Source organism: Pinus tabuliformis, chromosome 2_2, assembly GCF_031772625.1.
Source record: "Pinus tabuliformis cultivar Carrire ecotype Pingquan chromosome 2_2, CPIR1, whole genome shotgun sequence".
In the NCBI taxonomy this organism is placed as follows: Eukaryota; Viridiplantae; Streptophyta; class Pinopsida; order Pinales; family Pinaceae; genus Pinus; species Pinus tabuliformis.
In genome coordinates, this window is record NC_142300.1 from 1,225,391,704 (window position 1) to 1,225,535,882 (window position 144,179).

A 144,179-nucleotide genomic window follows, 5' to 3' on the forward strand; every position below is an offset into this window, starting at 1 on the left:
CTATTCACATTTCACGGGTTGTGCTTGGTACTTTGAGGACCATTGACATTACTGGTGGTTTCTCTCACGCTTGTTAACAGTTTACATCATTGACTGGTAATCAAGTGGTTTCTACCATGTTCGACATCGAATCATTTAATCACATGGCTAGAATCGTACCAATTCGGGAAGTAGAAGTGAAGACCCTGGATCTAGTTTCTACCATCCAGGCTGCGAGGAGTTTTGTATTCATTGTCTATGTAGACTTATCATAAACAGATGGCTGCGTCCATACTGTGTCTACAAAAGTCTATAAAAATGATGTACTGCAAGATCATTCCTGTATCAGAATAGTTAGTCCATTAGTTAAAGTTTTGAATCTGAGTATGGGAATGCCTACCTCAGTGATGATATAATCTTATCCATGTATTTTGTGTTGAAAATTGCAGGTTCCAACCAGGCCATCCACAAGGCAATCCTTGAAATGATAAAGCGCTTCACCCTTCCTAGAATTACAAAACCCTATTCTATTCCAGGCTTCGCACTTTAGGGGGCAATCTGTTACACTAAAAAATGTCACCTTGACTACTTACAGTTAGTATGGCTCAAATCAACAGTCATGCTACCCTCTTAGGCAAGTCTCATGCCTCTGTTATCCATCTCAAACTCAAAAAAGAGAGAAAGTCTTGTAAAAATCATGTTTATCTCTGGGGTCGCAGGTTCTCTCTAGCCTTACCTGCGGGGACGCGGACCATGTTCACAAAATCTGCGTCCATGGACGCTCTGTATGTTAAGGGACAGGTGCGTCCCTCTGTAAAAGGCAAAATGCGCGAGTTTTATCTTGAAAAAGTTACTTGTGGTTACTTCTAGAACATTCTAGAGGTCGGTTTGATGAAATGGATGCGCCTCCAGTTGGTTCATGTATCTCTATTAAGGGGGAACTTATCCCATCAATAAGGGAGCTATCCCACCCAAAGAGGGGGATGATCCCATTGATAGTGGACCTGAATAACCTCTTTACAGCACTATAAATAAAGGCATTGAGCCAGAAGGAGGGGAAGTTGGAGCTATACATTTTCTTTGGGTAAATGCTGCAGGATTTAGGTCTTCCATTAGAGCCTTTGTGAGGAGAGATTGTCTTCACTTGATTCTACTTGGGAGAGGGTGAGCTTTGTCAAAGTAGAGGAAAACCCTTGATGGACCCTGGGAGGAACTTGCACAACACCAAGGCCAGGTTGTAAGAGTTTCTTTGTTTCGTTATTAATACAAACTGGTTTATTTTTCTCAATAGCTTGTGTTAATGAGTTATTTCATGTGTTCCTTGGTCTGCATGTTGAATATATGTTTTATTATATGAAATGCAAGTGCTTGGTAATTGTTTGATTGTTTGTGGTTGCAGGAATTGACTTGAAGGAGGAGCTCATCCGGATCGTCAAGAACGGACTTCAACAACAGCGTTTTGGAATAAGGTAAGCCTAAACACTTGTAGTTTTCATGTTGTAAAAGGTGTATTTAGAGAAAGATCACTCCATTTTGTCTTGTTTGTCATTAGAATGTCTTAGACTTCTAGGAAGGTCAGTCGTGTCCGCACCCTTGACAGATTCCGTGTGACACCAAGCTCCTCCAACTACTTCAACAACAGCAACAACTTCAGGGGCAGCAGTGGCCCCCACAACAGAAGCAGCAGGAACAACAACAACACCAGAAACCAGCAAAAGTGTAGAGGAATTGACCAAGGCCATCAAAGAAATGGAGCTCCAGGCCAATGAAATAAAGAAGGCCAAGGAAAAATTGGCAGAACTAGATGCCAAATATGACAAGTTGAAGGTAACTGTGGCAGAACAGGGCAGAGAGATAAAGGCCCTAAAGGATAAGATAAAGGCCTTAGAGAAAGAGCTAAATCTGGAAACGGCCATAGCCAACATAAGGAGGATTCTATGGGCCAAAATAGGCCAATCCATCACTCAACAATGGAGATCAATAAAAACAATGCATGAACAGATGGACTTGTTGGGCCAAGCACAAACAGAAATCAATAAGGCCAAAACACTGCTGCAAAACAGACCAGAGCAGGCCAACAGAATGATAGACTTCCTGAACAGGCAGGAAAAGGAGGAACTGGTAGCCATAGGCATTCCCAACAGAACAGAGGCTGTCCTCACTGCCAAGAAGGTGCTAACTCTCAGGAACTATGTACAAACTGTAGAGAGGAAGTGCTATGAGATCACAACAGATGTGGAGGAATTCAAAGTCAAGTTGGCAGTGCTGCAAGCAAAAGGCCTGCCCAGCCTCCTAACTGGTGCAGGAAAACTAGTCTCCCGGGATCAATTTGCCAACAGAATGGAAACATACATTGAGAATCAGATTACTGCATCTGGCAGTACATCTGAACAAACAGGACCTCCCTCAGGACAGAGCTTGTATGACAAATTGGAAGGCCTGTTCTTTATTGAGAATGAAGTGAATCATCTTTTTGAGACTCCTCCTAATTTCTACAGATATACAGAGGCCGATGAGACCTTGATAAAGATTAGGAGGCATCAAATGCCAAAAGAGGATTGGTGGCAAGCAATGCTTCAAATTCTGCCACGGTAGCTTCAGCTGTTCGGTCACTGCCAGCTCCAGGTCACTACAAGACAAACAACATGATAAAGTCAGCATTTAAAACAGCTGAAATGTGACTCAGCACATAGACAACGACGGCTAGCCCAAAAGGTAAAGAAATGCGCAAATTTTGACAGCATACCCTCAGCCGACTCCAACTGCCACCAAGTCAACAGGCTCTGACCATTTTTGACAGCTAAGGCAACAAAAGTTATTACAGCATTAACTTTCTCAGCTACTACACTCCAGCGGTTGGCATGCTACTAATGAAGCATTTACTCTCCATTCAGATATTTTCTTATGTAAACTTTGTATATATACTCCCCTTAGTAACGCATAAGGGGTTGGTAATTTTTTCACTCTGAGGCATGTATACTGTTTTTCAGAATTGTTTAATACAAAGAGCTAGATCAGCTCAGTGATTTCCCGGAACTATGGTGTTTTGCTGAGGATTCATGTGTTGATGCAGAATTCCTGTGCTGTCTGATGAAATAACAAGTTTTTTCCTTAATCTCTGTTCTTGTCTTTCTTATGTTTATCAAATCATATTCATGTTACACTAAACTAGTAGTAAAGAAAAAGGATAGTGCAGGATTTGTTTTACTACACCTTGTACTCAATTTTTACTGCTGTAAACGTTTGTCTTCAGAATTAACCATGGACATGAATTCTTAATTGCTCATGTAGCTGGTAATTCTATATGTATGAATATTACCTAGAAATTCTTAAATGCTCCTAGGTCAATATTCTCACTGTCTTTCTCTAGCAGTTTACTGTAAGATTCTTGATTGCCTTGCATAAACTGGACACAATCCACCAAATCACTTTATGAACGTTTGTTTCTCAGACACTAACCTTGCTCTGCAGCTTCACTACAGCATCACACAGCACCTCAAAACAGTTAAAGGACCACTGACTCCATTGCCCAATGACATATAACATTCTAATGAGAGCATATATATCTTGACTGAAACATTCTCCAACCAAACACAAAAACAAAAGTTTGAACAACATAGCTAGCCTAAAATACTATCATAACAGAGACAAATCATAAAGAGAGAGCCCTCTCTGATTACAGTTTGGCTAGAAACTGTAATCCAAAGATTGGTTAGTGGTTACGCTGGCCGTATTCCCTTGGGAGTCATAGGGAACAACCTGGGTGATAACACTACTTACCCACTTACTCATCCTACCATTTTTTCTTCACTTTATTTGGGTGCATTTAGGCTAGCAAATCAATCTTTTTCTTTTCTTTACAAAATAAACTATCTAATTCTAACCTTATATCATCCAAGGGCTCAGATTAAACTAATGAGCTCATTTTATTCACTCTACCTATCTAATGATCTTCCAAGATTACATTGTTTGGTCAGATTTATTCACTACCTATAAACATAAAATTCAAAGTATGAAATAGCTAAGTTTAAACATTTTGACTATCGTGGATTGTGGCATAAGTGACAAGTTGCACACAATCATTTATTATGCATAAAAAAGAAATAGTAGTGTCATTTTGACTTGCACAATTTCATGGTCTCTTTTTGTCTTTTGGGGTTCATATATTTTCATTTTTTTGACCTTTTCATTATTTTTGTCCTTTGATTATTCTTTTAAGACATACTCTCTTTACATTTTTTAATTTTTTAATATGGAAAACATTTGCAGAAAGCGAAGGTATGTACAATATGATAAAGCTTAACCTTAGTTATTCAAAATTATGACTCCTATTGGTATAGGAACCTAACAGTGGCTCCACTTGGGGATGCCATTTCCTGGTGAAATGTGAAGAACTTTGTAGATCGATTGCCTTTGAATTGCTATTGATGTTACCTTGCAAAATTATCCTCTATGTCTCTACATTATTGATACTTATGATAGTGAATCCTTAAAGCTTAGGGCCTTCTCTTCAGGCTTCAACTTCAAAAATCACCATCCCAATCCAGATTAAACTTTTGGAAGAAAAATGAAATATGTACAATAGGAAGTAAAAATCAATAGTTAGGTTGAAAATAGTGTTTGAGCATTCAACCATTCACTAGTCCACCTTATGCTTCTGTACCATCCAGTTCTCTTAGGAAGAAAGAATTATTACCTCTGAAAGCATAAATGACATATGGGCCTTTCCATAGGAAATCAAATTTTCCATGTTTACCTTTATCTTCCCTCCATGAATTCCATTTTAAGACTTTGTCACCAAGGTAGAAATCTTCAACCTTGGTTCTCTTATAAAAAATCTTTTTAATCCTTTCCTTCACAACCTGAGATCTGATGTATACATCCTCCCTGGTTTGTTGAAGATGAATTGTTTGGTTGATTCTTCTTTGGATACTATTTGGTTCAACCTGCAATTCTTGAAGCAACTTCATTACTGGTGTTCCCAAGTAGGATGGAAAAACAACTTCCATCCCATAAATTAGTTGGTAGGGAGAGGTACCAATTGATATCTTAGTGGTTAGTCTGTCTGCCCATAAGGCATTGACTAACTTTCTATTCCATGTTTTCGTATTGTCTTCTAACAACTTTTTGATGATGTTCACTAGACTTTTGTTTGAGGATTCTGCCAGTCCATTTCCTTGAGGATAATAGGTTGTGGAATGACCCAGGGTTATATGATACTTGTTGCAGAAATCTATCATTCTTTTGGATTTAAATGCTACTGCATTATCAGTAATGAGCTTAGTTGGACATCCAAATCTTGATAGAATTTTGGTTTCAAGGAACGTTATGATAATAGTGTCAGTGGCTTGCCTTGAAGGTATGGCCTCTATCCATTTTGTGAAATAATCTGTGGCAGTGAGGATCCATTTATGTTGGGTAGAGGAAGGTGGGTGAATTTCACCAATGAAGTCTAAACCCCATTGTTGAAAAGGTGTCTCAGCAGAGATTGGCTTAAGGGGTAAAGGTAGAAACTTTTTATTTCCCTAAAAAATTTGACATTTGTGACAGGAGGTCACATATTTCTTTACATCAGAAAACAAGGTAGGCCAGTAAAAACCAGATATAAGAATCTTATTAGCAGTAGTTTTCCAGTAAAGGTGTCTTCCATAGTCACCTGCATGAAATTCTTGTTTGTCAGATTCATATTTTAATAAGCAGTTGAGAAGAATACCTTCATGATTTCTCCAAAACAAAGCATTTTCTAATATATAAAATTTTAAGGATTTCATCTTTAAAAATATGCTTTTGGTCTTAGATAATCCAGGAGGATCTTGTAAATTCAGTAAAACATAAATGATATCAGCATACCATGGTGATTCAATAAAGGCCTGGCTGATTAGTGGAGTCGCCATCTCCTCTTCATTATCTATTTGTGCAATAAAGTTTATATCCAGGGCCTGACAGTTTGATTTAGCCATGAGCTTGGCTAAACCTTGGCCCTTGATTAACTTAGTTGGTTTGATTTCTATATCATATTCTAGAATAGTAGCAATCCATTTTCCCCTCTTTCCATCTGGACCACCCTAAGTTAGGATGTCTTTGATGACTGAATTAGGAACATATGCTACTATATGAAAATATAAAATGTAAACCCTAAAATCCTTGATAGCTTTGACCAAAGAAAAGGCTTGTTTTTCCATTATGTTATATTTTAAGGGGTCATCTCTCAGGGCTTTGCTAAAGAAAGCGATATGTTTTTCATAGCCCTGTTCATTTTTCTATAGTAAAGCTGCAACAATTCTATGCTCAGAAGCAAAGGAAAATAAGATGAAATCTCTGTCAAATTTTGGACTGATCAAAACTGGTGTTTTAGTTAAGGCTATTTTAATGTATTCAAAGGATTTCTTAGCCTCAACAGTCCATTTTATGGTCGAATCTTTTTTCAACATATTGTTCAGTGATCTAATTAATTCTACTAGATTAGAAATAAATCTTCTAAGAAAGTTAATTTTCCGAAAGAAAGCTTGCAATTCCCTAATGTTCCTTGGATGTTGTATCTGTAAGATGGCTTCTATTCTTGCAAGGTCTATTCGAATACCATCTTTTGAAATTATATGACCTAGTAAATTTCCTTCTTCTAACCCAAACAAAGACTTCTTGGGGTTCAAAGAAATTCCATATTTCCTGCATTTAATAAAAACCTGCCTTAGATGATCCAAATGTTGACTATTAGATTTTGAAAACACAGTAATTTCATCTAGATATATCACAAGGAAATCATGAATTTATTTGGCAAAGGCTATATCCATAGCCCTTTGGAAAGTGGCTCTTACATTCATTAGTCCAAAACGCATTTTCACATACATGAATGTACCCTAAGGAGTAGTGAAGGCAGTCTTGGCTTGGTCATCAGGATGAACTAAGATATGATTGTAACCAGAAAACCCATCCAATAATGAGATTCTGGTTGATCCAACTACCCTTTGTAAAATATGATCCATTTTGGGGAGAGGGTAATTGTCTTTAAGTGATACTTTGTTGAGGTTCCTAAGGTCCACACAGAGTCTGATCTCGCTAGTTTTCTTCCTAGTTGGCACCAAGTTTGAAACCTAGACATAAAATCTGATTAGTGCAATTAGCTTAGCATCATACATTCTCTGGATTTCCTTTTCAATTGAAGGTAATAGGACAAGATTAATCCTTCTAAGTTTTTGTCTGAAAGGGTTTTGATTTTCTTTTATAGGGATTGTGTGTTGTATGATGCTAGTGTCATAGGAATTGAGGTCCTCATAACTCCAAGCAAAGACATCCTGAAATTATTTTAATAACTCAATGTATTTCACCTTTTCAGTTGGAGGTAGTGATTTTGAAAGTTTGATTAATTTTGGATTTTCATTAGTGCCTATATTACACCCCTTTATATCATATTTCAAAGGCTCCATTTTAGGCTTTCTAGGAACATCATTTGAATCAAACAAGTCTTCCAAAGGGGTTAATCCCTTAGGTAAGAAATTGTCTTTGAGGTTGATTACTTTGGTGTATTCGTTAATTATTTGATCAATATCAAATTGTTTTAGGTTTTCTACATTTGATTTTGTAAATTTAGTGGGATGAAATCTATCTATATCGTCGCCTTCTATCTCAGTTATTTCTATTTTGTCTTTAATGTTAGGATCTATTGATGTGTCAGTATCTATATTGTTATTTACAAATTCTTCTTTTGAGATTAAAAAATTGTTTATCTGTCTGTCATTAGAAAATATTTTCCAATTCTTCAAATTATCTGGGATTGCAGGTCTATGCCTAACTCCAATAGTGTACTGATGCTTAGGTTGAAAGGGTAACTTGCAGGTGCTGGAAAACATTGCTAAACTATGAGCCTGCATATTATGTTTTCTAGGAATTACAACAAGCTTGGTTTCTAAGAAAGTGTTTAGTATTTCTACAATGGTTCCTCTATAACAACTTAATCTAGGGTCTTTTTTCATATATATAGCATCAATTTGTTTAGTAACCAGTTCAGAGTCTCCCATGACAGAAACGCTTTTAGCTCCTAGTTTCCTAACTAATTTAAGACCTAAATTAGTGCTTCATACTCAGCCATATTGTTAGTACATTTAAAATTTAGTCTGTATGCATGGCCTTCTGAGTGATTATTCTCTAGATTGTATATCCAAACTCCTACTCTTGCTCCAAAATTATTGACTGACCCATCAAACTCAAGATTCCACAATATCTCATGTTCATAATTCTCATCATCTGGTGCCACAAACTTTTCCTCATTTTGACTACCTTGTTTAGTGGAAAGTTCTAAAGTTTGGACAGTTTCCTCTTGTTTTGAAACTGCAATTTATTTTGGTTTTCTATCAACACTGTCTAAAAGAGTTTCTTGTGTTTGATTATCATTATACATGATAAAAGAATCAATATCTGAATGCACGGAGTAGATAGGAAAGTTTTGAGGCTGATCCTGGCTACTCACCATGTATTTCATTAAAGTTTCTCGATACATCTTCTTGGGTTGTCCAAAAACATAAATTGTTGCGTATGACATATCAAGTTGTAAAGATCCCTAAAGTTTAGCTCCCCATGATCTGGATAACAGCATGCCATACTTCGGTGGGATTTCAGCGACCACAATATCCTTAAGGATGCTCTTGGTAGGATATTGAACTAAGGTAACACACAGGTCTTTAATCAATCCTAGACACTTTACTTGACTTGAGTCAAATGAGAATAAGTCCTTGTAAGGTCTTGTAATGTCTAGGTTCAATTTCTCCATTACTGATTTGGGCATTAAGTTGTGGGAGGCCCCAGAATCCAACATTGTGTTGTGAAGAATTTTGTCATGGATGCTAAGGATAATGTAGAAAGTTGGTATTCCTCCTTCTAGTGGTTTGCCATTAACATCTGGACCAAATATAAGTTTTGGTTGGTCATCAAATAGGTTAATAGAATCCTCATTTCCAACAATGTTTAGAGTCTGGTTTATCTGTTTCTTGTAAGTTTCATTCTTGATTAGTTCTGTTAAAGGGTCTGAAATCTTTAACTTAACCACCTCTGCTCCGAAATTGAATGGCAAAGGGGCTTTTTCTATTTGAGGGTTTTGAATTTTCACAGCAGGGATTTCAGTGGGATTGTCTTCTTTTCCTTTACTGGGGGTCTCTTTATGTAGATTTTCAGATCTGGTGTTTTGAGGTTTGTTCACTGGTTCTTTAGGGGGAATTGAAGTGGAGGGTTGATCATCATAAGGTTGATTAGGGGTTATATCTACAACGGTGGGACCAGAAGGATTCTAGTTTTGTCTAGGGAGAATCTGGAGGATTTTAGAAACTGGTGCTTCTTTGATTTTCATGGATTGATTTGGCACTATTTTCTTGGTTTGGTTAGGGATATCAAAATTCTTTTTACTCCTTAGGTTATACTGTTTATGCACTTCAAAGATGGCAGAATCGTAACCTTGTTTATAATCAAATGACTCTCCAGATTGGATTTTCAATCATTGCAGCATATGAAATTCCTGATCATCTTGGGTCATAAAAACAACACCTTCATCATCTAATTCCATCAGTTTAATTTAAGTGTCTTGCTCTGGGTCTTCAGGATGGGATGTTTCTGCATAATTTTCTGGGAAAGGAGGTCTAATATTCTGATCAGGTCCATTTTTTCCAGTGTTTTGGATTTGGTTTTTCCTAAAGTTCGGGTTTCTAACTGGAGGTGCCTGTTGATTATCCCACTGGGGTTTCCTCTCTATATTCTCTATTCTATCCATTAACTTTTCCATGACTTTCACTAAGCTAACTATTTTAATGTCAAAGGGTGAAGGCTCATCTTTAGTTGTTCCTCTTCCTTCATTCCTAACTCTAGCTCTTTTAGCTAATAAATTAGCCTCTACACTTACAACTACACTTTGCATATCTTCTAGGGTTGGGGGGTTTCTTTCCCTGAGCTGGAATTCCACGTCTGTGTCAAAACCATCAGGGGACTTTATTAATGCTAAGTCAGGTGGGGGTCTAAGATTAACTTGAATTGCATTGTATATATTGTTAAATCTGGTGCAGTAATCTTGAACAATTTCATTGGGTCCCCTCCTAATATTTTCATATTCTGAAAGGATCTGTAGAGGACTCTTTTTATTTTCCCATCTATTCAAAAATTGCTAATGAAATACTTCTAAAATATCAATACTATTATCAGGCAGTGATCTAGACCATTTCCTAACATCACGGGCTAAAGTCTGAGCAAATTATCTCATTTAGACATCCACAATGTCAATTTCATGAAGTTCAAAGTAGTCTGTCATCTTATTAACATGGTTTTGTGTAGTGTAGTGTCCTATGCCATCAAATTGGACAATTTTACTCTGGTACTCTATTGGCATGGAACCAAGTGGAGCAGGTAAGACAAGGGGAGCATATCTATTTGCCATGGCTATAAGCTGGGAAGGGCTAAGATGTGGGGTTGAGGTACTGGAAGATGACACAGTAGTGGAGGATGAACTAGGACTGGTGAGTGGTAAATGAGTAGTGCTAGGTTGTTAAGGGAGTGAGTGCATGAATGGAGGTGGGGAATGGACTTTAGAAGTCGAAGGGAATAATGGTGAACTAAGAGTAGTGTACAATTGTTCAGAAAGCTCAGGGATCTTGGCGGTACTAAGGGATGATTGTGGCGAATTCAGAATGTACTCATCAATTGATTTGTTGGCTTTTTGAACTTCAAGGTCTACAATAAACTCAGGACCTAGGGCAGTATCATGAATTTCACTTTCAGACTTTGACTTAAATAATGACAAATAAAATTGCTCATCAAAGGGAAGATATTCTAAAAAGAAGCACTCATCGGGACATGAATTAGCTTTAATAAATGGTGTGTGACTAGCTGAAATTTCCTCTTTTTTGGATTTTCTTGAAATCAGGTTGGGATTATCAAATATTGGGGCCAGGTTTGGATTTGGGTTAGCCTTAGTATAATTAGTTCTCCTCGAAGCCAAAATTTCAAAGCTTTTCTAATTGTTTCTTTTTGTGAGAAATATCCTCTAATAAATTACTTTAAGAGGCTCAAAATACAGAATTAAAAATTTCTTAAAGATTTATTAGGACTGAGGGTTTTCCCCAGTGGAGTCGCCATTATGTTATCAATTAGAATTTTCCTTAGAAGTTATCAGAAGAAGGAATAAACCGAGGTAACCAAAAACCAATCTTTTAGGTATAGACTCTAGCTAACCTGTGACTTAGAGATGGCTCCCTATATATAATTTAGCTTTGTTTTACTGGAATTTTAGGCTAGTTATTAATGATCATTGGGGTTTTGGTTTTGAATTGAAGGTTCGGTGGTGGAATTATTGGAACAGATGGATAGAGGAAGGTCTTTAATCCATTGGGCTATGGAGTCAACAAATGGATAGCAGAACTGGGTCAATTCATTAAAGGGAATGTTCACAGGGCATGCTAGCAAAGTAAAGCGCAAATATTTAGGTCAAATGGGTGAAATGATCCTAACTAGGGTGAGAGAGGACTTAAGAATCCTCAGACTGGGGTTAAGATGAAGAATAGAGGATAATCATCAACAAAGGGAAATTAAGAATACTTTGCTATAGATCACAAGGAACCACCTAAACTAAGGAGCAATCAGGAATTCCTTAACTTAGATTTGTGAAGAAAACATTGAACATGCATAACAGTCAAGACAGAGTGCAGTTACGCAATTTTTGAGATATCATTCGATGTTATAGAATTCAGAATTTTAGAGATCAAGCAAGACTGTGGAAAAACCTTAAATAAAAATAACATTGAACGTGAGAGAATACTTATTTGAACTTTGCTTTACACAAGAATCCAATGAAATATCTAATCTTTATTCCTTGATCCAGCTAGCTGATCTAGTCATTGATATAATAGAATTTAAGACTTCAGAATAAGAAGTCTATAGAAATGTTTTGGAATCCCCCTTACATACTTCAAATTGTGAAGTATTTATACAAAAAAATTATTACAAAATATCTCAAAACAACTTGAGATTTAATCTAGGAAATACAAATATCTTCTTGCAAGAAGATAGAGACAGCTAATGAACTGTTTCATGTTGTCCCTTTTATTATGGTTGTGCTGGCCTTTATTGTTGAAGTGTAGCCCTTTATGCTGGCTTTTTGTTGTAGTGTTTCACGCTGAAGTCTTATTTACTTTGATCTTTCACCTGATACTCTTTGACCCTGCTACTCTTTGACCCTGCTACCCTGTTTTTATCTATTTACCTGGCTGCCTTCATTTTTATTGTGTGGTAACTTTTAGCTGTAAATTCTTCACAGTAAATCAGTCATAGTCTCCCACCATTCTACATCTGGTAATTTCACATTCATCATCCTCCTATAGATCTCATCAACTTCAGTATATTTGGCAAAATTGGGCTTGGTGAGGAATAAATGTTTGACCTCATGTTCCAGAAAAAACAAGTTTTCAAATGTGTCATATAACACTTTCCCTGTTGGCAGGACTTTTATGGATGAAGAGCTGGCTTGTTCCTTTGCCAACTGTATGATTCTGGTATCATACTCTAACTGTGTCATGAGCTTGTCATTGATAACCCTAGGACTGGGCATACCTTTTTCCCTTAAAATCTAGAATTTAGCCATGAACCTATCAATGGCTACCTGCATATTGTGAGATTTTTCTTCTAAGTTAAGCATAAGGTTCCTTTTGGAGAGGACCTTACTTATTTCTAAAATGGTCGCAGTCCTATCTTCTATATTTAACTCATGGAGCTCATATCTATTCTTGTTGTAGAGGAAGTGGATGAGTCTATTGGCATCCTTTGACTTATCTCCCAACTCCTCACTTTCTGGATAGCTTCTGTAGCTATCTTTACTAACTCTGTTTGTTCAAAAATAACTTGAATTGAGGGCCAAATATCCTTGATGGAGTCAATGATATTGGCCCACAACATTTCCTTGTTTTTCCCAAGTGGTTTCTCTAGTGTTAAGTCTTTCTCTAAGACTTTGATCCTTTCACTCATTCTTTGGGCTTTTTGTGCTTCTTCTTTCTGCTTCAGTTGGGCAAGTTTGTAGTATGTTTCCAAACTTGCAACCTTTTCTCTTAACCTATTCATTTCAATGGCATGGATAAACATCTCTTCAATGGCTGACTAGTTCTGCTGCTTTTTCTCCTTGAGCACCTGTTGTTGTTGTAGATTTTGTTGTTACTGGAAATGTTATGGTAGGTGGAGCAGTGGGTGCCAATGATGCTGCCAGTGTAGAAGGAACTGTTGTGGATATTTTTGGGATGACCTCTTTGGAAGTTGTGGCCATGTTGCTTTGCTTCAGTTGAATTAAAGCGTCCAACTCCTTTTCTGTCTCCTTTAGTTGATCATTCAGCTTCAAGACCAAGTCCATCAACTCCTCATGTTTGGTTTGATTCTCTATGACTTCTAGAGTTTGAGGATGTTGCAGCTGGGGTATTTTCAATTGCCTCTTAAGTGCAGCAATATCATCATTTTTCTTCTTAATAAGCTGCTCTGTAGCTTTTATATCCTTGGGATCGTGTCCCAATTCAATCACTAAGTCCTCTAAGGACTTGATCCTTGTATCCTTGGCCTGTGAGGAGGCCTTCTCTAACTGAAATTGTGCTAAGATGTTGTTCAGAGATTTTTGTAACTCATGAGTAGCTATGGCTTTACCAGTCAGGGTGGAGTATATCATCTCTCCAGACTATTTGTGTAGTTCAATCTAGTTTATGGGATGAATATCCCTCGCCAACTCTTCAAAATCTACCCTTTTGAAATCTGATGTTGTCTTGGGCTGTTGAGCTATGGGTTTAACAAAAGTCATTTGCAGCTTTCCCTCTTTAATGTCAAAGGCTGACATTAGCCTTGTTTGATTGGTAGGAGTCAACTTTAGGTATTGTGCATATGTTTGGGCCTTAAGCCTCTCATTTCTGGCTTTGATTTCTTTATATCTTTCCTTGATATCTTGGTCTTTGTCAACAGGCATTCTAAAGGAAGACACTTCAACACTAAGTTGCCTTTCCAACATCTGATTTTGTGATGTGGAAGGCTCTTGCATGCCTCCAGATGGAGTGGTAGGCCTACTTCTTTCTGCTCCTATATTTTTGACCTCAGCTGAGTCTTTAGTATATTCCTACTTAGAGGTTGGATTTAGCCTTTGCCTCTTGTTTGATTCCTGCTACAAATTGGAGGTGGCCATTCCTAAAGTGGAAGCCCCTTCTCTGTTTCTTTTTGGGATCTTCTCCTCATTCTGAGGAGTCTGCATAACTAGAGGGGTACTCATGGTTCTTTCTGGTTCTTCTGGTACCTGCAGAAAAGAGTTGTCATCAAGCTAATTTTCTAAATCAATTAGAGAATTCTCTACGTTTACTCTAGTATTGTCTTGGTCTACTAGGGTACCTTCCACCCATTCAATTTTATTTGCATATGCTTCTATTTCAGGTATGGGATGGTGAATGAAAGGTCCTAGCTTGATCTTTTGTCTCTTCTTTGTGATGAATTCCAAAGGATTATATCTCCAGACAAAACTCCTTTGGAACTTCATTCTTTGCAAAATTAGGTCTGCATCTTTGCCTACCTCCCTAGAGTTGCATACAAAGGGGCCTAGTTGGTCTTTTATTTTGAAATTGACCTCCTTCTTGGTATTGACGAAGTTTACTTCATTTAAATTGATGATTTGTCTATAGTATTCTAATGCAAACAACCTCATTGGGAGGTATCTTGGTAGCTTGTATGGTGCCAACATGCAACCATAGATTCTAATTTTTCTATGGTTCTGATAAAGGTACTAGTCACCCACTTTGGTCTGTTTCGAAAATTGAAGGACTGTCTTTATTTCTGGACTGATTCTAGGAGGAGGGCTTCCAGTCAACATTGCCATGATTGGATGTACAAATAAATCAATGAAACCAGAGTAAGAGTATGGAGACTGGGATTGGTGGATCAATGGGGTCCAAAAAATGATTGACCTGGGCCGACCTTTGGTGTCCAGCTTCTGAAGGGTGAATGGGAACTTATCAGGTTGGTAATATAAGAACATATGATATAAAACTAAAGAATACTTGAAAACTCTTTCATTGTTCATTCTAAGGAATTTCTCATGCATCCTATCAGCTATAAATTGGGCATAGTCATAAATGATAGCAGGAGGTTGTCTTGGAGTGTAGATGGACATGAACGCAAGGATTAACTCATCAATGTATTCACTAGTGGTGTACCCCAAAATGCAGGATATCATGGCTAAAATATTCTGGCCCCATGGGGGAAAAATAGTAGCTACATATGGAGGGGAGTCCTTAGGGATGTGTTTCTCTTCTCTGATGAAGGTTTGGAAGAGTTGGGCCAATTTTGTAGAGCTAAGTTTAGGGTACAGGTCCAACCAGTCTCTAATTGAGAGTGGGGTTAGGTTTGGACCTGGTTGGAGCTGCAACATTTCATTAATAGACTCAGCAATGATGGTGAAAAGGACCTTTTGGTCATGAAACATGATAGTTCTGTGACTGGGGACATAGCAAGCATAGCACATATGAACAATCTCAGGAAAAATGTGGACTTGGGGGAACTGGTACTTGGGAAAATTTAACTCCCAAAGGCCAATTTCATTAGCATGGTTCAGGAACCTGTCCCTAATTTGGCAATGTACTTTGAGCGGGGACTCTTGGGCAGAGGTATCTTTTATTTGGAAATATTTATCCACTAAAGGAAGGTGGTCCGGGTATAAATGAGCTGTAGTGATGGGCCTTACATCCATAGAAATTGGGGAAGCCATACTCAATTCTTGTGGATTTGAGTGTGGGGGGTGATTAAGAGTTTTTAGGGCAATGGAGGTTTTCCAGTTGTTTATGGCTCACAGTGTTAAAATTTAAGTAAATTGGATCTTTTTTACTTAACTAACAGTGTCACGAGGGTGAATTAACTTGGAATTTTAACAATTGAGTTGGAATTCCATGGTTAAATACCTAGAATTTGGGCGAAATTGATTTTAAACGGGTGGTTGATGGCATTGCAGAGGTTCGTACGGTACTCGTACGGAATGATGAATGAACTGGGCTATCTGTAGCGTCTGTAGAGTAATGGCAGAGGTTTGTGAACAATTTGGCTGTTTGCAGGGGTCGCAACAACTTTCTAAGTTCTCAAAGGCAAATGCACGAAAAGAGTGAAAAGAGGGCTAATTAGGCTTTTATAGGAAAAATGGTTAATTTTGGCGGGTTCACTATTTGCTTAACACTGATAGCTTTCGGTTGAATGGGGGTAGTGGTTTTGGAGGGCCATCCACCGCTTTTGTGGTGTAGGCAGTATTCGGGAGAGGTCGTCGGTTCCATTCAGCGTTCGCTATGTAGCATCGGTGGCCGGGAGGAAAACCACCTTATCGAGCGAGTAAACAGTGGACATCAGGTCAACCCGATATGGATGTGAGCCATTGGATGAGGGGTAGGGAGATCGTATGGTGATCGGGAGGTTAAGATTCTTGGTGATTTATACAAAAGGTTTTCGAGGGGGGCATGGGTCTAATCACTGGTGGTATATGATTAACTTAATACTTAATCTTGTCGGGGTGCTTTAATGAGGGATTAAGGACTGAGGGCAGGATTTAATATATTTGTGGGATATGGGGTAGTAATATAGTTTATAAGTAAACTAAGGGGTGGGGTTAATTTATATAAAGAAGTTAAATATATACGGGACAATGGGTTTATCGGGAATTTTATATATTTAATTAAAAAGTTAATATGAAGTGAAATGAGTGGAAGGGGTATTGTGCTTAGGTATATGAAATGTTATGCGCATTCCATACCCTTAGTACTTTAGGATAAATGTATTTGGTGGGTTTTTGTATAAAACATGTTTATAAAGGGGTTTTCCTAGGCAAGAGAACTTAACCTTAGGAAAAGGGGTTTTGTGAGGGGGATGAATGAATTATGATGAAATTTAACACCTTTCCTTCTTAAGTCATCAAGCTGAGGGTTTGGTCCCACCAGAAGTCAAAGAAATGCTCTGAGCCTTTTTGACTTAAAAACTATAGGTATTAATATTTTTATTATGAAAGGGAAGTTAGTGAGTGTCATAGGGGTTAAAATGAATGAGGGGATGTTAAGTAAACCAAATTGTGAACCATTGATTTTGTTTTGTTTACCACTTATGCATATTTAAATGATGCATTTGGAACAATGACATAAGTGCTTTTTGTATCAAATGATATGATATTTCTGAAACCTTTCTACTACTTACCCACTTACTCATCCTATCATTTTTCTTCACTTTATTTGGGTGCATTTAGGCTAGCAAATCCTTATCAATCTTTTTCTTTTCTTTACAAAATAAACTATCTAATTCTAACCTTATATCATCCAAGGGTTCATATTAAACTAATGAGCTCCTTTTATTCACTCTACCTATCTAATAATCTACCAAGATTACACTATTTGGTCAAATTTATTCACTACCTATAAACATAAAATTCAAAGTATGAAATAGCCAAGTTTAAAAATTTTGACTATCATGGATTGTGGCATAAGTAACAAGCTACACACAATCATTTATTATGCATAAAAAGTAAATAGTAGTGGCATTTTGACTTGCACACTTTTATGGTCTCTTTTTGTCTTTTGGGGTTCATATATTTTCATTTTTTTTACCTTTTCATTCATTTTGTCCTTTGATTATTCTTTTAGGACATACCCTCTTTACAATTTTAAATTTTTTAATATGGAAAACATTTACAGAAAGCAAAGGTTTGTACAATATTACAACGCTTAACCTTAGTCATTCAAAATTATGACTCCTATTGGTATAGGAACGTAACAAAAGCTATCAAATCCTTCCATATGCTCAATATGCACCTCTTCCTCAATCATACGATTGAGGAATGTTGTCTTTACATCCATCTAATGTATATTCCATCCCATCTATGCTAATAGTGCTAGATAAGATCTGATTGATGAGTACCTTTCTACTAGAACAAAGGTCTCATCGTAATCAATTCCCTCCACCTAAGAGAGCCCTTTGGCCACAAATTTGGCCTTGTGATTCTCCACACTCCCACCTGCTGCATACTTTACCTTTTAAAGCCATCTAGAACTCACCACTCACTTGTTTGTTGATCTTGGGACCACTTCCCAAACATTGTTTCTAATAATGGAGTCATACGCCTCAACGATAGCATCAACCCATATTGGTTTTTGTGCTACTTCCTCGAATGAGGATGGCTCAATCTCTACACTCTCACATCATAGTTGTTGTTGCTTGAAATGGCACCTGCAACACAAGTGTTGCGGGAGAAATAGAAAGCTTCCTAGAGATAGCCTTTGGGTTGATTGTAGACTAGTGCCTAGGACATCTTAAATAGAGGAGTGAATAGAAGATTATCAGTGGGGGGATTTCGGTGCACTCCAATTGTCAAATGATTAAAAAGGATAAAGGGCGATTGATTCAATAGTCTGTCATGAAAGTAAACTCAAGCCAGGACATGGAGTGAAATGTTTAGGGGGTAAGTCAGGCCAACCCCAAAGAGAAATGTCTTGTTCTGGTGGCTAACACACAAAAATCATGCAGCTTAATATTGCAGTTGTAGTAAAGGTTAAGAGGAAGAGAGAAAGGGGTAGATTCGATGCATAGGGTTGTAACAAAATCCTAAGCTCCAATGTCTCAGCAGAGATATGGAAGATTGAAGAGGTGGAATGGTAGAAACAATGCAGTGCAAATGAAGGTTTTCAGGCCATATACCTCATGGGCACATTACTATCCCAAAGCTCAGGCAAATATGGGCATATTACAGGTACTTAAGTAAATATGTAACTAGCACAGGCGTTGTTGCTACTTGGTAACAAATATAGAATCATGAAGAAGGGGAGAAACTGACAGCTTGACTACACTATTTCAAAGGGAGAAAAACATACATGAAGTGATAAACATAAGAGGAAACATACTACACATTGATCTGCTTGGAATCACCATAATAGTTTCATTAATACTTGAAGGGTCCCAATAACCAGTCCATTACATTCAGCATGTGTATCATTCAAGTCCCTCATGAACAAGCAAGTAGAACCAAAAGTGGAATCATAGAATTTAGACCCTCAGGTGCTGAATTCCAGAAACCACTATTAAGTGTTTCTCCACCTTATTTATATAGAGAAGGGGGGCTTTGAATCAACAGTTACAAAATATCTCAGCCAAGGGCCAGTTATCCGACAAAATAACTGCCTCAGCCTATGATGGCTCTGCTACCCAAAATGATTACAAATTAGGATTTGAACCCTTTCTTTAAAATGCAAGAAATATAGAAAAATATAAGGAAAAATTAACTGATGTTGAGGAAAATAACTCCCAGCCATTCCTGTTATGGCCTCTGGTTAGGCCCAATTTCTGCCATGATGTGGCTTTCCTACTGTTCGGCTGATTCCCATCGCTTTCACCTTAATTGCCTGACTTCCCCACTCTCTGTAGATGATATTGATCAACTGTGTTTTCATGTCACTGAGCATAAACAAATTTAGTCTAGGCATTACTTTGTTTCATATTTGAGTGGAGCTCCATGTTGAGGCATTAAGTCTTCCTGAGCCCCCCATACTGATTTGTCGATGCACCATGCCTTCATTCAATGCTTCAGTTGCCGACCCATCCGCCTTCAAAGCACTATACCATACTATCGGGGCTTTACGACATTAGGACGTTTACACTAAAAGGCATCACAGAATTGTGAGTCCCAATTGCTTTTGGCTCCCTTTGTTTTAGCCCCTTTCAGTGTTTCTACATCATAGGACCAAGGGTTGTGACCTAGGGCTCGACCTTTATATCGACAATTTCTTATCGGCGAATTTTAATGTTATCGGCGTTCGGCTGTTTCATGACGCCACATTTATTTTCTCCCTTTGGCCCTTTAGATCGTTGATATGCGGGGTCGCTTGTCCTACTCCGCTCTTGGTTCCTCGATCTTCCCATGACCATTGCCTAGCCCCTTAATCAGAGCACCATTCCAATCGTAGGTTCGCAATCCTCGAAGTCAGCGAGATGCTCAGTGCGCTGCTACCCCCAATCACTGATTGCCTATTTATGACATCATCACTGCCACATGTGGCTTCCTGAGTGGTGACATGTGTCACTCCGATATACCCCAAGAGGACCCCTGAAAATTTCATATCAGCATGCCACATGTTTCTCCATACCGACATGTCATGTTGATGTCAATTGCCATGCGTCTTTATCGGGACCAATCCTATGCTGCCACGCACCCTGTTGGAGGAGAGAGAAAAGGCATGCCTGCCCTTGGTTTTGTGTTGCATTTCTTTGTTAAATTATTTTTGTCCCTCCCATCACTTCACCACTAATCATATTACAAATCGTGATATTGCAACTTTTTGGAGTAGTAACCCTGTCGGCGTGCTAATTCGCTGATCCCCAATGTGCCTGGACCTTGAAGTTTCTCAAAACCATAATGCATAACCTTTTGGGTCCATCTCAATCACAAGACGGAAGGGATTTTAGTACAAGAGGGAGGAGTTGTCGCAATTTGTGGAGAGGACCTTATCGCAATCGGTGGCAGAGAAGGGACTTTCAATGTGACAACTGGTGGGGAAATTGAGATATGTGATATCGATGGAGTTTGCGATATCACAATCGGCGAGGGGAGATAGGGATTTATTGTGGTGAGGAGAACACTTTATGATATGTGATATGCGATATGACAAAGGGAAATGGGCTGATAGCGATTTGCAATGGGCTCCCAGACCTCCGATATGCTCTTCTCCTTCATTTCAAAGGAAACATAACCCCCATCTTTAATAGGCCATATCTTCTGATTCTAGGGCCCATTTGACGAGTTTCACATATTGTTGGAAAGCATATTCTGAGAACTATCGGATGGAATGTGTCCAATTTAGTTTAGAGAGCTTTTGTGTCTTAGAGGATGGCTTTAAAATTCACTGCTCTCTTTGGCACTTTGGACAACTAAAAACTCATAATGCAGTGAGTGACAACATTGACTCTAGCAGAGGATAGTGCCTTACTGGAAAGGTGTTGAGAACCTGCAGATCAATAACATTCACCATTTAGCATGGAGTCAAAAATATAACGAATCTTCCTTTCCTCATCAAACTAAAATGTAGAAATAAAATTTCTAACAATTGGAAAGTAAATGCTTAGCTAGTGAGCTTATTTGTATACACTCCTACTTATATTGAGGGCTCGATTCACCTAAGTGAGTTCAAACCTACAATGGATCCAGGCTAGCATTTGGGTGTTGGACCTAATATTGTCATGTTGCTGACATTTAAAAATTACAACCAACATGCACCATGAAAAATCTTTGGACAAAATCTTTGGTATGTGCCCCCACCTTGGTAGTTGATGCTCAGCTCTTTCGATCTCCTTCATGAACATTCTAATGGGGTTGGGTTCTTGAAAATGAGTGGAAAACATGTCCATGCACCCCATAAGAGATTCAGACCAATGTTTTGACACATACCTTGGAATAGATTTATATTGTTGCATGCCCAAGAAATATACCATGTAGTCAGCTACTGGATCACGAAACTGATGAGGAAAATTAGTAGTTGTTTCCCTTTCTTGAATAGTTTCTAGGGATGAATCTTTCTACAACAGGTAGCCATATACTTTTCTTGGCTCATCAAATTTGGGCTCTTCTTGAAAAATATGTCGCTGGAAGCCCTCTCTCCACTTGTTTGTAAGTAGATCCCTTTGATAATCTGCGACCATCTCGTCCTCCTGAGAATCATAAGCATCATAAATAGGAGGAGGTTCTTGAACTCGTTCTCCCTGATGGGCCTCCTCTTCTTGTGTAGCTTCCCATGACTGGGATTATTGTGGCTCTGCATCACTTGAATCTCCATCAGATTCATATACAACATAGGAAGGTGAAACATCAAATTTGGTCGAATAAGGTCTCTAAGGGTTTATTTGCAGCTCATTGATGTTTCCTTAATATCTTTCTACTCATTGGGTGATGCTTCTTGATGTGAGTAGATTTTTTCTTTGAGCAAAGCTCCACAAACATCTTCAATAGGGCAATCGACCTCGAGAATGTCTTCATCATTAAAATGTGCACACCAATCTTCAAATGGAGCATTTAGTGGACATAGTCTTTTACAATAGTGATTGAAGGCTATATGAAAACTTTTTAAGGAAGATATGATGCCACGAGGTATTGTTTTGTACCAAACTATAGCATCCTCATATAAAGAATACATGAACAATTTCATTTGTGCATCTTCAAGAAAAATACCCTGTTGTTCTATGCATTCATGAAATTCTTTGAGGTGCTGGTGAGGCCTTCTATCTGAGCTTCCACTGAATCTAGGTAAATAGGTATAGCATTCATGAAACAAAGGGACATGATTGGGATAACCAATAATAGAAGAAAAATCTAGCGGGAAAACTTTGTTGTTCAGGAATTAAGGAATGGCCATTTTCAAAACCTTCCTAGATAAGTGATTTCAGGTTCAAAGGTAGGGAAATCTTTTGGCTACTCTAGCATTAGAGTGAGTATGAGTCTGCTTGAAAGCTAGGATGATCAAATAGAGATATGGAAAATGGAGTCACCAAGATTTTTACCATAAAATGAAACAGTGGAGTTGCCAAGGTTAGAGATATTCAACCCACACTTCCCTTGCTCACCTAACAAAGGGAATGTAAAAATTTGTCATACAGAGGGAAAAATATTCTAATCTACTCCCAGGCAATGGCGCAAAAAAGATGTTGTCGCTTCAAATGGCACCTACATCATGAGTGTTGCGAGAGATAGAGAAAGCTTCCTACAGACAACCTCTGGTTTGATTGTAGACCATTACCTAGGAAATCTTAAATAGACGAGTGCATGGAAGATTATGAGGGCAGATTTCGGTGCACTTCAATTGTCACTTAATTAAAAAGGATAAAGGGGGCTTGGTTCAATATTCTATCATGAAAGTAATTTCAAGCCAAGACATGCACCCAAACGTTTAGGGGATAAATTAGGCCAACCCCAAAGAGAAATGCCTTGTTATAGTGGCCGACACACAACAATCATGTAGCTTAATATTGTAGTTGTAGTAAAGGTGAAGAGGAAGAGAGAAAGGGGGAGATTCGATGCATAGGGATGTAATAGAATCCTAAGCTCCAATGTCCCCGCAGAGGTATGGAATGTTGAAGAGGTGGAATGGTAGAAACCGTGGAGTGAAAATGAAGGTTTTCAGGCCGTATACCTCATGGGCACATTAGTATTCCAAATCTCAATCAAAAATGGGCATATTACAGGTACTTAAGTAAATCTATAATTAGCACAGGTATTGTTGCTACTTGTTAACAAATATATAATCATGAAGAAGGGGAGAAATTGACAGCTTGACTACATTATTTCAAAGGGAGAAAAACAGACATGAAGTGATAAACATAAGAGGAAACATACTACACATTGATTTTCTTGGAATCACTAGAATAGTTTCATTAATACTTGAAGGGTCCCAATAACCAATCCATTACATTCAGCATGTGCATCGTTCAAGTCCATCATGAACAAGCAAGCAAAACCAAAAGTGGAATCGCAGAATTCACACCCTCGGGTGTTGAATTCCAGAAACCACTATTAAGTGTTTCTCTTCCTTATTTATACAGAGAAGGGGGGATTTGAATATCTTAGCCAAGGGCCAACTATCCGATGAACTAGTTGCCTCAGCCTGTGATGGCTCTGCTGTCCAAAATGATTACAAATTAGGATTTGATCCCTTTCTTTACAATAAATAGAGAAAAATATAAGGAAAGTTAACTGATGGTGAGGAAAATAACTCCCATCCTTTCCTGTTATGGCCTTTGGCCAGGCCACGTTTTTGTCGTTATGTGCCTTTCCTACTATTCGACAGATTTCCATTGCTTTCACCTTAATTTCCTGACCTCCCCACTCTTTGTCGCTGATAGCAATCAACTATGTTTGTGTGCCATTGAGCATAAACATAGTTAGTTCGAGCAGTGCTTCGTTTCGTATCTGAGTGGAGCTCCATGATGAGCCATTAAGTCTTCTTGAGCCCCCCATACTAATTTTTTGCTACACCATGCCTTCATTCAATGCTTCAGCTGCTCACGCATCCGCCTTCAAATCCCTGTACCATACTATCGAGGCTTTAGGGAATCAGGACTTTTACACTAAAAGGCATCACAAAATAATGAGTTCCAATCTCCTTTGGCTCCCTTTGTTTAAGCCCCTTTCATTGTTCTGCATCATAGGACCAAGGGCTGTGATGTGGGGGCCAACATTTATATTGGCGGTTTCTTGTCGGTGACTTTTCATGTTATCGACTTTCGACAGTTTCATGACGCCACATTTATTTGCTCCCTTTGGCCCTTACGATCCCCGATATGCAGGGTTGCTTGTCCTTCTCCACTCTTGGTTCCTTACTCTTCCTGTGACCATCGGCTAGCCCCCTTATCAGAGCCCCATTCCAATTGGAGGTTCGCAATCGGTGAATTCCTTGTGATGCACAGTGCACTGCAACCCCCGATCGCTGATTACTGATTGATGACGTCATCACTTCCATGTGTGGATTCCTAAGTGGTGACACATGTCACTCGGATATACCCCCATAGGACCCCTGAAAATGTCAGATGAGCATTCCACATGTCCCTCGATACCGCCACATCATGCTCATGTCAACTGCCATGTGTCTTTATCGAGACCAATCCTGTGTTTCCACGCGTCTTGTTGGAGGAGAGAGAAAAGGCTTGCCTGCCATTGGTTTTGTGTTGAAGTTATTTGTTAAATGGTTTTTGGCCCTCCCAATGCTTTACCACTAATTGTATAGCAAATCATGATATCGCTACTTTTTGCAGTTGTAACCCTGCTGGTGCACCGAATTTCGATCACCGATGTGCTTGGACCTTGAAGTTTCTCAAAACCATAATGCATAACCTTTCGGGTCCATCATAATCACAATTCGGAAGAGAGTTTAGCAGAGGAGGGAGGATTTTTGTAATTGGTGGAATGGACCTTATCGCAATTGGCGGGTTGAGAAGGTACTTAGATGCGACAACCGATAGGGAAATTGCAATATGTGATATTGTTGGAGTTTGTGATATCGCAATTGGTAAGGGGAGATAGAGATTTATTGTGGTGAGTGAGAAACTGTTTGATATGGGATATCGCAATCGCAAAAGGATAAGGGAGATGATCAAAGATGTATGACAAAGGGAAATGGGTCGATAACAATTTGCAATGGGTTTAGAGACCTCTGATATGCTCTTCTCCTTCATTTCAAAGGCAACAAAACCCCCACCTTTAACAGGTCATATCTTCTAATTTCGAAGCCCATTTGAGGAGTTCCACATACATTTCGAAATATTATTCCAAGAACTACCCAATTGAGTGGGTTTGATTTAGCTTAGAGAGCTTCTGTGGCTTGGAAGATGGCTCCAAAATTTACTGCTATTTTTGGAACTTTCGACAACTGAAAACTCATAATGCAGTGAGTGACAACATTGGCTCCAAATCGAGACAGTGCCTTGCTGGAAAGGTGTTGAGAACCTGCAAACTAGTAGCCTTCACCATTGGGCATGGAGTCCAAAATATAATGAATCTTCCTTTCCTCATCAAACTAAAATGCAGAAATAAAAATTCTAATAACTCTAGTGTAAATGCTCACCTAGTGAGCTTATTTATATACACTCCTACATATATGCAAGGCTCGATTCACCTAAGTGAGTTCAACCCTCCAATGGATCTAGGCTAGCATTTGGGTGCTGGACCTAATGCCTTCATGTTGCTAAAATTTAAAAATTACAACCAACATGCACCATGAAAAATATTTGGACAAAATTTTTGGTATGTACCCCACCTTGGTAGAGTATGCTTAGCTCTTTCAATCTCCTTCATGAACATTCTAATGGGGTTGGGTTCTTGAAAATGAGTGGAAAACATGTCCATGCACCCCATAAGAGCTTCAGACCAAAGGTTTGACACATACCTTGGAATAGATGTATATTGTTGCATGCCCAAGAAATATATCATGTAGTCAGCTACTAGATCATGAAACTAACAAGGAAAATTACTAGTTCTTTCCCTTTCTTGAACAGTTTCAAGGGATGAATCTTTCTACAATAGGTGGCCATAGACTTTTCTTGGCTCATTAAATTTTAGCTCTTCTTCAAAAATATGTCATTGGAAACCATCTCTCCCCTTGTTTGTAATACGCATCATAAATAGGAGGAGATTCTTGAAGTTGTTCTCCATGTGAAGGATGTGCATTGTAACCTAGAGCCTCTATGTTGACCTCCTGATGGGCCTTCTCTTCTTGTGCAGCTTCCAATGACTAGGATTGTTGTGGCTCTGCATCACTTGACTCTCCATTACAGCCATATATATCATAGGAAGGAGAAACATCAAATTTGGTCGAATAAGAACTTTGAGGGTTTATTTGCAGCTCGATGATGTTTCCTTCATCTCTTTCTTTCTCATTGGGTGATGCTTCTTGATGCGAGTAGATGTTTTCTTGGAGCAGAGCTCCACAAACATCTTCAACAAGGTCATCAACCTCGGGAATGTCTTCATCATTAAAATGTGTGCAACAATCTTCAAATAAAGCATTTAGTGGATATAGTCTTTTGCAATAGTGATTGAATGTTATATGAAAACATTTTAAGGAAGATATGCTGCCACAAGGTATTGTTTTGTACCAAAATCTGACATCCTCATCTAAAGAAAACATGAACAATTTCATTTGTACATCTTCAAGAAAAATACCCTATTGTTCTATGCATTCATGAAATCAGTTGAGGTGTTGGTCAGGCCTTCTATTTGTGATTCCATTGAATCTAGGAAAATAGGCATATCATTCATGAAACAAAGGGACATGATTGGGATAACTAGCAATAGAAGAAAAATCCAATGGGGAGAATTTGTTGGCTAGAAATTCAGGAATGGCTATTTCAAAAACCTTCCTAGATAAGTGATTTCATGTTCAAAAGTAGGGAAAGTTTTAGGCTGATCTAGCATCAGAGCAAGTATGAGGCTTCTTGAAAGCCAGGATGATCAAATAGAGATATGTGTAGTGGATTCACCAGGATGTTTACCATAAAATGAAACAGTGGAGTCGCCAAGGTGAGAGATCTTCAACCCACTCTTCCCTTGCTCACCTAATAGACGGAATGTAAAAATTTGTCGTACCTAGGGAAAAATATTCTAATACGTTCCCCGAAAATGGCGCCAGAAAGACGTTGTCGCTCCAAATGGCACCAGCAACATGAGTGTTGTGGGAGACATATAAATATTCCTAGAGACAACCTCTAGGTTGATTGTAGACCAATGCCTATGACATCTTACATAGAGGAGTGCATGGAAGATTATCAGTGTGGGCTTTCGGTGCACTCCAATTGTCACGTAATTAAAAAGGATAAAGGGGGCTTGGTTCAGTTAGCACCTAAATCTGCCTTAGGCTGAGGAAGGCAAAATTCAGGGTAACCACAAATCACGCTCAGTCTGGTAGTTAGCCCTACTAGAACAAGAGAGGGCTCTCTCCGAGTCATGCTAAGTGAATAGATAAATGAAACGGTCTGAGATGACTTACAGTGAAATATTTATCTTAGGCTAATAAGTGAATATGGATACAAGAAACAATTTTCATGAATTATCGAGCTTCTGGGATGGTATGGGACCAACGGTTAGCAAAGAACAGAGAATTTAATACAAAGGCACAGATTACTTCGTGAGGGAAGGTAGGTGGAAGGTGTAGGAATTTAGTTTGAAATAATGCGAAATGGAGAGATTGTTTAGGAGACTGAAAAGGGCATGGGAACATGAATCCTTTTCAACAGAAGAAGAACATTGAACATGAAATTTTCCCACAGGAAGAGCAATAAAATTGAATTCTACCTTATCTAAACTCAGAAAATTTCACTGGAAATGAACATGAATTGAATTATGAAACATAACAAAATACATATGCAAACATAAGAGACACATTTGCTACACTCATAACCACATGAATCTCATGAAATAGAGCCGCTGCCTTTCATTAATTCTCTGTCAAAATATACAGTGAAGAAGTAGAGTTTCTTTCCCACAGTCTCCCAGAAGTTATAAGCCAACCAACCCTTTGCAAATAGCTTGCATACAATATATAGAATGTGCCATGAAGAGATAGAATGCCCAAGGGTTGGGGAGTTACTCGAATCATTACAAAATGGAGGTTCTCTATGGGGTGCTATGCTATGCCAAAGAAGCCTCAGCCAAGATTCGAAGCTGATCTTGCTCTTTTACCTCTTTTGCCTCTTTTGTTGCTTTGCTCAATTTTGCCTTCAAGCTCCTTATCCAGGCCTTTGCACTCATATTTCGTGTCCTGTAATGATAAGCCATGTGTCTCAGTAAAGCATGGTCCTTGTCGGCCTTGTCTAGCAGCCTCTCCAAGTGCATATTCATGCTCTCGAGATTGGCCTCCCGATCCTCATTGATTTCTTGCTCCAATGACGTGAGCTCAACTCTTCTCCTTTGTGCAGCTTGGCGATGCTCACGAATGTTTTGTAGCTCCATGATCGCCTGTTGATCCTCCAGCTACTTGTTCCTCTGCTCCAGGTATTTCATGTTCCACTTAGCCCTCTCCAAGTCAAGGGATAAGGCCTCAATCACTGGTTGCTGCTCTTGGATGATTTCTCTCACCTCTGCATTTGTCGTTTCTGTATCTGTCTCATAATCATGAAGGAGAACGAATTCTATCTCTCTCTCACCTGATGGCTCACCTAAAGGCCCCTCATCATGCATTGGCTCCTTACCTCTGTCCTATTCCTGTGTCTTCGATGTAGGAAGTGAGGCCCCTTCCACCCCGGGTGGAGATAACACTCGCTTTGCCACTGCAAACAAATGTCTACTGCCTCTCTGATAGGTGATGAATACTGGCATAGTAGCGGTCTCATGGTGCTCATACTGATGAGAAGGACCACCTATCTCATGTTCTGCCTCTGATACTACCTGTGGAGTGCTGAGGAAGTCACGGGAGATGAAGTCCTCCCAAGCAATGCCCTGCAATCCCAACTGATGATCCACCAAAATCTGGATAAGAGCAAAGTGATAAACACTGTTAAGCTGCTGCTGAGGGGTCTTATTGTCACACGGAATCTGTCAAGGGTGCGGACACGACTGACCTTCCTAGAAGTCTAAGACATTCTAATGACAAACAAGACAAAATGGAGTGATCTTTCTCTAAATACACCTTTTACAACATGAAAACTACAAGTGTTTAGGCTTACCTTATTCCAAAACGCTGTTGTTGAAGTCCGTTCTTGACGATCCGGATGAGCTCCTCCTTCAAGTCAATTCCTGCAACCACAAACAATCAAACAATTACCAAGCACTTGCATTTCATATAATAAAACATATATTCAACATGCAGACCAAGGAACACATGAAATAACTCATTAACACAAGCTATTGAGAAAAATAAACCAGTTTGTATTAATAACGAAACAAAGAAACTCTTACAACCTGGCCTTGGTGTTGTGCAAATTCCTCCCAGGGTCCATCAAGGGTTTTCCTCTACTTTGACAAAGCTCACCCTCTCCCAAGTAGAATCAAGTGAAGACAATCTCTCCTCACAAAGGCTCTAATGGAAGACCTAAATCCTGCAGCATTTACCCAAAGAAAATGTATAGCTCCAACCTCTTCTCCTTCTGGCTCAATGCCTTCATTTATAGTGCTGTAAAGAGGTTATTCAGGTCCACTATCAATGGGATCATCCCCCTCTATGGGTGGGATAGCTCCCTTATTGATGGGATAAGTTCCCCCTTAATAGAGATACATGAACCAACTGGAGGCGCATCCATTTCATCAAACCGACCTCTAGAATGTTCTAGAAGTAACCACAAGTAACTTTTTCAAGATAAAACTCGCGCATTTTGCCTTTTACAGAGGGACGCACCTGTCCTTTAACATACAGAGCGTCCATGGACGCAGATTTTGTGAACATGGTCAGCGTCCCCGCAGGTAAGGCTAGAGAGAACCTGCGACCCCAGAGATAAACATGATTTTTACAAGACTTTCTCTCTTCTTTGAGTTTGAGATGGATAACAGAGGCATGAGACTTGCCTAAGAGGGTAGCATGACTTGTTGATTGGAGCCATACTAACTGTAAGTAGTCAAGGTGACATTTTTTAGTGTAACAGATTGCCCCCTAAAGTGCGAAGCCTGGAATAGAATAGGGTTTTGTAATTCTAGGAAGGGTGAAGCGCTTTATCATTTCAAGGATTGCCTTGTGGATGGCCTGGTTGGAACCTGCAATTTTCAACACAAAATACATGGATAAGATTATATCATCACTGAGGTAGGCATTCCCATACTCAGATTCAAAACTTTAACTAATGGACTAACTATTCTGATACAGGAATGATCTTGCAGTACATCATTTTTATAGACTTTTGTAGACACAGTATGGACGCAGCCATCTGTTTATGATTAGTCTACATAGATAATGAATACAAAACTCCTCGCAGCCTGGATGGTAGAAACTAGATCCAGGGTCTTCACTTCTACTTCCCGAATTGGTACGATTCTAGCCATGTGATTAAATGATTCGATGTCGAACATGGTAGAAACCACTTGATTACCAGTCAATGATGTAAACTGTTAACAAGCGTGAGAGAAACCACCAGTAATGTCAATGGTTCTCAAAGTACCAAGCACAACCCGTGAAATGTGAATAGATGTTTTGATGTCGAACACTTCACGGAATCCTCTGATCGAAAGTCAATGATGTAAACTGACGTCAAAGGCGAGAAACCTGCCATTGATGCATGCAGACTTCAAGGTACTGTCGATTCCTAAGTCATCTTTCTAGATAATGTGTCGATGTCGATAGAAAGCGACCCGTTGCAGGCAAGCCTGCAACACGAAATCATTGTTCAAGTTGAAGAAATGTTGCTGTAAGGACTGACTCAGGGATGGTCAATGGATGACAAGTATTTTGCAGATGAAAGTTTTGCTTGCAGACCTCTTGAACACATAACGACACAACAGATGGTTTGGTGACGAATAACTCAAAGTTGATCCCTGAACCCGGTTAAAGATTTTCAAAGTGATTTAGTCAACTGTGAGGTAAAAGATTTCCCAACCCAGGTGAATGAAAAGTGTCGTGTTCAAGAGCGGTAATAAAGTTTCTTCTGAGGCAAAAGGTGACAAATAGGTTCATTCTTCTCTTTTTTCCCCCACCATTTCTGGCAAGTACCTCTTTATTTTTAACAAGCTTGAGGAGGATAACATATGCTTGATTATAAGCTCATCCTTCGGACGAGTCCAACCTAGTTTAAATGCGAACCCTAGGAAGGAGTGGTTCGTTCCTGTTTGTAATTGAACAGGTCCTTTACTGTAAAAGTTTAACGAGCCCAGTATAGGAGAAACTCGGCGTTTTTCATTTTTAGAGAGTCTGAAAAAACTAAAGGAGACTCCACGTTGAACTTTTTCGTATATTTGTGTCCCTCAAGCCCGAAAAAGTATAAAATAATACCTGGGGGAACCGCTTGATCTTGCGACCAAGGAGTACTTTCATAATAGTATCGTTGACCTGAAAAGTAAAAAGCGATCAAAGACACGTCGTTTTATTTCCTTATCGAGTTTGAAACGACAAAAACCCGGCAATCTTTTCCTGATTTTACGGTCAGAAAAGAGCTAAAAGGGGACCGTCTTTTAATTCCGTTTTAACGAGTGAAAAAGAAACACTCGGCGATCTTTTCATGTTTTAGGAGTCAGAAAAGGGCTTAAAAGATGACTCTGAAATTTTGTTTGTGAAAAATTACAATTTCCCTTGAAATCCCTTCGTCCTGCACAAAAGCGACACATTACTCATACCTGTTTAAAATAGGCAAAAATACATTTGAAAACATCTTTTCATGGTAAAAAATGAACTAATTCATCCAAAAAACCTATAAAAAGACCTTTTACCATGTCATTTTTACCGTTTCACTGTTGAGGTTGAAAAAGGAGCTTTTGACAAGAAACTTCCCGTGGTTGCTGCGGAAAATCTGACCGTCGGAATCGAACGCCGCTTCACCGAGGTATTTTACACATCCCACTCTTCATTTTTATCCGTTTAGTTTTTTGTTTTTGGTCTCTGTTTCATTTTTTGGGGGGGTTTTGGGTTCAAAATGCGCCCCTCGGCGGACGCAGGTGCCCTTCGGGTGAGCCGCGTCCCCCGACTTTTTCTCACACGGGAAAAAGGTCTGGGGACGCAGTCCGCCTTCAGGCGAGCTGCGTCCGGACGCCCTGTGCTAAAAAGCCGGGGTGCGTCTTCCGCAAAGGGCGCATTTCAAAACCCTAACTCTCTCAAAAAACCACCAAATTTTCTCAAATTAATTTCTAATTGACTCTTTTGATGTGCAGGGCCCAAAACATGTTAGACTGGAGAGAGAGAGAGCACGTAGAAGACGATGAAGCTGCGATTAACCACCAACCCTCTCTGGATGCCTTAAGAACATGTGGATTGTACAAATATTGGACCATACCGGGCATGAGGGGCCAGGTAAGATTTTTGGAATGGCTAGTTGAGCGATGGAACGTTCAAGATCAATGCTTTTACATTGGAGGGCACCAGCTCGAGATAGAGCCCTCGGATGTATACTTTCTCACTGGCTTGCCAAACAGAGGTGAGCAACTCAACCTTGCGGGGACCAGGCCGGGTGGCCAATCCCTTGATGATCTCCGCGAGGAGTGGTGCAGACCAGGGACTCGCCATAAAAAGGGCGTGGAGATAAAGCACATCGCTCTGGCGGAACTTAGAGTTATTGCATTTACGGTCACTAGGATTTGTGGCGCGGCCGCCTTGCACATTGCTTCCGGATCCCAAATGCGGATGGCAGTTGACTGTTACCAAGGCACCATCTTCAACTGGTGCGAAGCTGTGTCGGCTCATATGAAGAGCCAACTAACCAAGGCAAAGAACGGACGACTAAAGACTTTTGGATATGGGCCTCTAGTCGTGAGCTTTGCCTTGGAGAGAGTTCCTATGCTGATCCCTCAGCAACTCACTGTTGATGACTTGGGTCCTCGGGAGCCAAAGCTTGTTCGATGGGTTGCGGTGATGGCCCGGCATCCTGACGAGGGTGCTGCAGTGGTTCGATTCTCTGACAGTTACTTCGACTGGCTAGAGGGCCAGCTTTTTGTGATACAAGACTTTCCATATGCCGGAATGGATTTCAGAGGTGATCCGGACATGGTTCTTCCACAGGGAGAACAATGGGATGACAGAGGTACTTTCATTTTCACAAGTTTTCTAATTATGTATTTTTTATTTTTCATATATATCGTCTCAAAGTAACAGTAAAATTTTAAAAATGCAGATGTTGGACCACAGCGTCCAGCCAATCTCCGGCCTTACGACAGACGACATCCAGCTGCACCGGCACCGGCCTTACAGGATGCGACAGCAGAAGTACTAGCCGATTTGGAGCATGATCTAGAGCGTCTCACGGCAGATATACCTGAGACTACTATGGATGACATTCCAATGAGGCTTCAGCGCTTCGTGGTTGCAGTCCCTGGACCGTTTAGGAGATTTCTGCGCAAGATAGCCCGCGCAGTGGTGTCGTACAGAGAGCACCACCAGTGATTGACTAGTCACTTTTGTAGTCACATGTGACATTTTTGACTTTTTGCACTATCATTTTGCCGATCATAAGGTGTGTTAAACCTATGATCGAAGACGATGTATATATTTTTGGACACACTTCTATCTATATCTATATATCACTATTATCGGCTTATCTTGTTTAACATGTATGATGAAATGTCTTTAAATTTACTTGCATGATTATTATAAATGTCTGTCCAACACTTGAGAAGCAATTGCATCTGCTAATGTATTCAAAGACCTTGGAATATGTTGATATTCAATGTAATCAAATTCACGTTCCAAGAGACGCACTCTCAAAAACAACCTTAATAACACAGGATTTCTAATGGCATAAACTCTATTAAGCTGTAATACAACAAGTTCAGAATCTAACCTCACTATCAAACGTCGAATTCCAAATGAAATAGATTCGGATAATAATTCAACCACTGCACTGTATTCTGCAATGTTATTCGTTGTTTGACCGAGGCTTACCCCATGCATAGAAACTAACTCGTCAGAGGGCGAATAGATAACCCAAGCTGCGGAAGAGATATTCCGTGTACTACGACAAGCACCATCAGCAAATCCAATGTATGTTTGGAGAGGCGTCGACATCTACAATATCAAGAGTAAAACCAAGATGAGCCAAAATAATGACGAAAAACCACACTTGCTAAGCTAAGCACACTGACTAAACTAACACACTTGCTAGCTAGAAAGGAAATCTAACCTATCTAAAAATTTCTCCATCCACCATTTTAAGCATAATACCTCTTTAGGTAAAGTCCATTTCTGGGTTTGCCCAAAGAGTCCCCATCAAAATCAACTAACTCATAAGCCCCTTTTGCTAGCTTTCGCTTTACAATGTAGGGCCCATGCCACATGGGAACGAATTTTCCAGCACCTAGCTTATCGTTTGCTTGATCATATAATAGTACTAGGTCTCCTTCCGAAAAACTTCGAGGGGTTACATTTTTATCGTACTGAGCTTTCATTCGTTTCGCGTGAGTCTCGATAGCTAAAGTAGCGTCACGTCGAGTCTCATCTAATTTAGCTAAGTATAACAACCGTTTCTCCTCTTCGGAAGTAGCTGGAAGTAATTCGACAGCCATTTGAAGTGATGGGATTTCGCACTCAATAGGTAACACAGCTTCTAAGCCATAAACTAGCTGAAAGGGGTGAAACCTGTTGAATTTTTCACTGAAGTTCGATATGCCCATAGTGCCGAAAATAACATGTTATGCCAATTCGTTCGATGGATACCAATGATCCGTCGAATCATGACGACTAGAACTTTGTTGATTGACTCAACCAAACCGTTGGCTTGCGGATAATAAGGTGTAGAGCTATCGTGGCGCAAACCAAGCTGGCTTGTAAGTTCAGTCATCATGACATTTCGAAAATGGCTTCCATGGTCCGTAATGATTGCTTGTGGGACACCAAACCTAGTTATGATATGATTGAATACGAAAAGTGCAGCTGTCTTGCCGCTTGCGTCGAATGTAGGCATCGCCTCGGCCCACTTAGTAAAATAATCAACCGCAAGGATGATATACGCATGCCCCCCGGCCGAGTGAGGGTTACAAGTAATAAAGTCAATGCCCCATTTGGCGAATGGACCAGCGGCAATTATAGGGTGGAGAGGAGCAGGTGGAGCGCGCATCTTGCGATCAAACACTTGACAGTTGTGGCATTTTCTGACGGCAAGGATACAATCTTTAAACATAGACGGCCAGAAATAGCCAGCGCGCAACACCTTCTGAGCTGTGGCATACCCAGACATATGACCGCCACATGCTCCAGAGTGACAATCATTCAAAACTCTCTCAGCCTCATCGTGAGTTAAACAACGTCGAAAAACTAAGTCTGCCCCCAGGCGATAAAGTGTATCTCCAATAATTCTGTATTGCTGGGATTGAAACCGAATTTTTCGACGGTTTTCCTTGGAAGTTTCAGGCCGAAAGGTTTGGGTTTGGAGATAGATGATTATATCCCCATACCACGGATCTACAGTGCTAATAAGAAACAAAGATTCGTCCGCAATGGACTCCTCTGCCACAGTCTCTGTGTCAGCACTCGGGAAATCACACATCAATTCCGCGAAGACTAAAGATTTCTTAGACTTGGACTTCTCAAACTCCAAGTCGAACTCTTGCAGGATGACAATCCATTTAGAGTACTTGCCCCCTAGCAGTTGTTTTGTCAAGATATAAATCATAGGGTTGCAATCCGAAATAACAGTAGTTTTGCGGAGAAGAATGTAGTGACGAAAACGCTGGACAGCTTGAACGGCTGCCAGGGCCAATTTCTCCACATGCGAATATTTTAACTCAGTTGGATTTAAGGTTCTGCTAAGGTAATATATCACATGCTCTGCCTTGAATTCATCTTCTTGAACTAACACCATTCCAATGGTGGAATGCGAAGCTGCGAGGTATAAGAAGTAGTCCTGGTTGTAGTTGGGAGGATGCAATAACGGTGCATGGGTCAACGCGTGTTTCAGTGCATCAAAAGATTGTTGAGCAATCTCGTCCCAAAAGAATTGTACGTTCTGTTTCAACAACCGTGTAAAACCTTTAGTGACCTCGGCGTAGTTAGGGATGAATCGGCGTAAAAAGTTTGCTTTCCCTTGCAAGCTTTGGAGTTGGCGCAAACTCGAAGGAGGAGGCAATTGGATGATAGCCTCGACTTTCGAGGGATCGACGCGAATGCCGGTTTTGGAAACAACAAATCCCAGCAATCGACCTGTTTCTATACAGAAAACACACTTGTGGGGATTCAACCGAATTCGATAATGCCTACACCTCATAAAGATTGCTCGTAAATGGACAAGGTGATCAGCTCGGTGTAAAGAATGAGCAGGCAAATCATCGAGATAGGGTTGCACAATGTGCTTGATGTCATGAAATGCATAAGACATGGCCCGTTGAAAAGTAGCACCGGCATTCTTAAGGCCAAAAGGTAATTTGCAATAAGCAAATGTCCCCCATGGACAAATGAATGCCGTTTTTGGTTGATCGGCAGGTAGAATATTGATTTGATTATACCCGGAGAAACCATCCATGAAGGAAAACATCTCACTTCCGGCACAATCATCAATAATTTGATCGATATAAGGCGTAGGATAGTTGTCTTTTGGACAAGCTCGATTGATATCCCTATAATCGATACAGATTCTTATTGTTCCTTGTTTTTTATTGACGGGAACAATATTCGATACCCAATCCGTTAACGGGATCGGATAAATGAAACCTGCTTTCAACAGCTTTTCGACTTCGGCTTTGATTGCAGCTGCTTTTCGAGGGTGAATCTGACGCAACCGTTGCCGAATGGGTTTAGCATCCGGGTAGGTTTTGATTTCATGAACAACAATGGCAGGATCGATTCCTGGCATTTCTTCGTAGGACCAGGCAAACACGTCGCGGAATTCTTGGAATAGGGCCTTGTAAGTTTCAATTTCTTCGTCAGTACATGCGGCACCTATATGAATGTTCTCCTTGATTCCGGGCTTCACTGAAATATCAATGGGAATAGTACGAGAAATATTCCCTAAATTCAGCTCTGAATCAGAATGTTTCGTTGGATCCTGAGCGTCTTTGACATATTCAGCGGTAAAGATAGATGAAAAATCATTTTCAAAGGCATCATCCTTAGGTAAAAACGAAGATCTGTGATGGAGATCGTCCCATGGTAGATCATCTACACTTAGGATTTCGCGAAGTTGTTCGTCAGATGACACTTCTTCGGGAAACGTTATCCGTTCTAAGGGTGAGGTGAAAAGTGACTCTTCACTGACCACATTCATTTGGTCGGTTGAATGAAAGTCGGTAAAAGACATAAGAGCTTCATAAGCAATCTCATACGGACTCAACGGCATAACATCACCGAGTGAGTCTAGCTCAGAGTCAGAGGGAACATACCAAGGATCATCATAAATAATGTTTTCTGACGTGATCATATGAATTGTTGCGAACGAAGGGTCTGCATTGAGTGGAGGGAGAGGAAAAGTTCCCAGTAAACCGGAATCCTTAACTAAACCTACACCAATGTCCCTATAAGGGATTGTCGTTTTACCAACATGCTGGATAGTTTCTAAAGAGGTTGGGTCGGATGAAAAGTATGTCAGCTGATCAATAGTCACGATCTTACCGTTATGTGGAAACTTAATGACTCTGAAGACCGATGAAACGACCGCTGTCATAGCATATGACCAACTTCGACCCAAAAGAAGGTTGTAGTCTAGAGGGGCATCAACCACTTCCACATCCAGACTAACGGTTTTACCTTCGACCCCTATAGGCAATTCTTGTAGAATACCAAACGGACGGAACCCACGGCCATCAAAGGCCTTAAGGATGGTGGGGGATTGGTTCAACGAAGGAGAACCAAGCGATCTCCAACATTGAATCGACATAATACACGTAGAAGCTCCCTCATCAATCACAGTCCGATGAATAGGCCTGTTTTTGACTATCACTGGAATTTGGAAAGCCATTTGATGGGGGAGACGCGGTGTACTACTTTCTAGATCAAAGATCATTAGGTTCGGGTCCTGAACATCGACAGCTCCAATAGCCGACAAAAGCAATTTTCGTTGCGCTGGACATGATTGCAGCACTTCGAGTGCCGACATTGCTGAAGGTGAAACAGCTAAGTCTTCAACAATGTTGTAATTCTGGGCTGCTCTCGCATGTGGATTGAAAGCAGACCTTCGAAGTACACCCTTGGCGGGCGGCTTAATCACTAAGTCTGGGTTAGGTTTTTCGATCTGTAGTGGATCGGAACCAGGAGCTGAGGTTGATGGGTTAGAGTTAGAAGATTCTGCTTCTTTACCATCAACAGGAGCCTTACTACCATAATCTTGCGATCGAGTCGCAATCCTGACATGAGACATCATCAAAATGGGTTCTTCACTGGCATTCGAAGAAGAACCTATCATCTTATTTTCCTGCTCGGGGAATGGATTCTTTAACACAGCAGGAGTCGGAGAACCTTTAACTATTTTCACTACCTCGGCCCGATGAGGGCAGTCTCTCGTAAAATGATCTTCTTCACAAATGAGACAAGGATAACGAGGTTTGCGCTTTTCGTCATTAGTTTCCGACTTTTCCGTTTTCTCCTTTGGAGCCTTGTCTGCTTTAGCCTTCTTCTTTCCTTTCTTCTTTCCACCGTTTTTGGATTTGGCCGTAGATGACTCTACAGCGTGAATGTCGGCGGTAAGTTCAGGAGGAGAAGACTCTCCTGTCGGAGAATCAGGCAAAGTGATAATTGGAGTATTGGAGGTCTTGGAAGACTTCTTCTTACTCTTCGTAGTCACGATACCGATCATACCATCAGCGGCATGAGATCCCGAAGGAGCAGCAGCGATTTGGTTTGACTTTGGAAGATCCGGAATTTTCTCGTGTAACGTACCCGACTGAGTGTAAACTAAGTCAAGGTATTGTGCCTGAGCAATGACTTGCTCCTCAGTAACTACGCCGGCCTTAGCTACATCTTCAGTAATTCTTGGTAATAATGATTTTACAAACCATTCAGCTAAAATTTGGTCCGGGATAAAAACTTTCACTAATCTCCTTCGACGTCTCCACTCATGGATGTGATCAGAAATGTACGTGGATGTCGATTGTTTTAGCGAAGTTAATAATTCCGTACCATTATCGTATCTGACTGGTAACTGAAAATGAGTTAAGAATGAAGTAGCTAACTGGCTAAAGTTGTAAAAAGAAGCCCGTGGCAACTCAATGTACCACTTGGCTGCGAGACCAATGAGTGTACGCTGGAAAAGACGTAAGCGGATAGAATCATCTGAGATGGAATTTGATGCACACCAGAGGTGGTAAGTCATCACGTGATTAGACGGATCCTCTCCAGACTTACCTTCGAACTTGGGTATATCGCTGGGCAACTTATTTGGCATTGGCGGCCAGAACGGAAGATATTGAATTGGATCGTTCGTTAGGCGCGTCAAGTCGGGTAAATCTAAAGTCGCAATAAATGGTAACTGCCGGTTAGGATCTCTGAAACTCTGAGTCACAATACCAGCCCCAGGAGGAGGATATCCAGGATAACTAGGAACAGGATTCGCATTGGGGATATTATATCCTCCTGGAAAACCAGGATTAACCGGACCGTACTGGGGTTGTTGAGGTGGTTGATAATTGTACCCAGGATACGGTTGATACTGGTAAACCGGTTGTTGGGCAGCTTGACCAGGTTGATACTGTCCCTGGTACGGAGGTTGAACAAATTGAGGTTGAGTAGTAACAACCGTACTTGTACCAGGTTGACCTGCAGGCATCTGGACTGTGGTTTGAACCGTGGGTCCAGACAACGGTACAGATGTCTGAGGAACGGTTACAGGGACAGTAGAAACCGGAGCTGCCGATACTCCAGATGTAAGCATGGTAGATGAAGCGGTAGTTGCTGCAGCCGTGTGAGGTGGAGTACTCGGTGCAATTGGCGGCTGAGTAACTACAGAAGTTACAGGGGTCTGAACACTTGACTGGACAAGTTGCGGTTGCTGGGGTGGACCAGGAACTGCAGGTTGTCCTGCTTGAGGTACCGACTGTATACTTGGTTGCGACATCTGTTGACCCTGTGACGGATCCCATGTTAACATTCCAGGGTATTGACTCGTAACAGGTTGAGGATACTGAGATCCATAGCCGTATTGAGGATAGGGTTGATAACTGTAAGGTGTAGTCCCATATGATTGCCCTTGAGGTGGTTGATAACCTTGACCAGGGTATTGACCCGTAGGTTGATAACCTTGAGGTAAATACGAATACTGGGGTTGACCTTGACCTTGAGGTTGGTATCCTTGAGGTTGATACCCTTGGGGTTGATACCCTTGGGGTTGCCATCCTTGAGGTTGCCATCCTTGAGGTTGATACTGATACTGAGGTTGACTTTGGGGTACGTATTGAGGCTGGGGTTGATACCCTTGGGGTTGATACCCTTGAGGTTGCCCCCCAGTCACAAATGAAGTACCTTGAGGTTGCCCCCCAGGCATTAACGAAGGTTGCCCCCCAGGCGGTAATTGGCCACCTTGAGGTTGGTTAATGGGAGTTGAACCTGACATCATATAAACTTCACCTATACTCAATGGTACATTACCACTGTTTCCAACTAATAACCCATGATCAACAGGTTGAGGAGATGCTCCCGCAAAGGTACCAGAAAGTGACTGATACCCAGTAGGAACAGAAGGACCGCCATGTAAAAATGATTCAGGACTTTGCGAAAACACAGACGACTGACCAGACATATTTACAGGAGAATGAATTCCTCTGGGTGGAACCGGAGTACGAGGTGTAGAAAAACCTACTGAGTTGTCTAAAAAATTGGTTAATGCAAGGTACCAAGACTCACTTCTAGGAGGACTGTAAAAGATGGATTCACGCTCCCTTAGATCAAGGGTAATTAGATCTTCAGAATCAGAAACGCCTATTTCTTCCTCTGGAACAAGTTCTTCTATAGCAATTAATCCAACAGGAAGATTTTCGGTGATAATTCTTTCTATTCTTGGTGAATCAGGAACACTAGGAGTTGGAGTAACAGGTTCTGAAATTTCAGGTTCTTCGCCTGTTTCACTGGCAGATGAAAAACTACCAGCAAGCTCGGAAACTGTAACAGCTTCGGGATTGTAACCTGTTTCTAATCTTTGGTAATCTGGATGGACTACCAAAGAAGATTCTCCTTCTTCAGGTGAACCTACTTTACTGCCACTAGGAGTTACAAGGACCTTTAAACCCTCTAAATAACTGGGGTCGTCTCGAGGAGGTGAACCCCTAAGTTCACGGGATCTTCTCAACAATTCGGCCACAGATACAACTTCAGGAGACTGGCCCGCAATACGACGGGACCTTCTCGGTAATTCCGCCACAATTAAAGATTTTAACTACAACACACGAAAACAAAGTAAAAAATTTCAAATCAAACCACCTAAAGTCTTCTAAAGAACCAATCAAATTTGAAGCACACGCCTAAATAATCTAGAGCGTCAAACCACACACAAACAGTAGTCTTCCGGACCAAAAGCGCTAGTTGGTGATTAGGCCCAACCTCGCAGGATTCAGTACAGAAATAGTGGGTGGAACAGTTACCCCGGCAACCTGCTTAATGAATAGACTGGACCAAGTTCCTCCACTTTAACCGTCTCGAAGTGAAGCGAACCCCCCAGAAAATCCAAGTGAGTATAACCGACGTCTGCTCCAGGTACAGTGGGACCTTCCCTCCACCGTCACCTTGGGTAGAATCCTAGATATTATGGCCACTAAGGTTACCAATCACAACAATTACACCTGGGGGAACAGTCTAAACTCCGACAGCACGCAAGGGCAGAGTAGCAAGCTCCAATCCCCTTACCGGCTCCTTGACAACAATCCAAGGTTTACCGATAAGTGACCCCTGGCTCCTCGACAATGGTTAATCCGAGGTTTACCGTTTGTAATACGTACTGCCTGGCGTCGTTCCCAACGAGGGAGGAATGATCCCCTCACTGGTTCGGACACGAGCTCGTGTTTCTCCTTTAAGAGGAGCTTTCCCAGAATGTAACTGAAACAATTGGATTTGTTCTACTCAAGATAGACTATCTGTTTGGTTTTGTAGTCTTGGAGAGTTAAGTACTCACCTACTCCAAGACCCTAGCCTAAGCTATGTTGGTGCTTCAGAGCCCTAGAAAAATAAAGATTACTAGATTGATTTTAATTTAAGCGTTACTTTTAAGGTTGTTTCTTAAGTCAAAAGGTGATGGAAGTGAAACTAGTGGTATGTTGACTCGACTCGAAACCACTACAAAATGCACCTAAAATGATTTATCCACTACTTTACTTTTTCGATGAATTGCTTAACTAAAAAGTTGAGAGAATGCAATCCTTATAAAAGCAACTTTTTAATTGAAGACAATCAAAGAAACAATTCGTTTTTCTTTTCCAAGCATAAAAACATAACTTCTCTTTACATGCACGAAAAAACTCTTTTCTTCTTTTGAAAACAAAAAGCTACTTGAAACAAGACTTTTAAGAAGATGTTTTTGTATTTTTCTTTTAATAAAGCAAATAAATCTAATATAACCAAAAATCAATCTTAACAACTCTTAAAATCTATGAAAATGCACTCATAAGCAAACTAAAGGCAAATTTACTCTAAGCAATCTTAACGAGGCCAAAACTAACAATGATTATTTCTAAGGTGTTTTACTTGATCACAATCAAATCAAGGACTAGCTTATTGCAGAACCAAAAACTAGTCAAAACAAAATTCTAATCTTTTTGTCCTTTTTGAAAATGGAAATCAATACTTTAAAAACAAGCAATTCGAAATTTGACCCAAAACAACTCAAATGACAAGTTGCTCAAACAAGGAGACTTTACGGCAGGCTCAACTTCTAAGAAGGTTGACTAACCAGAGATATCTAAGGCTGGACAACTTTCTAAGCTCAAAGTCACTACAAAGCCTTACCAAAAATCAAACCCTAGGTCTAAACTTCGTTGAAAACCACTAAAACACTCAAAGCTCACAAAACAAGTTCAGGTGAGAATTCTTGACAGGGTACTAAAGGATCTGGGCGGAAAACACTAAGAAAAACAAAATCTAAAAGTAATTTAAGGCAAAAATGGAATTTTCTTAACTTTTACAGGAAGACGCAGGCCAGCAGTTGTCACAGGTGCGACCCCGCACTGTGCAGTCGACAACAGCGCGTCCAAGGACGCACTGTGCAGCACACAGAGACTGCGTCTTTCTGGAAAAAGGAAGAAAAACTAAAGCCAACTAAAGCTACAGCTAAGCCACCCAAATACTAATTCTCACAGTCAAAAACCAGAAAATAAAAATGATTTTCTCAAAGCAAAGTTCATATAAAGGAAAAGACTCTCTCATTAATGGATTCCCCAGTGGAGTCGCCAATTTGTCACACGGAATCTGTCAAGGGTGCGGACATGACTGACCTTCCTAGAAGTCTAAGACATTCTAATGACAAACAAGACAAAATGGAGTGATCTTTCTCTAAATACACCTTTTACAACATGAAAACTACAAGTGTTTAGGCTTACCTTATTCCAAAACGCTGTTGTTGAAGTCCGTTCTTGACGATCCGGATGAGCTCCTCCTTCAAGTCAATTCCTGCAACCACAAACAATCAAACAATTACCAAGCACTTGCATTTCATATAATAAAACATATATTCAACATGCAGACCAAGGAACACATGAAATAACTCATTAACACAAGCTATTGAGAAAAATAAACCAGTTTGTATTAATAACGAAACAAAGAAACTCTTACAACCTGGCCTTGGTGTTGTGCAAATTCCTCCCAGGGTCCATCAAGGGTTTTCCTCTACTTTGACAAAGCTCACCCTCTCCCAAGTAGAATCAAGTGAAGACAATCTCTCCTCACAAAGGCTCTAATGGAAGACCTAAATCCTGCAGCATTTACCCAAAGAAAATGTATAGCTCCAACCTCTTCTCCTTCTGGCTCAATGCCTTCATTTATAGTGCTGTAAAGAGGTTATTCAGGTCCACTATCAATGGGATCATCCCCCTCTATGGGTGGGATAGCTCCCTTATTGATGGGATAAGTTCCCCCTTAATAGAGATACATGAACCAACTGGAGGCGCATCCATTTCATCAAACCGACCTCTAGAATGTTCTAGAAGTAACCACAAGTAACTTTTTCAAGATAAAACTCGCGCATTTTGCCTTTTACAGAGGGACGCACCTGTCCTTTAACATACAGAGCGTCCATGGACGCAGATTTTGTGAACATGGTCAGCGTCCCCGCAGGTAAGGCTAGAGAGAACCTGCGACCCCAGAGATAAACATGATTTTTACAAGACTTTCTCTCTTTTTTGAGTTTGAGATGGATAACAGAGGCATGAGACTTGCCTAAGAGGGTAGCATGACTTGTTGATTGGAGCCATACTAACTGTAAGTAGTCAAGGTGACATTTTTTAGTGTAACACTTATGCTGCATGAAATTGTTCATCGTCTCTATGTTCCTGCAAATTAAAAATAGGAGGTTCATCATCCGCACCCTGGTAAAGTGCATGAGCAACCTGATGTGATAGGCATATAGGCGAGAGAACCTCCCCTCACAACTGAAGTATTTCATGATCAATTTCATGAGCGGAGCATACTCATCTTTCAAAAATCTGAATGGGAAGACTCTTGTGAGATGCCTCAAACAACTGGCCTTAATGTAAGGCTCATAATGATGCCTATCCACCTTCTTCTTCGTATGCCACTGTTCTCCAACATTTGGTATGCCCGTTGCCACTGAAATAGTTTCGGGTTTCAATGTGAAACTGACCCCAGCCAAGATAGACTGACCTCCATGTAGGTGAAGCACAAACAGACGGGCCAACTCATGATGAACTCTGACATTTGCCACCCTTTGACAAAATTCAAAACATGCTAGGTGCTAGAAACATGACATAGCAAGAGGGCATGCCTGCAACTCAGTGAGGGTGTTTGGCTCATCCCTAACATGTTTGCCACTCCTATGATGTCTCCGGGGAGCCTGTTCTCCTGAAGCTGTATCACTATGGGTCTCCACCTCATACTCTGATGAACCCTCAGATGCCATGACTGCTATTTATAAACTGTATTTAGGCTGCCCCTTTGATGATGGTGAAGCTGGGTGTTGTTTGTGATATCTGCCACCAAGGGGAACAATGAAACAAAGGGAGTATTAGGAGGGGAGTAATGTAATGGGAATAGGGGTTATAGGGAGAATTTTGTTTAGGGATATGTAGGGGTTTTGGGTATTTTGATAGGTTAGGGTTTGGGGTTTTAATTGAGCACTAGGAGGAAGGGAAAGGGAATATGAGTTTGGTAGTGTTAGGGTAGTGATAATAGGAAAAATGGCATAGGGGAATAAGGAAAAGTGGTAGGGAAGGAAAAATAGAGCCTTGGCATCAACAACACACTGGCATAACCCTAGCAAAATGGTTTTTTGGTGTTTTCTTGTGGTTAACTTTATGAAATTTTTTGCATTTAACCACAGGCAATAAACCACCATATCTTTATCAAATTTGATGCACAAGTGAGTTTATGGAGCCTACCCTTCAATTTATGTGCTTCACAAAAAAAATTTGAGGGAGTTTGGCAAATTCTGGGCACTTTGTCTCTGTGCACCACGCGCAAAACCCAGTGTGCCGTGCTCTGGGTGTGCGCCGCGCTAGTTATAACTTTGCACTGCGGGCGGGCTCTGTGTGTGTCGTGCCCTGTGTGTGCGCCGCGCCCCTGCCTATGTGCGCCGCACCCCTGAAACTTCCTCCAAACTGCTCCAAATTACGCGCTTGCACACCCACGACTTTGCAATGCTTTCCTTCTACCTTTGATTGCACAATGACTTGGATTTAGGTGGGAGTTTGTATATAAAGATTTGGAAGTGATGGGTTACATTTTTGCTTTTTCAAAAAACCCATTTTCTAATGTTTATGTTTGACACTTTTGCACTGACTTTAAAACAACCCTGATTTACACTTTTCCTCTGAAGTTTGGCTCAAGTGATGAAATTTTCGGCACTATTTGCAGGGATTGCTTAACAGGACATTTGGCCACGAAAACCATGACTGCACTTGAAGAAATCAACTGAAGACGTTTTTGAAAATCTTGTCACCAATAACACTCTTTGACTTTTCTTCAAAACAGAGTTTTGAAGAACAGTCGAAGTTTATCAATATGATGATGAAACTCTGTGAATCATTACTTTGCAAGGGAATCACTCCAGCCTACATGGCTTTACTGGACCTATTTAAAGACCAAATTGATTAATCCCTAGACCTAATGACCAAAAATGACTTTTGTCTGTTAACGGCCCAGACCTTGACTGTTATGGACGTTTGTGATTATTGACAAAAGACCTAAGCCAGCAGGAGCCAGATATGAGGGGAAATGACTAGCATGACCTTCTCCGTCAGATCATGTCATGCCCCTAGCAGAATGCAGCTGAGTGAATGGAGCGGGACACCTAAAAATGAAATGCATAAAGAGTTTTGATCTCTGATGGAGGACTAACAAGACTGACTCTAACATTGGCTCCAATGGGGGATGGTAGCTCCTTGGAGGTGCCAAGAACAGCAGATATCTGGAAGAGCTAGACAGTGTCTTCATCCATTGGGCTATGGATTCATTATTTCGACAAACAATACAAGGCTTCGACTCATTTATTGACTGAAACTGACTCAATGAAAACTGACATGACTGAAAAAACTTGACTCTAACAAAAGGAAACGACTCATGACTGACTTAACTAAAACAAGAACTCACAAAACTTTTTCAATGGCAGCAGTCCATCAAGATCTGAGGGTTCCAAATCATGATGACAGCCACCTGTGTACTAATGCAATATGTACAATCATGTGTAATGTGTCTTCCAATGTAACCAATCAAGCAGATGCCTTGCTGACTGATTCTCCTGATCAGATCTCCTGGTCAACAGTAGATACTTGTAACTGGGCATCCAAAAACATAATTGACCATGATCCCCTTCATCACTGAATACTTCAATAATCACCTTCACTGCTGACTGCAACAAATCCGCCATTAGATCCTGAAAAACATGAAGTCTTTCCTCCTGCTGAAAAAACAAGGTATCTTTTTCTATTGATTCTGGTCTTTCTTCATAAATAAGAGTATGCTCCTGGTCTTCAAAAAATTCTGAACAAATAGGTGAGCAGATTTCCTCTTCAAAGAACATTTCAAAGCATGAGACATATGAGGAAGAGTCTGAAAGGGAATCTTGAACGGTCTGGTTTGTTGAAGTCTGAATATATTGTAGGTCATCTTGATATGATATGACAGCCATATTGTCTTTGCATTCATCAATCATGAGAAAACAAACCTCAAGTGATTCTTGAAACCCAACACATTCATTTATATCATCTACCATAAATTCACCTAGAGCTTTTTCACTTACTTGAACAAAGATCTCATCTCGTTGTTCATAGAGGGAATGAGCTACCTCCTCATGAAGGTCTAGGTCTGGTGAGATAAGGTCAGTTAGGCCTCTACCTCTGTTTTCTCCATTTGAGGCAGCCTAAACCATGCAACTCTCTTTTTCCTCCTCACCATCTGTCTCTTGATCTGATTTATCATCCCCATTATCTGGGATTGGAACATCATTTTCCTGCATATCATCTTTTATTTCCACCAGATCTGAAACAAAACTTCTTCTTTCATCATTTCCAGCCATATGGAAATCTTCAGCCTGCTGATCTATAAAGCTGCCCACAGGACTATCATCCTTTTCAGAAGAGGAAAAAATTCCGCCATCACCTTCTTGACCGGGTGCACACTGCAGATCTGTGTTAACTTGAGCTAGAACATGACTCTTCAAGAGTTGATCTATTTCATCTTCAGACAAATGCGATATGGCTTTTCATTTTATCTTGCACGAATAGTGATTTTCTTCAATATTTTCAAGTGGAGGAGTGTACAAATTTTCCTCAGACTACTGATCCATTTCATGTAATTCCTGTTGACTGTCAAGATGCAAAATTCCTTCATCTTCCACCGTACTACAATCTTGATTCTGCTGAAAATTTTCATTGTCATCTTCATGCTGCTGAAATGGGTTTTCACACAGGGCTTCCATGATCTCATCATCCATAAAATTATCATCCTCGTAGTATTTTTCAAGGCTTTCAATAAAAGTAGAAGCATGTTTGCAATAGTCATGAACTATATTTAATGATGGATAAGATTCTTGATATCTTTCAATGAACAGGGCATGAAAATCCTTTAAACAGTAAATACAAGCAGGTGGCAAACTTTCATACCAAGATTGGGCTTCACCTTCTAGAGTGGCCAGGAATATCTTCATCAAGCAATCTTCAGGAAAATCAACCTTCAACTTGCGAATATGCATGTGAAATCGAACTAGATGTAAAGCAGTGTCCTTCTTACCATCATCTTTAAATGTAGGCAAATTCCTTGACCAATCTACCTTCGGAATTTTATTAGGGAAACTTGGGATGTGATCTCGGCTCATGGGAGTGTATCTTCTTGCAACCCGCTCCATTTTGAAAATCTCAAAGCTACTGATCTCTCTACAGTGGAGTCACCATGAAGGATTGATTACTGGATTCTTCAGTGAATGGAGTCGCCAGGTGAATGATTTCAACCGTCTTCTTATGTCTGATTGTTGTTCACCATCAACAATCAGCTCTGAACTTGAGATATGTACTGGGGCAAGACAATCTACAAGCAAACCATTTTCTTCCCCAGTATGGTCACCACTATGTTAGCACCTAAATTTGCATTAGGATGAGGAAGGCAAAATTCAGGGTAACCACAAACCACGCTCAGTCTGGTAGCTAGCCATACCAAAACAGGAGAGGGCTCTCTCCGAGTCACGCTCAGTGAATAGATACATGAAACGGTCTGAGATGACTTACAGTGAAATATTTATCTTAGGCTAGTAAGTGAATATCGATACAAGAAACAATTTTCATGAATGACCGAGCTTCTGGGATGGTATGGGACCAACGGTCAGCAAAGAACAGAGAATTTAATACAAAGGCACAGATTACTTCGTGAGGCAAGGCAGGCAGAAAGTGTAGAAATTTAGTTTGAAATAATGTGGAATGGAGAGATTGTTTAGGAGAGTGAAAAGGGCATGGGAACATGAATCCTTTTCAACAGAAGAAGAACACCGGACATGAAATTTTCCCACAGGCAGAGCAATAAAATTGAATTCTACCTTATCTAAACTCAGAAAATTTCACTGGAAATGAACATGAATTGAATTATGAAACATAACAAAATACATATGCAAACATAAGAGACACATTTGCTACACTCACAACCACATGAATCTCATGAAATAGAGCCGCTGCCTTTCATTAATTCTCTGTCAAAATATACAGTGAAGAAGTAGAGTTTCTTTCCCACAGTCTCCCAGAAGTTACAAGCCAACCAACCCTTTGCAAATAGCTTGCATACAATATATAGAATGTGCCATGAAGAGATAGAACGCCCAAGGGTTGGGGAGTTACTCGAATCATTACAAAATGGAGGTGAAGAGCCAACCATCAGCTACAGGTGCAGCGTTACAAACATGACAAATGGCTTGGGTGACCGTTTTCCTTCCTTCGCAACTTGGATAGAAGCCAATTTGGAGAGAAAATAATTTAAATGCCACCTTAGGTGCTAAAAAAAACTGAAATGTAGATGAGTGGGCCCACTTGGAGAAGTCGCGAATCGAAATTTCACAAAACGGAAGCAAATTTGGCAATTTTTCCTGTGTGCGCCGTGCCATTTTCTCTGTGCGCCGCGCTACTTTGGAGCCTGATTTGAGGCACTTGAAGGTGTCCAAAATGTGCCCAAGTTTTCTTGTTGGAAATTCTGTCCTGTCTACTTTCTAACCAAATTAGTATTTCTAAATTTGGTGCTCATTTGCCCCTCCAAATCTTCATTCTCCCAAGACTACTTCCTGTGTGTCAAAATAGGGGCAAAGAGGTCATTTTTTGGGTGTTTTTGACCTCCTGGAGACTCATCTCTTGCCCAAATTTCTTGTCCAAGCACCAGTAGTCGTGATTTTTCATGCTGAATCCAAAAATGAAAACCATTCTTCATTTGGAGTTCCCAATTTTTAGCGCCGCGCCACAGGGAGAAAAAACTTGTGTTTTGCCCAAAAAATTGTCATGTGACGAAAATTTCCCCAAATTCCTTGAAATTTGGGCTGGAGGTTTTCTATGGGGTGCTATGTTGTGCCAAAGAAGCCTCAACCAAGATTCGAAGCCGATCTTTCTCTTTTGTCTCTTTTGTTGCTTTGCTCAATTTTGAATTCAAGCTCCTTATCTGGGCCTTTGCACTCATATTTCGTGTCCTATAATGATAAGCCACGTGTCTCAAAAAAGCATGGTCCTTATCGGCCTTGTCTAGCAGCCTCTCCAAGTGCATGTTCATGCTCTCGAGATTGGCCACCCGATCCTCATTTATTTCTTGCTCCAATGACGTGAGCTCAACTCTTCTCCTTTTTGCAGCTTGGCGATGCTCACAAATGTTTTGTAGCTCCATGACCGCCCGCTGATCCTCCAGCTGCTTGTTCCTCTGCTCCAGGTATTTCATGTTCCACTTAGCCCTCTCCAAGTCAAGGGATAAGGCCTCAATCACTGATTGATGCTCTTGGATGATCTCTCTAAGCTCTGCATTTGTCGGTTCTGTATCTGTCTCATCATCATGAAGGAGAAAAAATTATGTCTCTCGCTCACCTGAAGGCCCCTCATCATGCATTGGCTCCTTACCTCTGTCCTGTTCCTGTGTCGTCAATGTAGGAAGCGAGGCCCCTTCCACTCCGGGTGGAGATAACACTCGCTTTGCCGCTGCAAACAAATGTCTACTGCCTCTATAATAGGTGATGAATACTGGCATAGTAGCGGTCTCATGGTGCTCATACTGATGAGAAGGACCACCTATCTCATGTTTTGCCTCTGATACTACCTGTGGAGTGCTGAAGAAGTCACGGGAGATGAAGTCCTCCCAAGAAATGCCCTGCAATCCCAACTGATGATCCACCAAAATCTGGATAAGAGCAAAGTGATAAACACTATTAAGCTGCTGCTGAGGGGTCTTATGCTGCATGAAATTGTTCATCCTCTCTATGTTCCTACAAATGAAAAATGGGAGGTTCATCATCCGCACCCTAGTAAAGTGCATGAGCAACCTGATGTGATAGGCATATACGTGAGAGAACCTCCCCTCACAACTGAAGTATTTCATGATCAATTTCATGAGCAGAGCATACTCATCTTTCAAAAATCTGAATGGGAAGACTCTTGTGAGATGCCTCAAACAATTGGCCTTAATGTAAGGCTCATAATGATGTCTATCCACCTTCTTCTTCTTATGCCACTGTTCTCCAACATTTGGTATGCCCGTTGCCACTGAAATAGTTTAGGGTTTCAATGTGAAAGTGACCCCAGCCAAGATAGACTGACCTCCATGTAGGTGAAGCACAAACAGACGGGCCAACTCATGATGAACTCTGACATTTTCCACCCTTTGACAAAATTCAAAACATGCTAGGTGCTGGAAACATGACATAGCAAGAGGGCATGCCTGCAACTCAGTGAGGGTGTTTGGCTCATCCCTAACATGTTTTCCACTCCTATGATGTCTCCGGGGAGCCTGTTCTCCTGAAGCTGTATCACTGTGGGTCTCCACCTCATACTCTGATGAACCCTCAGATGCCATGACTACTATTTATAAACTGTATTTAGGCTGCCCCTTTGATGATGCTGAAGCTGGGTGTTGTTTGTGATATCTGCCACCAAGGGGAACAATGAAACAAAGGGAGTATTAAGAGGGGAGTAATGTAATGGGAATAGGGGTTATAGGGATAATTTTGTTTAGGGATATGTAGGGGTTTTGGGTATTTTGACAGGTTAGGGTTTGGGGTTTTAATTGAGCACTAGGAGGAAAGGAAAGGAAATATGAGTTTGGTAGTGTTAGGGTAGTGATAATAGGAAAAATGGCATAGCGGAATAAGGAAAAGTGGTAGGGCAGGAAAAGTAGAGCCTTGGCATCAACAACACAATGGCACAACCCTAGCAAAATGGTTTTTTGGTTTCTTCTTGTGGTTAACTTTATGAAATTTTTTTCATTTAATCACAGGCAATAAATCACCATATCTTTATCAAATTTGATGCACAAGTGAGTTTATGGAGCCTACCTTGCAATTTATGTGCTTCACAAAAAAAAATTGAGGGAGTTTGGAAAATTTTGGGCGCTTTGTCTCTGTGCGCCGTGTGCAAAACCCAGTGCGCCATGCTCTGGGTGTGCGCCACACTAGTTATAACTTTGCACTACAGGCGGGCTCTGTGTGCGTCGCGTCCTGTGTGTACGCCGCGCCCCTGCCTGTGTGTGTCGCGCCCTTGAAACTTCCTCCAAACTGCTCCAAATTACACGCTTGCACACCCATGACTTTGCAATGCTTTCCTTCTGCCTTTGATTGCACAATGACTTGGATTTACATGGGAGTTTGTATATAAAGATTTGGAAGTGATGGGTTACATTTTTGCTTTTTCAAAAAACCCATTTTCTAATGTTTATGTTTGACACTTTTTCACTGACTTTAAAACAACCCTGATTTTCACTTTTCCTCTGAATTTTGGCTCAAGTGATGAAATTTTCGGCACTCTTTGCAGGGATTTCTTGACAAGACATTTGGCCACGGAAACCATGACTGCACTTGAAGAAATCAACTGAAGACTTTTTTGAAAATTTTGTCACCAATAACATTGTTTGACTTTTCTTCAAAACAGAGTTTTGAAGAACAGTCAAAGTTTATCAATATGACGATGAAACTCTGTGAATCATTACTTTGCAAGGGCATCACTCCGGCCTGCATGGCTTTACTGGACCTATTTAAAGACCAAATTGATTAATCCCTAGACCTAATGACCAAAAATGACTTTTGTCTGTTAACGGCCCAGACCTTGACTGTTATGGACGTTTGTGATTATTGACAAAAGACCTAAGCCAACAGGAGCCAAATATGAGGGGAAATGACTAGCATGACCTTCTCCGTCAGATCATGGCATGCCCCTAGCGGAATGCAGCTGAGTGAATGGAGCGGGACACCTAAAAATGAAATGCATAAAGAGTTTTGATCTGTGATGGAGGACTGACAAGAACGACTCTAACAGGTTCAATAATCTACCATGAAAGTAAACTCAAGCCAAGACATGGACCCGAAGTTCAGCGTGTAAATCAGGCCAACCCCAAAGATAAATGCCTTGTTCTGGTGGCCGATACACAACAATCACACAACTTAATATTGCAGTTGTAGTAAAGGTGAAGAGGAAGAGAGAAAGGGGGAGATTTGATGCATAGGGCTGTAACAGAATCCTAAGCTCGAATGTCCCCGCGGAGGTATGGAAGATTAAAGAGGTGGAATAGTAGAAAGAGTGGAGTGCAAATGAAGGCTTTCAGGCCATATACCTCATGGGCACATTAGTATCCCAAATCTCAAGCAAATATGGGCATATTACAGGTACTTAAGTAAATCTGTAACTAGAATAGGTACTTTTGCTACTTGGTAACAAATATACAATCATGAATAAGTGGGTAAACCGACAGCTTGACTACAATATTTCAAAGGGAGAAAAACATACATGAAGTGATAAGAGGAAACATATTGTGCATTGATATGCTTGGAATCATCATAATAGTTTCATTAATACTGGAAGGGTCCCACTAACCAGTCCATTACATTCAGCATGTGTATCGTTCAAGTCCCTCATGAACAAGCAAGTAGAACCAAAATTGGAATCGTTGAATTTAGACCCTCAGGTGCAGAATTCCAGAAACCAATATTAAGTGTTTCACCCCCTTAATTATATGGAGAAGGGGGGCTTTGAATCAACAGCTACAAAATATCTCATCCAAGGGCCAGTTGTCCGACAGACTAGCTGCCTTGGCCCAAAATGATTACAAATCGGGATTTGATCCCTTTCTTTAAAATGCAAGAAATACATTAAAATTTAAGGAAAATTGACTGATGGTGAGGAAAATAACTCCCAATCATTCCTGTTATGGCCTCTGGTCAGGCTGCATTTCTACCGTCATGTGCCTTTCCTCTTGTTCTGCCGATTCCTGTCGCTTTCACCTTAATTGCCTGACTTCCCCACTCTCTGTATTTGATAGCGATCAACTATGTTTGCGTGTCATTGGGCATAAACAGAGTTAGTTTGGGCAGTGCTTCGTTTTGTATCTAAGTGGAGCTCCATGCTGAGCCATTAAGTCTTCCTGAGCCATCGATATTGATTTGTCGTTGCACCATGCCTTCATTCAATGCTTCAGCTACCAATCCATCTGCCTTAAAGTCCCTGTACAATACTATAGGGGCTTTAGAGTATCAAGACTTTTACACTAAAATGCATTACAGAATAGTGAGTCCCGATCTCCTTTGGATCCCTTTGTTTCAGCCCCTTTCAGTGTTTCTACATCATAGGATCAAGGGTTGATCTAAAAATGGGGCTCTTTGGCTTCTTGTCAAACTTATAAGAACCTCTCCCACATCCAAAGCTTTAAATTTTCCCAAGTCTTAATGATTAACCAATGCGGAATTAAGAAATGCTTGAAAATAAGGTGTATGCTTGTATTTGTTTTTAGCTGATTATTTACTTTAAAATCTGTTGTTTGTGCTAATATGGGAATGTATTTAAACTGATATATAAATGCATATAATAGTAGTTAATGTAGCAGTAAAAACAAACACATAAGACAATAATATAATATGGAGTTCACCCTGATATCTTGCGCTACGTCTCCTTGAGCTCTTAGTCAACTCGACTAGGCTCCCTGAGATTATGGCAATAGTTCTTTTACAAGTTCCACACTCAACTCCAATGTTTTACATAGGAACATTGGGCTCAGAACACCATCTTATCCCTTGGCTCTTGGAGCTCTTCGGCTTTCTAGCTCTGGCTCTTGGCTCTAGCTCTGGCTCTTGGCTCTGACTTTAGCTCTGGCTCTTTGGCGCGAGCTCTGGCTCTGGCTCTCAGCTCTCGCTTTTGGCTCTCGCTCTGGCTCTTGGCTCTGGCTATGGCTCGCGGCTCTCTGTTTTGGCTTCTCTAAGCTCTTTCTCTCGGCCTTTGCATGCCTCTGTGAGTTGCTCGACCTCCAAGGAACTTCAACAACAATATGCTACTATCAATTGTGCTCTCTAGCTTTTCACTCAACCTCTGAGTGACTCCAAAGACTCTCTGTGCATTCAACTTTTTCTCGTTGTTCACTCTCCTCTCTTCTTCCATTCCCCCTTGCCTCTCTATCTCTGTCAGTTTGTGGCTTTAATCCATCTACTTCCTGACTGTTCGTTTTCTCTTTCAGCTCTCTTGTTCCCTACCTCTGTCTGTTTGAATCCCTTCTTTCAGCTGTTATAGTCACTGCATCACACCTCACAAGGAAGTGGCCAACTACTCCATAATGGATAAGTGTTAGGTTCACCGGGAACACTTGATCATTTGAAACGGCCGGCATTTCTATTTACTCCAAGAATGCCCACGAAACACAAATCTCTGCCAACTCATCGTCCCCATCAGACTTCAAAACTTTATGACCCATAGCTTATTTCTCCCTCAGGTTTGGTCATCCATCAGGTGCAATATCCGCCATTAGATCTGGGGCCTCCATATCCTATGGTCATCGCTCTTATCGCATGGTTGACTTGCTCGATCGTTAGCCCGTGATGAGAGCAGTTTTCTCTCTCATCCGCTGGACACACGTCATTCAATGTATGGCATCGCTTGGTCCTCTATCAAACCCGCTTACTGCCCAAAATGCCTCCAATATTCTGCCGGTTTTGGAGTGCGAGACTCGCCTATCAGTTTCAGCGTTTTTCCCATGGTTTTCCAGTTCCCCTTGTGACCAAGCACTCGGGGCTTTTCCTTCTCGAGGGGTTTTTCCCAATGATGCATGATTTGCGCTAATTGCACATCAGAAACAACCTCTGTTTCTAGGTTTGAGCTTCCCAACTGCCATTTTTGTACCATGCACAGTCTCCATGGGCCAATAGTCAAGCGCTTTGATTGAAGGTCCTCGTTGCTCTGTGCTAGCTGCAAATTACCATTATTCGGAGGTTATTTTTGATAAGCTTGATATATACAAGACTTTGAACTTCGGCATGAGTTTCTTTATAGAGTTTGGGTAACTTTAAGAGGGTTTAAGGATCTAATTCGGATCACGCCTTCCCACTAAAAGAACTTTTGGTCCACCAAAAGATTGATATACTGATCTGAGTAGTAATGAGAGCAACAACACCCTCTTCTTTCAGCCCCCCGACACTTGCCTTTGCATAGTGCCTCTAAACCACAATCTCTAACCACTTCCCTTCTTGGATGGGTTGGTCATCTTGGGAAGAACCGCTTTCCTCCTTGACTTCATGTAGAACATCTATTGTGAATTTTACAGAAGGTAGTTTTAACTTCTTTGCCTTGATCCTTGAACCAAGGTGGCTCAAACGAATGTGAAGTACATCTACTCCACAAAAATTTCATTTGTACCTGTTTGAAAAGCTTCCAACAATAACTCTTAACAACAGCAGGTATACAGACAACAACTGGATGGACTAACTCCTACTTCAACAAAGAAACATATTTCACATCTTGTGAACCCTTCCTTGTCTTATATCTACATACAAATTATTGACTAGATAACAAGTCAATAAAACATGCCTTTAAAACAAATGACCCTTCAGGTCAAGCATGTAGAAAAAGATCATTAGGACTCTTTTCCAAAAGATGAAACACTTCATCCTTATCTCCATTTTGGAGACCAAGTTAACTTCTTCCAAGCCAACATTACATGCATCTCATGCTCATGCATGCATTCCATCTTTCAAATTTTGCTTAAGTACACTGTACTTTCGAAGCTAAAATGACTATATTGTTGCAGCAATAAAGTGAGTTTCCTACTCAACTTCTTTCTATTTACCATTTGGAAAGATCCTGCAACTTGCATTTATTCCACAAAGAAATGCAAATAGATGCATCAAAGGACATGCAGTCTTAATTGGATAAGAATTCTAACCATTTCTTACCAATCCATTTCAAAGGTCCCTCCTTGGTTTGCACATCAGCATCAATATGTGAATCATCCTGAACCACATCAATCATGGAATCTTTATTTCCATCCCTGCCATTTTCTTTTTCCACCTTCTCCTTCAGCTTTGGTGGAAGCAGTGTTGGATTCAAAGTCCAACACCTTTCAGTAATATGCCCTTGCTTATGGCAGTAAGTGCAACACATGTGCATCCTTTTGACAACATGATTTTCCTTGTCCTGTGGACCTTTGGCTGCTTGCTTCTTTTCCTTCAAAAGTTTCCTGTATGTGGCCATCCTCTTCCAACATCTAGAAACATAATGGTTATCCAAACCACAAAAGGAACATGAAATTCTTTTTCCATGCTTTACAAAATCAAAAGGAATGTGTTTAGAACTGGATTTATACCTACCTCTTTCACCTTTATTGCCTTCATGAGTAGGTGAAGCAAATGAAGAAGTAGCTCCCTTTGGAACACTATCACTTTCTTCAAGGTTGTTAGAGTTTCCACAACCCTCTGGTTCAAGTATGTGCTTCTAAATACCTGCATCATGTGAATGATGTTTCGAGCTATTGTATTGCTCCTGAATACCATCCTCACACTTCTGAGGTAGAGGATCTGCAATGAAACTCCTTTTGGGAACTGTTTCAATGGACTTCATGGTAGCTTTGTAACTCTCTCCATAAGACTGTCCATAACCAAGACCCAAATACTTAGGCCTTTCCTCAACCATTATTGCCTCAACAATACCTTGTGCATGTTTACCCAATCCTTTTCCTTCATATCCCATCTTGGACATTAGCTTGGAACCTATGCCTTTGGTATGTTTTTCAAAAGAACCAATATAAGCATTCCTAGAAGAATTTGAAGACAAACAGGAATGGTTTACCTCTTCTTCAAGCTGATACTTGACCAAGGCTTCTTTTGCAACAAAGAGTTGTGATTCCAACTCATGGATCCTTTTCACGTTCATATTTGCAATATGAAGTTGCCTCTCCATTTCCTGCAATTTATCGGAAAGAAACCGCTTCTCTTCCTCCATGAAATTCAACTGCTCTCTAAGTATGCTGCTCTTCCTTCCATCCTCATACATTTCTCTCACCATATCCATCATGGTGGACAATTCTTGCTTCATATCTTCATCAAAGACTCTTGTGAAGAAAGAAGAATTTGAGGACTCACTTGTAGAATTTGTCATTATGCCAATGAACAAAAGAACTTCAAACAAGATTAATAAAGAGCTTACTCAAGCAACCTTTTGCAACAAAACTCTTGTGCTTCAAGGGTTGCTTTGAGGTCTTTTAGGGATAAGAAGAATGCCTTCAGCCTTTCTTCCTTCTTGTCCTTCCTGGACTGAGCTATCAATAGCTTTCCCTTCACCTCTGCAAACTCAAACAATAGTCAGTCTACAATCAATCCTTGATTGTCCAAACACCTTTTAGATAAGCAATATTTGCCCTGTCAATCAAGAATTCTGATACAACCTTCTTTGAAGTCGGGGTTAATCAATCTTAAGCTCTGATACCACTTGATCTGAAAACGGGGCTATTTGGCTTCTTGTCTAACTTACAAGAACCTCTCCCACTTCCAAAGCTTTAAATTTTCCCAAGTCTTTATGATTAACCAATGCGGAATTAAGAAATGCTTGAAAATAAGGTGTATGCTTGTATTTGTTTTCAGTTGATTATTTACTTTAAAATCTGTTGTTTGTGCTGATATGGGAAGGTACTTAAACTAATATATAAATGCATATAACAATAGTTAAAGTAGTAGTAAAAACAAACACATAAGACAACAATATACTATAGAGTTCACCCTGATATCTTGGGCTACGTCTCCTTGAGCTCTTAGTCAACTCGACTAGGCTCCCTGGGATTATGACAACAATTCTTTTACAAGTTCCACACTCAACTCCAATGTTTTACACAGGAATATTGGGCTGATAACACCATCTTATCCCTTGACTCTTAGAGCTCTTCGGCTTTCCAGCTCTGGCTCTTGCTCTAGCTCTTGGCTTTGACTCTAGCTCTAGCTCTTTGGCACAAGCTCTAGTTCTGGCTCTTAGCTCTCACTTCTGGCACTCGCTCTAGCTCTTGGCTCTGGCTGTGGCTCGCATCTCTCTGTTCTGGCTTCTCTAAGCTCTTTCTCTTAGCCTTTGCATGCCTCTGTGAGTCACTCGACCTCCAAGCAACTTCAACAACAATATGCTGCTGTCAATTGAGCTCTCTGGCTTTTCACTCGACCTTCGAGTGACTCCAAAGACTCTCTGCACATTCAACTTTTTCTCACTGTTCGCTCTCCTCTCTTCTTTTGTTCCCCCTCGCCTCTCTATCTCTGTCAGTCTATGGCTTTAAGCCATCTGCTTCCTCATTGTTCGTTTCCACTTTCAACTCTCTTGTTCCCTACCTCTGTCCATTTGAATCCCTTCTTTCGACTATTACAGTCACTGCATCACACCTCACAAGGAAGTGGCCACCTATTCCATAACGGATAAGTGTCAGGTTCACTAGAAACACTCGATCATTTGAAACGGCCATTATTTCTGTTTACTCCAAGAATGCCCGTGAAACATGAATCTCTGCCAACTCATCGTCCCCGTCAGACTTCAAATATTTATGCGATGTAGCTTATTGTCATCCATCGGGTGTAATCTCCGTCGTTAGATCTGAGGCCTCCAGATCCTATGGTCATCGCTCTTATCACACGGTTGACTTGCTCGATCGTTAGCCCGCGATGAGAGCGGTTTTCTCTCTCATCCGCTGGACATGCGTCATTCAACGTATGGCATTGCTTGGTCCTCTGACAAACCCACTTACCACCCAAAACTCCTCTGATATTCTGCCAGTTTTGGAGCGAGGGACTCGCCTATCAATTTCAACGCTTTTCCCATGGTTTTCCTATTCCCCTTGTGACCGAGCGCTCAGGGCTTTTCCTTCTCGAGGGGTTTTGCCCAGTGATGTGTGATTTGCACTAATCGCGCATCAGAAATAGCCTCTGTTTCTAGGTTTGAGCTTCCCAACTACCATTTTTGCACCATGCACAGTCTCCATGGGCCAATGGTCAAGTGCTTTGACCAAAGGTCCTCATTGCTCCATGCTGGCTGCAAATTACCATTATTCAGAGGTTATTTCTAATAAGCTCGATATCTACAAGAATTTGAACTTTGGCATGAGTTTTTTTATAGAGTTTGGGTAACTTTAATAGGGTTTAATGATCCAATTCAGATCAAGGGTTGTGACCTGGGTTTCAGTGTTTATATCGATGGCTTCTTATCAGCAGCTTTTAATGTTACCAACATTCGACAGTTTCATGACGCCGCCTTTATTTGCTCCCTTTGGCCCTCGCGATCGCCGATATGTGGGGTCACTTGTCCTGCTCCGCTTTTGGTTCCTCGCTCTTACCGTGACCTTTGAATAGCCCCGTTATCAAACTCCAATTCCAATTGGAGGTTTGAAATCTGCGAATTCCTTGTGATGCACAATGCGCTGCTACCCTCGATCGCGGATTGCTGATTGACGACGCCATTACTGCCACGTGTCGCTTCCTGAGTGGTGACACATGTCACTTGGATATGCCCCCATAGGACCCCTAAAAATGTCAGATCAGCATGCCATGTGTCCCTCCACACCGCCACATCGTACTGACATCAGCTACCATGTGTCTTTATTGAGACCAATCCTGTGCTGCTACGTGTCCTATTGGAGGAGAGAGAAAAGGGCTGCCTACCCTTGGTTTTGCGTTGAATTTCTTTGTTAAATGTTTTTCGACTCTCCTTATGCTTTACCACTAGTCGTACCCAAATCGTGATATCGCAACTTTTTGGAGTTGTATCCCTGCCGGCGCGCCGATTCACTGATTGCCAATGTGCTTGGACCTTGAAGTTTCTCAAAACCATAATGCATAAACTTCTGGTCCATCACAATCGCAAGTCAGAAGGGAGTTCATCGGAGGAGGGAGGAGTTGTCGCAATCAGCAGAGAATACCTTATCGCAATCGGTGAGCATAGAAGAGACTTAGATGTGGCAACTGGTGGGGAAATTGTGATATGTGATATCAACAGAGTTTGTGATATCGCAATAGGAAAGGAGAGACAAAGATTTATTGTGGTGAGCGGGAAACTTTGTGATATGCGATATCACAATCACAAAAGGATAAGGGAGATGAGAGAGATGTATGACAAAGGGAAATGAGTTGATAGCAATTTGCAATGGGCTCTGAGACCTCTGATATGCTCTTTTCTTTCATTTCAATGGAAACAAAAGCCCCCATCTTTAACAGGCCATATCTCCTGATTCTGAGGCCCATTTGAGGAGTTCCACATACCATTGGAAAGATTATTCAGAGAAATATCCGATGTAGTGGGTTTGATTTAGCTTAGAAAGCTTTTGTGGCTTGGAATATGGATTCAAAGTGCAATGCTATCTTTGGCACTTTGGAAAACTGAAAACTCATAATGTAGTGAGTGACAACAATAGCCATGTAGCTAGTGTACTGATCTGGTGAAATCCTTTACCTGCGTTGTAATTTGGGTGGTCCCAAATTCTCTCTAACATCATGCATCAATATGTCAACCCCCTCTAGTGCACTTCCTTCTATCTCTGGAAGTCTTTGCATGAGTGGGTGCTTCCACTCTTTGCTCCTATGCATGTGGCCACTCCACATTATCCTAAGGTTCCTCCTTTGGAGATAAAAACTCTTTATCTGCATGTAGCTGAAGCTACCTCTCGAGGGAACATCTCATGGCCTTCTCTTCGTTGAACTTGACATCTCTACAAACCACTGTCATCCTGCTAGATCGCAAGTACACCCGATAATTTTGAGATGTATCAGTGTACCCCACAAATATGCCCAACTCAGCTGTTGGCTCTAGATTTTTCCATGCATCCTTGGTAACATGATAGTAGAATGATGTGTTGGGCCTTAGTTTTGGTCTTATTTTTTCTCTAAGAAACTTACTAATCCATCTATTTGCCATCCATTTTCCCTCCATTCATCCCATTTTGATGTATATTTGATATCCATTCAGGTATTTAATTTTAATTTCTCAATTTCTAAAGTTTTTATGAAAGTTTGATTTTTAGTGCAAAATTGGCAGATTCAGAAATTCCCGTAATAGCTCTATGGTTGATATGGTTGCAGGACACTTGGGCACGAATTGAATGCATGGATGGACATCTTGAGAACTAGGACTAAGCCAGCTATGCTTAGTTCGAACAGAACAAGCTTTATTAGGCCCATTTGGTGCTAGTCAATCATGACTAGTCATTCAGAAATCCCATAGAAATAGGGCAGTTTTGAGATTCTATAGGATTGGTCATATTTCTTGGGATGGGAGTAATGAATTCGACTTAGATAGGTGGATGAGAGTATATGGGTTTGTTTGAGTGAATATAGATCAGTTTGTTTCATGAGACTTCTTATTTAAAAGCCAAAACTTTGATGGCTTATGTATTGACTTATTATACTTTTATGTTGTGACACCTTTGGATTGAAGAGTTAATTTGAAGACTTGTGTTATTATTATTTTGTTGTTCAATGCTATGGATGTGTGACTAAATTTAAGCTTCTGATATCACCTCTCAAGTGTGCAAGGCAAGGGTGGAGGGCCCCCATTCCAAGCTAAGTACACTTTCTTGTTAACTAGTTTTATTTCCTTGTAATCTGGTTATTGTAGAACTGGTTTTTCAAAGCTTTATTTCAGATTGCTTTATGGTTCATGCATAGTGATTGATTTCATTAGTTCTTAGCTTATTCATCACTTTATCAAGTTGGAAAAACAAGTTTTCAAGTTGAGCATCCCTTCTACTAAAATGATGAATTAAAACTAGTTTCCTTTGTTTGCATGCAAGTAGTTTCTTATTGAGATTTTGATATTGAGATGAATGAATTATGATGGAATACCTTATGTGTCTCTTAAGTTAAGAGCTTCTTTCATTAATAATTTATCCATCTTAAGTTCTTGGTTTTAATCTCTGATTCATTAAGTGGTAATTGAGGCAAAAGTGGACTTCTTGAGTCAAGAACCATTTCAATGTTTTTCCTCTTTTAAACTAATTGAATTAGAGTTATAGGATGTATTACTTTAAGCTTTTGAATAACTTATCTTTCAAGGTTTGATTACATCTGATCTTCACATATAGTGAACTTGCCTCAAAGCATAAACAACCTGGATTGATAAGAAATAATTGTGTTAATTTAGGTACACAAATTTGCTCAACATGATGAACCAAAGATCTTGATCATCTTCAACAACTGTAACACCAACACTTCCAATTTCATCCTGACATTGGGTGAACTTGGTCAAGCACTTCAGTATTGTGTTTCCCTTCTCCATCTTAATCTTTCTAAGCCTGTCCTTCAATGCCAACTTCCTATCGTCACTACTGTTTTGAAATAGGTTTGTCAAGGCCTTCCACATTGTGAATGGAGTTTCCTTACCATGGAGGTTCGAGACAATATGATCTCAAACTCCTTCTAGGATAATCCTTCTCTCCTTTGCCACACACTTTCTCCATTCTTCCAGATCATGAGCATTAGTTGTTGGAAGCTTAGAAATATCATTGTTTATGAATTCCTTAAGTGAGTTGTCTTCCAACACTGACTCCATCCTATCCTTTCAAGTAATGTAATTCGAGCTACCCTCAAGGGCATACTCAAGTCTCAATTTGTAGAATGATAGCCTGCTCGCTCTGAAGTATGAAACTGCAAATTCAATTTCATGCAAAAGACAAACTTGTATCCTCCTCTTCTATAGTGATTTCAACTCTGATACCATGTAGAAATTCCTTGTAGATTCAAACTACAGATTGTAATATGCTAAAACAATTGAATTTAATATACTCTACTCATCGGCGGAAACAATAAATGATCAATGAAATCATGAAGCATAAAAGAGAGAATTCAATCACACATAACATAAAATTTTTATGGGGAAATCCACAACTAAAAACCCCTGTTATTTGTATATTACATCAATAAGAAAATATGAGAAGATTTAAATGCTTTGCTCAAGCCCGAGCAACCTTTGCACTATCTCAATCTATCTCACTGCTTCATAAACAAGCTCAAGCCAATAGTTAGCCAAATTTCCTGTCAGCGAAGCTCCTATTTTCTTGCATAGTTTCGTAGGGAATTGGCCCATATTTAATTGGGAAATTCCTCATCCATAACTGCACAATCCATCATAGGCCTTCCTCTGATTGCATGCACGATCTGTATAATTTAGATGATTATACAACTGATAGTACATTGTCCCTGAACTGTAATCTTAACTGGGTCTTTCTCTGATCTGACATGCATGAGTTAATTATGAATGAATCTTTAGTTTACTAGTTGAGCAATGTTGGTTACACCCTACTACTGCAGGTTACACCCCACTATTGGATCTCCCACTATTTTCTCCATTAGCTGGAACTAGTTTAACTGCATTTAACTTAGTTAAACTGAATTAAATAATTACAACTCAAAAGAACTCAACCTAGGCCCCTAAAATTTAGGAACCACTATAAATGACTCTAGATAGACTCCCAACTCGAATTTACTGAGCCAACTAACTCAAATTAACTTGGTTAACTATTACAAGCTGTTATGACAATAGAATTACAATTTAATTCCTATTTTAATTCAAGGACAAAATTAAATTAGGACTTTCTTGTTGATATTTTAACAGTATGGACCACACTATAACAAGAAAGGGACTAAGTAGTACCAGAGTTCACAAATATTTTTCATACATTGAGCACCAAGCTGGGTATCAAATACTCTGAGCGACACCTCGTTATCAAGTACCATGGCTTTCTACATAGATACATCTAGACAAAAATGGAGATCCTGGACATATCCTCACTTAGACAAGCATATTGATATGTTGTCAAAATTGAGCAGAAATTTAAATAAAAGAAGTGAGATTTTGGATCTATGAACCCTTCATAATTGAAGCAGGGTAAGGGAATCCCCAAACTATATAACAAGGGACAGAGCTAGGTTGGACCACCCTAAGACAACCCACTAAAGATGAAAACAACTAATGTTACTAGGAAGATAAAGAAAGAGATGTGAAAGTGGTGTGAGTTCCACAAGAACACCACTCATAACACCAATGAATGCTACATAATGCATTCGTTGGTGGCTAAGCTAAAATATTCAAAATCAAATGCGGGTTCTAACTCTGAACCAAACTTAAACAAAGGAAAACTGATAATTGATGTGGAACCCAATTCCAACATTTCCACCACCAAGGTCTATTAAAGTGAGCCTAAATATCCGAAGGAAGGTGAACGCCTCTTCAACTCACATGTGTGGGTGAAGGGTGCTCTGTTGCATTTCACTGTCAATAGCAGGAGTCAAAAGAACCTCATCTTAGTAGAGGTAATTAAGTGGTTGCATATTTCAACAACACCACACCGAAAACCATACACCATCAAGTGGCTCCACCAAGGGAGAGATCTCTTCGTTAGCCAACAATCCCACCTGATCTATAACATCAAGCCTTTCACTAATGAGGTATTGTGAGATGTTGCTCCCTTTGAAGTCTATGGTCTTCTATTAGGTTAACCATTTTTGTGGAAGAAACATGTTGTGTATGAGTCTAGACCATGTAGAGTTTTTATTACTTTGGGTAGAAAACTATACAAAATACCAAATGTAGCCCCACCTACTACCATATTTTTTATCCCTCCTAAGCAATGCAGTAATATCATCTTCCAGACTGGTAAATTTGTCTTCCTCCTGATTTAATCTCAAAGTAATGGGATTCGTATGGACACATCCATGGTCTCCACACAAGGCTCTTTCTCATTAATAGGGGTACGAGTCTGCATTGTCAAGTCAAGCATTCAATTAACATAAACCCATCACACTACTACCCAATGGGCCAATCTACCATCACTCTCTCTTGGAGAATAAGGAAATCAAGAAACATATGCAAGAGCTGCTCCAAAAAGGGCACATTGAATCAAGTTCCTCACCTTGTGGGAGCTAAATTGTGCTTTTGCATAAAAAATATGGGAAATATAGACTCTATATTTATCAGGCCATGAACAAAATCACAGTTAGGAATCGATACCTGATTCCCTGGATTGACAACCTTCTCTACCAATGCAAGGCGGCCAAGTATTTAAGTAAGATTGAATTGAAGTAAGACTACCACCAAGTACCAATAGAACCACCTGATGTGTGGAAGTCTTCTTTCAAGTCCAAGGATGGTCTTTTAGAATGGTTGGTCATGAATTTTGGTCTAATAAATGCCTAAAAAAATTTCATGAGGATGATGGATGATATGTTGTGACCTTTAACCAACTTATTCATGGTTCTATATCTGTATGATATCCTCATCTTTAGCAATATTTGGGACAACAAATTCAACATGTCCTCCACACTCTACAACAACACAAGCTATGGTCTAACTTGGAGAAATTATCTTTTGCCATTAACAAGGTCCAATACCTAGGCTACATTATTAATGAGCAAGAACAGCATTTGGATCCATTCAATATCCATGTCATTTGGGATTGGTTGACCCCGATGACTCTAAGAGAGATTTGCAACTTCTTGGGCCTTGCTAGCTTCTATCAAAGGTTTGTGCTCAGGTTATGTTATATTTCTTGGCCCTTAAGTCAAGTAACCAATGGTGGAGAAAAATAATTTCTTTTTGGTTCAAATCACAATAGAAGGCATTCGATGATCTAAAGCATCACCTTTTCTCCATGCCAGTCTTGACTATGCTAGACCTGCAACAACCCTTTGAGATTGAGGAAAATGTCTCTGACTATACTATTGGTTCAATACAAATTCAAAAATGGCATTCAATGGCTTATGATAGTGAAAGACTCTCTAGTACTATCCATAGATACCCACCCTATAATAAGAAGATGTAATATATTCTGCAAGCCTACCAACAATGGAAACAATATATTCTAGAGAATGAGACACTCATGCACATTGATCATAAGACTCTTCAATTCATGTAAACACAAGGGAGGTTAGAGAATAATCACCATCATAAATGTTCCACATACCTGCAACAATTTCATTTGAACATCAAATACAAGAAGGGTAGCATCAATCATGTCATAAACTACCTCAGTCAACCCCCGGTTATGGCACTAACCAAAATTCTCAACTATTGTGGGAATGAGACATCTGGCTGGCCATAACTATACAATAATGACTCAGAATTTTCTACCACATACTAGATGTTGATGGTAAGAAAGTAAGTTCCAAACTTCCACCTCCAAAATGCACTATTATGCTACTTAGGACGCCTTTGTTTTCCTTTAATCAAGTGTGCCAAGATGATCTGAGAGACACATTACAGTTGCGTAGTAGGGCACTTTGTTGTGGAGAAAATAGTGGCAATACTAAAAACATATTTTTATTGACCGAAACTTTGATGGAATGTTAACAAGTATATCAAGTCCTGCATCACCTATGCCATTTCGAAACCAACCATTAAGAAGAAAGGCTTATACACCCATCTACCTAATCCTATCCAGCCTTGGGAATCCACCTCGATTGAGTATATGTTTGGCTTTCCTACTACCAAGCACGATAATGGATGTGTTTTTTAGGTCATTGATAAATTTTCCAATATGACCATTCTAACTGCTTGCAAGAAGAGTATCATAGTAGAAGTTATTGCCATGCTTTTCTTCGAATGAGTATGGGTAAATTTTGGGATCTCACAGATCATCATATCATATCGGGATAGCAAGTTCCTAAGATTCTGGTTGAGCCTCTCATCATTATTAGACACCCAACTCACCACATCAACTGCCTTCCACCCACAAAATGATGGTCAGACAAATGTTGTCAATAGGATGATCATGCACATTTTGTGCATGTACAACTCTAAGAATCCATGCACATGGGATGAGAGTGCCCCTTATATTCAACAAAAATATAATGGATCCCTCCATAACTCAATTGTCCACAACCCCTTTTAGATGGGCATGGGATTTCAACCATTAATTCCCATCAATGTCACACTTCCCTTTGCAACTACATAAGCTGAATCTACACATATTCAATATGAAGTTGACGAAGCAACCAAGTTTATTGAATGAATTCATCACATCCACTAGAAGGTCCATGATATATTGGAAAAATCTAATGCTAAGTACAAACAATGCCATGATCAACACTGGGTGTCACATAAGTTTTAGGTGGGAGACAATGTTTGGTTACATTTACAGAAGAAACACCTTGCAAGGGTCCATCAGAAGCTTCAACCAATCTGCTATGGACCTTTCACCATCACCAAGGTTGTGGGGGACAACATTTTTGAACGAAGTATTCCCCCCTTTCTTGGGCTACACCCAAAGCTTAATTTTGACCACCATCAACCATACTATCCACCATTGATGGACACATTAGAAATGACATAGTAGTTGACACTCACAGAGGTCAACCCAAATTACATTAAACTAGCCATGGTTGATTAGATCATGGACATGTAGCTTAAGATCACTCTCCAATAGAGGATCCAATTGTATTTGGTTATCAAAGCATGCCAGTTTCTACACTAAGGAAAGTGGCTCACTAGGGACCAAGTTTAGCACAAGTTTCCCCATCTAATGGAGGCACTCAATGCAGTGGAGACCATTTCTTCCTAATGGGGAAGTATTAATCTATGTGGATATCGATGGCCACCCTCCTATTCCACTTGGTTCACAACATAGTTTCCTATTTTGCAACACAATTTCCTATTTTAGCAATTTTAGCAATTTTTTGCAATTTTCAGGTCCATAAGTTTTGGAGTCGTTTTGAAGCCCTAAATGATAGTTTTTGGGGTAATATGCTGTCATCAATTGTATTTTTCCATCAACAGTCATAAATTGTACTCCTTGGATAGACCTTGCCAACAAGTTGTTGTGCATGCCAAACAAGGATCATATGTCAAAGTTACAACCTTGGGAAGTTGACGTTCCAACTAGGTTCCATTAGGGCTCACAAGCCTTTGCTGCTTCATCTCCTAGGGTTAGGTTTTTTAATGTTCAGGGTTTCCTCATTGATTCTTCAGAATTAAAAAAAAAAAAAGTCTCAGAGTCTCATTCTAATACAATTTAGGAAGGCAGGTAGCCATCACAACTCTTTTTAGAGACAACTACCATGGTTTGAGCTAGTTTGCTTTCATTCTACTTATATGCAATTCTCAGCATTTTCCACTATTTAATTCAATTCAAGTTTCGTTTTATCTCTATGTTCATAGTTAATAATCTATATTTCATTTCATTCCCTTCATAAACTTAGTTCAAGTGTGCAAGATCCACATAAAAATTTATTTTGTGTCAAATTACCACATTTAAAGCATCTTATTCAGCATACATGCTTTTTATTTGAAAACAAATCTTTGCTAAGGCCTTTGTATAATATTATCAAAATAAAATAACATGACATGGGAAGAGGGTCACCTAGGTAGTGACTTTTACATAAACCTACAAATATGTTATCATAGAATTAGAATTTTCATGGTGTTAACAACTAGAAGTATTAAAAACTATGTTAAGCCAAATATACCATGTTTTTAATATACCAAACATAATAATAGAAATCCTGACATTATCCTCATGTTTTTTAAAATTCCTTAAATACTTCAATATGTTTCCTCTCCAAGGCTTCTTGCACGGCTCATCATAAGCTTCCCTAAATAATAACATTGCAAAAAATACTTTTAAATAATTTCCCAAAATTCTATCATGTTATCTCTAATTCCTTTTGGAACTCTATCTCACCGGAGTAGCTTACAACTAATATCTAAATAAATGTCTTCCTCATTTTCATTTACGTGGATGCCAAATTAATACAACTTTGGAATAATCTTCTCCAACCATGAAAACATTTTGATATTATTGTTATAATTTGATTTTTTTAGTTACTAATAATGGTTGTAGTTTCCATTTTCACCTATATCTATATGTTTTCCAACTATCTACTCTGAAACGTGTATCCACAGTCCAAAATAAGTCTTATATTAATTTGATCTGCATAAAAATGTCTATGTTTTCCAACGATCTACTCTGAAACGTATTTCCACAGTCCAAACTAGGTCATGTATTAATTTGATCTGCATAAAAATGTCATTAATCATGGAGTCATCTCGTTTTATAGCAAATGTCATTTAGCTATTGGAATTGGTGGTAAGGCTTTTCGCAGCACAAAATAACATATATCACGATAAACCTTTGCTTATTCATAAAAATTATGAGATTGTATTAGAATTTTATAAAATTTGCGATAAAAATAAAAGTCTCTGTATAATATCAACTTAGTAGAGGAAGAAAAGAACATACAAGGCTCAATATCGTCCAATTTTTAGATTTTCAGTAAGTATTTTTTAAAAATATATAAAATAAATTAGAACCCTTTCATTAAATTTTTGTGAAATCTTAAAATCTGGATTGTCTTGAATTGTTTCAAATTTTTGTGAAATCATAAATTTGTGAAATCATAAAATCTGGATTGTATTGAATTGTTTCAAACTCTCAAGACAATATTCCAGGATCAATATTGCATCACGTAGGAATATGTAGAACAATTCATAGGAAATAAAGCAAGACGAGAGTGTGTTGTGTGAATGCATTTGTGAAACCAGGTTATGCGTCGTTGTAATTTAAGGCCGCTATGGCGCAGCATTCGGTCTTTAATGCATTGAGTACGTCATTGCTTCTGAATTCTGTAAGAGATAGCTGGTTGTTGCAGTATACGCTGTACAACCTATTTATATTTATATATATCTGTATTCAATATTAAATGTCAGTCTGATTTTGGTGGGTATATAGTTATATGTTTTTTAAGTAGTGTGGGATGATGTTTTAATGAGTTTTTTTGAATATATAAATGAATTTCATTTTATTGAAATTATATTTTTTTAAGAGCAATTTGATTTTACAGATTACAAAGTTTAAATTTATCAAGAAATTTCAACTTGAATTAATTACTATTATGTTTTGGTTTAAGCCAGTAACTGCAGGAGGAATTTGTTTCTCAAAATTGCTCCAGTAACGGACAGTAACCCGTTACATCATAAAATTGCAGTTACAATAAATTCATGTTTTGACTCCACTCAGATCACCACAATAAATTCATGTTTTGACTCCACTCAGATCACCACAATAGTAAAACAGAAAAATACTATTCGGGTTGCCCAATCATGAACTAGATCGTCAAAAACGAAGCTATATGAAAATTGTTGTCAAACGTCTTTACTATAACCCGAATAGCCATAGGTATACGGAAGATAAGTTAAAAATTGTTTTTGGGAATTTTTTTGGATTTTTTGGATTTTTTTATGCTGGAACATAGAGGAAAAATATGAGGTGAAATTTTGATTTGTGTTCTTTAAACTGGTTTTATGATTATATATGGATTTAGCACAATGAAAAACCCCAAGACACTTGAATTGTATATGGGTTACCCATAAAACTTGTGATTTCAATAAATTTCTGTCAAATTTTAAAGAAATTAAACCCAAAGAACCCACCAAAAAATCTCAGTAAACGCAACTCGAATATAAAAATATTGTGAATTACGGGAAATCTAGATGTGTATATTACAAAGACTTGACTTGTTTAGTGCAATTTGAATTTGTGTTAAAGGCGCTACATGCTTAGCGGCGTACCAATTAATTTATGCATGGGTATTTGAGAACAATAATGATCTTATCATTAAAAAAAATGTAATGGGATTAATAGGTAACCAATATTTTATCAGATTATATGTTCATTAATGCTAGTAGTGGTATATTATTCGCAGTTGGATTTAAACAAGTATATAACTGTCAGTTGGATTTGACCGAGTGGATTTAAACAAGTATATAACTATCAGTTGGATTTGAACAAGTACATTACCACCCCTACTCATTAATAGTAAATATTGATGGAGATTAATAAGTATAGACCGACAGAGAATTTATAAATAAGCAATTTGAAAGCAATAATAACCTTCATCCCAGATGTAATCGCATGGGCAGTTAAGCATTTTGAAACGAGATGTTAGGGCAATTAAGCATTTTGAAACGAGATGTTATCATTATTTGGTATCTTATCAAAAGGTAGATTTTCGTAGATCATTAAACCACCCTCTTATTTATTTCTTAAATTTCTTATGATTTTCTAAGCAGATTTGCTTGGGATTTATGAATAAAAGCTTTCATATCCACAACTTTTCTATGACTATAATTCATACTTTTTATAACAATTAAAGAAACAAAGATTATTTATAAACCAGGAATTATAATTTCTTTTTAATGCTCTATCTCTTTTGCAGTGTTTTTCAAAAAACTTGATTGTTTTGGGAAGTTCAATGCTCTTCCATCAGATCAGATTTGATTAAGATAAGAAGAATTAATAATGAAAGTGATTGATTGCACCAATGACAAATGCATTTTTCCAACTTTTTTAACAAGCCAGGACCAATTTTTATTCAATAGTTTTTAGGCTTTAAGAAAAATCCAACATATTTAAAGTCATCATTTAAAAAACCAAACTTGAGAAGATTTGGGCTTCATCCAAGTTGCTTCTAAAACAAGACAATTTGTCGAACACTGTGCCCAAAGCTTCACAAAAACAATACAAAGTACTTTCAAAGTTTTCCATTCCCAAGAAAAAAATAACATCAACAAATAAAATGTGAGTTATAGCCATCTCCTTAGGAAAGACTACTCTTTTAATTTTACCCCACAATTAATCTACTCAATTCTTCTCTAATGAGTAAAGATTGGATTTTGCCTCGTAATTAATCCACTCAATTCTTCTCTAATGAGTAAAGAAAGAGAAAGCTATGAGTGACAAAGTTAATGTCACATAAAGCTCTGAAAAACTATAATAATTTAACTTTGGATTTTGCTCCATAATGAATCTACTCAAGTCTTCTCTAATGAGTAAAGAAAGAAAAGGCTATGATTGACAACGTTAGATTAATGTCAAATGGAGCTCTGAAAAGCTATAATAATTTACCTTTGGATTTTGCCCCATAACTAATCTACTCTAATGAATAAAGAAAGAGAAAGCTACGAGTGACAACGTTATTTTAATGTCACATGAAGCTCTGAAAAACTATAATAACTCACCATTAGTAAAAAAAAACATAAATATCTCACACAGCACAACCCAACCCATTATCTAATAAATTTCATCAAACTTCAAACCAATCTGAAACAAGACCAGCCTGAGAAAAGACCAGTCCACTTTATCATAAACTTTTCTCAAAACAATCTTCATCACCATAGCTGGAATATTTCTACATTTAGTGAAGTATATAGCTGCTTGAGGCAACTCAATAGCATCAGAGTCCAGGGATACATCTATTAAATAAAAAACGAACGAAATTAGACCATAGACATGATTTTACAAGTCAATTTTAAAGCTGTTAGCATGCACGTTTGAGATGATTTTAACAAAAATGTGGAACAAATTTCTACGAAATAAAGCAAGTAGCTAGTAACTTTGAAATGATTTTAACTGAACTGTAGAACAATGTCTGCGAAATAAAGCCAGAGGAGAGTATGCTGTTTGAATGGTTGTGTGTTTAATGTGTTTGTGAAACCAGGTTATGTGTTGTTGTAATTTAATGTCGTTATGACGCCACATTGGGTCTTTAATCTATCAAGTACGATCATTGCTTCTGAATTCTGAAAGAGATCGCTGATTGCTGTAGTCTACCCTGGTTAATTTATGCACGGCCAATTTGAGAATAATAATGATCTTATCATCGAAGACGTAATTGGATTAATAAGCAGGGCCCCGAGGGAACCTTGTAAGTTATAGATGGGGGATTTGAAGGCAATAATGGTGTTATGATCAAGATGTAATGGGATGGGCAATTAGGCACTTTGAAACCAATAACGATGTTATCATTAATCTGTCAACAGTCGATCTACTTTGGCTCCCAATCCAATTAACGTACATTTGACATTAGAGATACAGGGGACGTCTGCGAAGAACAGGAGTAGTCTTCTGACAAAACAACATAAACAATCAATTCAAACGGCGGAAAATTAATATGCCGCCGAATTCAAATGAACGTACTTGTCCTTCGTTTTGTTTCTCCTCCTCGATTACGTAGCAAAAAAATTTCGGCTCGAAGCCAAACTCAGTCTTCTAAGTGACGGAGGTTCGGTTGTAAGGTCTACAGTCTGGCCTTAATAGTCATTGTAACACCTTTGACTATTAGTCCTTCCGGCAACTTAATGCTCAATGCGGCCATTCCCACTGTCCTCTAGAACTCCATCTGAGTGTGCCCGTAGAACTCCATCTGAGTGTACCCATACGACATATTACATTTCAATGCTCCATGCTCCCACGCCCACGCCCACGCACACCGTTCAACAAACCCCATCGACTCATTCTTTGTTGTCATCTCCATGCAAATTTCCTGCTGTCTCTCACACCTGGTACACTCGTATCATATATAATGAATTGTTGCTTCTTCGATAGCATTAATTTGGGCTTCACCGAACTTAACATAACTTCTCTTTTGCCAGGTCATTACTTGGAATAAAAAAAGAACACAGGTCAAATTTGAAGCTGGTTTTAACTATCATTTGGAAGAGTATAAAAGGTTATATAAAAAAAAATTTGAAAGGTTTTATAAAAAATTGGACTTTTAATGACAAGTGTATATTAAATAAATCTTTTATCAAGCCAAAATGAAATAATGTTTTAAAACTTTACAAATTCCTCATCGCATATAGTTTTCTTTAAAGGCCACAAATTGGTCATCCCACCCAATAATTCATGAAATAATAGATAAGTTAGAATTATTCATGCTATTCATTAGAAGCCAAAGAAAAATGCACAGTGCATGTAATGAAGTCAAAGAAGATGCATTGTACATGTTACTTGGAACAAGGAAATGCCAACAACAAAAAGAAGTGGTGATTTTCCGGTGTGTAAATGAAATCAAAACATTCGTCATAGTAGCATTTAGAGCCCAAGCCAAACTTGAAAATGAAAAATGGAGGTAGACAAATTCTTTTTGATAGGAGGATAAGGAAGAATACCTTCTGACTAAAGACCTACATTATGGAGTAGCGAAAAGACTTTGAAAAGAGACCAAATCAACAAGCACAAATCAAACGTCAATGACATGATTCAGTGGATGGTGTGGGGTACTAGGTTGACAATTGGTATGATCTTCTTCTAAGCACAACATATAGTCATCATGAATTCATTACAAGTGAGGTACAAATGTGATGATTAAGACATACAGTAAATATTTCATTATCATTTGTTAGGTCCCTATACTACTATTGTAACCCCTTATTGTTATTAGTGTAACCTCCTTATTGTATTATTGTGTCCATATAGTCCCCATGTTGTTATTATTATGCCCCATAGAAGCCCACTATTGTTATTGTTGTGCCCCTATAATATTATTGTTATGTAAGCTCTGATTGTATTAGGACCCCTTAGACTCCTATATATAGAAAGGAGGTCTTGTCATTTGTATCATCCAAGAATTGTTCATTTGTGTAATGTAAATGAGGTTGCCCCCTCGAACAGTTGATTTTTAAGTCGTTGATCTATCTTTTCTATCTTTTTCTGAGCTGGTTTAATAACATTTGGTATCAGAGGTTTGGATTCTAGGGTTTCGCTGCTCCAAATAGGTCATCGTGACAGTTTTTCTATAACTTTTTCTCTACAAAGTTTGAGAAGCTAAAATGAAAACCCATTTAAGCCGAAAGCTTTCTGAAGCTTAGGTATGACTTTTAGATCTTGTCTCACTATATTTTCGGAGATATGGTCTAAGGAAGTTAAGGTTTTTGCAAGCTCCATAATTCCATCTCAAACAGGTCATCCTGGAATTTTCGCTATAATGTTTTTTCTATGAAGGTTCAGACTCTAAAATTAAAATCCATTTGAGCAAAAATCGTGGTGATGCTCGGGCCCAAATTTTATATCTTGTTTCACTATATTTTCAGAGATATAGTACAAGATAGTTAGGGTTTATGTAGGCTTCTGAATAACATCCCAAATAGGTGACCTTTGGAAAGTCTTCATAACTTTCTCTCTGAGCATCATATTGAAGTTTTGTAAGAAGGTACAGAAAGAGGACGGACTGTAATTTCTGTGTATTGTGTTTAAGTTTGAAGGTTGAAATAGTGACATGTGGCACTTCATTCAAATTCTCTCTACTGAAAAGGTATATAATGAGGTCATCTTAGGAGATTGGGCATAACACTTTCTTGGAGAATCCAATTTCGATCACACTGGTGGCATTGGAAAGAGGATGCAGAGGGCTATTGCAGGTTGTAATTTCAGATCTTGAAGATCTGAAATTTCAAAGATACAGTGGATTCAAGATTAAGCTGCTAAAAGAAAGAAAACGAATGACTCGAATCAAGGATATAGAAACACATAGTAAGGAAAATTGGATGGATGATTTGAAGAAGGTGATTGAAGCTAAGATAAATAGTTTTATATGTGCCATGGAAGATAATATCGATGGTAAGGAAGCAAATTTGAAGAAAGGCATGGAATATTTGAAGAAAGACATGAAAGGTTTGAAGGAAGGTGGGACAAAGCTGCTACAAGAAAGGACTCCTAATGATGAAATGGTAGTATAGGAAACTCATGTTGAGAAAAAAATAAATGCTAATCATCATTTCATAGAATCTAACATTGGATTGAAGACCCACCATATTCCAAAGATCGATATGAGGAATTTTGATGGCAAGGATCCCATAACATGGATACTACAGATGGAGAAATATTTTGATATACATTATGTGCAACTGTTATAAAAGGTACGTATTGCATCTTTATATTTAGAACCAAATCAATTTTTATGGTATAAATGGCTTTGTTATCGTAAACTACATGTCACCTGGTCAATTTTCATGGAGAAAATGATAGCACATTATGAAGATACCAAGAGAAACACCTTCTTTAGCCAATTGATAAATCTCAAACAAAAGGGTTCAATGGAAAAACACACCGAGGACTTTCAAAAATTGAAAATAAGGGTAAATGATATTCCGCAGAAGCAGAGGATTGATGTCTTCATAGGGATTTTAAAGGATACCATTCAACATGAGGTTCATCTTTGGGAACCTCATTCATTGGAGAAGGCATTCAGGTTGGCAAGAAAAATTGAAAGCAAAATTATGGAAACAACAAATCCTACCACTCACAATTATAAAGATGGAAGTGTTGTTACTCCTAGCATTCCAAAACCTACAAGGTTGACACCACAATAATTGGAAGAAAAAGGAAAAATGACCTTTGTTACAGTTGTGATAACAAATAAGCTAAAGTTCATAAGTGTGATGAGAAGAAATTAATTTACATAGATGGGGAAGAGGAGCAAGAAAAGGAACAAGAAATATCAAAAGAAGAGGATATACACCAGGAACCAATCCCAGAGAAAGAAGAAATGAATCTGACCATATCTTGTAATGCATTGACAAGAATTACTACTCCTCAAACTCTCAAGATAGAAGGGCATATCAAGAAGAAAAAGGTAATAGTGTTGATTGATTCAGGTAGTACCCATAATTTTATTCATTGTAAGATAGCCAAGGAATTGAATTTCTTCCTATATCCAGCACCAGAGTGTCAAGTAATGGTTGCAAATGGAGGAACCATAAATTGCTCTGGAAAGTGCCATAATATCAAGCTATCCATGGGAGAATATAACTTAAATAGTCCAATGCTTTCTATTACAATGGATGGCGCAGATGTTGTACTAGGAGTCCAATGGCTACAACCTTTGGGTACGATAGCTTTTAATTTTCAAGAAGGCTTCTTGAATTTTTTTTTGTGTAGGAAAGGAAATTGAATTAATGTGTATCGAAGAGAAACCAGGAAAGATAATCAGCTCTAACAACATGACAAAGCTTTTAAAGAAATAACAACGGGTCGTAATTGCACAATTATGTTCACTAGAGGTTCCCACATCAAAATCATCTATTTCTCCAGATCTCCAAAACGTTTTGGACAATCATTCCAAGGTATTTGAGACTCCCAAAGGCCTCGCACATATTCGTGATGATAACCATGCAATTCATTTGATTTCGGGGAGTGTTCCCCCAAACATCAGGCCTTACAGATATCCATATGCCCAAAAGAGTGAAATTGAATGTATGGTTGTATAAATGTTAGAGGTTTGTATAATTAAACCTAGTAAAAGTTATTTCTCTACTCCAATGGTATTGGTACACAAGAAGGATGGATCATGGCACATGTGTCCAAATTATAGGGAGCTCAACAAGCTTACTATTAAAGATAAATTTCCCATTCCTGTCACTGATGAATTACATGGATCAATTTACTTCACCAAGTTGGATCTTCATTCAGGATATCATCAAATCAGAATGAAGACTGAAGACATTCCAAAAACAACATTTAGAACTCATTAGGGTCATTATGAATTTTTGGTCATGCCTTTTGGCCTTACCAATGCACCTTCTACATTTCAAGGTTTGATGAATTCCATTTTCAAACCCACCCTTAGAAAATTTGTGTTAGTATTTTTTTATTATATACTAATCTACAACAAGTCTTGGAAGTATCATCTTCAACATATTGACAGGGTGCTCAAACTATTGGAGGAGAAACAATTATATGAAAAATGCTCCAAATGTTTCTTTGGAGTACAAGAGGTGGAATATTTGGGTACTCAGTTAGCTCATAGCTCATCTTATCATCCTCAATCTTATGGGGAAACTAAGATAGTGAAAAAATATTTGGAAGGATATCTTCGTTGCCTTGTATCTGATGAACAGACATAATGGGTCAAGTGGTTGCCTTTGGTTGAATGGTGGTATAACACTTCATTCCATACTGTAGCAAAAATGACCCCATTTATGGATATCATACACCATTCATCACATCATCTTTAAAACAAAATTATAAGGTTCAAGTAGTGGAAGATCACATTGAGTATCAACAACAAGTTCTCAAACACTAAAAGGATAACCTAACTTTGGCACATAATAAAATGAAACAACAGGCAGATCTACATCGCAACGAAAGAAGTTTCGATGTAGGTGACTCGGTATTTCTATGACTACAACCATATAAACAAATGTCCCTCAAGCAAGCTAAGAAGGATAATAAATTATCACCAAAGTATTATGGTCCATACAAGGTGTTACCAAAGATTGGTACTATAACATATAAATTGGAGCTTCTTGCATCTTCCTGAGTGCACACAATTTTTTATGTTTCATGCTTAAGGAAGGTTATAGGTGAGAAGATCCTAGTTCAAACAATATTGCCAGAACTTGACGAGGAAGAAAAAATCATATTGGAATCGAAAGCAGTCACAAAAACAAGAAATCAAAAGCTATGGAATCGATCAATTTTAGAATCTCATCAAGTGAAAGAACTTACCCATTGAAGATTCCACATGGGAGGATGAGAATTTTATATAGAAGTATCCATGACTATTCAAGCGTTGAGGACAACACTTTTTGAAGGAGAGGGGCATGGTAGGTCCCTATACTACTAATGTAACCCCTTATTGTTATTAGTGCAACCCCCTTATTGTATTATTGTGCCCATATAGTCCCCATGTTGTTATTATTATGCCCCATAGAATCCCACTATTGTTATTGTTGTGCCCCTACAATATTATTGTTATGTAGGCTATGATTGTATTGGGACCCCTTAGACTCCTATATATAAAAAGGATGGCTTGTCATTTGTATCATCCAAGAATTGCTCATTTGTGTAATGTAAAGGAGTTTGTCCCCTCGAAGAGGCTGATTTTTAAGTCATTGATCTATATTTTATATATTTTTGTGAGCTGGTTTCATAACATCATTCCATCCAAAAAACCAACAAATCAGTTTTTTCACAGCATAGAAGGTTCATGCACTTCATTTTCTTTCCAAATATCAACGTCACCATTCTAGAATTATTTGTAGATTTTGTGGCCTATTGTTAGCAATAATGGGGAAAGGGGTCGCTTCTACAGAGGAGAGTCAGAAGGCCTTAAAATCCTTAAAGTCATCCCACAATTTTGAGAACAATTTCGACAAGCATTATAGGAAGGGTTTTGTTTAAGATGTGATGGTTATCATAATGGAGTGGCTCAAGCTTTCGTATAAGGGTTCGATGGACAAAATGTTAGCATCGCTCGCATTTCCTTCCCGATCATAGAGGACACAATTTTAGAGGCGACAAGCTTCCTAGTCAATGGAGACCAATGCTTTAAGAACCGAACCTTGGAAGCTATCAAAATTCCAATTTTTCTCAAAAACAAGCATAGAGATAAATCCTGGTGGCTAGGTGTGCATAAGTCCTGACCTGAAAAAGATTGGCATGAGACCCTGAATGTTATTAAGAGATATTTCACCTGCGGATGTCATTACCACCGAATGGGTATGTGCCATCTTAGGTTTCTTGCACACATTTCTGGGCAAGTGCATATGAATATGCCATATTTTTTATTAATGAGTTTGATAAATATGTCTTCTAAGATTCAATTTAGGTCTAATTCATCTTCCCAATCTATTTTTCATCAAGCCCTGATTAAAATGTTGGTTTTTGATCATTTGAAAAAGATAAATCAAACATGGGAACATTTTTTTGTTGTGGGGAGGGTTTGTAGAGTCGGTATCCCCTAAGCCTAAAACCATTAGTAAGAAAAAAACCAAAGAGGTATGTTTAGAACCCTAAGATCCCAAGAACCTCTTCAGTACAAACCATAAGAAAAATGAAGATCTCTTTGGCTCCAGTTCCTGAAATAAAAAAAGGTTTACATGTGTTGTAGCGACTACAACCACCCTCCAAAATTTTTCCTTAGATTCATTTTGGAGCCTCCCTACCGACCATCCTTAGCAACATGTCTTGCACTATCCAAGTACATGTGCTTCAATTAAGTTTTAGTGGCTTACCAGCCTGTGTTGGCTAGCTTTTTTCCCTCCCACCCACAGGCTGAAATTTTGGAACTTGGTTATTTTCTGGTTTTTATGCTCACTTGGAAAATTGCGCAAATATGGAGGGAACTAGCCTTCCTCTCTAGAAATGCACAAATCATCTAAGCAGCTTGCTGCTCTCGAGAAATGTGCAGAGCAACCAGGCATCCTTTCCTCTAGAAATTGCACAGTGCTTGAGGGATAGCCAAGCTAGCTTAGTCCAGAAACTACGCAGAAGTTACTCTATGGCTTTCGTGTTGTTGTATGTGCTCCCAAGTTGATCGGTTCCCTCCAAGACTGAGCAATATTGATTTGCATGCATGGATTCCGTTTCCTGAAAAAGAAAAAAAAAGAAAAAAGAAAAAGTCATCCCTAGATTTTACGGATCCACTTTTAGCAGCTCAGGGTTCCATGCAAAAGCCGTTTTAGAAACCTCCCACGAAGTGTCACTTTTTCCTAGATTTGTGGAATGGGCGTCCTAAGCCTCGATCTTATCAAAACTATTTATTTGATGCTTCATAGCTCATTCCTCACTACGATCATGGAGCTCTGGTATCCCACTTTGCATCTAGGAGCATTTGACACACTCAACTCAGCTTTTTTTGGGTAAGTCCGTTTTTTATGTCTTTTGCTGCTTTTCTGTCACTTTTTGTATTTTGTTTTATGTGAGTGTTGTTTGCTTGCTTTTATTGAATGCTTGCTTTCATTTTAATGCATGTTATCTTGTAGAAGCATTGTTTCAAGTTTTTCATTACATCTCACAGTTGTCGCATGCATTACATTGTTTTTGCATTAACAGTCATCGTTGTGGCAACTCGCTTCACACACTTTCTTGTTTTCCCATTTCTGAATCCTACACTCACTGTTAGAATGCATGATCATTTCACTCTTTCCTGCACTTATCTTCGCCATGCATTCAACCGCTCATGTTTTCAGTCGCCCTTCGATGGGTCTGGGCTACAATGGTCTAGACCTTGCCTTGCCTGGCTTGCACTGCGCATTTCCGAGAGTGAAGACTCTCCCTTCCTCCCAGCAATTGCGCAGAGCTGGCCCAAAATTAGAATCTAGGATTTCTCTACACAATTCTGAGAGGTAATGCCTTGCTGGCCCCCGAAATTGCACAGATGCAATTTTTCGGGTTACAGTAATTGCTGATTAAAACTGCGAATTGCACAGTTTTAGTCCTCAGCAGCTAAGCTGGATTGTGCTCTGTGTAGTTTTAGCAGTCAGTCAGCCCACTAACAGTCTGAACTATGCTCTGCACAGTTTTGGTAGTCAGTCTCCCAGCCTCTTGGCGAAGATTGTGTAATCTTTCTAGTCACTCACCCATGTGCGTTGCATGTTAGTCCTCAAGTTGCTTTTAGTTTTCAACTAACATTTTGCTTGACATGAGTGTTACTCTGTCGCTAGGTATCACAGGTGTTTGTTTGTCTCTTAGCAGTAAATGTACAATGGTTTCTAAGAGAGTAGGGTCAAAGGACACCGTTGAGAGTGCAACTGTAGGCGCAGTTGAGCAAGTGTCTATGAGCTTGCCCATCTATGAAGACACTAAGTTGTTCATAGATAAGGAGATCAAGATGAAATGGCAAGACATCAATGACACATTTTCAAGCACATTTGAGGAGAAGTTGGAACACCGCAGGGTCTATGTCAACATACACAAGTCTAGCGTGTACCATATTGCATGCAGGTGTCCTGCATTTCCATGCACAGACATGATCCACTGGATTGTCTCGCATACTGTTCCAGAGACAATGGTGTTGAGCAGTGTTAATGGAACACAACTTGCAACCTTCAGGGAAAAGGAATTTAAAGAGATGTATCACTTGCCACAACCGGTGATCACCATGGATACACCCTTCACCAGACCTAGTAGTAGTGAAAAATCAAGAGACATATTAAAGAGCTGAGTGAAAGAGCCATCCAATTTTAGGACAGCACCCAACCAGGTTTACAAGACAAGGATATTGCAGAAGGCATATCATCTCTTGGTCATCTTCGCATGCTGCCTATACGACCAAGAGAGCACATAAACCTTCTTGCAGAGTTGGGTGATTGTGTTGGATCAACTGGAAAGCGAAAGAAGACCTTTTAACTGGTCTGAAATGTTGCCTCTCATGTTGAATGAACAAGTGACAGAAGCCTGACATCCATCCAAGGGACAGCAAGTGAAGCTATTCATGTTCGCTTACATAATTGATGCAATATGTGCCCGTCAATAGTTCCCAGGCTTTGGTTGGGCATGGACACCTTTGGAAACCTTTCTACACACTTATTGTAAGTTGTTCTCCGAATGCAACTTCCATGGAGTTATCATAAAATTATCAGACCACTTCGTCACCCCGGTATATAGGATGATCTTTGAGAAGGATCCATCTTGCATGTGGGAGGCAGTAATGGAGGCATTGATCGACATAGCAGAGTGGTATGCCTCACCTCTTGGCACCTTCATATGGATGTACATTGCAGAGAAGGTTGCACATGTTTTACCGAATTTTTCCATGGATAAGTGGGTCATGCAAGAAGTGTCATATCACATCTTGACAGGGTTTTCAATGAGACTACATAGGAAGAAGAAGGCATCTTAGCCCACTCTTCCTTTGCATATTGAGTTGTATGAGATCCAGAATCTCAAGCATGTTGAGGCTGAGACAGAAGAATTCAAGAGATTCACCTTCGGCACCAAAATTTTCGATCTGTATGACTTGCATTGCTTAGTGAAGGACCATTGTGCGAGATTGCATCATTCTTGGATCGATGGGGCATGTCATTGGCCTGAGGAAGACCCATGGAGATACTACTATCACTTCTTAAGGCTCAATGAACCGGTCAACATAGTTGTAGAGTAGTTAGCAAAGCAGAAGACATTGACATCTCAGAGATCAGCATCATCAGCACCAGCAAAGGGAAGCTAACTTGTGCTTGAAAAAGGCAAGAGGAAGGTTGCAAATCGCGCAAAGGCGGAGCAAAGCTACAAGTTCAAAGCATATCCACTTGTGTAGAGAGAAGCTTTCGAGATTGAGTCTAAGATGCGACAATGTGAAAAGGAGGATCGCAAAAAGGCAGAGGGAGAAACAAAATCTAGAGGAAGTAGAAAAGGAGTTGCAGAAGTTGAAGTAGCAACTCAGGGAAGAACAGGGGTTGCGCAGAAGAGAGAAGGAAGTGCATTAAGAGTAGGAACAATACGAGGTTATTGACACATTCGAGCTGCTGGCACCGAGCAGATAGGGTGAGTAGTCGCAGGAGCATGAATTTGCTCAAGAGATTGAACATATTCTAGAGCATATGGACACGGATATGGTTCATCCCGATTTAGATCAAGAAATTGACCTCATGCCTCAAAACCAAGAGGTCACGCCACCGGCTTCACTAGATCCAGAAGCAGAGCAATTCCCAAGTTATCAAGGAGACACTGAAATCCTTGAATATAATCTGGAGGTTGAGATTCACAACATATCTTTCGATGAGTCATAACACAGAGTTGGGAGATTGCATAGAGTGCCTAGTTCAGATGGCCATGTATCCCCTGCATAGTTTGAAGAGTAAGTGATTGTATCCAATGTACGCAGACATCCAGCCGCATTGGCCGATGCTACCGAAGCATATGCCGAAGCCACCAGCTCGAGTTTTAGATTCCTGATAGCTATGAACGACCGCATAGCTAAGGAGTTACAAGCGGCCAAGGAGGGAGGAGAGCAGGTTACAACATCCGCCAGAGCAGAGTTGAGAAGAGTGATACTAGATGAAGTATCTTCTCTCGAGATAGTCATGTAGACATTGTACTTCAAATTCGTCACCATGCACAAGTCAGTTGTACATCTCAATGGTTGGCAGGAGCATTGTGCAAGGAGAGCACGCATCTTGTCATATCTACACATTGTTGTCGATCACATGAAAATATGGACAATGAGGTGCAAGGGAGCCCCACTACACTTGCCAAAGATGATGAAGCCAAAGGCGGTAGAGTTAAAATCATTCATTAGAGTCAGATATGGAACTATGAGGAACTCCCATAACTCATCACCAGTTTGCAGGTTTCACATGCATGAGTGTTTAGAAGCATGGATGTTATTGTGTGCATGCATGTGATCCCATCCATTGGCACACTCACCGAGGCGAAGTCAAATAACCAAGTTTGACTGGAGTTGGATAGGTACTTTGATCAGTTGATGCGTGTAGCCACCAGTGTAGACTTGCAGATAAGCGCAGACACTATGCACCAGTCTGTTGTTGGTTCGGTTGCACTCAAGACTTGATGCACATGTTATTTGACGAGCTGGACAAAGGTGCCAAATCAGTGTACCCGGATGCAACGAAGGCAAGAGTTTGCTTTGAGAAGGATGTCACCATAGAGCATCCAACCACCATAACAGACTACCAAGCTTGACATCAGTTCACCACCATCTATCATTGCAAGGATGTCGAAGATTGTCTTCCCAAAGCTATCCGAGCCTTAGTGATGTCTTTCATGGCTTACTCAAGGCTATTTTGTCTCACATGGGTACATGTGCAGATTGTAATGTAAACGTGTTGTAAAAGTGAAAGACCAAGTGTCGATACTAGAATGCAACAATCATGTAGTAGTTGAAGAGGCATGAGGGTAGCTGAAGAGTCACAAAGGGGAATGTCAAGGGTCACCCCACCCTTTGCTATTTATAAAATTTCATAACTCATTGTGCAAGCTTTTGGAAGCCAAACTTCCTATAGCATAACTTAGAGAAAGCTTGGAGTGTATTGTAACGAGCCTTGGCTTCTCCACAGTGTAGAGCTAGTACATCTCTTTGGAGGAGTAGGCGGTTGTGAATGTAATGTTCTGCTATCCGAGCTAGTGGTTGTCATGGTTCTATGTATGATTATATCTTTCACTATTTTAATATAACAGAGCGAGCACGTTTCATGCATATGTTTTTATTGTAGTTCAGCTATCCTAGTTACTTTAATGAAGTATGTAGATATAATTTACGCATGTATATATGGACTATTCCATATGTGTTTGTATGAATCTTATTGAAGCGTGTTATTGATATAATCCATCAATTTGGATCGTCGGCTATCTTGCTTTCTATCTCATGATGTCTTTCTTCTCGTGTGTTCCCTTTCAAGATGCGTGCTATCACAAGTTTCTAAGGGGTGCACTCTTCACCCCTTTCGTGTGTTAGAGCATTTCATGCACCTTCCTTGACTTGTTGCAAGGTCATACCCTTGCTACCAACAAGGACATCTTACTTACCTCTGCAGGCAACCGCAGTCAAGGCGATATTGTACCACCCACTACTGGGACTGTAGAAAATCCTGTAGATTCACAAACTAATGCAATTTGCTAAAACAAGAGACAAGAATCTACTTCTACTCTTTACAGTGGAAGCCCATAAACATCAAGTAAACAATAATCAATAGAGGAAGAGAATCAAAGGCACATAACACAATAAATATCCCAGGAAAGCCATAGCTTAAAACCCCACTATATTTTTTGTATTAATCCAGAAAATCAAGATGAAATTAAAATGCTTTTTCTCTCTAGAACAATCCCAACACTCAGAAAATTCAATCTCCAACTCATAAGCAAGCTCAAGGCCAAATCTTAGCCTCTTCACAAGCTCTCTAAGTCTATATTCCAATGTGTAATTCCTATGAAGGATAGCTTGTATTTAAAGGAAAATAAAGCCTCTAAAACCTGCACAATCCATTAAGGATCAGTTCCTGATTGCATGCACTATCAGTGCAACTCAGAAAAACTCTAAAAAAATTAGTACACAGTCCCCACACTCAAGTATCAACTAGTTCTTTCTCATAATTGACATGCATTAGTTTCTGATGAGTAAATATTCAATTAACTAGAGTAGCACTGGTGGAGTTCATTAGTGTCACCACTGACTGTTAACTCACTATTATTTCTCTCAATCAGTTTGAGAACTAATTTAATTGAACTGACTCATGAAACTAAGTCTTCTATTTTACAACTCACAATTAACTCACACTCGACTCCTACAAAGTAGGGAGAACATACACATGACTTCCAAAAGACTTCCAACTTGAATTTCCTAAGTTAAATAAGTTTAATAAACTTATTTTAACTATTTTAAGTTGCTATGAGAATAGAATTCAAATTTAATTCATAGTTTAATTCAAGGACAAATTAAACTGGAATTTCTTGTTGCCATTTCTCAACACTCCCTCTTAACAAGAAAGGGATTATCAACTACCTCGATCCTGTCTGTGAAAATCAAATTTACATCTTGACAATGACTTTGTCAAGATGTCAACATCTTGCTCCTCTGTGGGAATGTAATCTAACAACATGATCCACCTCAATACACAATATATGAGATGATGGTACCAAATATCAATATGCTTGGACCGATCATGAAAGACTAGATTTTTAGAGAGATTGATACAACTTTGATTATCACAATAAATCACTGATTGATACTACTCTCCATGCAGAATCTCCTGAGTATCACGTTGACATACTTACCCCGAGATACAAACAAATACCCATCTCCCTGCCATACCTCCATGCCAAGAAAGTAATGCATGAGCCCCATGTCCTTCATCTTGAAATCTCTTGCAAGGTCCTTCTTGCAAGATTTGATGACTTCTCATCACCTGTCAGTATGAGATCATCTACATAAAGTACAATGATCAACATCTTACCTTCCACCACTATGTGATACAGGTTCACATCTGCTTCACTCTTCATGAAGCCCAACCCAGTGAAGTAGCTATCTATCCTAGTGTACAAGCACAGGGTGCTTGCTTCTGGCCATACAATGCTCTCTTAAGTCAACACACATATGACTCATGGTCCAAGGTTTCAAAACCTTTGGGCTGCTCTATGCACACCTCTTCCCAATCATGCCACTAAGGATGACAGTGTTCACATCCATCTAATGGATCTCCCAACCCATCTGTGCCAATAGTGCCAAAATAGATCTGATTGACGAGTACCTTGCAACAGGAGCAAAGGTCTCATCATAGTCAATTAACTCTAGCTGTGAAAAGCCACGGACCACAAATATGTCCTTATGTTTCTCCACACTATCATCTGTAGTTTTCTTTACCTTGTAAAGCCAACGAGAACTCACCACTGACTTGTCCTTCGGTCTTGGGACCACATCCCAAACATTGTTTCGAACTATGGAGTTATACTCCTCCACCATCACATCAACCCAAACCAACGGTTGCACTACTTCCTGAAAGGAAGACGGCTCTGTCACAACACTTGCACCCATAAGTGCCATGTATCCTGTGTACCTCTATGGTTACCTCCTATGTCTACGTTAAGAAGAGGGTGCTCCCACATTCTCCCATGCATGATCCAACAATCTGTCAGCCTCTCTAGTGCGCTTTCTTCCCTCTCTAGAAGACTTTCCCTGAGTGGATGTCTCCACTCTTTGAACCTCTACATGTGTCTGCTCCACATCAATCTGAGGCCCCTCAACTTTAGGAGCTAAAAGCTCCTCATCCGTGTTGGTAGACTAAATTGATTCATTTTTAACCCCTTTTCCCTTCAAAACCATAACCTTAGACCTCTGTTTTAACCTTGCAAACCTCCCTATTCCTGCACTAGTCCAAGAATCGTGCCTTTTCCTGCACTAGCTTTATATTTCATGTTTAAGGGTTACGAATGTGCTTAATTAATCATTTTCATAGATTTTGTACCTTTAATAATCTTTGCAACTAATATTTATTTTCCTAAAGTATTTGATAGGCAATGTATTTATCATTTCGTTAGCATGGTCGAGTGCAGGTGGGATTCCTGCACCATTGCCGAATCCTTAACTTCTGCGAGAGCTCACCACCTCATGCAGACACCTTGTTCCAGAACGATCAAGTTGAATTGGGTTCGGAGCAGAGAGAAAAGTCAGGGATATGGTGGAGAGTGGGTCGCCGGCCGAATACTTAGATCAACGTTTTGTTATAGCCGAAAGGCTTGTTATGAACTGTTATTGTTATTTTGTTATAGCTGAAAGGCTCAGATTGGAACGCTTGATGTAATTTGGTTATGGTCGCAGGCCTGAATGAATGTATAAAATATAGGATTCAAGATAGAAAGTGGTAGCGAGCGATAACTATAGCAACGATATTGTAATTTCGTTCTTTTATAATTTTGCTGGTATCGCCCTGGGCTAGATTCGAACTCATGATGTACATTTGTTGATTATTAATAGAAAAGGATTGTGCCATGATTTTTCAATGTTGCATTGTAAATCTATGTTGATGCGTTGATTAAGAGTTGAATTTTTACGTTTCCGCATTCGGTCTTTAATGTATGAAGTAGGATCATTGCTTCCGAATTTTGAACGAGATAGCTAATTGCTAGTCTCCGCTGTACAAAATATATATATGTTAGATGTCTGTATGATTTTGGTGTGAGTAGAGTTGCATGTTCTTAGCACTGGGAAGTGGCGTGGGATGTTTTAATGAGTTTTTAATCTCTAAATGCATTCCATTTTTTCAAAATCGAAAAACATCCATAGAGTTCAAATTTACCATTCCAATACATTTCAAACAACACTAATTAGTCACTACACTTGTTCGTTAGGCCACTGACTGCCGAGTGCCGAGGAATTTGTCATTCAAATTTGCTCCAATAACTAACAGCAACTTGGTACACCAGAAAACTGCGCTTAAAATAAATTCAGGGTTTGACTCCACACGGATGACTAAAATCGCTGTCAAACGCCTTTATTATCGCCCGCATAGCCATGGCGTGTAGGTATACGGAAGAGAAATTACCAAATATCAATGCTGTGGCGTACGGGGAATCTGGATCTGTAGATTATAACTGTACCAGCGGACTTGTCTATAGGTTTAGGGCAATTTGAATTTGTGTTAAAGGCTCGACCTTCGAAGTGCCGTACCAATTAATGTACGCATGGCCAATTTGACAATGACGATTTCACGCGTAGTCTAATTCCGGAATGATTTTGGTAAATATTTTTTGGAAATTCTAATTACAACTTTTGATCCTCCAGATTTTGGGTGTTTCAATGAAATTTTTTTAGTTGTTTTAATGATATTTGATGTTCAAATTTTTTAAGAAAAATTGTTTGCTGGATAAACAACTCTATTATTTTATTATTAAAGATGCAATGGGATTAATAGACATGGTATTGTTTTTAGTTATTAATTTATGGGGATAAACATAGAATTTGCCCATAAACATTAAATGAGTAGACATGGTATAAACTTACTATTAAATAACTCATCTACTAAAATCCAACTATAGACTTATACAACCCCTCATTTAATACTTATAAAATACTACTTATTTTCCAGTCTAATTGCTAGGACGGTTAAAAGTGGCTGGAATTTGGGTAAAAGAAATTCAAAAAATCTTGTAGAGACAGTGTTTGAATCTTGTTTTTGATATTGGAAATGGATTCAGCACCATCAAAAATGTCTAAAACACCTAAAATTTTGAAATTTAACAACTATAAATTGGATTTACAAAATATTGCCAAATATTTCTCTAAATAAAATCGAAATTTCCATAACTCTCTGGACAACCCCTATGTTACACTACGCGATTTATAAATGCTCAATTTGTATGCAATAATGATCTTATCATTCAAGATATAATGCATGGGCAATGAGGCATTTTGAAACCAATAACGATGTTATCATTAATCTGTCAATAGTCGATCTACATTGGCTACCAATCCAATTAACGTACTTCCGACATGAATGATGGACGGGACGTTTGCGAAGAACGGCAGAAGAAGTCTGACGACAAAACCACATCAACAATCAATTCAAACGGTGGAAAATTAATATGCCGCCTCAGTCCAATCAACTTTCTCGACCTTCGTTTTGTTTCTCCTCGATTATATACCAAGAAATCTTCGGCTCCAAAGCCAAACTCAGTGTTCTAACAAATCAACTTTCTTGACATTCGTTTTGTTTCTCCTCGATTATATACCAAGAAATCTTCGGCTCCAAGCCAAACTCAGTGTTCTAAATGACGTAGGCGACCTTTGGTTGTAAGTAGCCATTGTGACACGGTGACACCTTGACTATAAGTCCTTCCAGCAGCTTAATGCTGGATGCGGCCATTGCCCATATGTTCATGCCCACCGTCATGTAAACCCCATCGATTCATTCTTTGTTGTCTTCTCCATACAATTTTTCTACTCTCTTCTCTCACACCTGGTACACCGCTATCATATATAATGAATTGCGGCTTCTTATATAGTATTAACGCGCTTCCCCGAACTTAAACTAAGTGTGCTGTTGCCCAACGACAAAATATTCTAGTTGATACAAACGTTCGATCTCATTTTGTCATCATTGTAGTGAGAAATAATGTGCTTATTCTTGTTGTTGTTGATGATGAGGAAGAGATCACCCAAATCCAAAACGGCAGTCACAAACTTGACTGACCGGCATGTTGAAATACAGATAAGGGTAGGAGCGATTCTCATGAAGACTTATACACTCAAGCCCGGTTGCAGTAAGATGCTGAGGCGCAAGAAGATATACAGAAGCTATGCTCCACGAGGCAAGAGCAGCTTCTTCTACGATGGGAGTTGTGAGCCATACGTTTGGATCCACAGTCCCACTCATTCTGCTAAATATCTGATGTCACCCATGCCAGCCAAACAGCAATACATCAGTCTTGATGACCTTCGAGAATGCCTGGAGATGAAGATTTGCATGAACGGTGGCAATGGCAGTTTCTATGTAATGAAGTCGTCAAGAAGCTGTTACTAGTTTCATTAAGCTTCATTATTGAGGCCAGCATCTCTCTATATTGATAAGATGCTGTTACTAGTTTCATTAAGCTTCATTATTGAGGCCAGTATCTCTCTATATTGATACGTACTGCAATGTCAGCTATTAATTATAATTTTCTATATTGAATCTCCTTCCAGTTTTTTTTTTCCTTCTTGGCAACTTTGCGTAGTTACTTCCTTTGGAGATGACAGATATTTTCCTCTCTGCAACGCGTTAGGATGGTATAATTTGGATTTTGATGGATAATTTTATTCACTGATTTCAAAAGATTGTCGAGTTTAGCTGTATTTTGTAAGTTATTTTTCAAGATAGGGAAAAGACTGTCGAGTTTATCTGTATTTTGTAAGTTATTTTTCAAGATAGAGAAAAGTTGAGGCGTGGAGCATGTGAAAGGAGACGGAACTGCAGTGAAGATGCTCTATAGTTGTCACTGCCCAATTTTGTATCGTTTTATTATTAATTTGTTGTTGCTTCTTTGTATGATGTTGTATGTTTGAACATTTGTATGGCTCTTAGCAGCTGAACAAATGAACACTGGTTTGTAGGATCGGATTTATATGGCTTTTGGCAGCTGAACAAATAAACACTGGTTTGTAGAATCGGATTTATATAATAGATGAAACTAACATAAATATGGACATCGTTAAGAGCTTCTATTAGGTTTGTATCTATCATGACAGAGACTTGTGATTTCTGTTGCATGCTCACAAAATCCAAACTCAAAAAAAAGCATACAAAATAATTAAATTAAAGAATAAAAGGATTTCTGGGATTGTTTTTACTCATTATTATGGGATTAACCTCTGGAAATCCCTGAGCTCATGAGCTTATTTTCATTCCAGATTTCGGGCAAAGTCAAACAGGGTCTTTGTATATTTACAGTATTCTTAAATTCGAGAGCAGATAAAATAGGAGATTTTCAAAATATTTTTAAATCTGCAAAATATATAAATATAAAAAAAAAATATGTATAAGTTAAAAATCTTTTTATTTTTATATCAAGAATTTTTTCAAAATTCTACACTTATTTGGATGGCTTAGATGTGTCTAATTTATTATTTTTCATTAAAATAAAATTTGGGTATTGGGTACTTTTAAGAAGAGTCAGCGTTTCTCTAAGTCTAAAAGTAAAAGAAAGCTTATGGGTATTAGGCTAATATTTAATTTATAAACTCACTTAAAAATACCACAAATTACTTTATTCCAGAAAAACATATCAACTTACAAAACATTAAAATTTTAGAGTGAATAACAACTGTCATCAAGAGCCCAAACTAAACTCAATTGAGAAACTCATTCTTTCTATATTAAATCAATTATATAGGAATTCAAATGATTTTGCGCACGTAACGATGTTATGAGTCGAATCGTTATGACATAATGTCCTTTTTTCCCTATTAATTACCAATTCTATTTACCAGTTAATTGCCAATTTTATTTACCAATTATATAAAGGGAAGCGAAAAGTTAGTCGTAACATGTTGATTATCCGAATTCTACTGATTTGGATTGACTCGAAAAAGCGGGGTTGAGAGGATAAAATTAATCTAATCCTTATACCCATATTAGGTGCCATTATTAAACGAATGCCCATTGTTGGAATATTAATTCCAACTGCCGTGGAAATCAGTGATTTATTTCATGGAAATACACTATCGGGAGGCAAAAACACTCCAGAACCATCTTAAATCAAAATCGCAGGCTTAAAGGTTCAATTCGCGACAGCCGGTCTAGATCGCGTCGGCAGATCGCAATTGGAGAAGTCGGCGTATTGGCGGGATGGAGCATCGGCGGTATCGGTGGTAGCATTGCGATATCGCATTGTCGATATCGCATCGGTGCTTTCAAAAGGTGGCAGGCCCTTCGCACAGTTATGTTTGCGATCCGATAGCCGGACCCGACGGGCATATAGCATTGTGCTGTATAATATTTCAGTTCCGCCAGCAGCCAACTTTCCCGTGTTTTGTAATGGCGCAATGTGATGGTGCGATATTGTAATAAGCCTGCATTAAACGTAGATAGGATATTTTCAGCCGAGTAATCAATGCTATTTACTGCAGTTCGTAAATGTAGGTAGGACATTTTTTTTTCTATCTTATCGTTTAAAATCAGATATGATTTTAACTTATATAATGTGTAATGAACAGCAGTTCTGTCTCCAAGTGAGTAAGAGAGAAGTTGTTGAAGAATATGAGAGTTTTGTAATTATCTGTAAACGCACAGCAGTGCTAAGATAGTTGAAAACAGATTCTGGAACTGGAGCGTTCCTGTTGTAACCCCTCTGTAGAGGAAGACTATTCTGTAACAGTTTTTTTTATATGATTAAAGATCCTGTATTGAAATCAGAGCGTTGTTCTCTGTGCATTTCTTTTGTGTTTGAAATAAACAGAAATTTCCAACATGGTATCAGAGCTAGTCTAGGCACTCAGTGAGTCAAAAACAGAGTTTGTTTTTCACTGTAGGAGCTGTAAGAAGCTTATCAAGCAGAGAAAGTTTTTTTTTGCTTTTTATTATACAGTCAGTATCTCTTCTTTATTTATACAGGTTAAGATGGCAGATGCTGGAACTGGTTTGACAAATTCCCAACTGCCACAGTTTAATGGAAAAAATTACAGTTATTGGTCCATAACAATGAAAGCATTGTTTGCTTCTCAAGGAATATGGGAGCTGGTTGAAACTGGCTATGCTGAACCGGCAGATGCGACAGCATTGGCTGCTTTGACAGTAGCAGAAAGAGACCAGTTGAAGAGTGATAGGAAGAAGGATGCCAAAGCCCTCTTTTTTCTCTTCCAATCAGTACATGAAAGTGTTTTTCCACGGATAGCAGCAGCAACAAAATCCAAGGAGGCATGGGATATTCTCAAAACTGCCTATCAAGGCATGGAGAAGGTGAAGACTGCAAAGTTGCAGATGTTGAGGAGAGACTTTGAAACACTCAGCATGAAGGAATCTGATACAATAGATTCATTTTTCACTCAGGTTATTGGGTTGATAACCCAGATAAGATCTCATGGTGAGATTCTTGAAGAAAGAAGGATTGTAGAGAAGATCTTGAGAAGTTTACCCTCAAGGTTTGAAGTTGTTGTGGTAGCAATAGAAGAAACAAAGGATCTCTCACAGTTCACAGTAGATGAACTGAGTGCTTCTCTTATGTCTCATGAACACAGACTGAGTAGAGGAACAGATTTCTCTTTTGAGCAAGCATTCAAGACTCAGATGTCTTTTGGCCAAGGAAAAGGTCGAGGCAGAGCAAATAACAGAGGTCGTGGAATAAGCCAAAACAAGGGCAGAAATAATCCTGCAAGCACAAGCGGAAGGAGTTGCAATCAGAACCAAGATGAAGGTTCAAGCAAACAACAAGCTCATGGACAAAGGTATGACAAATCCCAAGTCCAATGTCATTATTGTAAGAAATATGGGCACTACGCCAATGGATGTAGAAAAAAACAAAATGACATGAATAGTAGGCAGAATGCTAATTTTGCAAATGAAGAAGATAAGAATCCAAAGATTGTGCTGTTAACATGTAATATTGCACAACACAAACAAGAAGATTTTTGGTTCTTAGACTCAGGTTGTAGTAATCACATGACTGGAAGTATTGCAATGTTTGCCAATCTGGATGAAAATGTGAAATCTGAGGTAACAACAGGAATTGATAGTAAGATATCTGTCAAGGGTAAGGGCAGAGTCAGTATCCAAGCAAGAAATGGAGAACAGATGATTGTGCCAGAGGTATACTATGTACCTGGTCTGAAATGTAATCTTTTGAGCATTGGACAGCTCATTAACAAAGGTTACAATGTGTTCTTCAAAGATAATATGTGTACAATCAGAGACATACCTCCAAGTGAGAAGATCATCGCACAAGTGCAGATGACCAGCAATAGAATGTTTCCTCTCAAACTCAGGGCATATTTGAAGGAAGGAAGAGCTATTGCAGCTGTAACACAAGAAGTCTTTCAGGAACAAGTGAAAGATGAGAATTGATTGTGGCACTTGAGATTTGGACCTCTCAATTTCGGAGGCTTGAATCTGTTGCACAAAAAGGGAATGGTAAAGGGATTGCCGTTGATCGAGAAACCGGACAACCTTTGTGAAGGCTGCATCTTGGGCAAGCAACACAAAGAAAGCTTTCCAGCAGGGAAAAGTATAAGGGCAAAAGCACCCTTGAAAATTGTTCACTCTGATGTGTGTGGACCGATGCAAATACCATCATTTTCCGGAAATAAATATGTTTTAACTTTCATTGATGATTACACTAGAAAGACATGGGTGTATATGTTGAAACACAAGAGTGAAGTGTTTGAGAAATTCCGCCACTTCAAAACTCTTGTTGAAAAGCAGTGTGGGCATTATATCAAAGTGCTCAGAACAGATAGAGGAGGAGAATACATCTCCAAAGACTTTCTGCGTTTTTGCAGAGAGAATGGCATATAAAAGCAGTTCACCACGAGGTATACACCTCAACAAAACGGTGTTGCCGAAAGGAAGAATAGGACCATTCTTGACATGGTCAGAAGTATGCTAAAGGAAAAGCACTTGCCGCATGAGTATTGGGCAGAAGCTGTCACTTGTGCAGTTTACATCTTGAATAGATGCCCAACTAAAGCTGTCATGAACAAAATACTAGAAGAAGCATGGAGTGGTCAAAAGCAAACTTTCACTCACATGAGAGTATTCAGTTGTGTAGCATATGCACATGTACCGGATCAGCTAAGGAAGAAGCTTGACAGTAAGGGGGAGAAGTGTGTCTTTATTGGCTATAGTGATGAGTCAAAAGCATACAAACTCTATAATCCATCCACCAAGAAATTGATAGTAAGCAGAGATGTGCAGTTCATTGAAGATGAAGCTTGGGATGGAAGCTTAGAGAAGACAGTGAATGTGAAGACAATTGTGTCTCACGAAGAAGAAGAGGAAGGGACAGCAGCAAATAATCCTTCCTTGGTGGCTCCTCCTCCACCACAGCAAGTACAACAAACCACACCACAAGCTGGAATTCGAACAGCCTTGAGAAGTCAAGGAAGTGCTTCTTCAAGCACACCACAGGGATCAGAAATACCCTCAAGTTCGGATGGAACTCCAACCACACCAAGAAGACCAAGATTCAGAAATCTGAATGAGATTTATGAACAAGGAGAGGTAAGTAACAATACCGGTCTGAATTCATTATTCGCTTTGTATTGTCATGTTGATGACCTAGTTCATTTTGAAGATGCTGTAAATGAAGATAAATGGATTAAAGCAATGAATGAAGAAATTGGTGCAATTGAGAAGAGTAAAACATGGGAGTTAGTGGACCTCCCTGAAGGCAAAGATGCCATTGGAGTTAAGTGGATCTATAAGACCAAAAGCAATGCTGAAGGCAAGATTGACAGGCACAAAGCAAGACTTGTTATGAAAGGCTACAAGCAGCAACAAGGCAAAGACTATGATGAAACCTTTGCACCAGTAGCAAGGATGGAAACAGTTAGAACAGTGTTGTCTATTGCGGCACAACACAAATGGAAGATTTATCAGATGGATGTTAAATCTGCATTCCTGAATGGGGTGTTAAAAGAAGAGGTTTATGTTGAACAACCTCCAGGCTATGAAGTTGAAGGCCAAGAGCATAAAGTCTGCAAACTGAAGAAGGCTCTTTATGGGCTGAAGCAAGCTCCAAGAGCATGGTACAGCAGAATAGATGCTTATCTGATTGACAATGGGTTTGATAAGTGTGATGGTGAACCCACACTCTACATAAAGGATAATGACGGTAAGATTCTTATTGTTGTTTTATATGTAGATGATTTGATTTTTACTAGCAATGATGCTTCTCTCATTGCTGATTTTAAAGCAGTCATGAAAAGTGAATTTGAAATGACTGACTTGGGCTTCTTAAGATATTTTCTTGGAATTGAAGTAGACCAAAGTGAAAATGGTGTTTTCATTTCTCAAGTTAAATATGTGGAAGCAGTGTTAAAGAGATTTAACATGCAGAACAACAAGGCAGCTGTGACTCCAACTGTAATGGGGTTGAAATTGACCAAAGAAGACAACAGCAAGGATTTTGATCCAAAATTGTACAAGAGCATAGTTGGTAGCCTTATGTACTTAACTGCAACTAGGCCGGACATTATGCACGCTATGAGTTTAATCTCCAGATTTATGGAAAGACCGAAAGAGACTCATTGGCAGGCAACCAAGAGGATTCTAAGGTATGTGAATGGAACGAAGGGGTTTGGTATTTTATACTCCTCTTCTGAAAGTTTCATGTTGACAAGTTACACTGACAGTGATTGGGCTGGAAGTGTTGATGATAGGAAAAGCACATCTGGATATGTGTTTCATATAGGATCGGGAGCCATCTCATGGGCTTCTAAGAAGCAACCTGTTGTGTCTTTGTCAACAGTAGAGGCAGAGTATGTGGTAGCAACAGCAACAGCATGCCAAGCAGTATGGCTGAGAAGAGTTCTCAGAGATTTGTGTCATGAAAAAGAAAAGGGCACAACCATTTACTGTGACAATAGCTCGGCAATAGCATTGTCTAAAAATTCTGTTTTTCATAAAAGGACAAAGCACATAGACACCAAATTTCACTTCATACGTGAATTGGTTAACAATGGTGAGATTGTTTTGCAGCACTGCAGAACAGAGGATCAGTTAGCTGACATCTTGACAAAACCATTGGCAAAGAAAAGTTTTGATCATTTCAGGAAATGTCTGGGTATGACTGAATGCCCAACAGTTGAAATTAAAGGGGAGTGTTGGAATATTAATTCCAACTGCCATGCAGGATCAACAATTTACTTCACGGAAATACACTATCGGGAGGCAAAAACACTCCAGAACCATCATAAATCAAAATCGCAGGCTTAAAGGTTCAATTCACGACAGCCGTTGGATCTGGCCGATCAACGGTCCAGATCGCGTCGGCAGATCGCAATCGGAGGAGTCGGCGTATCGGCGGGATGGAGCATCGGCGGTAGCATTGCGATATCGCATCGCCGATATCGCATCGGCGCTTTCAAAAGGTGGCAGGCCCTTCGCACAGTTATGTTTGCGATCCGATAGCTGGACCCGACGGGCATATAGCATTGTGCTGTATAATATTTCAGTTCTGCCGGTGGCCAACTTGGCCGTGTTTTGTAATGGCGCAATGCGATGGTGCGATATTGTGATAAGCCTGCATTAAACGTAGATAGGATATTTTCAGCCGAGTAATCAATGCTATTTACTGCGGTTGGTAAATGTAGGTAGGATATTTTTTTTCTATCTTATCGTTTAAAATCAGATATGATTTTAACTTATATAATGTGTAATGAACAACAGTTCTGTCTCCAAGTGAGTAAGAGAGAAGTTGTTGAAGAATCTGAGAGTTTTGTAATTATCTGTAAACGCACAACAGTGCTAAGATAGTTGAAAACAGATTCTGGAACTGGAGCGTTCCTGTTGTAACCCCTCTGTAGAGGAAGACTATTCTGTAACAGTTTTTTTTATATGATTAAAGATCATGTATTGAAATCAGAGCGTTGTTCTCTGTGCATTTCTTTTGTGTTTGAAATAAACAGATATTTCCAACACCCATTAGGATGAAAATCAGGACCAACTGAATTGGCGCCCCAATTTCTGTAATTGGATTGAATTTGGTAACTATGAAAAATCTGTAATTGGATTGAATTTGGTAACTATGAAAAATGGGGATGAGAATTAGGGCAAATTGAATTGGTGCAATAATTTTAGTGGTAATTTTAAAAAACGGTGCAATAATTTTATTGGTAACATTGAAAAATGGGGATGAGAATTAGGGCAAATTGAATTGATGCAATAAATGTCGAGTTTTGTTTCAGAAAGATAAAATCATAGAGTTGTCTATCGAGCCGGCTAAAAAACAACGGTGATCTGGTCGTCATTTTTTTCCAAACAAATCTGAGCATCAAATATCCTTTTTAAGGCATTGAAATGGAAAGTTGTAATCAGAATTTACAATTCTTTTTTTTACCAAAATCATGCCGCAATTAGACTAATCGTAAAATCATTGTTGTTGTCAAATTGGCCATGTATAAATTAATTGGTACGCCGCTTGCGCATTTAACACAAATTCAAATTGCCCTAAACCTCAAGAGTCGAGATAAATATTTTCAAATGGGGATGAGAATCACGACAAATTGAATTGATGCAACAAATGTTTTGTTTCAGAATGATAAATATTATTTCAGTTATGAAGTTGATTTTTCAGAATTTTCAGAATGATAAATATTATTTCAGTCATGAAGTTGATAGGGTAACATATTTGAGTGGGCCGAATAGTTAAGAGTATGTGTTTTCTCCTAAGAAGTTACAGGTTCAAAACCAGAGGGGTAGAGTATGTATGCTTTCGTAGATTTAGCAGTCAAATGGCTACACGGAAATGGGTCCCTTGTCCCACAAACAAGGGGATCTCATACACAAATTTGGATAATAATAATAATAATAATAATATTTAAAATAACTAAATTATAAAAAAGAATTAAAATATAATTTTATTTTAAATCATTATTAATTATAAAAATATAATATATAAATTAAATATATATTTAAAAATATATATATAATAACATATATATTTAATTTGGGTTAAAAAGTATTATTTTTAATTATTTTTTAAAAGTTTAAATGATTTTATAAAGTTTATTAATGTTTTGAAAAAAATAAATATTAAACTAAATATTTGGCAATTAAAAAATAATTTTTAAAGTTTTTAAATGTAAATTATTTTTTCTAATTTGTTGATGACTATTTTTTGTGGTTTTAAATTTAATTGTTAAATGTAAAAATTATATTAAAAATTAAAAAAATCTAAAAAGATTATTTGGCAAGTGTCATACTTTGCACAAGACGGATAATGCCTCATATTTTCTGCCCAAAATTTGTGGATGTACATTTTTTCATTGTTAAACTTCAATCACCAAAAATCGAAATATTTGAAAATGCTCATATTCAAGCATATTTACAATCAATTACTACCCCATAATTTAAGAAAATATTCGCATAAAAAATGCATATGGAATACATTTAGAAGGGTTCCCACCATTACTTATGTTTTCTCCTAACACTTTAATAAGTAGGATAAAAAATTGTAGATGTGCAAACTTAGTAAAAATGTAAACATGTAGACCTCCTAGTGGTGAATATCCACAAACATTTATGCAAATCCTTGTCCCTAGTAGGCAATTAATTTTTGTTTTGGTTAATATATTTGATATATAAAACAAAATCCTTTAAAACTAAATATATTTCAATCAATATTTTTGAAATCATAAATAAAACTATTTCATTCTACCTCAATATAAATAAAATAATTCAAATAACAAAATTTGGAAACTTAAAAAATATATAAATTAATCAATATATTACTCCAACCAAAATGGAGAGCTTAAAACTTATCATGATTCAAATCCAACTTTAGTTCTCTCACATAGTTTCAATTATTGGAATTGTGATATTCAAATAATGGTTTTAATGAAGAAAACTTTTCCATCTTTTATGGTGCAATGAATATTTAACAAACAAAAATAAATCTTAGAGAGTGTGTTTGAGAATGATTGAATGTAGTGCATTGTCCGAATTATTTTTCTTATTGGAACTGGTCTTCCCTTTAACATTGCCAAGTTTCATCATTGGTTGAACAAAATTGGAGGAAAAAACATTCCTTGAGAAAGGGGCATTTATCCTTTCCAAGTGTTTCTTATCACTGTTGAACATATGTGTTTCTCTATGGTATCATATTTATTTTCATTGTTGGTAAACCTCTTACATTATTCAGTGTTGAAAGCATATGTCTATACTACGAGACCAAAATGTTTGTTGCATAATGGTTTAGAAATGCATCAAAATCTATTACATTATTTGACCTAAATGTAACTGGAGTTGTCTAACGAGGCAGAGGAATTGCCCGGATGGCCAAAAGTGGCCGAAATCCGGGCAAAAGAATTTCAAAAAATCTTGTAGAGCTAGTGTTTGAATCGTGTTTTTATGGTGGAAATGGATTGAACACCATCAAAAACATCAAAGACACCTAAAATTTTGAAGTTTAACTACTATAACTTGGATTTACAAAAATTCTTGCGGGATTTTCTCTAAATATGACTGGAATTTCCATAACTTTTCAGGCAACTCCTCTGCCTCATGCGATTGTCTTATTTTGAGATATATGCAATTTTAGTTCTTTATTATTTTTACTTTATTTAGTTTTTAATTACTTTTTTGCATAAGACACAGGTACTAAGTAACAATGTTGTACTTCTTAATTATAGAGATTCAACCATGTTTTATTATGAAAATTCTTAATTTGTAAATAACTTTATTATAATATCATGAGTTATAAATACCTTATACCCAAAAATTATAACTCATTTCATAGTCAACATATTTGATCAATATTTTATTTTAATTTAATTTTATAACAATTTTTTTAAATTAAATTTAAAAGTAAAAAGAACATAACTACCTTTAAAATAAAAAACCCTTTATTTTGAAAACTCTCAAAAATATTTTATGGATATTTTGTAAAGTTAAATCTTTACCAGTAATATTTTATCGATATTTTGTATCATCTGTCTATTAATCATTAATAATTAAATTAAAATCTGTCTAGTTAAAGATCAAAATATTCAATAGCTAATAACAATAAATACAATAAAAATATGTATAAATTATCTCTCTCTCTCTCTCTCTCTCTCTCTATCTATATATATATATATATATGAAAATTTTTTATATCAATTATAATTTTGTATATTTAAACTTCTCCTAGTGTTTTGTCCTTCTTGGCACCTTTGCCCATTTACTTCCTTGGGTGATGACAAATTTGTATTTAAAAATGTGAACTCTTCTCTGTTGTGCTTTTGCAAGATCGCATTTCATGTGATGACACACACAGGGTATATCTCTGTCTTATGAACTATATCGATAGTGAATATTTAAAATTTTCCAAAACCTAAGAAGAAATAGAAGAATCTAACTTCATTTTCCTCTATCTCTGTCTTACAAACTATATCGATAGTGAACATTTAAAAATTTCCAAAACCTAAGAAAAAATAGAAGAATCCGACTTCATTTTCCTCTATGCAAGGTGTTAGGATGGTATAATTTGGATTTTTTTGGATGATTTATTCATTGATTTCAAAAGACTGTTGAGTTTAACTATATTTTGTAAGTTATTTATCAAGATAGAGAAATATATAGGCTTAGAGCATGTGAGAGGAGACGCAACTACAGTAAAGAGGCTATACAGTAAGTATAGCGATGCCAATGGCCACTCCTCAATTTTGTATCGTTTTATTGATTTATTGTTGCTTTTTTGTATGATGTTTTATGTTTAAACTGAATAGGAAGGAGATACTCAACTCTACTATGCAATGTGTTAGACTAGAGCATACATAACACATAACGGATTTATACTCAGAGACAGACAAATCGAGAAACAACAAGATTACTCAATCAGAAACAGAGGAATAGATAAAACAATCACTGGAGAACATAAATCACTTTGCATTACATAACAGTCCTGGACCTTGGCTTGCCTTCCTTGGCCAGAGAAATTACAAATTTATAGAGGCAAAAGAAGGATCTACAATCCTGTATGTGATTCAGATGGAGATCTGGAATGATCTAGAAACTAATGGCGGTAGAGAAGAATCTAGAATCCTGCATGTGATTCTAGAAACTACTGGCGGTGTAGAAGGATCTAGAATCCTACATGAATTTGGCTTCACACTTAACATTCTCCCACTTGAAGCCAAATATGAATCAATTCACACCGAGTCTTATCATGCCTCTACATAACTGATGTTTATTTCGTGGTAGAATCTTAGTGAGCATATGAGCAAGGTTCCTATCTGTTGGACCTTTTCCAAGGATAACTGTTCTTCCTCCAACACATGTCGGATCCAATGGTACCTTAAGTCAATGTGCTTGGTTTTTGAATGAAATGATGGGTTTTTTGCCAAGTGAATGGCACTATGACTATCACAATATAACACATACTTGTCATGCTTTATTCCTATCTCTCCTAGGAATCGCTGCATCCACAAAATCTCTTTACAAGCTTCTGTTGTAGCTATGTACTCTGCTTCTATTGTAGAGAGGGCTACTATTCTTTGTAGCCTTGACACCCAAGATACTGCTACACCTGCAAATGTATACAAATAACCTGTAGTGGACTTTCTGGTATCCATATCTCCAGCCATATCCACATCTGTAAATCCTTCAAGCACAGTCTCATCATGACCAAAACATAAACAATAATGACTAGTACCCTTGAGATACCTCAAAATCCATTTTACTACTTGCCAATGTTGTTTGCCTGGATTGGCAAGGAACCTACTCACTACTCCCACTGAATATGCAATGTCTGGTCGTGTGCATACCATGGCATACATCAAACTGCCAACTGCTAAAGCATAAGGAATATTACTCATCTCTTCTTTCTCCTTGTCATCACTAGGACATAATTTAGTACTCAGCTTGAAGTGGGCTGCAAGGGATGTACCAACTGGCTTAGCATCCTTCATATTAACCCTGTCAAGCACCTTCTTAGTATATTTCTCTTGTGACAGCCACAACCTTTTGTTTTTCCTATCACACATAATCTGCATGCCCAATATCTGTTGTGCTGGTCCCAAATCCTTCATTGCAAATTTGCTACCCAAATCTTTCTTCAACCTATTGATCTTATTCTTATCATGCCCAACAATCAACATGTCATCCACATATAACAATAATATGATATACTTTCCTTGATCATACCTCTTGATATAGACACAATGGTCAGCTTCCAACCTTTGAAAACCATGTTCCAACATGAATGAATCAAATTTCTTGTACCATTATCGAGGTGTTTGATTCAACCCATAGAGACTCTTCTTCAACCTACAAACAAGGCCTTTTTTGCCTTTTTCTATGAAGTCTTCTGGCTGGTCCATATAAATTTCTTCCTCCAATTCACCATGAAGGAATGCAGTTTCTACTTCTAACTGTTCACATTCTAGGTCTAAAGCAGCAACTAGACCAAGAATGACTCTAATGGATGACATTTTAACAACAGGTGAGAAAATTTTAGTGAAGTCAATACCTTCTTTTTGGGCAAAACCTTTCACCACCAGCCTTGGTTTATACCTCTCCTTCTTTTCATCACCTTCATGCTTAATCCTATACACCCATTTGTTTTGTAGAGCCTTTCTACCTTTTCAGAGGTTTACCAACTCCCAAGTTTTATTTTCCTGCAAAGAGTTCATTTCTTCTTCCATTTCTTTCTTCCATTCTTTACTGTGCTCGACTTTACAAGCTTCTTGAAAACAATTAGGTTCACCTTCATCAGTCAACAAAAAATAGTTTGAAGGAGGATACCTTTGTGAAGGCTTATGAGGCCTAGAAGATCTACGAACCAACTGTGGTGGTGCATTATCAAGTTGAATCTCCTATAAAGGTTCCTGCAAGATTCCTTCTTCTTGTTGTTCATCATTTTCTACTTGTTGTTCTTCATGATCCTGTATTTTTTGTTCATTTTATTGTATTAGTGGTATGTTTTCCTGCTGCTCTTCAAACCTGTCAATAACCTTCTTGACCTCCAACTCACCTACAGTCCTCTTGAACATTTCTAACTCATTAAATATAACATCCCTGCTTCTAATAATTTTATGTTTGACTGGATCCCATAGACAATAACCAAAATCTTCATCCGCATATCCCAAAAAAATGCATTTCATAGATTTATCATCTAGCTTAGTTCTATTTTCTTTGGGAATATGTACGAATGCTTCACATCCAAAGATTTTCAAGTGAGAATAATTCAAATTCTTACCAGTCCAAACTTCTTCAGGGATACCGCCATCCAAGGCTGTAGTTGGAGATCTATTTATGAGGTAGCAAGTGGTCCTAACTGCTTCAACCCAAAAATTCTTCTCCAAATTGGAATTGGACAACATAATTCACACCTTTTCCATAATGGTGTGATTCATCCTTGTTGGAAATAATACTGAGGGGGGGGGGAATCAGTATTATCTAGCAATTTACCAAATCTTCCTTATTTGATCTTTTGAAATATTCTTGCATATCAGTACCATAAAACAATGAGCATGAATAAAGAAAATAGACAGTCACACCAAAGAACACAAGATGTAAGGTGGAAACCCAATGCGGGAGAAAAACCACCTGCTGCAATAATGTCTCTATCTTCTTTCAAGAAATTCTTTTTACAATGATTTTGTACTGGTGCAGTCCTTTACCAGCACGCAGGCTGCAACCTGCAAAGAGCTACAACTCTTTCTTGTTTTCCAGACTTCTCCTGGAAGGGAGCTACAACCCCCTACTTCTTTTCAAAATGATCAACAAGTATACAACAGATACAGTCTACTACAGATATCAGATCAGTAATTACAGAAACAACCCAGAACATCTTATGAACAGAAATATACAGTTAACAGATCATCTTGAGACAGGGACGCATATTTTCTTTCTGTGGCCTGCGACTGGACGCAGTATACCTTATGCTGTTCTGTGTGCAGACGCACTGTTCCTTTTGCTTGTCTGCGACCGACGCACACATCAACACTATCGCGCCGCGTCTTTTGCTTCAGAGACGCACCCAATACCACAGTCGCGCCGCGTCCTTCGCTTCAGAGACGCACCTGATCCTTTACTGTACTGCGTCCCGGCGCACTTTCCCTTCACTGAATCTGCGTCCCTTTAGATATAGAAGATAAGAGGACTTCAGAACCAACCCAAACACTCAGATCCACAGATCTGATCATGCGCCATATAGATCGTAGTCCATTAGAAGATTTACCCTTAAAGATATGGACTAGATCACACCAAGAGATGATCAACTAAGATGATGCCTAATCCAAATGAACTCCTTTGCTTTATATAGGCAAGCTTCTCCCCAAAGCGTGGAACAATACCACGAGCCGACACCAGAGAAACACGCAACCGTCGGCTAGATACCACACAAGAAGCCCCCACGAGTTTTTCTCTACCTTGAAATGTGTGCACTGGGCGGACGCACCTTCTGAACGGCTGGCCGGCGTCCCTAGACGCGGGTTCTGTATGGAATACCTGCGGGGACGCGCTTGCTAAACAAAATTTCCTGCGTCCTTCTTGATTTACCACCTGAAGGCGTTTGCCATCAAGTACAACACCTGAATCATAATGCCAACAAACTCCCCCTTTGGACTTGATGGCAACCACATAAACTTTCAGCTTCATCATTCTCCCCCTTTGACATCAAGAGCAAAGGGTATGCTCCCCCTATGCTCATGCTTCTCCAGAATTGTAACCAGAAATCCATCATGAAGAAGACAGAGACATATTGCAGCTATTTCCAAGATCTCCTTCTCCATAATGCCAACAATGCATTATGTGCTCCCCCTGAGCCTATACCATCAATAGGAAGATGGTCAACAGTGAGATGATGCATCAACAACCCCCAGCTTTTGCCTGAGGTATTCAAAAGTGTCCCTGGGCAACGGTTTGGTGAAAATATCAGCAACTTGTTCCTTAGAAGGAACATACTCCAACTTGACCTTCTGTTCAAGTACTTGTTCCCGGAGAAAATGGTACTTGATTGGTATGTGCTTGGTTTTTGAATGCATAACCGGATTCTTTGAGATGCTGATTGCACTTGTGTTGTCACATAAGATAGGAATAGGAGGTGTACAAGTGATTTGATAATCCTGCAAAGTCTGCATCATCCAAAGAAGTTGGGTGCAACAAGATGCAGCCGCAACATATTCCGCTTCAGCTGTAGACAAGGCAATTGAACTCTGTTTCTTGCTGAACCAAGATACCAGTCTAGAACCCATAAAGAATGCACCACCACTTGTGCTTTTCCTGTCATCCACGCTTCCGGCCCAATCTGCATCTGTATAAGCATGAAGAGTGAGATCTGGATCTCTAGGATACCATAGGCCATAATTTTGAGTCCCTTGAAGATATTTGAAGATTCTCTTTACTGCTTGAAGATGAGTCTCCTTTGGATTTGCCTGAAACCTTCCAACTATTCCAACTGCATGCATGATGTCTGGTCGGGTACCTGTCAAATATAGTAGACTTCCAATCATAGATCTGTAGGTTGGTTGATGAACTGCTGCAGATTCGTCATTTGCACTGAGACTACATCCTGTGACCATGGGTGTACATACTGGTTTTGCATCTTCCATGCCATATTTCTTCAAAATCTGCTTGAGATACTTGGTTTGAGATAAAAGGATTCCTCCTTTCTTTTGTTGGATTTGCAAACCAAGAAAGTATGTCAGTTCTCCTAGCAAGGACATCTCAAATTCTTTCTGCATGACTGAGGCAAAGCTTTGACTCATAGCTTCTTCATTACTGCCAAAAATAATGTCATCTACATACACAACAAGTATTAGTAATTTGTCATTTTCAACTTTTATATAAAGATTGCTATCTGCTGAACCTTTTGAGAAACCTTGTTGATGAAGATATTTGTCCAACCGGTAGTACCAAGCCCTTGGAGCTTGTTTGAGACCATAGAGAGCCTTTTTTAATCGGCATACAAGATTTGGATCGTTTCCAAGAATGAAACCATCTGGCTGTTCAATGTACACTTCTTCATCCAAGTCTCCATTCAGAAAAGCTGATTTCACATCCATTTGAAATACTTTGAAGTTCTGACAACTTGAGAGAGCAAGAAACATTCGGATGGCCTCAAGTCTTGCAACAGGAGCAAAAGTTTCTTCAAAGTCTATTCCTTCTTGCTGTGCATACCCTTTACAAACAAGTCTGGCTTTGTTTCTAATTACTTCTCCATTTTCATTCAATTTATTTTTGAACACCCATTTTGTTCCGATAACATTCTTATCCTTTGGTCTAGGAACCAGCTCCCAAGTATTGTTCTTTTCGATTTGCTCAAGTTCTTCATCCATTGCTTTCACCCAACATTCATCTTTGCATGCTTCTTTCACATTTTGTGGTTCAGTAGAGGAGAGTAATGCCAAATAACTTGAAGCTTCTGCAACTGTTCTTCTAGTTTGTATACCTGCTTCCTTTTGTCCCATGATCTGAGATTCTGGATGGTTCTTTTGAACATATCTGGATGGAGTCTTTTCTTCTATTCTTGTTCTTTCTTCTGCTTCTTCGTGAGGTCCGTCTTGAAATTGTTCTTGCGGTTCTTCTTCTTCATCATTCTGTCTTTGAGGGTAGCTTTCATCTTCTTCAATGTCTTCACGATGTATTTGCCTAGGAATGTATCCTTTCTCATCAACCACTACATCAATGCTTTCAACAATTCTGCCAAGTCTTTTATTGTAGCATTTGTATGCTTTGCTATGTGGAGAGTAGCCAAGAAGAATTCCTTCATCTGCTCTAGGATCAAGTTTGCCAAGCTGCTCCTCAGTATTTTTGATATAGCATTTGCTCCCAAAGATTTTGAAGTGCTTTACTGAAGGAGTTTTACCACTCCAGAGCTCATGAGGAGTTTGAGTGCTGTTCACTCGAACATTTGTCTTGTTGAGAATAATAACTGCCGCATGTGCAGCTTCACCCCAGAAGGTTGCAGGAGTTCCTGATTCATCAAGCATAGCACGAGCCATTTGCTGGACTGTTCTGTTCATTCTTTCCACTACTCCATTTTGCTGAGGAGTTCTAGCTGTAGAAAATTCTCTCCTTATTCCATGTTCATCACAGAAATCGAAAAATTCATTTGAAGTAAATTCTCCACCTCTGTCGGATCTGAGGCACTTAATCTTGTGACCTGATTCATTTTCAGCCAAGGCTTTGAAGGATTTGAATTTTTCGAAAGCTTCATCTTTGTGCTTCATAAGTCCCAACCAAACAAACCTGGAGAAATCGTCAATAAATAATATCAAGTATTCCTCTCCTCTAGGTGTTCTTTTTCTGAATGGTCCACATACATCTGTATGTACTAGCTCCAGAGGCATACTGGCTGATCCTTCTTTCTCTGGAAAGTTAGTTCTAGTCTGTTTTCCAAACTGACATGATCTGCACATGGTGTTGTCAGGAATTTTGATATCTGGAAGATCGCGAACTGCCTGATATTTGCAAGCTTTCCTTATTTGTGAGAAACTTAGATGTCCCAATCTTCGATGCCATAACCAGTGCTCTTCATCCTTGCTTAAATAGCATTGTTGTTGTTCTTCATCAAAAATGTATAGATTATTTGAAGTTCTTTTTCCTTTGAGAACTGTTTTACCTGTATCAAGATCACGAACAAGACATCCATTTGATCTGAATATAACCTCGGTTCTTTGATCACACATCTGGCTTACACTTAGAAGATTATGCTTTAGTCCATCAACAAACAAAACATTTCCAGCCTTAACATCTTCTTTTAAAGGAGCAATACCTTTTCCTTTTATAGTTGCAGGAGTATCATTTCCAAAAGAGACTTTCTTTCCCTTTTCTAAATTAGAATAAGATTCAAGTTTTTCTTTATCACCTGTCATGTGCTTTGAACATCCACTGTCAATGTACCATAGATTTTCTTGTCCTTCTGCATAGAATGCTATCCCACATCTTTCTGTTTGAGGTTCCTTTATTTTCCATGTTTTGGTGCCTGAGGTTTGTTCCCTTTTTTGTTCTTGTACCTTTCTTTCCGGAAACCTGCTTCTGCATTCAACATCTTCATGTCCAAAATTATTGCAAATAGAGCATTCAACTTCATTTTCAAGAGCTGAAAAATTGTTATAGGTCCTTTTTGTATTCCCTGTCATGCTTCTTTGTTTTTGAGCTTCCCTAGTCATGATTGTTTTATACGCAACACATTGGGCTGCTTTGTGACCAAAGTTATGGCAAGAAAAGCATTGTCCATTGAAGAAGTTTCTGCGATTATTGAATCTACCAGCCGACTGATTGTAATTTCTATTTTCATCTATTCTTGAACCAAATTGAGAAGGTTTTACCTGTGGCTGGTTGTGGCTTTTGTTCACCCTTAAGCTGGATTGCCCCTGATAGTTTGAAGTTTGTCCCTGCTTTACCTGATGATCTTCCTTGTGTTCTTGCTCATTTCTTCTTGCGGCATCAAGATAACTTTTTGAAGTGGAAGCTTGAGAAGTTTCTCCATTGTAGCCCAGACCTGTCTTATTTAGAGGAGATCGCTGCACACTGATAATCTCATTCAACGTTTCAGATCCTTTGACAAACTTGAGATTAATAGTTTTTGTTTTCTCAATTTCTTTTCTAAGACCAACAATTTCACCTTCTAATTTTTCAAGATGTTTTTCCTTTTCATCAATCTGAAATTGTAGAGTATCAATAATCATGTTCTTTTCTTCTATACATCTCTTGAGTCTAGTAATTTCATCATAAAGGTTATCCACATCTATAGCATCCTCATAATTGTCATCTTCAAATGCCATTAACAATCTATATTTGTTACCTTGTTCATCTTCATCACTGTTTGATAAGCCATCGCTATCTTCATGGGTGTAGTAGCTTTTCTTATTTGTACCCTGTTTCTTATTCCATCTAACTGGTTCCTTTCCTTTATCCTTATAAGAGCATTTTGCAGCATAATGACCTACTCTTCCACAAGCAAAACATTTGAAAGGTAGCTTACCTCTGAACCTTCCAGAACCCCTTTGAAGATTTCTGACAAAGTTTGATTCTTCTTCCTCTTCTTCTGGAACATGACATGCTTCATAGTGATCTTCTTTGCCTGATGCTTTAAAAGCAGCTTCCCTTCTATCTGATGGACCTCCCTTTCTCATTTCATAAGCAGTTAGAATTCCATGCAGCTGAGACATAGTGAGAACACGGAGATTTTCCTTTTCTTCTACTGCAGATACTTTAGATTCAAACTTGGGAGATAAAGATCTTAGAATCTTTTGAACTACTATAGTCTCTTTTATTTCTTCACCCAAATTTTTCATACAATTAACAATCTCATCTACTCGAAGAAAATAATTAGCCACACTTTCATCATTATACATCTTGAGAGTCTCATATTGAATCCTGAGAGTTTGAAGTTTAGCTTCTTTTACCTGTTCATCTCCTTCATAGCTAGTGATCATTTTGTCCCATATCTCTTTTGCTGATTTGAAGTGCATGACCTTCATGAACTCTGTTTGAGATATACTTCCTAATAGAGTGCTGACTGCTTTTGCATTTGTTTCATACTGCTTTTTCTCAGCTGGATCTGTAGGAGTAACTGAAGGAAAGGCATAGCCTGATTCTACAATGTTCCAAACTTCTGTACCAAGAGATTGAAGATATGCAGTAACTCTTACCTTCCAATAATTGAAGTTTGTTCCATCGAAGACGGGTGGCCTGATTGATGCTTCTCTCTCGTAGTTGCTCATGATGAACGATCTACCTTCAAGCGATCAAGCTGTTCTGAAGGACCTGCTCTGATACCAATTGTTGGAAATAATACTGAAGGGGGGGGGGAATCAGTATTATCTAGCAATTTACCAAATCTTCCTTATTTGATCTTTTGAAATATTCTTGCATATCAGTACCATAAAACAATGAGCATGAATAAAGAAAATAGACAGTCACACCAAAGAACACAAGATGTAAGGTGGAAACCCAATGCGGGAGAAAAACCACCTGCTGCAATAATGTCTCTATCTTCTTTCAAGAAATTCTTTTTACAATGATTTTGTACTGGTGCAGTCCTTTACCAGCACGCAGGCTGCAACCTGCAAAGAGCTACAACTCTTTCTTGTTTTCCAGACTTCTCCTGGAAGGGAGCTACAACCCCCTACTTCTTTTCAAAATGATCAACAAGTATACAACAGATACAGTCTACTACAGATATCAGATCAGTAATTACAGAAACAACCCAGAACATCTTATGAACAGAAATATACAGTTAACAGATCATCTTGAGACAGGGACGCATATTTTCTTTCTGTGGCCTGCGACTGGACGCAGTATACCTTATGCTGTTCTGCGTGCAGACGCACTGTTCCTTTTGCTTGTCTGCGACCGACGCACACATCAACACTATCGCGCCGCGTCTTTTGCTTCAGAGACGCACCCAATACCACAGTCGCGCCGCGTCCTTCGCTTCAGAGACGCACCTGATCCTTTACTGTACTGCGTCCCGGCGCACTTTCCCTTCACTGAATCTGCGTCCCTTTAGATATAGAAGATAAGAGGACTTCAGAACCAACCCAAACACTCAGATCCACAGATCTGATCATGCGCCATATAGATCGTAGTCCATTAGAAGATTTACCCTTAAAGATATGGACTAGATCACACCAAGAGATGATCAACTAAGATGATGCCTAATCCAAATGAACTCCTTTGCTTTATATAGGCAAGCTTCTCCCCAAAGCGTGGAACAATACCACGAGCCGACACCAGAGAAACACGCAACCGTCGGCTAGATACCACACAAGAAGCCCCCCTCTACCTTGAAATGTGTGCACTGGGCGGACGCACCTTCTGAACGGCTGGCCGGCGTCCCTAGACGCGGGTTCTGTATGGAATACCTGCGGGGACGCGCTTGCTAAACAAAATTTCCTGCGTCCTTCTTGATTTACCACCTGAAGGCGTTTGCCATCAAGTACAACACCTGAATCATAATGCCAACAATCCTTTCTGTGACACCATTCTGTTGAGGAGTACCAGGCACAGTATTCTCATGCTTTATGCCAAACCTGTTACAATATTCCTCAAATGCATTTGAGAAATATTCTCCACCATTATCTATTCTTAAACACTTTAGCAATTTGTTAGTCTTTCTTTCAACAACAACATGAAATTTTTGAAATATTCCAACACTTCACTTTTTATTTTTCATAGGATATGCCCAAAATTTCCTGGATGCATCATCTAAAAATGTTACAAAATATGATGCTCCTCCTAATGATTTGATGTTAACAGGCCCAAACACTCTGAGTGTACCAATTCTAACACGTTTCTCTTTCTGTCATGGCCACCTCTAAGGAATGAAACCCTTCTTTGTCTACCATATATACAATGCTCACAAAGATCAAGATTGTAGGATTTCAAACCTAGCAATAAATTTTTACCAACAAGGATTTTTAATCCCTTCTCGCTCATGTGACCTAAACGCTTATGCCACAGATTTGCTGTGTTTCCTTCTTTTGTGACAGCAACCAAATCTGATTTTCCTATCAGTGTTTTCAATGTGTATAATGTTCCTGTCTTGGGTCCTTTGGCCATGACCAATGCACCTTTGCTAATTTTCCAGCCTCCTTTTCCAAAGCTTGTGGAATAGCCTTCATCATCCAGTCATCCCATAAAGATTAAACTCATGCGCATTTCTGGTACATGCTTGACCTGTTTCAACAATATATCTTGTCCATCTCTCATCTTGATCTGGACATCTCCCACTCCAACAATACTCCAAAAATTATTATTCCCCAAATGTACTTTACCATAATCACCAGGATTATATGAAACAAAACTATCTTTGCATGGGGTTACATGGTGATATGCCCCAGAGTCAAGGATCCAATCAAAGCTACTGCTAGATGTATATACACATGCATCATCTACTGAAACAGTAAACAACACATCACCATCTGTGGCTACAGCAGTAGTCTCACCTTCATTTGTTCTGGATGACTTGTGATCTGTACTGGACAGTCTTTGATCCTTTTGTCCTTTCTTCCAGAATAAACATTCTTTCTTCATGTGCCCGGGTTTACCACAATGAAAGCAGATGATTCTTCCTCTCCTTGATTTTGATCGACCTCTTGATCTTGATCGCCCTTTCCGGCCTCGATCCATTCTCATACCACGATCAGCTAGAGCTAGAGACTCTCCTCCCTGGTTTTCCGCAATTGACTTGCATCGCAGCTCCTCATTTAATAAACTACTGTTGACATCACCAAACTTTAGGGTCCCTGTAGTTGCTGAAGTGCTCATAGCTACAATTAAATTTTCCCAACTGTCTGGCATAGAACACATTAGCAATATGGCTCTAATTTCATCATCTAAAATGATTTTAACAGAGGCAAGTTGATTAGTAATAATATTAAATGCATTCAGGTGCTCAGCAACTGAAGCACCCTCCTTCATGTTGATATTAAAAGCTTCTTCATCAAGAACACTTTGTTTGATGCCGTGTTCTTCTCATATAGATCATGGAGCTTCTTCCATAATCTTTCTGCCGTCTTTTGTCCAGACACATTGAAATACACATTCTTTGCTAAATATTGGCGGATTATTGCAATCGCCTTTCTATCTAGCTTATTCCACTCTTCATTTGTCATTGATGAGGGTTTCTTTGTTGTGCCCTCAATCAGCAAATATTGATCCTTTAAAATTAGTATATCTTCCATCTGTGATTTCCATAGGGAAAAATTAGCCCCACTCAATTCCTCCATATTTGTAACTGTTTTCTCCATTTTCAATCAAATTCACACCCCAAAACACAAAAAAATCCACTTAAAAATAAAACTTTAATTATTACTCTTTAAAATTTAGTAATAATGACCTTCCTCCTTTTAAAATACCCTTTTCAAAATTCCTGCTTCTTTTAAATATAATTTTCAAAATTCCAACATATAATTATATGTTTCATAATAAATATAAAAACATATATAATGTTTTAACCTTTTCACATTTCACACATACATATGTTGGTTTGAGAAAAAACTTCATGTATACGTGTAAACTTGATGTGAAAAAAAACTTACGAACACCACGTTTCAACTCCAAGCTCCACGGATCTTCACGTTTCAATCTCCAGCAACAGGTTTCAACATAGATCCACGACCTTGTTTTTCTTACAACAACTGTCTTTTAGTTCTAGCGTTCCTCAGCTATTTCCTAGATAGATCCTTCAACAGCTCCAGGGGTAACAACCAACGTTTTAACGAATGCTGCTAGAGTAAGGCAGTGGCACTAAGCGGCTCGCACAGTGGATATTCGACCCTAGCTCCGATTGCAGTTGTTAGACCAGAGCATACATAGCACATAGCAGATTTATACTCAGAAACAAACAAATCGAGAAATAACATGATTACTCAACCAGAAACAGCGGAATAGATAAAACAACCACTGGAGAACAGAAATCACTTTGCATTACATAACATTCCTGAACCTTGGATTGTTTTCCTTGGCCAGAGAAATTACAAATTTATAGAGGCAGAAGAAGGATCTACAATCCTGTATGATTCAGATGGAGATCTAGAATGGTATAGAAACTAATGGTGGTAAAGAAGAATCTAGAATCCTACATGTGATTCTAGAAACTACTGGTGCTGTATAAGGATCTAGAATCCTGCATGAATTTGATTTCACACTTAACACAATGGACCACATCTTTCGTTGTATATAGAACCGCCAAACACTCAAGAAGCACTTCCTTAAGGGAGTTAACCCAGAGCGATAGGCTATCATACCAATTTGTGAAACTAATTGTACACTCAAATATTAATTGTATTTGATTCAACATCACATATAATTGGTTCAAGGTAGAAATTCTATCTTAACCATACAATCAACTAATTGAGAAAATATCTCAACCAAACACCAAAGTAATAGCTATATTAGTCGGGTTAAATCTCTTTGATCCAATTAATTAACAATGACTCAACAATTACATTTAATGATAAAGAACATAAAATAATAGTAACAAGACAAGTAGGAGTTAATTCTCCAAATAGAATCTTTTGTGTTTAATGTGTTTGTGAAACTGGGTTATGCGTTGTTGTAATTTAATGCTGTTATGCCACCACGTTCAGTCTTTAATGTATTGATTACAATAATTGCTTCTAAATTCTCAAAGAGATAGTTGGTTGCTGCAGTCTACGATGTACAACCCATTTATATATCTGTATTCAATATTAAATGCCAGTATGGTTTTGGTGTGTCTGTAGCTACATGTTGTTAGTAGTGGTCAATTATTAGCTACATGTTACTAGTGATTAGTGGCGTGGGATGATTTTTTATTGAGTTTTTAAGGTATAAATGGATTAATTCTTTAAAATTTGAAAAAACCTCAAAGTAATCTGATTGTGTATATTATTGAGTTAAAATTTACATTACAATAAATTTCAACCAACATTGATTAGACACTATACTTATTCATTTGGTTATGAGTTAGGGAAGTGATTGCAGAGGAATTTGTCTCTCAAAATTGCCTAATAACTAACAGAAACTAGTTACATCACAAAATTGTAGTAAAAATAAATTCAGGTTTTGACTAAAGATAGATGACTAAAATAGTAGAAAAGAAAATGATATTGCAGGAATATTCAAGTTTCCCAAATAGTAAAATAGATCATCATAAACGAATCTATGTGAAGATTATTTTCGAATTCCTTTACTATCACCAGGGTTGGAATTTTGATTCCACTTTACCGGTTAGACACATTTTTTTTTATGTTTTGGGCCTTTATGCTGCCCATCAAGGAATATTATGTTTAATATTTTTCCCTTCAAGAATGATGTTTTGATAATAAATTAACCCTTCATCAATAAAGGTTTGATTAAAATATTACCCTTCAATAATACAATTATGTTAAAAAATTCACATATTTATTATAAAAAAAAACAAATTGACCATAACACACAAAGACATATTGAATCATGAATCTTGGTTTGAAATTACATGGAACAGTCACAATAAGATCTCCATAACTCCAAAATCAAATGTACTTGACCCTAACATGCCATAGCATTTGTATGCATGAGATATGACTAAGGAGATCTTATGAGACATATAAGACAAACAAAGTAAAACTAGAAAATGGAATATCCTTTGATTCCTCTGCAAAACCATAATCATATGGAATCAATGTGGGAGTTTGCAGTGGAGAGTTTTTATTCAAGTAAACACATTGTACTAAAAGTATTTTAATATTTCATAAATGGCTGTAAATTTCATTTTTCACGAGCCAAGTCTTTCAAATATTCTAAGTGACCTATCTAGACACTGGAGATCTTCTGCAGACTATAGTTGAAACAACACTTCCACTTTTCCACTGGTGACACTATGACATAAGATTTCTTTCATAGATGAGGGGTGACATGCTGACACTATGACAAGCCCCTAGTCCAAACAATGCAATAAGGGTGGGTGACCAATACACTAAGGAGAGTGGGTGTCAGCAAGCAAGATTGTGGTCCAAATTCATTATGACAAGGAATAATTTATGTGCTTTTGGCTACGTAGATTTTATGATGCACTAGCACACTCATGGATTAATTGTTTGTTTCATTGAAACTTGGTTTTTTAATTATCCTTGGATAAGACATATATACATATTCTTTGAATTTCAAGGAAACTATTTGGACTTGGATTCTAATCCAACTTACCCTACTCAAATGAATGAATTGTGATTTATTGAATGACATTCCTTCTAAGGAGTATGAAATATGTATCTTTTTTCCCTTGTCCCTCAGGTGAACATATTAAAGGTCTAGGTGACACCTATGAGAATTAAATCATACTAGATTGAGCACCTAATGAGATATCATCCTGAATAAAATGTTTGAAACCAAACCAATTTTTTTGTGTTGTGGGCATGTGTGTGTATGTGAGAGAGAGAGAGAGGGGGGGAAAGAGAGACATTATTTGATACAAAGTCTCTAGAGACTGGATGCTTATTGATCGCTTATTTGTATGGACATATATTTAAGGAGAATAGGTAATAGTCTTTGTTGAATGGTATTAGATTAATTTTTTGTGGTTTTCCGTCATTATGCTATAGGTTCTTTTACACAAATTAGACATATTTTAATTCCTACTTGAATAAAAATATATATTTTTCTTATGTGTCTGTGCAAGTTCAAATTCATTGGGAAGAGCCCTTCAATTGGCATGGTCCACTCACATGCACCTCAAGTAGAATCAACAAGGAAGCCACTCAATCAAAGGTGAAAATGGGCCTAAATAGATTTACCCATGAACAATTGAAAGCTTGCAATACTAGTGGCATAAAAGAAAATAGAGAAAGACTAAGAATGTGAAACCTAGGAGTGAAAATACACAAAATATTTATCTACAAGTTTATAGCTTCTATTTGTAATAATTCCTAAAGCATAAAAAGAGCCAAACAAAGCCATTTCTAGATGGTTTTTTCGAAAAGGTTTCCAAGGTAAGATATCTACATTATTATAATGTTTACAATTGAGTTCTTCAACACCAATGTAAGAGAACAACATACCAATTTGATAGGGAAGCAAAGGTGCATAATTTTGGTCTCAAGGTGGCAACCAGTGTTAACAATTTGGTGGCTCAAGTAGTCAAGATAGGGTTGTGTGGGATGGTGTATGAGTGATGCATTGGGTTTGGTGTCAACCACTAATTTTTGTTTGAATTCAACATATAATATATTCGCTAACAATAAATATATTCATTGTGTTCTAGAATAGAAAAGAAGATGGACGAATGACTCAAAACTGGAAGACAATTTGATGAAGGAATCTAGAAACTCTTAGGTGTGGAGACCCTAAGGCTTCCCAACGGTGCTACTCTTCATTGAATACTCAATAAATCAATGCAATCATATAAATATACATTTGAATGGGGAGGAAAACCAAACCTAGAAAAATAAGATCTAAGTCCTAAATACAAACAATATCAAAAATTATCTAACGAATCCATTCTCCATCATTTTCATGTTTCCCCCTTAATAGAGAAAGGATTTATTTCCACACCTAATATCTCCCTAAACAACTCAAATTTTATCTTCCCAAGGGGCTTAGTGAAAATATCAACAACATTTTTACAAGTATTACAATATTTAAGAAAAAATATTTGGACTGTATCTTTTCTATAATAAAATGAATCTGAGCATGAACATGATTTATTCTTGCATGATAAATTGGGTTGTTTTCCAACTTCATCGAGCTCTGGTTGTCAGATTTGATTATTGTAGCCTTCTTTTTTTGTTCTCCAACATCTTGAAGAACTCTCCTCAACCAAACATCTTCACAAGTTGTTGCACACAAAGATTTGTATTCTACCTCAGTAGACAATAATGATACAATTGGCTCCTTCTTACTGCTCCATGAAAAGATCCAGAATACAATGATAAAAGAATATCTTGTATTAGTTCTTCTATCATCTAGATTACTGTTGACACCTAATCATAGGGATTGGGTGAACAACTATAATTAATGTAAATAAATAATAGAGAAAATGGAGAGTCATTAGGAGATGAAATAAACAGTCACTCCCTCTTGTATATAATAATGACCAACCTGAACGAAGAAGAGAATTACATTTGAGGAGTTACCTCTTGGTCTGACATGGTATCAAAGCCAGCTCCCAAAATTAACTTTTGTAACTTCTGGTATCATTTTTTTTCCATATACTTGGTATTTTGTCCCTCTATTCTTCGCTGCCCTCTGTCATCTCAGACATTATATCCCTATGGTATTTTTAATAATTGTTGTATTATATTTGTGCTATATGATATTCCTGAATGCACCATAACCCACAACTCATTATACTCCTTCGCTGAAACTGTCTCTGCAACCATCACTACTAAGGGAATATCACTGCTTCATAGTGGACTCATCACTTAAATTATCGAAGGCAGCTGTTAAGGAACGCAGAGCCTTTCTTTTGAAGTCCAGAGTAGCTTTTGTCATCGATGCACTTGTATCACAACATCACAGTCCTTGTTTGAATGTCACGTGAGTATTCATTTTGCGTTGGAGTTTGGTAAGTCCTTTTTCAACCATGCTCCACAAGAGATACACAGTGAGGGTTATTCGAATAATCCATGGAGCATTGAGATACTGCAATTGGTAGCAATACCCACTGTGTTGTTGATCTGAAATGAGGGTTTTAAAAACTTGTCATGCTTATAAGAACCTCCCACTCCAAAGCTTAAACAAACATGATCTAACTTATGTTGACAATTGCGGAATTATGTACTTGAAACAGGTGTATGTGTTTGTTTGTTTTCATCTGTTTAAGTGCTATAACTTGATTTGCTTCTTCTGATATTAAACACATATATCAGACATATAATGCAGCAAATAAACATCACATATAACAAAAAATTTAATAAGGAGTTCACGCCGATCTAGTGGGCTACGTCTCCATGAGCTCTTGTCAACTTGACTTGGCTCTTTGGGATTATGGCTTGAATTCTTTTACAAGTTCCACACTCAAATCCAAAGGTTACTGAATAGAACCAATGGGATTAGAAAACCATCTACATCCCTATCATGGTTGTCCTCATTGTGCAAGCAGATCTAGGCTCCCTTGGACTTGATTCCTTCAGTAGGTGCACTAAGCTTCCCTGAGCTTCATAATGGAAAAAACTCCTTCAGAATGCTTCAAATATCTCTAAAACATATGCTACTATCTCCAACACATATCTAACATCAACAAATGACTTTTTATTTGCTCAAAACGAGCACTACATCCCCGATCTAGGCCTTCCTCCATGATTTGCTCTAGGCTGCCTGAAACTTACCTTCAACATCTCGGCCTTTAGAAGTGTCCAAATGCTTCTGAAAGCACTTGCAATGGATTCAGAAGGTTCATTACAGTCAAGAACGGCTGTTTGTTTGTTGAGAATGGATACTGGTAGCTCCTACAACAACCTCCAACCTTGGTGGCACTAAGCTCCAAATCTCCCTGGACAAAAATATCCTTAAGATGGCTTCTTTAGCTTCTATGTACTATTCCAATGGCTTCAGAAGGCCCAAATTAGCCTAGGTAGACTCTTCTTTCACTCTCGTAGGTCGAAAATTGACTCTTCAGTTCATTTAATCAATTTATCCTAGAGATCCTCCACTAAATCTAGCTAACTCCACTTAACTGGAGTTAAATTTGGGAATTCCCACCAATTTTGGAGGTTAGCCAGGCCTGACTGTCGGTTGACCATAACCGTCGGTGTAACTACTGGAAGGCATGCACTTGGGTAATTTATCCAGGCGGATATGGTTATGCTGGTGGGTTAACTAACTGTAACTGTCGGGCTGAGCGTGCATGTGACCGCTATTACCGGCAGCTGTTAGGGATAACATTTGTTAATGTTAACTGATGGCGGGTTTTGGAACCGACGCATATGAACATAGTTTTGGGACCGTTGGCGATCTATTCCCAAACCACAAACTGTAACATAACAAATATAACACACAACCATAGACTGTTAAGAAACAACCTGTAGCAGAGACGGTTAGAGTGCTTGTTTGCTCGTGGGATGTCATGGGTTCGATCCCGCCTGACCCAACATAATTTTTCCACACCAATCTAGGGCCACATGGCGGCCTCTAGGCTTGCCACGTGTTGACTCTTGATTGGGCCACCCAAAAGGAATATTCTCTAGAATATTCCAAGGAATATTCCTCGAAATATTCCTTTTTTAGTATTTCCAAAAATCAAATTATTCTTGAAAATTGTAGTTTACTGAACTTTTTCAAAATGTGATAACTCCTCCATACGGTGTTGGTTTTTCAAACCATTCGGGTGCCGGAATCAAGAAGACGAGATCTATTCGGTCGTTCAGGTTTGATACTCTTTCGAACACTTTGAAATTTGAGCTATCATTGAAGTCCTGGATCAATATCTGATCACTCCTCCCCATTGGGAATCTTTTGGACCCCAAAAGACTAATATACTGATCTGAACAATAGATGAGAGTACAACACCCTCTTCTTTCAGCCTCCATACACTTGCCTTGCATGGCTAGTGCCTTTAAACAAAAACATGAAGGTAGTCGACACTTCCCTTCCTGGATGTGCTTGTCCTCCTGTTAAGAACTTTCTTCCTTGAACTCATTCAGAATTTACAGAAGGTAGCTGAACATTGCTTCCAAGCCACTTCCATGAAAAAGTCACAAATGTAACCATGGTGACTTTTGTTGCTGCAAATCTTCTTCTGTAGATGATGTCGAAAGAAGAAAAGAAATTGATGAAATAAATTCTTATTTCAACAAAAGAAACAACTTTCACATCCTGTGAATTATCATCATGTCTTTACATCACGTTTACAAATGATTGACTATATCAAAAGTTGACAAAAATCATGCCTTTCAAACATTTGACCCTTCAAGTCAAGCATGTACAAAAAGAATTTAAACGATGCTTTTACAAAGATGAAACACTTCATCATTATCTCCCTTTTACAATTTTGGAGATCAAATCAACTTTTCCCAGTCAATATTACATTACATGCATGTTTAAAACAAAGTAATCAACCCTTCAAGTTAATCACACCTACATGTTCGAAATACTAGGAAATCATCATCATCCCTGTGCTCATGCATATCATTCTCATTCTCATTAGAGCGCTTGTTTGCCTCTGAGAGGTCACGGGTTCGATCCCGCCCGACCCACCATAATTTTGCAACACCAATCCAAGGCCATGTGGTAGCCTTTGGGTTTGCCACGTGTTAGCTCCTAATTGGTCCACCGAAAAGAAATATTCCAGAGAATATTCTAGAGAATATTTTAGAGAATATTCCAAGGAATATTCCTTGAAATATTCTTTTTTTCATATTTCCAAAAATCAAATTATTCTTGAAAATTGCAGTTTACTGAACTTTTTCAAAATGCGATAACTCCTCCATACAATGTCGATTTTTCGAACCGTTCACGGCACCAGAATCAAGAAGACAAGATCTATCTGTTCAATCAGGTTCAACACTCTTTTGAACACTTTGAAATTTGAGCTATCATTGAAGTCCTGGATCAATATCTGATCACTCCTCCCCATTGGGAATCTTTTTGACCCCAACAGACTGATATACTAATTTGAACAGTAGATGAGAGTATAGCACCCTCTTCTTTCAGCCTCCATACACTTTCCTTGCATGGCTAGTGCCTTTAAACAAAAACATGAAGGTATTCGACACTTCCCTTCCTGGATGCGCTTGTCCTCCTATTAAGAACTTTCTTCCTTGAACTCATTCAGAATTTACAGAAGGTAGCTGAACATTGCTTCCAAGCCACTTCCATGAAAAAGTCACAAATGTAACCATGGCAACTTTTCCTGCTACAAATATTCTTCTGTAGACGATGTCGAAAGAAGAAAAGAACTTGATGAAATAAATTCTTATTTCAACAAAAGAAACAACTTTCAGATCCTGTGAATTATCATCATGTCTTCACATCACGTTTACAAATGATCGATTATATCAAAAGTTGACAAAAATCATGCCTTTCAAACATTTGACCCTTCAAGTCAAGCATGTACAAAAAGAATTTAAATGATGCTTTTACAAAGATGAAAGACTTCATCATTATCTCCCTTTTACAATTTTGGAGATCAAATCAACTTTTCCCATTCAATATTACATTACATGCGTGTTTAAAACAAAGTAATCAACCCTTCAAGTTAATCACACATACATGTTCAAAATACTAGGAAATCATCATTATCCCTGTGTTCATGCATATCATTCTCATGCATGCATTTCATCCTTCAACTTTCTCTTAAGTACAATCATAAGTACAAGATCCTCAATCGTATGTACATGTACTTTCAAAGCTGAAATGAATATAATTTTGCTACAATAAAGTGAGTCTCATACTCTACTTTTCCATCCTGCAACTTGCATTCCATTAGCAAAGAAAATTCAAATAGATTTGATACATTTCTTTTCACATCAAAAGGCATGCAAATTTAATTGGATAAGAATTCTAACCATTTCTTACCAATCCATATCAAAGGAACTTCCTTTGACTGCACATCGACATCAACATGTGGATCATCCTGACACATATCAATGATGGAAACTTCCTTTCCATTCTTGCCATACTCTTTTTCCACCTTCTTTAAATTTCGTGGAAGCATTGTTGGATTCAAAGTCCAACACCTTTCAGAAATATGTCCTTGCTTATGGCAATAAGTACAACACATGTGCATCTTCTTGATAGCATGATTTGCATTGGTCAATGGACCTTTGGCTTCTTGCCTTCTTTCCTTCAAATGTTTCTTGTATGTGGCCATTCTTTTCCAACATCTAGAAACACTATGGTTAAACAAACCACAAAAAGAACATGCAACTATTTTCCAAAGCTTATGTGGAAATCCACCATGCTTTACGTGATCAAAGGAAATATCATTAAAATCAGATTTATACCTTTCCCTTTCACCTTTATTACCTTCATGAGGAGGTGATTTGAATGAAGAAGAAGCTCCTTTTGGAACACCATCAATCCCTTCAATGGTTTTAGAGCTTTCAGAATTGTCTTGTTCAAGTGCATGCTTATGAACACCTTCTTCCTGCAAAGTATGTTTCAAACTATTTCATTCCCCAAGAATACAATCTTTACAACCTTGAGGTAGAGAACCTGAAATGAAACTTCTTCTAGGAACTATTTCAATTGCCTTCATGGCTACTCTAGAACTTTCTCCATAAGATTTCCCATAGCCAAGACCTAAATACTTAGGCCTTTCCTCAACCATTCTTGGCTCAACAATACCCTGTGCATGTTTGCCCACTCCTTTTACTTCATATCCCATTTTGGAAATCAACTTGGACCCTATGCCTCTTGTATGTTTTTCAGAAGAACCAACATAAACATTCTTACAAGAATTTGAAGACAAACTAGAATTATTTACTTCTTCTTCAAGTTGATGCTTGGCTAAGGCTTCTTTGGCAACAAGGAGTTGTGTCTCCAACTCATGCATCCTTTCCAGATTCATGTTTTCAATATGAAGTTGGCTTTCCATTTCCTGCAATTGGTCAGAAAGCATCTGCTTCTCTTCCTTCATGGAATTGAACTACTCTCGAAGTCTAATGCTCTTTCTTTCATCCTCATACATTTCTCTCACCATATTCCTCATGATGAAAAATTATTGCTTCAAGCCTTCATCAAAGAATCTTGTGAAGAAGGAAGATTTTGAAAACTCACTTGTGGAAGTTGTCATTACAAAAAATGAACAAAATAACTTTAGCAAAATTCAGAATCTATTAACAAATTTCTGAACCATATGATTGCACAGTCAATCCCTTATTCAAACAACATGTTTTGCATCAAACCTCTTGTGCTTCAAGGATTTCCTTGAGGTCCTTGTAGTAAGGAGAATTCCTTCAACCCTTCTTCCTTCTTGTCCTCTCCTGGACTTAGCTAACAATAGCTTTCCCTTCACCTTTGCAAACTCAAACAATAGTCAATTTACAAATAATCAATCAATAGAATTTGATTGTCCTGCTTAAACACCTTTCAAGTCAAACAAGCAAATAGATTGCTTTGTCAATCAAGCATCCTGCTCTGATACCATCTGATCTGAAATGAGGGTTTGAACAACTTTTCATGCTTACAAGAACCTCCCACTCCAAATCTTAAACAAACATGATCTAGCTTATGTTGACAATTGCGGAATTATGTACTTGCAACAGGTGTATGTGTTTGTTTGTTTTCATCTGTTTAAGTGCTTTAACTTGATTTGCTTATTCTGATATTAAACATATATACCAGACATATAATGCAAAAAATAAACATCACATATAACAGCAAATTTAATAAGGATTTCACCCCGATCTAGTGGGCTACGTCTTTGTGAGCTCTTGTCAACTTGACTTGGCTCTTTGGGATTATGGCTTGCATTCTTTTACAAGTTCCACACTCAACTCCAGAGGTTACTGAACTGAACCAATGGGCTTAGAAAACCATCTACATGCATGTCATGTCTGTCCTCATTGTGCAAGCCAATTTTGGAGGTCTGCCAGGCCTGACCACCGGCTGACCATAACCGTCGACATAACTGTTCGAAGGCGCGCACATGGGCAGTTTATCCGGGAAGATATGGTTAAGCTGGCAAGTTAACTAACCGTAACCGTCGGGCTGAGCACGCATGTGACTGCTATTATCGACGACGGTTAGGGATAAAGTTTGTTAATGTTAACTGCTGGCGGGTTTTGGAACCGGCGCATATGAACATAGTTTTGGGACTGTTGGCGATCTATTCCCAAACCACAAACTGTAACATAACAAATATAACACAAAACCATAGACTATTAAGAAACAACCTGTAGTGGAGACGGTTAGAGCACTTGTTTTCCTGTGGGAGGTCACGGGTTCGATCCTGCCTGACCCAACATAATTTTGCCACACCAATCCAGGGCCACGTGGCGGCCTCTGGGCTTGCCACGTGTCAGCTCCTGATTGGTCCACCCAAAAGGAATATTCCAAAGAATATTCTAGAGAATATTCCTCAGAATATTTTTTTTTAACATTTCCAAAAATCAAATTATTCTTGAAACTTGCAGTTTACTAAACTTTTTCAAAATGCGATAACTCCATACGGTGTCAGTTTTTCGAACCGTTCATAGTGCCGGAATCAGGAAGACAAGATCTATCCGGTCGATTAGGTTCGACACTGTTTCAAACACTTTGAAATTTGAGCTATCATTGAAGTCCTGGATCAATATTTGATCAGTTGTTCTCCACATTGGTCACTGCTCGACCCTCGACCCTCCACTCTACGCTATCGGAACACTACGCTGTCTACCACCCATACTTATCCCGTTTTTTTTAAATCTGCTCTTTGCTACACGGTTGGCCCATACAAATGTTGTCTCAACTCTGCGTTAACCATGTCTATATCCGCTTTGCGTTAACCATCTAAATTCACTATAATACGTAGCCAACACCTCTGGTGTCAAATAAAATACCACAGCACCTCCCAACACCTCAAATATCATTGCTATTTCTGCCCATTCACCTCTTATACATCGCTATATTGTGCATTATCTGGGTATGTTATGCTATGAGTTTTGCAATTTAAAACAAAACACATTCACAAAACTATGAGTTATGCTATGAGTTTTACAAAACTACCACTAGAAGTCCTATTTTTTGACAGTAGAAGTATATTTTTACAGTACATAGATTTTTTTTGCATTCATTGATATCTATCGTGGGAGTGGTTCTCACCGTGAAGGAGAACTATCAAACACACTCTCATTTTTTATGAGCTGTGGAAAGGAGTTTGTGTTGGAAATGAAGACAAAGAGCCAGAATAGCCTACCTCAGACAAGGAATTTGCCATTTGGGAAAATAAGAATAGCAAGGCTTATGCATCGATTGCAACATTAGTAAATGAAGAGGTGAGTCACCATATTTCACCATTTTCAAATGCTTTCGAAGCCTTACAAAAACTGAAGGAACTCTATGACTCACACTCTGCACTTGAAGTTGTTCAACTCATGATTAAACTGTTCACCCTTGAATTACAAAATGATGATCCTCTTGCTCTTGCATCAGAAGTAAAATCTATTATGCATGATATCAAAGTCACTAATGTTGAATTGGATATTCCTCTGATAGCTTTTCTCAAGGCACTTTATCCCACTTACTCCAATTATCTTGAGACATTGCAAGCAAATGGAAACCTGAAAGATATTACCTTTGACTCCCTTGTGAAAAAATTTGCTGAAAGAGAGAAATCTTTTGGGAAGAAGACAGCTCCTCAGTCTTCTGAAGAGACTGTGTGCCTTTCTCATAGAGAAAATAATCTTGCTCAAGATTCTTCAAGAGGAAGAGGTGGTCGAAGAGGAAGAGGAATAAATTTCAGAGGTAGGGGGGCAGACACTCTCAAGGAGGAAAGTCAGATTTGCACTGCATACGTTGCAAAAGAGATGGATCACATGATGCCTCCACATGCAAGTTTCCTTGGGATAGAATTGAGTAGGAAAAAACCATCCCAAAGGTAAAACTAATGACAAAGAGAAAGGCAAAGCACCTGAATCTGCTGACTATGTTGTGGCACACTGTAATATTGGAGTAAATGAAGACTTATTTAATGCTTCACTTGCTTCTTGGAAAAATGATTGGTTGCTTGATTCAGGAGCAACTTGCCACTTGACTTTTAGAAGAGATTTTTTTGAATAATTTGCTGACAATGTTGATGGAGCAGTATACTTTGCAGACAAATCAAAACTCAAGCCATCAGGGCTTGGCACAATCAGGCTTAAATTGCCTGGTCTTCCAGACTTTCTTCTGCATCATGTTCTATATCTCCCACAGCTGAGGAGAAACTTGTTGTCCTTGGTCCACATCTCCCAGCAAGGAAACTCCATTCATATTTTTGATGGCAAGCTTGAGGTGAGAAAAGCATCAAACTACTCACTTGTCACGACGGGGATAGAAGAAAGGCTTCTCAAGCTGCAAGGTACCTCTACTCGTGCACAAAATTTCTCATACAATTCTCATTATGAAGAAGGTACATTTCCATCAAGTTTATTATGGCATGCTAGATTTGGACACTTGAACTATGATAGCCTTTGCTTGTTGAAGAAAAATGGTGTTATTGGTTTGCCTACAATTCCTAGGAAACTTAAGCAATGTGATGCTTGCATTCTAGGAAAGCATACCAAACAGTCTTTTCATGATTCACATTCTAGAGCACATAGAAAAGTTGAACTCATTCATTCAGATTTATGTGGTCCAATGATTGTTCCTTCTGCAAATGGAAATAAATATATGATGACATTTATTGATGACTACACCAGAATCTGTTAGGTTTATTTATTGAAGAACAAATCTTATGTTTTCAAACATTTAAGAACTTTCATACATGGATTGAAAATGATGCACAATCTCATATTGGATGTAATTGCACTGACAATGGAAAATGATACAATTTAAATGAATTTGAAAACTATCTTCACCAACATGGGATCAAACATCAAACAATTGTGCCTTATAATCCCCAACAGAATGGAGTAGCTGAAAGAATGAATAGGACAATCTTAAATATGGTGTGCTCCATGATGTTTTTCAAAAATGTAAAATTGATGTTTTGGGTTGATGCAGTTCTATGTGCTGTATATGTAAAGAATAGATGTCCATCTAATTTTATTAGAAACAAGACTCCTTATGAAATGTGGTATGGGCACATTCCTTCGGTAAAGCATCTCAGGGTCTTTGGTTCCACATGTTATGCCTTGATACCAAAGGTACATAGAAACAAACTTGGTGTAAGAAGTCGTAAGTGTATCTTCTTGGGGTATTCAAACACCTCCAAAGTATACCATCTCTATGATGAAGTCAATATAAATTCTGATGTATCTAGAGATGTAGTCTTTCTTGAATCATCCAAAACTGACAATGCTGTTGAGCGGCAACTTGATCGCTTGGATAGATTCACAAATGAAAAATCATTTCAAGAATTTGATAATCAGATTCCACATCTTGAAGGGGGGATTCCTATACTAGATCAACCCGTGGAATCTTCTTCTGAAGCACTCTCTCCCCCGCATGAAACTCCAACAATGGATGATACTTTAAGTGATGTGATTGATAGAATTGGGAGACTCAATTTTGATTCAGTCCCAACTCAATCAACGGAGCACCCTGGACCATCTGAGAAAGGTCCCCCAAAATGGCTGACAAAGACACTTGAAAGTGTTCATCCTGATGAGGTTGGAAAGACAAGAACTACAAATTCAAACCGGAAAAATGGAGGTGATGTAGATGACTCTGATTCACCTATTGATATTGATGTTTCTTATGATTGTGAATTGAACTTGTCTACAGATTTTGAACCAACTTCGTTCAAAGAAGCTGCTTCTCATGATGAATGGAAAGAAGCAATGCAAAAGGAGTATGATGCCCTAATAAAGAATGGCACTTGGAAGCTGGTTGATCCTCCATTAGGAACCAAACCAATTGGCTGCAAGTGGGTCTATAAGAACAGGTATAAAGCTGATGGCTCACTTGACAAGCACAAAGCCAGGCTTGTGGCAAAGGGTTTTGCACAGAAGGAAGGGGTTGATTATGAGGAGACTTTTGCCCCCACAACAAATGGGCTACCATCCGGACACTCTTTGCCCTAGCAGCTCAGAACGGTTGGAAAGTCCATCAAATGTATGTAAAAACTACTTTCTTGAATGGAGATCTAAAAGAGAATGTTTTTATGTCCTAGCCTGAAGGATTTGTTGTAAAAGGACATGAACATAAAGTATGCAAACTTGTGAAATCCTTGTATGGCCTCAAACAAGCACTGCAAGCCTGGTATGAAAAACTAACTGAGCATCTTCTGAAACTCAATTTCAAACATTATGATCTTGATGATGAAACTTTGTTTGTCAAGAAGGTTGGCAAAACAATTGTATATCTTATGGTATATGTATATGATCTTTTGATGACAGGGAACAATGAGAGCTACATTGCATCTGTAAAGAAGGAATTGAGGAAAGGTTTTGAAATGACTAATTCGGGCTATGTTCATTACTATCTTGGTATTGAAGTAAATCAACATCCGAAGTCCATATTCCTTTCTCAAAATAAGTACATTGTAGATTTGTTGAACAGGTTTGGCATGACTGAGTGCAATCCTCTGACTACTCCAATGGAACAAAAATTAAAGCTCACATCCATTGAAGGAAAAGAATTTGAGGATGCAACAAAGTATAGATAGCTTGTAGGAAGTCTCAACTACCTAACTACTACCAGACCAGACCTTTTTTGTTGTTGTTGGAATCCTCTCCAAGTTTATGCAAAAGCCTCGTGAGGGACATTAGTCTGCTGCAAAAAGAGTTCTAAAGTACTTGAAGGGAACTCAAGACTTTGGAATCAAGTATACACAGGTGGGCTACTTCAGCTTGATTGGTTACTCTGATTCAGACTTCGATGGAGATAAAGAAATCGGGGTATCTACTTCAGGTTATGCTATGAGTGTTGGATCAGGAGCTGTCTCCTGTAGATCACGAAAACAATCAATTCCAATAGATTCCACAACAGATGCAGAATTGCTGACCTAGGTTGTCATTGATGTCAATATGGCAATATTCTAGATACTAGATGATCCATGAAGGGGAAGTAGAGTAGATCCATGAAGAGACAGGAGCAAGGCCATCAGGATATCCAAGCCATAAGCAAGAGTTTTTTAACGAAGGAGTTAACAGAGGACGCATATCAAAGATATTGCAGAAGATCAGAGCAAGAGAGGCATATCAGAAAAGGCATAAGCCATCAAGGTATGAAGATATCAGAGGAGGTCATTGAAAGACATTGCAAAGCCAAAGGAAGACATTGGAGCAAGAGGAGCCACATCGGAGGAGCATCGCATGTAATACATGCCCAAGAAGAACCGAGAGGAAGAAGTCATCAAAAGAGCTATCAGAGCTATCAGAGGAAGTAGAGAGAAAAACAGAGCTATCAGAGAGCATATCGGGGGAGTAATACATGCCAAGGAGCCATATCGGGAGTAATATATGCCATTGATGCCAAAGAGCGGAATATATATATATATATATATATATATATATATATATATATATATATATATATATATATATATATATATATGCAGAAGAGTTAAAGGTAGAGGCAGAAAACATAGTTATATTGGAATACACTATCAGAGCAGAGAAATGTATATATATATCTGAGTATAGAGGCGGAGTATCTATATATATATATATATTGGTGTTATTGTAATCTATGGGTTCTATTATGAGCCACTACCTGAAACCCCCGATTGCGATATATGTTGCAGACCTGATGCAACATTGCAGTTTGATTTATTGTATATTTCATTTGCCTATCAGACCTCACAAATCGCCGATTGCGATATATGCTGCGGAACTTCGGAAGCTTCGACTGCTAATTGCGATTACACTGTGGACCCAATGCAGGTATAGATGCGGGTGTAATTTTTTTGAAGTCCGCCCTTTAGCATTTCAGCCAGTTGTTTTTCATATATTCCTGTGTATCTGAATGTTTGTATTGCGTGGGGTTTGAAGGCCAAAATGCATAAAAATATGCTGCCGATAGTTCAGGAGGCCTAAATGATGCTGATTACGATTGCGATGGTGATGTGGCAGATGGGGCCTCCTGATTGGTACAGTCTCTCCATTAACAGTAAAGTCTTGTGTATGAAAATTATTAGAGGAAAAAAGGACTCTCTCTGATGTTGGTTTATAAGCATCATTTCCTTTGTAATATAGTTTGCTCTTCTGTATTAACATGTCAATGAAGCAGTGGCTAATCTGAATAGGTAGAGGAAACTACAACGACCAAGGAGGGAAGCTGAAGGATCAAGCAAAGCAGAGGAAACTACAATGATCGAGGAGGAAGCCAAAGAGCCAGCGGAAAGAGGAAACTGACGGTCATAGGCATCAAGAAGATACAAAAATAGAGAAAAAAACAAAGTTGATTGTTGTTGAAAAAGCTGGAGGAAACAAAGGAAACTGTAGGGTCCAACAGAACAGAAAAGGGTCGAAGGACCAACAGGACAGGAGGAATTCGAGGGTTGAGCTTCTCTACTAATCGTGTCACCCTGTGAAAGAATTAATCAGGTACACAATGCAGTCTGTAGAACAATTTTGGGATGTAATAAATAAAGTTTTATCTGACATTGTTTGAAGGGAGAAGTAGTCAGCAGAGAAGCAGTCATGTTGAAGCATTTACTGTGATAGTAAGAATAGATGCTTGAACAGAAAGTTGGTTCTTATGCAGAGCTTAGTGCAGCTAATAGTAGACTCACTAAAGCTGTGTGGAGACATTATTAGAGGTCATGAAGGCTATTGGAGACTCTATGTGGACAGTATGAAGAGTTGTAAAGACTTCTTCATAAGAAGACTGGTTGTCATTAATGTTATAGCATGGAGACTATAGTGAAGCTGTAAACAGACAAAACTCAGTAAAGAAGAGTTCTGAGAGTAGAACATTACTATCAAACATGCCTTGACAAGATTGGGTCAGAACCCTTGGGGTTAGTGCCTCAGAAGTAAGAAGGATTGGAGTCCTTGGGGTTGATGCCTTAGAAGTAAGAAGGATTGGAGTCCTTGGAATTGTTGCCTCAGAAGTGGGAAGGGTTGGTGTGCTTGGAACTGGTGTCTTAGGAACTGGAAGGATTGAAGTCCTTGGGAGTTGGTGCTCATAAGTCCAAGATTGTTGCCTTGGTGAAACAAAGTTGGAGCTCTGGAGGTTGGAGCCTCACAAAAGTCCAAGTTGGTGCTTGGCAACTAATTGCAACCATTTATATATTATATCTATTTTATTGAAAAGATTATATTAATAAAAGAATTGATACTTGTTGTTCATCTTGTGTTCTGAATATAAATTTTTTAATTGGTAAAATAATAGTTGAAAAAGGAATATTGATTCAGCCCCCTCTCAGTATTTCCAACAATTGGTATCAGAGCCAGTACCTTCATTGAAAGCCTAACAGCTTGAAGGTTGATCTTTAGAACACAAATGGCGAAGTCAAGGAAGAAAGTCTCCAATCCTCCTAAGGATGTGTCTCCCTCTACTACTAAAATAGAAGACAATCAATTTGAGGAGGCTCCATGGTTCAATGGGAACTTTAATATATGGGAAGCAAGAATGAGGAATTTCTTATAGACTCAAGGCTTTGAAATCTAGAAATCAGTGATTGTTGATAGTAGGATGGATGAATAATCCAAGGAGTACAGTGCAAAAGCAATGAAGGCATTCTTGAATGGGATACCTAATTCTATAAAGAACAATCTAGGAAAATATTCATCAGCAAAGGGTATATGGGACAAAATTCATGACCTTCACTCAAAAGGAGCATTGACCGTGACCATCAGTCAAGAAGATGATGGAAATCAAGAAGGAAATCCAGAACCCATCATAGAAACTGAAAATGAGAATGATGACATCAAGGCTAAAGCGGACCTAGAAGATGAAGAGAATGAAAAATATTTTGTAGAAGATCTCCTCACCCAACTTATGGTTGCCATGGAAGAGATTGAAAATTTGAAAAAGGAAAATGAGGAACTTAAGAAGATAGCACTAGCTAGTAACCAAGATCAAACAAGGGAGAAAGTTGACCTTGTAAAGCTTGAAGTACAAGAAAGGGATGAAGAGCTTGCCAAGCTTAAGAAGGAATTTCATTAAAGCAAAAGAAAGCATCATGACGAAGTCATATCCATGACAAATCAATTGGATAAAGCAAAGAAACGGGAAGATACCTTGTCAAGTCAACTTGAACAAAGGCACAAGAGCTTGAAAAAATTTAAGAAGATATTGGTTAGTACAAGGTAGAGGTCTCGTCTCTCAAATCTCAACTACAAGAAGCAAGGAAAAAAGCTCAAGGAGCTAAGAAGATAATGGAAGTCATAGAAGGACAGGTTGATGAAGCAGGAAAGGAAAGAAACACCATGATATGTCAACTAAAAGCAAAGGATGAAGAAATCTTCAAAATGAAGTCAGATATCATCTCCCTTAAAATAGAAGCAGATGAAGCTACTCATATCAAGGAAGAAACTGAGAAACAACTTGCTAAGAAGAATAATGAGTGTGAAAGATTGGAAGAAGAGATTGTCTTCCTCCGAAAAAAGGTTGAAGGGATGAACAAAATCTTGAAGAGCTCTCAGGCCTTGGATGACATGCTCAGCTATCATGGATGTCCATTTGATAAATCAGGTCTAGGGTATACAGGTGAATCCTCAAACAAGAATGATAATGCTTCAAACAAAAGGGATGTGAAGAAGCCAGAAAGAAATGGTGATGCTCCCAGTTCTAGCAAAGTCAAGGAGAAGCATCAAGGCTACAATGGAAGAAATTCTGCTCCAAGAAGAAATGTAGATGATGTCAAAGATGCGAGCGGAAACTGTTATCATTAAAGGATTTCAAGGCAGAAAGGCTTCAGAAGTACATCAAGGAAATCTCCATCTCCCAAGTACCAAAGTTCATTTTTTGGTTATTGTTATTCTTGTACAAACTTCGGTCACATGGCAAAAGATTGTAAAGCATATCATAAAGATAGATGTTATGGTCCCCAAAAATCTCATAAAGATAGATATTATGGTCCCCAAAAATCTCCAAGGAATAATTTTGCAGGGAGAAATCATGAATTCTTATCCATAAACAATGTAAAATGCTTCAACTGTCATAACATTGGTCATATGGCACATGATTGTAACAAAGAAATCATGAATTCTTATTCATAAAAAATGTAAAATGCTTCAAGTGTCATAACATTGTTCATATGGCACGTGATTGTAACTTAACTTGGGGTCTTACACAAGCTAGAACCATGCAAAAGAAGAGAGCTACACAAGTATGGAGAAGGAAGCAAATACAATCCCAAAGTCCCTTGAACTCTCCAACCAACAACACATGTCATTGGCCTGAATTTTGACAATCTAAGCATTTGATGGGAAGACTCTGCTAAAAGAGATGATGCATACAATTAGGGGGAGCCTGTGGTTCTTGATCATTATTGCAGAAGCTATTAGTGAAAGGGTCCTTAAAAAATGCTTGCTAGCTATATTAACAATTGACAAAGATCATTTCTCAGGAATACTCCATTGAAAAACATGATCCTGTAACCATTCTTTGGACTGTTGTTGAAGATGCTTTCCACTTAGTCACTAAGTAGTATCTCGAGCAACAGATAAGGTCATTAATACTAGAGAAATAGGGGAAATAACTATGGTACTAATATGACAGATGTTAAATGTCTTGACTCAGGGATTTAATGTGAGAACAAGTAAATTATGGACACAAATAGAGGCAACCTTCAAACAAACAGATACATCTAGAATGGAGTTTGAAGTAAGATCACCTAGCAGCATAAACAAAACTGAAGCATTGCATGAAGATGCAAATTAGCAAATGTATTTAAAATATAGTCATACATTGGATATCTAAATCTGCTAGCAGAAATAACTTGCAGAGATATGTACAAGAACACAAGGAAAAGATGGCTCATAGAAAGGAGAATGTTGTGCAGACAAATATAACTTATGCTAATACTAGTCACTTAGAAAATATAGCAACATTCCTTAATATTACATCGTATTTGTAACAGTACAAAGTAAATATAAAATCAATTTCCTAATTAAATCAGAATCAACAAATAAGTACATACCTATATTACCTATGATCGATGTCTACCAGATGACAACAACGTGTTGGGGATGACTCTCCACCCAACTGTAGGCTCAATTGTGCGATGGTTTGCTACAACTCGCCACCCCCGAGCCCTCAATCAACATACTACTGCCAATGACTCCTAAGTCTTAGAATACCATTCTCCCAAGAGAATGAAAGATAGAATCTCAGAATGATAGAATGCAGGAATGCCTGTCATCTTCCTCACCATCTATTAAATAGAACAAACATTGGAAGGGGAACCACATGCACACACTCCATGTGTCTACATGCAACTTTCTTTTGATTTTTAGCTTTCTTGCTTTATTTTCTTCTTTTTGATAGTTTTCTTGTTTTATTTCTATTTATTCTTATTTAGAGCTTTAGTATGGTTATTACTATTTTTATTTTTATTAATTTTTTTTTATTTTCTTGTATATAGTTTTAATATCATCTAACATTTATGATTTATTATTAAGTGATTTATTTATTATTATTTATTATTTATATTATTAATTATTATTTTTGTATTATTTATTATTTATATTATTTATCATTTATCATTATATTATTATTTATTATTTATTATTAAAGGGAGGGATATTACAGACTCTCCCACTTTAAGGAACTTCATCCCGAAGTTAAGTTGAATTATTTATTATTTTATTTACTTCATGTTGCCAACACCCTCTGCTGAACTAGTATAACAAGCAGGCATCGAAAGTCCCCAACAACCTGGGACATCTCAAGGAATCTCTGTCCTTTTTCCCATTTTCAGCACCAGGCATAAGCCTGACCCGGTCTGTATCCTAGTCCAACGCTGGCCCCAAGGCTCACCCCTGACTCAGACCTCATCTGCCCCAAGGCAGGCATCCAGTTCGGTACTCAATGACCCCGGGCATCTCGCAAAGCTGGCCCACTCCCTTCACAACTACTAAGGCACACAACCCCAGGCATTGAAGTCCTTTACATCCCTTCCAGACTTCGGCATCCCAATCCAATAACAGGCACCTAGCCTAGAACATTAGGCACTTGGCCTCCTCAAGATGGTCCTATAGCTCTTTAAGAGCTATCCATCAAGAGCTATACACAAGACAAATGAACCACTGGCATATGTAGTGTTGATTTAGTTTTGTCCCCAACGCATATGGTGTTACTTATTCTCCCTCATGCATATGGGCTCGCACGAGATCATCAAATAAACCTGCCCTCTCGGCCCATTTGTGGAGTCTTATAAATCATCACATCTCAACATGCATCGAACCATACCATCATATTATTATAGGAAATAATCCACATGTCAAGTCTTGCATGTCATCATGAGAATGTTCATCTTTTTTAATCGCAACATTATGAATAATAAGGAATTGCTTGCTCATGCATGTCATAGATTTGTATGGAACTATCGTATGCTTCAGTTATACCATCAACATAATTATATCAAAGACATATCATGACTTCACATAAATGAACCACATGTCAATAATCCTCATATTATAGCATCATAATTCCTATGCCACGTTATGCATATGATATCGACCATGAGTATTGAATATGTCAATATACCTTGACATAACGTCATAATACCTATGCATATCGCTATTATCATATGGATACATTATCACTATAAGAACCATATGTACATCATTATCTTCCTACCATGATATCATGAAACATCGTCAATATGTTTTCATCAAGTTGTCAATTACTTTTCAATAATCATTTCGACTTCTTTCTACTAGGTAGTTGATCATTTACACCAATGGTATAATCATCTAAGTATATTGTTAAATTTCACATGAGCCTCATCATCTTGAGTCTTAATCTCTCGTCATATATTCTTCCTTCCCCAAGGAAATTTTGGTGAATTTCATTGTTTAAGATATTACTAGTGATACCATCATTATTTAAATCATCTATCTCAGAATTAAAATCCCTTGATTTTACATGCATTTACCCTTTGGCTTACTGATTCTAATATTGCTATATGCAATTGCATATGAATTCTATTTCATCTTGATTTAACTTTATATCATGCTTAATTTTCTTGCATGGGGACTTGTTGACCCATGTTGACTGATTTAACAATTAGCACTTCATCCACAAAAATATTTTCTTATCTCGTCGAGTTCGTAAAGTTCGTATCTCAATACCACTTGATTGCTTTATCATAAATTCAGTTTGCTCAAGTTGGGCAAAAGACTCTTTCTTATTAAATAGTATCATTATTTTAGATTTTGAAACAGTTGGAAACACTATTACCATCATTGTCCATGAGAAACTTAAATGTGAGGTGTTATGTAGAAACAACCTCTTCTAACATTATGGGAAGTCCTAGTCATGAAATAATGAGTGAATATTAGTCAAGTACAATCCTTCTCAAGGTATCATTATAAAATTTCTAGCAACATTCCTTCCTATATCTTTCTCGCTTATTATCACTTCACATTTTTAAAATATGTAGATCATCATTATGACCATTACCAATCATGTTTCTCGCTCTACTCATCAATACCTTTAAAAGAAATTTCTTCTTGATAGAACATCCCTTCATTTCCTCCTACCCGATATTCATAGATATATTTTTATTTTTCTCCCTGTCTTGATTTCCTACTATTCCATGTCTACTGGCTTCAAAAATGGAAGTTTCTTCACTTCATTCTATTTTATTAAATTGACTTGAATTTCTCACCTCCAGTCATTGTGGTTTCTTCTCCTCCTCTCCTATAGCACTGATATACCTTGGAAATGTTGTTACTATTTCCCAATTCATTAAGATAGCTACCAAGTGTAATCCGCTTATCTTTTCCTATTTTAAGACATCAACATAATAAAATCTCCTGATCATATGTCTTGTTATCCATAATTCATTCATATAGTTAGTCACCTATGGAAAACTTTACAATGTGGCTCTCCCATTGTTATAGATGTTGTTATGCACACAACTTATCTTCTCCAATCATTCTATTTATCATACCTTATAGGTTCCTTAAAATAACCTTCATTATTACCCTGATTTTTCAACTTCACTAGTTGATTGCCAATATTTTCTTCTTTATGTGAATTATCCTTAGATAGACCTTATAGAGTACTAAGTTATGATTATACCAAACTCTTCCATTATGTTCTAAAATAGGTTGTTTCTTCTTACTGATTTCTTACCCCTGTTGTGATACTTCTTCTCTACCACCTTAAACATCTGATCCAAGTTGGCCATAATCACATGAACTATCATTAGTTATCATCCTTTTTAAAAAATTTAGTTTCTCCTTTCCATTTCTCCATAGACAACTTTATCCACTATATGCATTTAACCTTGAATTACGAAACCTCATGTAACATTATACTCAACATCTGAACTGAAATCCAAATTTATACGATTTTCCTCTAAGACTAAAATATACCATCTTGTGGTTTACTCAAGAATGAAGGGGACTTCAATGGTAGCTTGATGATCTTTAATATACAAATGATATATGTAATTTGAATGGCAATTGTAATGCAAAATGAAATTTATTAGAAGATCATATTGAGAGAGTTGTGTTCTTGCAATAATAGACCAGAGAAATGCCAAGCAACTGCTATCGCTAAAGGACAATGAGAACAACAATCCAACCCAATTAGTGAATAGTATGATCAACATTGAACAGTAAAATAATGAACAGATGCTAGTGAACAATGATCATCTAAAGGTAATAAGATATCAGAGTTTATCCATTGTGAATTGGAACAGATTTCACTATTTTAGAGCACTTTAATTGGTGACAAATTTCAACTTCAATTATCCAAATACTTCAAGTGATATGTAAATTGTGTTGTAAAATGAACCGGTGGTGAGTAGTTACACCAGCATTAAAGATTTTTTACAAAAAACATGCCAACATACCATATCAATAGTGCAATCTTTCAGAGAATTATACATTGTCAATTATGGGTAGATTATCACCATCCAAGATTACAAGATTATATACTTTTCCAATGAATCGATGAGTCATAACAAAACTATATACCTTTAATTAGGTGACTCATTTAGAATTTCTCTTTGTTATATGGTTGTAATGGAGATAACCGTTGTAGTTGATTATAGTGTTGGCATTATGTTTCTGGTATGGCTATATGTTACAAATGTTGTACTTGATGGCAACTCCCGTGGCAAGGCCCTCATTTTGTTGAAAATATAGAAGTACGCAGGAAATCAGATCATAAGGTGCGTACCCGCAGGTACACCATGCAGGGACCGCGTCCAGATACGCAGGCCAGCCGTTCAGGAGGTGCGTCCCCCCAGTGCACACATTTCAAGGCAGAGAAAAGCACACCTGGGGTTTCTTATGTTTTACTCTTGGTATTTAGCCGACGGTTTTGGGTTATTATGGTGTCGGCTCGTGGTATTGTTCCATGATTTTAGGAGGAGCTTGCCTATATAAAGCAAAGGAGATCATTTGGCTTGAGTATGTTTTTGGGTTAAATATCTTATGAGGGCTAGATCTGATCTAGATCTAAACAAGGCAAATCTACTGATGGACCGAGATCTCTTCGGCGCATGTTCAGATCTGTAGATCTGACTGTCTGGGTTACTCCTAAAGTCTTGAAATCATCTATGCCCGAAGGTACGCAGGTACAGTGAAAGAAAAGTGCGTACGTACGCAGGAGCGAAGCGTTTCAGGTGCGCCGGTACGCAGGCACAGAAGGGGTGCAGGTGCGGGGTACGCAGGCACAGAAGGGCTGCAGGTGCGTACATACGCAGGCAGTTCAATAGACTCAGAGCGAGGTACGCAGGCTAGCAGTTGAGCAGGGTGCGTCCGGGATGCAGGCTAGCAGTTGAGCAGGGTGCGTACAGTAAGCAAGCAAGCAGTTGAGCAGGGTGAGTACAGTAAGCAGGCCAGCAGTTGAGCAGGGTGCTTACGTAAGCAGGCAAGCAGTTGAGCAGGGTGCTTACTTCTCTTAAAATCTTTGTTTATCATTGTTGTGTTCTGGGTTTGGTCCTATTATTGTTGATCTGGTTACTACAGTTGATTAGGTGTTTCTCTTACACTTGATGATCAATTGATGCTTATGGATCCAGTTTGAAAATTTATGAAAAGTGATCCTTGTATGAAAAGAAGTAGGGGGTTGTAGCTCCCTTCCAGGAGAGACTGGAAAACGAGAGAGAGTTGTAGCTCTCTGCAGGTTGCAGCCTGCGTACTGGTAAAGGACTGCACCAGTACAAAACCATTGTAAAAGGAGTTTCTAATTTGAAAGAAGATAGAGACATATTGCAGCAGGTGGTTTTCACCCACATTGGGTTTCCACCTTACATCTTGTGTTCTTTGGTGTGACTATCTGTTTTCTTTTGTTCATGCTCATTATTTTATGGTACTGACATGAAAAAATAATTCAAAGAACAAATAAAGAAGATTTATTAAAAGAATTATATAATACTGATTCACCCCCCCTCTCAGTATTATTTTCAACAATTGGAATCAGAGCAGGTCCTTCAGAGAAGCTTGATCGCTTGAAGGTAGATCGTTCATCATGAGCAACTACGAGAGAGAAGCATCAATCAGGCCACCAGTTTTTGATGGGACAAACTTCAATTATTGGAAGGTAAGAGTTACTGCCTATCTTCAATCTCTTGGTACAGAAGTTTGGGACATCGTAGAGACAGGCTACGCTTTTCCTTCAGCTACTCCTACAGATGCAGCCGAGAAAAAGAAGTATGAAACAAATGCGAAAGCAGTCAGTACTCTATTAGGATGTATATCTCAATCAGAATTCATGAAGGTAATGCACTATAAATCCGCAAAAGAGATATGGGACAAAATTGTCACAAGCTATGAAGGAGATGAACAGGTAAAGCGTGCTAAACTTCAAACTCTCAGAATTCAGTATGAGACTCTCAAAATGTATAATGATGAAAGTGTGGCTAACTATTTTCTTCGGGTAGATGAGGTGTTAATTGTATGAAAAATTTGGGTGAAGAAATAAAAGAGGCTATTGTGGTTGAAAAGGTTCTAAGATCATTGTCCCCCAAGTTTGAATCTAAAGTATCTGCAATAGAAGAAAAGGAAAATCTATGAATTCTTACTATGTCTCAGCTACATGGAATTCTAACTGCTTATGAAATGAGAAAGGGAGGTCCATCAGACAGAAGAGAAGCTGCTTTCAAGGCATCAGGCAAAGGAGATTATTATGAAGCAAGCCACGTCCCAGAAGAAGAGGAAGAAGAATCAAATTTTGTCAGAAATCTTCAAAGGGGTTCTGGAAGGTTCAGAGGTAAGTTACCTTTTAAATGCTTTGCTTGTGGAAGAGTAGGTCATTATGCTGCAAAATGTCCTTATAAGGATAAAGGAAAGGAACCTGCTAGATGGAACAAGAAACAGAACGCAAATAAGAAAAGCTACTACACTCATGAAGATAGTGATGGTCTATCAAACAGTGATGAAGATGAACAAGGTAATGAATATAAGTTGTTAATGGCATTTGAAGATGATGATTATATGGATGCTGTAGATGTGGATAACCTTTATGATGAAATTACTAGACTCAAGAGATGTATAGAAGAAAAGAACATGATCATTGATACTCTACAATTTCAAATTGATGAAAAGGAAAAACATCTTGAAAAATTAGAAGGTGAAATTGTTGGTCTTAGAAAAGAGATTGAGAAAACAAAAGCTATTAATCTCAAGTTTGTCAAAGGATCTGAAACTTTGGATGAGATTATCAATGTGCAGCGGTCCCCTCTAAACAAGACAGGTCTGGGCTATAATGGAGAAACTTCTCAAGCATCCACCTCAAAAAGTTATCTTGATGCAGCAAGAAGAAATGAGCAAAAGAACAATGAAGATCAACAGGTAAAGCAGGAACGAATTACAAACAGAAACTATCAAGGGCAATCCATCTTAAGGGTGAACAAAAGCTACAACCAGCCACAGGTAAAATCTTCTCAATTTGGTTCAAGAATAGATGAAAATAGAAATTACAATCAGTTGGCTGGTAGATTCAATAACCGCAGAAGTTTCTTCAATGGACAATGTTTTTCTTGCCATAACTTTGGTCACAAAGCAGCTCAATGTGTTGCATATAAAACAATCATGACTAGAGAAGCTCAAAAACAAAGAGGTATGACAGGGATTACAAAAAGGACCTATAACAACTTTTCGGTTCTTGAAAATGAAGTTGAATGTTCTATTTGCAATAACTTTGGTCATGAAGACTCTGAATGCAGGAGCAGGTTTCAGCAGAAAAAGGAACAAGCCTCAAGCACCAAAACATGGAGAATAAAGGAACCTCAAACAGAAAGATGTGGGATAGCATTTTATGCAGAGGGACAGGAAAATCTATGGTACATTGACAGTGGATGTTCGAAGCATATGACAGGTGATAAAGAAAAACTTGAGTCTTATTCTGCTCTAGAAAAGGGAAAGAAAGTCTCTTTTGGAAATGATACTCCTGCAACTATAAAAGGAAAGGGCATTGCTCAGTTAAAAGAAAAGGTCAAGGCTGGAAATGTTTTGTATGTTGATGGATTGAAGCATAATCTTCTAAGTGTCAGCCAGATGTGTGATCAAAGAACCGAGGTTATATTCAGATCAAATGGATGTCTTGTTCGTGATCTTGATACAGGTAAAACAGTGATCAAAGGCAAAAGAACTCCAAATAATCTGTACATATTTGAAGAAGGACAACAACAATGCTATCTGAGCAAGGATGATGAGCACTGGTTATGGCATCGGAGGTTGGGGCATCTAAGCTTTTCACAAATAAGGAAAGCATGCAAATATCAGGCAGTTCGTGATCTTCCAGATATCAAAATTCC